This window comes from Notechis scutatus, chromosome 3 (assembly GCF_049901735.1).
Source record: "Notechis scutatus isolate UNSWTSFEM ecotype Mainland chromosome 3, rNotScu1.2, whole genome shotgun sequence".
Lineage (NCBI taxonomy): Eukaryota > Metazoa > Chordata > Lepidosauria > Squamata > Elapidae > Notechis > Notechis scutatus.
The window spans coordinates 20518251-20662429 of NC_142011.1; the positions used below are offsets into that span (position 1 = coordinate 20518251).

The 144179-nt window shown below is 40.0% G+C and overlaps 1 protein-coding gene and 1 non-coding gene across 3 annotated transcripts; one reads left to right on the plus strand and one right to left on the minus strand.

Annotated features, from left to right (window-relative positions):
- Positions 1-60786: 60786 nt before the first annotated feature.
- On the plus strand, positions 60787-88598 carry ZFP64 (ZFP64 zinc finger protein). Of its 2 annotated transcripts, XR_015748437.1 has the most exons (7): positions 60787-60982; positions 62492-62731; positions 64293-64454; positions 76322-76384; positions 77656-77907; positions 82602-87711; positions 87745-88598. XR_015748437.1 is itself a non-coding variant. In XM_026664964.2 (6 exons), the coding sequence occupies exons 1-6, from the start codon at positions 60934-60936 to the stop codon at positions 83885-83887; spliced, it is 2052 nt and encodes a 683-aa protein (XP_026520749.1). In that variant the 5' UTR covers positions 60787-60933; the 3' UTR covers positions 83888-88598. The 2 variants fall into 2 exon arrangements, 1 of the variants encoding a protein (XP_026520749.1); XM_026664964.2 differs by having other exon boundaries at positions 82602-88598.
- A 19592-nt stretch (positions 88599-108190) lies between these two features.
- Positions 108191-108296, minus strand: LOC113410509 (U6 spliceosomal RNA). The gene has a single exon (XR_003370673.1). It is a non-coding gene; the product is annotated as a U6 spliceosomal RNA (small nuclear RNA).
- Positions 108297-144179: the final 35883 nt, after the last annotated feature.

A 144179-nucleotide genomic window follows, 5' to 3' on the forward strand; every position in this document is an offset into this window, starting at 1 on the left:
TAAAATAACGAAAAATGCCCAATATGTTTGCTTTTAGATATATGCAGTTTTGTTGAATTGGTTAAGGAATTCCAAGGTTTGAAACCAGGGTTTTTTTGTAACAAAATATTATATTAAGCCTTCAAATGTTAAGTAGATGAAATGCACCCACACAGTAAGGCTTATGAAAAACAACAACATGAAACTTGTTGGCCACAATGAATTATATATTCCTACCAGAGGTAGAGAAATCAAAACTAATTTGATTCAAATGTTCACACTGATTCAGAAAATCAATCTAATTTGATGTGGACATATTCAGGCATATCCAGTTTATTTATTCTTTTCAGTTCTTCAGACGGTTCAGATTTTTCCAAATATATCTAGAGGTAGAATATTTATTTTGGCTTATTAAATATACTGTTTCATTGGAAAGAGGAAGACTTCAGTAAAAGTATTTATTTTTAATACATTGCATACATTGGAAATATTGCCATGTTTACTTACTAACTTCCACAAAGTATCTTAACATTTATTTACCCACAATATCAGATTGGAAAAGTTGATTTTGCACCAAGCAAGCAAGTACAGATACATGGGGTACTATTGGGGACAATGTGCTGACATTGTAAAATGCTTAGAGAGTACTGTAAAGCACTATGGAGCAGTATATAAGTCTTAATGTTATTTCTATTGCTACTTGTGGTTACTTTAAAATCAAAGTTGTGATCTCTTTACTTCTGCATAGAAATTATGGGGGAATCATCTAAACTTGAGATCAAAGCTTTTTATTAAGGCCACCTTGTCCTTATTTTTAAAGACATTTCTAGCTGCTTTGCTTAGAATGTCAAATGTTTACAACAGAATTAACCAATGGGTTGCTTAAAGAATAGCCTACAAACACATCGCTTAGACTAAAACATTTTCAGTGTGTTTCTTTTACTTTTGCCCACAATTTAAAAAAACAAACAAACACCTGCACTCTTGAGCTAAATGAAAGAGTTAACTATCAGAGGCTAACTTGTGCAAGAGGCAAACAAGTTTATTCACAGTGAACAAATGAAATCTAATTACACATTAAATAAAATCAATAGTATAAAGAATAATGCGGGGAAAACATAGCTATAGTAATTACTACCCAGAGGCTTCATAAAGTAGAGAAAAATCTGATTTGTTAAGAAATACTAGGTTTTTGTTTCTTTGTTTCCTCCCCTCCCCCCACAAGGTCTCCAGCACCCATACTCTATTTTGCTTTCTTGATGTCCTTTCAAGTTATATTGTATTATTCATAATTACAACACAATGGTAGCTGCCAATACAAATTTTGTCTTTTCTCTTAATTTTGTATCCTTCTGTCAAAGCAGATGTCTGTTTTGCATTAGAGTGCACCCCTCCAAAATTGTGGGAAAAGGATGAGTCATTCCTGCTAAGGTAAACCATCATCTGTGTTATGCTGCTCTCTTTTATCATCCAAATGTTTAAGAGGACACGTAGCTCATTGTTGAGAAATAAAGATTCCTTTGCTGTTTAAACCTATATGTCTATCAAGGTCACTTCCCTTGTTTCTAACAATGACATGCCCAGAAGTTGGCTGAATAATATAGTGCATATACTGCAATATTCAGAAGGCTCAAGAATGGAGCATTAGTAGATACAGAATCCAGTGCTCTGGTAACTTCAAAGTTATATTGCAGATAACTACTATTTACAATCCTGAGAGATTGTTCTGACAAACAGGGACCAACCTCCTAGGACTCAACACTCATTGGTTTGCTGTTCTTGTAAAATGGTGTCCATTGTAAAATTGTATTCTTTGCTACTTTAGTGAAGTTTCCATGCCATAAGTGCCAAAACACTCTTCTTTGTAATGTATTACAAAATGGTAAAACACCTTTAAGACAATAGTCTGTTTATTACATTTCTGACTAGTATCCTTTTGCAAAAATTCTATGGCACCACCCCTAATTTTCTCTATTCTTAAGTGTGTGTGTGTGTGTGTGTGTGTGTGTGTGTGTGTACATACACATACATACATATGCACACACGTATATACTGTATATTCTTACCACTTATAAAGGCCCTCATGGCATAAGGCCTCACTATCTGAGGGATCCCTTATCTTTTATAGCTTCTGCCTTTCCTGTAGAATTGGACAGAGCTGGTATGCTCTGAATCCATTAATGAATCAATGTCATCTCATGGGATCTAGGAAACAAGCTTTTTCTGATACAGTGTCTCCCTCTGGAATAGCATCTCTCTAGAGATTCCTATAGACCAGGGATCCCCAACCTTTTCGACGCCGCGGCCCGGTTCCGGCGTCAGCTGGGCGCCGCGGCCCGGTTCCGGCGTCAGCTGGGCGCCGCCATCTTTTTGACGAAAAATCACTTCCGGTGACATCACGGAAGTGATTTTCGTCAAAAATGCGGCGCAGCGCTTGGTGAGACTTTTTCGGGTAGAAATGGCTTTCTACCCGGAAAAGCTCACCCGAAGCGCTGGCGCCGCCATCTTTTTTGACGAAAAATTGCTTTTTTTACCAAAAAAAGATGGCGGCGCCCAGCAACCAGCGGCCCGGTAAGGCTTGTTCCGCGGCCCGGTACCGGTCCGCGGACCGGCGGTTGGGGACCCCTGCTATAGACCATACCCTGATCATGTTTGAAAGGTCCTTAAAACTTGCCTTTTCCTCTAGGCTTTAGTTTATATACTTATGTGATTTTAATCTGAATGGTTTATTTATTCTTGATGTACATCATTTCTTTCTTTGTTATATAGTTTCTTACTGTTTGAATTGTATGCTGCCTGGAGCCTTTATGGAATTAGGGATTATAAATTTGATAGAAGATAGATAGATAGATAGATAGATAGATAGATAGATAGATAGATAGATAGAGTGAGTGAGTGAGTGAGTGAGTGAGTGAGTGAGTGAGTGAGTGAGTGAGTGAGATTCAAAAAAATTGTATGACTGGTTCTGTGGGTGTGGCTTGGTGGGGTGGCATGACTTGGTGGACATGGCAGGGGAAGGATACTGTAAAATCCCCATTCCCTCCCCACCCCATTAACTTGCTTTCCAGCTCCGTTCTCCTGTGCAGGGCAACAAAAGAAGACCCAGCCAATCAGCTGGGACTTGAGAGGCAGAGAATAGATGGGGGCGGGGCCAGTCAGAGGTGGTATTTGCTGGTTCTCCGAATTACTCAAAATTTCCACTACCAATTCTCCAAAACTGGTCAGCACCTGCTGAATATCACCTCTGGATAGATATATAAGAGAGGGGGGGAGGGAGGGAGAGGGAGAGAGAAGGGCTTATTCTCTCAATTACTGGAGCAACACAGTTTATTGGAAGATCTGAAGGATCAAGTTGGAGACAGGTCTGTCTTTGTCATTGTTTTGTTGCTTCCTTACCCCTGCCACAAATATCTTAACATTCTTTAATATTTTTACTAGAGTAAAAATGAACTTGGAGAGAATTGCATCAGGGTATTTCAATTTATAATAAAATTATTAAAAGGGGGGAGAGGGGCAGACAGCTCAGGGAATTGCTGTTCCATAGTTTGAGGGGACAGCAGCCCCTGAGATGGATCACCTCTTTGCTGTATCTTCATCTCTTCATGTAGGATGAGGTCTTCAACATCCCACCTCATTTTATGCAAAGGATAATAACTACACTGATGTTTATATTGCAATACAATTGTATAGGTCAGAAATGCAAGACAGCATCATGAAATTTGTTTGCATCACTTCTACCATCAATCCTTTATTATGAACCTGTCTTACTTTCTTGAGTAATTTCACTGTAATTTTTCCTTTGTAGCATTGTCTGTGGTAGAAATGGCTATTCTCATCAATATTATTACAGAATTTGACTTAAGGGCAAAGAAAATCACCTTCCTGGTGATTTTCATTCTTCCCTGAGCAGTTGTTCATTCTTTTCATTGTTTCCCAGCCCAAGAAAAATTACTGATGGAATTGCTCCAAAACATGTTATTCACAAATGGCTGTATTTCTCTTGCAATAGTAAACTGGAGGTTATTTTGAGGTGGGATAGTGAAAGCTCCTTTTCTTTCCAACTATCAACTGTATTTCAGAAAGGGAGCAGGGAAAGTGTAATAGGTAACTTCAGATAACTTTCTGATGGGTGAATAATGAGCTAATGATAATCTAACTCTTATTTGAAAATTCCTTTTTCTGAATCATTATTTTTATCTTCTTTGAAGTTATTCTCATTCTTCATGAGTGACAAGTTCATCATAAGATTAAGTGGCTCCTGTGAAGGCAACCTGGAGAGGGTCAAAGCCATACCTTTCACCTATCTCCTTGCTTTCCATCTTGAAACTGTTCCAGTTAAAATAACAAAAAAAAATCTACAAAAACTTAAAAATGATCATTGTTGCTTGCAGTTACCCTAATTAAGTTTTCTCAACATTAATGAATATTCCGACTCCTGATTCACATAATCAGAAATGCAATAATACTATAGATGAAAGAGAAGTGCTTGAGGGATTAGATTGCTGAGAATTTGGTGCACACTGTGACCTCACATGAAACTTTTGGATCAGATGCAATTATCCCTCAGATACTGCAGGTGTCCAATTTTAAGAACGCTGTGCTTAGCTCTTGAAGACATACCGAAATCATTCGAGGAAAAGTTGCACTTATACTTGAGACATATGGTTCCTGGGAGAGTAGGCAAGGGTTCATAAAAGGTTTTTTTTTATCTTCTTTGTCTAAGGGCAGAAGCATTCTAGGGAGGACAAACAACTTTAAAAATCTGTCTTGCAGGACTACTATTTTTTGACACCTCTAAATGCAGAGTTTGTCAGGGAAGGCCAAAGGAGCCATGAATTCTTGGATCTTGGCATGGCTCCAGGATGGAGGAAGAACATTGCCATCTTCACAGATGTTACTATTTATTTCCCCTTTTCTGTGACCAGTTGATTTGAAAAGTTAAAAATGAGGAGAGCTGTGGTCCTCCACTTCTATCTTGTAGATATAAGTTGACACAACCTGGGGGGAGGAGTTATTTTTCCTCCTTTTTTTTCTATGTTCCTTGTATCATTGTTTTGTCCTGCAGTTCAAGATGACATGTGTTTATAAAAGCATCCGTGGTGAGAAAAGGTACATTTTTAAGTGCTGGTTTTCACATGGATTTTAAAAATAATCGATGTGGAAACAGGACAAAATGAGCTTATAAATGAATAAATACCAAACAAAGTGGGAAGGGGAGGATTCATCCATCTTAATATGGGCTGTGCTATCATTCATGTCATGTTGTATGAGCATCCCATATGGCTACATATCTATGGAGATGCAATAACCTCATGCTTCATTTCTTCTTCCCAGCACCTAGTACAACCCAACACTATTCTGTACCTGGTAATACCCAATTTCTATGCATGGAGGCTCTCCTTCAGTCAGTCAAAGAATTTAAACTAATACTGACTTGACTTGAAGATCAGTCCTGTTTTCCTGCACCTCCCCATTATTGTGGTTTCTAACTTCTCCCTGGAATGGTTGGGTAAAACTTCAGGTAGCCAAACAAAACTAATGCCTTTTTTGGTTAACATAGCTATTATTGACTCTCATTCCTGCAGAAGGTTTAACTGTTTGGCAGAGGAACTGTCATGTCCCGTCAAAGTCTGAATTCAAGGAGGAAGACAAACAGCTGACAGGGAGTAGGAGTTTGGCTCCATTGGCTGTGGAGGAAACTGGGGAAGGGCAAAGTCTGGCTGGGCAGAACAAGGGAGAGGGAGTTCAGAGGAAGACCCAGGCCCAAACCCTCTTCATCCTAGAGCATGCAAGGAGGAATGGAGAAGAGAGCAACATGGGTTGCATGGCTTATGGGCAGGGAAGGGCCATGATTCCCTTCGTTAGCCACATCTAGGAAGAGAGTTTAAAAGAGATGCATGCTGAGTGTGGCATCTACTGGGAACAAACGTGAGTTTATCTTATGTTTACTTTGATTATCTGCGTTCCTGGCATCCTCCCAACTGTATTGAATTACTGCCGTGCCTTCATGTCTGGAATTCCTTCTCCTGCCCTGCTGGACTAATTACCTCGTCTTGCCTTGATTGGACTTATAGTTTTTGTTGACCATGTTTTGAACTTGATTCTCTGCAGCCAAAGGCTGTTCCTGGGAGAGTTTTTCTCCAGCCAGAAGGTAAACAGGGCATTGGGGGGAAAGTTGGAGCTAATAAAGGGACTCCTACTTATTATCTGACTATGTTGCCTTTGTGCCATGCCCCAGATCATCACAGGAACAGGGTGGGAGAGCAAGAGAGAAGTTATAGGTCAGGACATATAGAAAGTTGTGTGTTATATTGAAGTGATGTGATATCCCTATCATATAAAGTGGCATAACTTACGTTAAGAAACAGCAACAATAATTATTTACCATTGAGACTATGTTAGGTCAGGTCCACCCTGCATGCCACAGTATTATATTATGAGGAGTAGTGAAGGAGATGTTTGCTTTTGAGTTATAGGTTATAATTTATCAGTGAATGAATCAGTTGAAAAGGTTGAAGGCAAACTTGACCCCATAGGCCATCAGCCATATTTCAATATTTTAAAATGAATGAATATACAGAGTACATTGTGTAGTAGCACTGATAATAAATTCTCAGGTTTAGAGGGGAATCAGTTCTGGAGATGGTTACTGACATCTATAGGGCAGCTAAAACACGCCAAGATCAGCTATATATCCTATCTGAGTGTGAGGTACAGAAGTTAACTAGAGGGAGAAGGCATAGAGGCAAAATCCAGTACAGGACTAAAATGTGAATCTATATCAAACAATAAAATACATATTTTCCATTCTAAATCATATAATTCTAATACTGTATTCTAATAAAATAAGAATTATATCAAAAGGTGCCAAAATTAAGAGTATTAAACTTGAGTTTATACTAGAGCATATCCAGTTAAGGTACCAAGATTTCAAATTTGCATTGGGTTTCAAAATGGAGAAAGACAAATAGTACCATTCCAAGCAAACAAATCTGACATAATGGCGAAAAGCCTTGGACTAAGAGTAACAAAATGTAAATTCTAATCTTCCCTATGGCAGAAAGCCTGCTGGACCAAACATTTTCAACCCTAGCAAGAAGGCATTGGCAAGCAACTTCAAAAAATGGTTGCACAAAACTGGTTGGATTTATCTAAGTAGTCACCAGAGTCAAAAAAATATCTTAATGGACCATAATATGCATACACCAACACCATTCCAAGCAGGTGAAACCAGTATGTTTGAACAGTTTCTAAAAAGTGGAGAGAAAATTAACATTGAACACAGAACAATAATGAGCCAGTGTACCTAAGCTGAATAATTTTATTTCTGTTCATTTAAAAATATTACCTTTATTTCTCATTCATCCACAGTAAATTGAAAAAAATGTACTGGCTGACATTGTCTTCTTAATGTTTATTATTAACCTAGATTTCTCATTTTTCTTTTTCACTTTTATAATGTGATCTTCTAAATTTTTCTGAGTTTTGGTTACAAGAGTGATCCTGTCTGCATTACCTTGAATTGTTACTATTTTGTGCTCTGATTTGGATTCTTGGTGTCGCCACTTCCTTGTTAAGTATCCTACCGTTCTTATAATATACTCTCTATAAGCAGATAATATCGCCAAATTCAATTCTTACAGAAATTTCTTGTTCATCGTTAAGCTTCCTTAGAAGAATAATCAGATATTCTAGCATGCCTATTAGCCTTAATATATTCCACATTCTGGCATGATGTACACAATTAAAGGCCTTGCTATAGTCAATAAAACACGGGTAACCCCCTGTTTTATAGTCTCTCCATTAGCCATCTTATGTTATCTATCTGATCTCTTGTATCCTCTGCCTTTTCTAAAACCTGATGGTTCATTTGGCATTCGTCTCCCCATGTAGGGCTCTGTTTTTTATTGTAAGCAAATTCCTGCTCAGATGAGAATTAGTAACTTGCCCGTCTTTTTGCATCTTCTTTCTTCAGTTGGTACATATGTAAATCTTTTTTTCAATTTCTGGGCCATACAGTCCTGTCCCCCTGTTTGTTGATTTGAAGCTATTAGTATTAACCACATCTCTTTCCTGCAACTTTTATGGGTATTTTATGGGTATTTCAATTGTGGTGAGAACCATAGGCACCTGAGGTGGGGAGAGAAGGCAATAGATAAAACTAATACAGCAACACTGTGATGCAAACTCCACTGCTTTTGTCTCTATATTGTAATGCCATTTGCATGTTGTAAGGCTCACTTCATCAACTGGATGAAGCCATTGGATTTTACAGGTGCCTCTGCCTGGTGCTTTCCTATTTGACAGCTGGTATTTTGCCTGTTCTTGTTGGCCTTCTAATGGCTCTAAAAACATTAAGTCCTTTGGACATATTTTCTCTGGAAAACGTTATTTTCTATGGAGTACTTGGTGCTCTCTGAGCTTGGGGTTGTTGTTGTTGTTTGCTTGCAGACATTTTATTACCCAACTAGATAACACCAGTGCAAGTGATGTGGGGTTTACTCTCTATTTATATACAGTAGCTTGTCCTGCCAGTGTTCAGGATGTGTGGTTTCTTCCTTAGTAACTCCTTGATTAGGTATTGTTTTCTGCTTGTTTGTTGTCCAGTTAATCCCTGCTGATCTGGCTGCTGGCTGCTGGAGAGGTGTGTTCTGTATGGTCCTTGGTGCTTTCTGAGTTTGGTTGCTTTTTGCAGACATTTAATTACCAAACTAGCTAATAACATCAGTAGGAGAAGAGAGTAGGCTTTGCTCTCATTTTATATACTAGAGGCTTGCCCTGTCAGTTTTGGTGGGGTTGGTCTTGGTGGTTCTTTGAATAGGCTGTTGTTTACTGTTAGCTTGTCTCTGTCAGTAAATATTTGATTGTTTACTTGTAGTATTGTTTACTGGAAGTATTGTTTACTTCTTGACCTTTAGTCTGGTGTTAATCTTGATGTTAATCTGTTTATCTGGGTGTTGATTGCTGGTGATTATGTGTTTTTGTCTTTTTGTTTCCTTTTATCTTAAACAACCACCAATAGAGCCTCTGTGGTGCAGTGGTTAGAGTGCAGTACTGCAAACTACTTCTGCAGCCAGCTGCCTACAATTTGGCAATTCAAATCCCACCAGGCTCAAGATTGACTCAGCCTTCCATCCTTCCGAGATGGGTAAAATGTTGTGGGCAATATGCTGACTCTGTAAACCACTTTGAGAGGGCTGTAAAGCACTATAAAGCGGTATATAAGTCTAAGTGCTATTGCTATTGCTAATACCACCCCAACCAACACTGAGAGGGCAAGCCACTAGTATATAAAATGAAACCAAACCCCATTTCCTTCTAGCACTGGTAATGTTACCTATTTTTGTAGTGAAATGCCTACAAGAAAGCAACCAGGCTCAGAGAGGATCCACAATTCAACCCTGAGCTACAAATATTCTCTTCTATCAGATGTGTTCTGTTCCTTTTGTTCTGTCTTAGCTTTTTGTTGTCTCTTTTGAGTGGTGTATAAATGCTGTTTATCTCTATGTGTCCATTAATGGCTTATTTGTCTGAAGGTCAAGCTTTCAGGAATTTCCTGCTCGCTCCTGGCCATTTACTTCAATGAGAAAACAACAAAAATGTTGCAGATATAAGAAGCAGTGAGGAAAAAAAAATAAGAGGAACAGGAGGGGTCCAAAGAAGAATTCAAAATCCAAAGAAGAATTCAAAGGAAGAGGTTGTTGTTGTTGTGAAGTCATGTCCGACCCATTGTGACCCCATGGCGAACGTTCCTCCATGCCTTCCTGTCCTCTACCATCCTCCGAAGTCCATTTAAGTTCACACCTACTGCTTTAGTAACTCCATCTGAGAGGGATTCAAATGAACCTTCTACCTTGGACTTCACAGAATTTTGCAAAATCAGTTCAGATTATACACTGCTCAAAAAAATAAAGGGAACACAAAAATAAGACACCCTAGATCTGAATGAATGAAATATTCTTATTAAATACTTTGTTCATTATATAGCTGAATGTGCTGACAACAAAATCACACAAAAATTATCAATGGAAATCAAATTTAGCAACCCATGGAGGTCTGGATTTGGAGTTACACTCAAAATTAAAGTGGAAAAAAACACTACAGGCTGATCCAACTTTGATGTAATGTCCTCAAAACAAGTCAAAATGAGGCTCAGTAGTGTGTGTGGCCTCCACGTGCCTGTATGACCGCCCTACAACACCTGGGCATGCTCCTGATGAGGTGGCGGATGGTCTCCTGAGGGATCTCCTCCCACACCTGAACTAAAGCATCCCACAACTCCTGGACAGTCTGTGGTGCAACGTGGCATTGGTGGATGGAGCGAGACATGATGTCCCAGATGTGCTCAATTGGATTCAGGTCCAGGAAACAGGTGGGCCAGTCCATAGCATCAATGCCATCATCTTGCAGGAACTGCTGATACACTCCAGCCACATGAGGTCTAGCATTATCTTGCATTAGGGCCAACCGTACCAGCATATGGTCTCACAGGGGGTCTTCGGTTCTCATCTCGGTACATAATGGCAGTCAGGCTACCTCTGGCAAATATATGGAGGGCTGTGCGGCCCCCTAAAGAAATGCCACCCCACACCATTACTGACCCAATGCCAAACCGGTCATGCTGGAGGATGTTGCAGGCAGCAGAATGTTCTCCACAGTGTCTCCAGACCCTGTCACATCTGTCACATGTGCTCAATGTGAACTTGCTTTCATCTGTGAAGAGCACAGGGCGCCAGTGGCGAATTTGCCAATCTTGGTGTTCTCTGGCAAATGCCAAACATCCTGCACGGTGTTGGGCTGTAAGCACAACCCTCACCTGTGGATGTCGGGCCCTCATACCACCCTCATGGAATCTGTTTCTGACTGTTTGAGCAGCCACATGCACATTTGTGGCTCACTGGAGGTCATTTTGCAGGGCTCTGGCAGAGCTCCTCCTGTCCCTCCTTGCACAAAGGTGGAGTTAGCGGTCCTGATGCTGGGTTGTTGCCCTCCTACGGCCTCCTCCATGTCTCCTGATGTACTGGCCTGTCTCCTGGTACCGCCTCCATGCTCTGGACACTATGCTGACAGACACAGCAAACCTTCTTGCCATAGCTCGCAAGATGTGCCATCCTGGATGAGCTGCACTACCTGAGCCACTTGTGTGGGTTGTAGACTCCGTCTCATGCTACCACTAGAGTGAAAGCACCGCCAGCATTCAAAAGTGACCAAACCATCAGCCAGAAAGCATAGGAACTAAGAAGTGGTCTGTGGTCACCACCTGCAGAACCACTCCTTTATTGGGGATGTCTTGCTAACTGCCTATGCTTTCCATCTGTTGTCTATTCCATTTGCACAACAGCATGTGAAATTGATTGTCAATCAGTGTTGCTACCTAAGTGGACAGTTTGATTTTACAGAAGTGTGATTGACTTGGAGTTACATTGTGTTGTTTAAGTGTTCCCTTTATTTTTTTGAGCAGTGTATTTTGTTTCCCCATTAATATAGGAGTTCTATTACTACGAACTCTTTTTCCAAAACAATAGCAAACGATCTTACTGTTCTGCCCACTTTCTCCACAGTTTTGTATCCTCAATTTAAAACCTGTGGCCACAGCCTTCACTTTCATTTAAGGTGTTTAAAGCACATTGTACGTCCTCATTTGGGATAAAGACACGGAGGATGAGATCAAGTCAATATTGATGAACGGAGTTTGAAAAACACTCAAGTGTTATGATGTATGAGCACCAGTCAGCTTACCAGTCAATATTTTAAAGTTAGGACTTGCAGAAAACCTACAAGGGGGGAGAAAATGATGCATTGCTGCCTGGCGCATCCACAAAGCCCATAATAAATTATCTGGTGACAAAAGAAAGACAAACAACGTTGATGCCATCCCAGTATGATTACAGGTTGAACATTTTCCCAGGATGGGAACAAGAGAAAGCAGCAAGTCCATATAGATAGCCCAGGTGCCTCAGAGGGAGGTGCACATAGTCCTCAACTTAGAACCATGGTTGGGGCCAGAATTTCCACTATTAACCAAGGCAATTGTTAAATGAATCACGCTGGATTTTACAATCTTTTTGCTACAGCTGTTCAGTAAATCACTGCAGTTGTTAAATGAGTCATGCAATGGTTAAGCAAATCCAGCTTCCCCCATTGACTTTGCTTTTTTTTTTTTTTTTTTTTGAAGACAGCTGAGAAAGCCACAAATAGTGACCAATGACTCTGGGTCACTGCAATCATCCTAATACAGGTAGTCCTCGAGTTACAACAGTGAGCATTTGAAGTCAGAACGGCAGTGAAAATAGTGACTTATGACTGTTTTTCACCCTTAGGACCATTGTAGCATCCCCATAGTCATGTGATCAAAATTCAGATGCTTGGCAATTGACTCATACTCAGAGGTGGTATTCAGCAGGTTCTGACCAGTTCTGGAGAACCAGTAGCAGAAATTTTGAGTAGTTCGGAGAACCGGCAAATACCACCTCTGACTGGCCCCACCCACATCTATTCTCTGCCTCCCGAGTCCCAGCTGATCGGCTGGGTCTTCTTTTGTTGCCCTGCACAGGAGAATAGAGCTGGAAAGCAGGTTAGTGGGGAGGGGAGGGAATGGAGATTTTGCAGTATCCTTCCCCTGCCACGCCCACCAAGCCATGCCCAGAACCAGTAGTAAAAAAAAATTGAATCCCACCACTGCTCATGTTTATGACCGTTGCAATGTCCTATGGTCACGTGGTCCCTTTTTGTGACCTTTCTGTGGCAAGAAGAGATGTAAAATGGGGCAAAATTGACTTACCAACTGTCTCGCTTAGCAACAGAAATGTTGGGCTCAATTGTGGTCGTAAGTCCAGGACCACCTGTATATATGCTGCTTGCCTCTTCCTCGTGGTTAATTGCACCTGATTCTTACCAGAAGTTTAAGCGTGTCCTTTGTCAAATCTGAATCCTCCATCTCTGGCTTCATCAGAAACGGCACCCCTCTCTGCTAAGATGGCACAGCTGCATTTCAAATAGCATTTGCGTGCTCTGCCATTCACCATCAGTCTTTGGGTTACTGATGAATGTGCTGACAGGCAGAGGCTAATTGGTAGACAGAGTGGAGTCAGTTTTTGATGACACAGTGGAAATCATCGGGGAAGGGGGAGGAAACAAAGAAAGTTGCAAGGAAATCCCAGACAAAAAACCATTTACACAAAGAATGAGGGCAATCTGAGAGACAGCAGGAGGGAAGAAGAGAAGTGCAGGCACACAAGAAAGGCACAAAAAGTGGAGCCGAAGAAAGCATGGTGATTGAGGTGAACAGAAAGCACCTGAGAGAGGGTCATAGAGGACTCTTAGACCTCATAAGAAGTATTGAGCTTTTTTTTTTTTTGAGGAACCTTTCATGTTTCATTGTTCTGTTTTATAAACTCTCCTAATTTTTTTGTCTTTGTTTTCCTACACAAATAAGGGAGAAGATGGAGATGTTACCTGAATGCTGATTGGTTCTTCTGTAGATTTTTCATCTGAAGTTTTTTCTTGGAAGCCCTACCAAATTTCTGAAGTTCTACTATGCATACACCACCACACAAATGGAGTTTGAGAGGTTCCATCTCACTGCAACCTACTCTAGTTTGTCTATATGATGTAATACTATATAATTAATATATATCCATTAATTATGGAAGGAAGGAAGGAAGGAAGGAAGGAAGGAAGGAAGGAAGGAAGGAAGGAAGGAAGGAAGGAAGGAAGGAAGGAAGGAAGGAAGGAAGGAAGGAAGGAAGGAAGGAAGGAAGGAAGGAAGGAAAATGCATGGAAGCTAATGCAATTGTAAGATATCAACAGACAATGGAGCTGACTGAAACCTTGCTACTTAAACAAATTAAATGTTTTTCTCCAGTTGGTTAAGATTTTCACTTCCCCAAATGCAAATCAGAGAGAGAGAGAGAGAGAGAGGGAGGGAGGCATGGAGGGAGGGAGAGAGGGAGGGAAGGAAGAAAGGAAGAAAGGAAGGAAGGAAGGAAGGAAGGAAGGAAGGAAGGAAGGAAGGAAAGAAAGAAAGAAAGAAAGAAAGAAAGAAAGAAAGAAAGAAAGAAAGAAAGAAAGAAAGAGAATAGAGTAGAACTCTCAACACAAAGTAGTGTCTATAGCATCAAGGCTAAAAACTGAGAAACCAGATAATAACAGATAATCAGAGTTGGAAGGCACCTTGTAGGTCATCTAGTCCAACCCCCTCCCAAGCGGGAGACCCTACACCATTTCTGACAGATGGGAGTCCAATCTCTTCTTTAAAGTCTCAAGTGATGGCGCTCCCACAACTTCCGAGGGCAAGCTGTTCCATTGGTTGATTGTTCTCACTGTCAGAAAGTTTCTCCTTATTTCCAGGTTAAATCTCTCCTTGTTCAGTTTTCATCCATTATTCCATGTCTGGCCTTCAGGTGTCTTGGAAAATAGCTTGACCCCTTCTTCCCTGTGGCAGCCCCTCAAATATTGGAAGACCGCTATCATGTCTCCCCTGGTCCTTTTCTTCACTAGACTAACTAAGCCCAGTTCCTGTAACTGTTCTTCATATGTTTTAGTCTCCAGTCTCCTAATCATCTTGGTTGCTCTTCTCTGCACTTTTTCTAGAGTCTCAACATCTGACATAAAAGTCAGACCATGACTTTTAATCCCGCCTTAAGCATGAAGCCAGCTGGTTGATTTTGAGTCAGTCTTTTTTTCTCAGCCTCAGGAAAAAGGCAAGGACAAACCAGTTCTGAAAAACCTTGTCAGGTAAATTGCAGGGACTCATCCAGGCAGTCCTCGAGAACTGGATACGACTGAATAGGAAAAACAAAAATTTCACAAAATATTATTGTCATTACATGTCCTAACTAATGCACAGCACAGCTTAAAGGGACACTGTAAGTTATTACAAAACTCCTATCCATAATGGATAATCATGTGGTATAATTAAATAATTAATAATTCAGTCCATTTTCTTGACAATGAGACAAACATAGAAAAGTGCGCTTATGAAGTACGTAGTATATCCATTTCAATTTTTTTAAAAAGGACTCTCAGCCATAGCAGATTAGTTCAAATAGAAAAAAAAGAGATGAATTCTTCAAATCGTTGTTAAAATTGATGGGAAAATTAGTGTTCTTACAGCCTTGTAAATAGTGAGGCGGGGGCAGGAATCCAATCTTATAACTGTGCACTACTTATTTCTGATCTCCTCCTTTTTAGTTTCCAAGATATTGGTATGTAATTCAAAAGAATATAAGCACGAAATCAATGAAGCCAAAGAATCCACTTTTAACTCACTATGGCTATAATCAGCACTAAACCTCATTGAACACAATGGGATCTGCTTCAGAATAGAGGAGGAGCTGAACTATAAAAAGTAAAGTTCCATATTATTAGTATATTTAAGTAATTCTATTAGTATATTTAAGTAATTCCTTTGTATCCTGTTCCTCAGATGTAACAAAAAATATCCAATTTAATTTTGTGGCCATTCCGTAAAATAAAATAATCAGCAAATATCCATTTAAGTATTACTTTTTCTTCAATATTTATTCTGAAATGGAAATGTTTAAGAAAATAATATACTATTTACTAATATACTAATATAATATTTTTTGTTAATAAGAAAAACAAAAAAAAGCTTATACTTTAAAAATATTTTAAACCTAGTTCTGAAGCATCACAATGCTCTTTTCTCTAAGTGCTAGTGTGGTGGTATATTAAGATTTAAAAACAAACAGTCAGAAAGATTACTTCAGTCCAGTATACGTTTACTGCCACTGACCAAAATATCAGATAAAATATAAGAAATAAAATAGAAGCGCTTTAAGATGGACTGAAATATAACTAGGATGATTAAATACCTCAATGAACAGGAAAGGTTTTGCAGAGCAGTGACGGGTCCTCTTAACTGATCTGTCCCTGAAGATGCTTGAAACCAGGAATGCTTTGAAATGACTAGCCTTTCCATCTTCCCAGCCCTCTCAATCCATTTTAAAATGCACCAAAAATTGATCTGGACTGTTCTGGCTATTTTTTATCCATCTGGGGATAAGCCATGGGAAAGCCAGCAGAACCCAATGTGTAAGAACATCTCTCAGCTAATGGAGTTTTCTTTCACTTGATTACAAAAGAAAAATTGCCAGAAGGTTAAAAAAAGATGTCCCCTTCCTTCCTTCTTTATCTCTTTTCAGCCCCCTCTGTTAAGCCTGGATTCCCCAACGGGTGTTAAGGAAAACAAACTAAACAGAATGTACAACGAAGTCAGATAGGAAGACAGGTAAATGTGTGAGATAAGCCTTCTCGTTAACACGCAGTAAAAATACAGATACGCTTGTGCTATCAAAATTATAATTTATTCCATTTAAGAATTATAGCATAGTCATGTAAACAGTCCAGTAGTCATATATCAATTTCAGTCAAGTCTTGTCAGGGATACTCTATTTGCAAAGTCCGTGTTGAATAGCCAATGTCAGTACACTTACAATAAATCAGTCCAATCTTCTCTCCGTTGAGAAATATCAACACACTTCTTCACTCCCAGATCCAGCAAGAATGCAGTCTTCAATAAGCCAGCCAGTAATTAGGGATCAGTAAGCCAGAGAGTGCCTTGCTGCTTATATAGTACTTTTACAGCTGCACCCTTAATTACATTCCTTTAGCTTAAAGTCACATACACTTTATCTGACAAACCATGATTCCTTATTTATTATTTTTACCCAAACCAGTTAGGGTAAACAATGTTATCCCTAACACCCTCTTTCATTTCCAGATGAGAATTTCTCATCCTTGGCAACTTTAAACATGTGGAATTCAACTCCCAGAATTCCCCAGCCATAGGGAATTCTAGGAATTGAAGTCCACTTATCTTAATGTTGCTATGATTGAGAATCACTATTCCAGACTGATTTGTGAATGTCCTGGGTATAAAATTCCATAACTGAAACGGCTAAGAATTGACTAGTAGCACCTTTTCTGGGAAGTAGATTCTATTAAAGTTGGTGGAAGTTGTTTCTGAACAGAACACTTTAAGATCATGCATTGAGACTTATTTCGTTTGCAAAAGATATTCATTTTCAAGGACACATATATTTTAGTACAGTATTTAGAATAGAATAGAATAGAATAGAATAGAATAGAATAGAATAGAATAGAATGGGAATGGGAATGGGAATGGGAATGGGAATAGAATAGAATAGAATAGAATAGAATAGAATAGAATAGAATAGAATAGAATAGAATAGAATAGAATAGAATAGAATAGAAATATTATAATATAATGTAATATACAATACAATACAAATTGTAAAACATCTGAACCTGTTGAGTTGAAATTCTTTCTACCCATCCTTGACTTTGGTGGGAGCTATATCAACATGGGGTGTGGTCTTCCCATTGCTAATCCCTAACCTAATCACTAATTCAAGTAATTGTAAGTGTCTTGACTTGTGCCAACCACTGAGTGAAACTGGCAACATTCTGAGACATGGCAGAAAAAAGTTTGTGCCATGGCATGTTGCACATCTAAAGAGACCCAAAGCACTATAGAAGCAATTTTGCTGTAAGTACATGTACCATTTTTGGCTCTAATTCCCATTCTTTAACATCTGGCCCTGCTGGTTTAATTGGAATGGAGCTGAATTAGGATCACTAACTAAATTTTAATAGATTTCAATTCTAATAAACATATCGCCTGCTGTCATAACCATGCAATTTGTAAATACAGTTTGACAATTCTTTTTAGGTTTTTCTTTTTTTAAAAAAAAAAGAATTTTAACAGAGGGGAAGATAGAAGTAAAGATGCATCAAGAGCAGTAATATCTTTTTCTAACTGCTTTGAAATCTTCAAATAGAGGATTGATTGTCGTCTCTAGCCTTTGGTGTGTTTATAATAACATTTGGATTAGATTGTCTGCAATTTTAACTTGGTACAACATAGGAGTATAATTACTTTGAAAATATTGCTATTTGCATGCAGTTTGCTAATAGAAACTTGAGACATTTGCAGGAGGGGAATTAAACCTAATTCCTAAATAGAGTTTTGCATGTAAATAATATGTGAAACCAGTCATCTGCATAGAACCTTTTTTTAAGAAAAAAAATTACAATCTGACTTGCTTCCTCTTACAATGTACAAGACAACACAGTCATGTGAAGATAGCATTGTAGTCCCCTATTCTCAGAGTCCAATATCTTCTTCATGTTAAGGTATAAGTAGTCCTCCTTTAGTGACCACTATACAATTACCAACTCTGTTGGTAAATGATGCAGTTGCTAAATGAAACATCACATTACCCCAATGGAGTTATGACATCACTTCCCATTTTGTAATTAAGCAAATCAGCACGAGTCTTTAAGTGAGACCTCATACAAGCATGACTTGCAATTTTACTGCTAGGTTCTCCATTGACTCTTGTTGTTGGAAGCTGGTTGTGAAGCACACAAATAACAATCATGTAACTGTCATTATTCACCGCAATAATGATAAAGATTGGCTTGTTGCGAAGTGTCTGAATGTTGATCATATCATCATGGGGACTCCAAGACAGTTGTAAAGGCAAGGACCAGTGCAAAGTTAGTTCTTCAACACCATTATCATCTTGAATGGTCACTAAGCAGGGCAATCATTAAGTGAGGTCTATCTATATAAGTAGTTTTGGCACACATATAACCATGTTTTGAGGCATCCTATTGAGGGAAGACCTCCCCCCTCTCCTAGAAGAATGAAATATTTTGAGAAATATTAAAAAGGCAGAATATTATATTTCCCTGGATGAGAAATGGAGAAATGTGCTCTTGGAAAGCAGCCCCTACCTTTCTTAATAGCCCCCAGCAGGTATTTTTGCCCATTAAGAAAGACTGGGCCAGTCTATCTACCAAACAAAAGATCTTCAGCTCCAGGGTGAAGGGTTTAAGCCATGACCCTCCACGACATAATAGGATTAACCCACTAGCAGCAGAGCTTGCTACATTGCCAATCTCCTAAACACATTGCATCAGAGTCCAAACTTCAACCAAAGCTGGGAGCTCAGACAAATGCCTAGGATTTGTATATGACTCCATAGGAGTCTGACAACAGCAAATAGAATGCATGTCCTTGCACAGGAACAGGAAGCTCAAGTTCAAAGCCCAAGAGAAGGTATAAATATCCCCCACTCTCAACTCCATGTGGTCAGCTGCCCAGAACCACCCATGTACTTCTGCTTCATCATTAAACCAACTTTCCAACCAGCCTCCATGTTTCCAGTGTCTTTCTCCTAGCTTGGAACTGAACCAAATGGATATTTCTTCCAACACTATGTAGGCAAGTGATGACTTAGGAAGCGGTAATGTGCTCTATCTACTTTTATGTTTTTATTCAAAAAAATAACTCCTGAGCTTTTTGGTACTTTTACATATCGTGCTTCATGGAAGAATGTTGACTTCTTTTTTTAAGTTTCAATAAGCGCACACCAACACCCAACACCCAACTTCAGCATTCTTACATGAGAGTTCATGGGTAGGAGTTCTGAAGCATCATGTCGCTGAACAAATCTCATGAGGTATTTTTTTTGAGATTTTATTCATTCCTTAATATTTTGAGTGCTCAGTGCCTAACTTCATGCCAGACTGATTCTTTTAGCATTCCTTTTATCCATATTAAGTGATTTGAGATATGCAATCAAATGGTGAAGTGTTGATTTCTTAACAATGACATAGCAATTCTTGAGCACATATAAATCTATTGTCTCCCATTTGTCACTAGTAATACTAAATAACAGGTTTGGAGGGGGGTCTATTGAATAATATTAGTACTGTACAACACATTTCTTGATTTCATAACTAGATAAATGAAGTATTTCCTGGACAGGCTTCATCACAATGCACTTTTTTTTCTCCAGGCTCATGTGATTATAATAATCTGATTGTACTGGTGTCTGTCCTAAGACCCTGCTTTGACAGTAATCTTTACTGAGTCATGAACTTTCACATCATTAAATCTCTCTAGCTTTATTTTAAAATACATCAGAACTGTCAAGTAACTTGAAATGAAGTTTGATTTGCATTTGGGGAAAATGAAGCTTAACCAACTGGAGAAAAGCATTTAACTTGTTTAAGTCGCAAGGTTTCAGTCAGCTCCATTGTCTGTTAATATCTTAAAATTGGATAGTCCCATATTTTCTTCATTAGTTTCCATGTATTTTCCTTCCTTCCTTCCTTCCTTCCTTCCTTCCTTCCTTCCTTCCTTCCTTCCTTCCTTCCTTCCTTCCTTCCTTCCTTCCTTCCTTCCTTCCCCAGAAAGGAACAGATGTATAAAACAACAAATAAATAGATCAAGAATAGAATGGGCTCTCACCACTACACTTTATGTACACACAAAAAAAAAATCCCACACCCACCTATATATATATATATATATATATATATATATTTGTTTTCTTAAGTTTTCGCGGGTACTTACATGTATGGTGTTCGGCTTGGTTCGGGTATTTTCCCACGTCATTGTAGTTGTTCTTTTAAAGTTGTAGCAACGTTTCAGCAGAATCTCATCTGCCATCATCAGGCTTCTGTATTGTGTCCGTCTGTGAGTCAGACTTTTACAGTGGTTTCAGATTTGAATTTGGGGCAGCCTATTGCTGTGCCAGAATAGTTTTTTCTTCATCCTGATTGGTTGGGAGTCTTGGTCTGTGTTTATTGGTCTCGGAGTTTGCTGTGTTCTGCTTGATTGGTGTCTCTAATATCTTCTGTCTGTTTTTTGGCTCTTTTTGTATCTTGATTGGCTGGCAGCATTTTGTTGCTTTAATGGAGGCCTTTAGTGCAGCTTGGCTTCGGGTAAATGGACGGCTATCATTAGTTAGGAAGCTGGGTTTCATCTGGGTGCCTGGTTGGGATGTGTTTGAGCTGGAGGTATCAGGGGGGATCTGTTTGTGCCCAGGTGTTTGCCTGGCTTGTGGTGTGGAGATTTTTTTGTTTGTGAGTGCAGGCTTCCAAATGATTGACAGCCTGGTGGAATCATCTCTTCTATTCATGCTTTCTGGTCTTTTTTCAATCTCTATGGCTTCTCTGATGATTCTGTGATTAGGGTTTTCTATAGTGGCCAGGGTTTTGGTGCCATTGAAGTTGATGCTATGACCTGTGGCTTCCATGTGTTGGACTAGTGAGGAAGTGTGTTCCAGCTTTTTGACTGCATTTTTGTGTTCATCCAGGCGGGTGCTTATTCTTCTATTGGTCTGTCCAATGTATGTGGCCGGGCATGATGCACAGGGGACTTCGTATATGCCTTGGTTTTCCAGGTCAATTTTATCTTTGGGGTTGCTAAGGATGGCTGCTATTTTTCTGTCTGTTTTGAAGGCAGTCCTGATGTGATGTCTGTGTAGTACCTTACTAATTTTGTCTGTAGTACCTCTTATGAAAACCCTAGCCACAGAGTCATCAGAGAAGCCATAGAGATTGAAAAAAGACCAGAAAGCATGAACAGAAGAGATGATTCCACCAGGCTGTCAATCATTTGGAAGCCTGCACTCACAAACAAAAAAATATCCACACCACAAGCCAGGCAAACACCTGGGCACAAACAGATCCCCCCTGATACCTCCAGCTCAAACACACCCCAACCAGGCACCCAGATGAAACCCAGCTTCCTAACTAATGATAGCCGTCCATTTACCCGAAGCCAAGCTGCACTAAAGGCCTCCATTAAAGTAACACAATGCTGCCAGCCAATCAAGATACAAAAAGAGCCAAAAAACAGACAGAAGATATCAGAGACACCCATCAAGCAGAACACAGCAAACTCCGAGACCAATAAACACAGACCAAGACTCCCAACCAATCAGGATGAAGAAAAACCATTCTGGCACAGCAATAGGCTGCCCCAAATTTAAATCTGAAACCACTGTAAAAGTCTGACCCACAGACGGACACATACAGAAGCCTGATGATGGCAGATGAGATTCTGCTGAAACGTTGCTACAACTTTAAAAGAACTACAATGACGTGGGAAAATACCCGAACCAAGCCGAACACCATATATATATATATATATATATATATATATATATATATATATATATATATATATATATTCTGAGGTTCTCGGGGTATTTGTATGTGGATCTTTGGTTATTCGGGTTTTCTCCCGTAAGATTGGAAGTATCTAGGCAACGTTTCGATGAAGTCTCATTCATCATCTTCAGGCTTCTGTCTTCAGCTCTGTGCTTCTCAGAGTGAACTCTGAGAAGCACAGAGTTCACAGAAGATTCAAAGTATCTATGCCTAGATACTTTGAATCTTACGCGGGAGAAAACCCGAATAACCAAAGATCCATATACAAATACCCGTGAGAACCTCAGAAAACATATATATATATATATATATTTTCTTAAGTTTTCGCGGGTACTTACATGTATGGTATTCAGCTTTGTTCGGATATTTTCCCACATCATTATAGTTGTGCTTTTAAAGTTGTAGCAACGTTTCAGCAGAATCTCATCTGCCATCATCAGGCTTCTGTATTGTGTTCGTCTGTGAGTCAGACTTTTACAGTTGTTTCAGTTTTAAATTTGGGGCTAGCCTACTGCTGTGCCAGAATGGTTTTTTCTTCATCCTGATTGGTTGGGAGTCTTGGTCTGTGTTTATTGGTCTTGGAGTTTGCTGTGTTCTGCTTGATTGGTGTTTCTAATATCTTCTGTCTGTTTTGTGGCTTTTTTTTCTTGCTTGGCTGGCAACATTGTGTTCCTGTATTGGAGGCTTTTAGTGCAGCTTGGCTCCGAGTAAATGGACGGCTATCATTTGTTAGGAAGCTAGGTTTCATCTGGGTGCCTAGTTGGGGTGTGTTTGAGCTGGAGGTATCAGGGGGGATCTGTTTGTGCCCAGGTGTTTGCTTGTCTTGTGATGTGGAGATTTTTTTGTTTGTGAGTCCAGGCTTCCAAATAATTGACAGTCTGGTGGAATCATCTCTTCTATTCATGCTTTCAGGTCTTTTTTCAATCTCTATGGCTTCTCTGGTAATTCTGTGGCTGAGGTTTTCTATAGTGGCTAGGGTTTTGGTGCCATTGAAGTTGATGCTATGACCTGTGGCTTTCATGTGTTGGACTAGTGAGGAAGTGTGTTCCAGCTTTTTTACTGCATTTTTGTGTTCATCCAGGCGGGTATTTATTCTTCTATTGGTCTGTCCAATGTATGTGGCCAGGCTTGATGCACAGGGGACTTCATATATGCCTTGGTTTTCCAGGTCAATTTTATCTTTGGGGTTTCTAAGGATGGCTGCTATTTTTCTGTCTGTTTTGAAGGCAGTCTTGATGTGATGCCTGTGTAGTATCTTACTGAATTTGTCTGTAGTACCTCTTATGTAGGGCAGGACAGCTGTTCCATAGGTCTGTTCATCTTCTAGGTCTCCATTATGTCTCAGTGTGTTTTTGTGGATCAAGCCGGTGATTTTGCCTTTGTGGAAGCCGTTGGCTGTCAGTACTTTAGTCAGGGTGCATAGTTCAGTCTTTATGTGTGTCTTGTCTGCCAGGCATTTGGTTCTGGCAATTAGTGTTTTGGCCACGGAGTTTATCTGTGCAGGGTGGTGGTGGGATTGGGTGTTGAGGTAGCGGTTGGTGTGTGTTTTCTTCTGGTATATGGTGTGTCCTAGTGTGCCATCTGTTTTTTTGTAGATTAGTACATGTAGGAATGGTAGTTGTTTGTTTGGTTCCGTTTCCATGGTGAACTTGATTTTGGGGTGTGTGCTGTTTAGGTGTGTTAGGGAATTGTTTAGGTTTTCTTTTCCATGGGGCCAAATCACAAATGTGTCATCGATGTATCTTAACCATAGTTTGGGTTTGTGGGTGGCGTTAGCCAAGGCTCTGGATTTGAATTCTTCCATGAACAGGTTTGCAATGACGGGTGACAGTGGTGATCTGTCTAGTTTTAAGACAGAAAACTGGGCGGCAGAGGGGAAGGCTTTATCCTCATTAATTTCCAGCAGTCAAATTAGTCAGCAATGAAAATGTTCACCAATGCCCTCATAATGATCACTTGTTGCAGCTCTTAGCAAACTTGTTCTGTGTTTTCTTTCTGTCATCTTCAGTTGGAGAGTCTGATCTGAAGGAAAGTTGATAATGACTACCTTTAGAAAGGGAGGGGTACTGTGCAAATGAATTGAATTAAGTTCCAGGTTGACAGGTGGAATGTTACTGTTTAAAAAAAATATTCCCTTACTTTTACAAAATGAAAATAATAAGACTAAGGCAAGGAGACAAACACAAATGAATCAAGGTAAGATTTAATTGACTTTGGAAAAAGTACTTAACAATATACTGCAGGGAAAATCTGGATATGTCCAAAGATAAGCAGGAAGAACTATAGAGAAAGCCTTTCACTTCACAGCAGGACTGGCGCAGGAGATTTAATTGGTTTAATGTTTTACAGCTCTTTGAAACTGTAAAGTGCTATGTATTATTATTATTTTATTACATCCATTGCAATCACCTTGCAAGACCGAAACATTTTGAAGAGGGAGCAGAGATGCATTCTTTTACTACCCAATTTCTCTCATTATAAGGAGAAAAAATGCTGAGATCAACATTTAGCATTTAATGCCTACTTTGTTCCTCTCCACAAATATCAGATTTGACCTTAACGTTGCATTCAACTTGAAAACCAGTTGCTATCTCAGCACAACCTGAACTAGATACCATAGTTGGGTCTTTGAGCATCCAAAATCATAGTTTGATAAATGGTTTGATTCACACCAATCCTCCAGTCAAACTCAGTCCCCAAATGTGACAAATGATATATAAAAGCAGAACTCTATTCTTTCTCATTATCCAAAACATTGTGATTGGGATGACCAATAATGATTACAACGTACCTTAAGAATCATGAATCAATATTCTCTCCCAACTTTCTCTAGACTGGCAACCTATGTAAACAATTAAAGCTCCTTCCTTCCTTCCTTCCTTCCTTCCTTCCTTCCTTCCTTCCTTCCTTCCTTCCTTCCTTCCTTCCTTCCTCCCTCCCTCCCTCCCTCCCTCCCTCCCTCCCTCTTTCTTTCTTTCATCCTAATTAAGTCCTGCACAACCCTTTGGAAAATGATAAGGAGATCTCAGTTATTCAAATGTGTTGTACTTTCATGTCCCATTTGGTTCTCCCAGGAAAACATGTGGCTGTTTTCAAGAGTAGAAGCCAAATGTTCATTTAACACTCTTGCACACACCAAAGCGCATTCTGATGCTTTGCACAGTAGCTATACATAGCCCTACTACATGTGGTATTCATATAGCCATGGATTTCCCAAAGTATATCCATCAGGAAAAAAAACGCAGATAATATTGTACCTTTTCCCCCCCAGTAAATCCACAAGGAATCAGGTTCATGATAAATGAACATTTGAATCAATGCTTTCCTCCATCTAATCTAATACTGTATCACTATATCACTTCAGAATTAGATTAAAATAGAATGGCTGCAGTTGCTTTTGGGAGGTGGGGGACAATCTTGCATTAAATATATATCAAATAATTGCATGTTGATACATTTATTAATTTATATATTATTAATTAATTATAAATATTGATATAAATATTGATTTTTTTTATAAAAAAAGAGCAACTTTTACCCAAAATCAGGCAAAGCAAACAGGCAGATTGAGTTGCTCACAGAACCACAGATTCATTCAGAGATCTATCTATCTGCCATCGGCTAGCTCAATCTGTCACATAAAATTTGCTTGCAAGCAAACTCACAAAATTAACTCACAGCACACCATGTATGTAAATATTGAATTTTTTATTTAAAAAAGAGCAACTTTTATCCAAAATCAGGCAAAGCAGGCAGGCAGATTGAGTTGCTCACAAAATCATTCAGTGATCTATCTATCTGCCATTGGCTAGCTCAGTCTGTCACATAAAATTTGCTTGCCGTGAGTCTGCACTGAATAATAGAACCTTCAGTCCTAAGGGAGATTTGGCTGTGCTTAAAAGCAGAGCCAAAGATCTAAGGACTAGCTAGAAAGCAAGAAATCCAACCATTTCCTGTTTCCTAGCTAATCTAAATCTCCCGGCACAGCAGAATAGATGATGGTCGGAAAAAAGGAAAAATAGCAATTTAGCAGGCAAGTTTGCTGGGTAAGGAGTGAGTGGGAGAGGAGGGTTTCTGCGGGCCATGTGGGCGGTGCAGCCTAGTGTTTCTGTGCAGCCTAGATTAATTGCTTTGGGGGTTGCTCTGGGGGTGACATTTCTCTGCAGCCCACCAAAATTTTCTTGCGGCCCACTGGTTGGCGACCGCTGCTCTAAAGCATGCAAAGCAGTCAACGAGCAGATGTGTCTCAAATGGCACAGCAAACCAAAATTCTGTGGCAAACAGCAGCAATCTTTCTAGTGCGGCACTATTTCTTTTATTTCTTTTATCAAATAAATAAACAACAGCAGGGGTAAACCAGCACAGCCATTCTTTCTCAATGATACTTTTGCTTTCTCCTGATATTTTAGAAATAGGTTTCTGTGCACTCTCGGGAAAGCAATGGTTTTCTTTATTTATTTAGATATCAAATTTGTAAACTGCCCATCCCTAACACAGTGTGACAGTAATTTTTCAGGGATGCTGCAACAAGAATTGTTTGTTACTAAAGGGCTCCAACATATTTTTTGGAGGATCAATGGCCATTGGTTTGGTCTGAAGCCAACACAGTTCTAGGCTACATTAACAGAGGGATAGACTCAAGATTACATGAAGCATTAATACCATTTTATAATGCCTTGGAAAGGCTACACTTGTAATACTGCATCCTGTTTTGGTCACCACGACGTAAAAAAGATGTTGAAACTCTAGAAAGAGTGCAGAGAAGAGCAACAAAGATGATTGGGGGACTGGAGGCTAAAACATATGAAGAATGGTTGCAGGATCTGGGTCTTCTGAAAAGAAGGACTAGGGGAGACATGATAGCAGTGTTCCAATATCTCAGGGGCTGCCACAAAGAAGAGGGAGTCAAGCTATTCTCCAAAGCACCTGAAGGCAAGACAAGAAGCAATGGGTGGAAACTAATCAAGGAGAGAAGCAACTTAGAACTAAGGAGAAATTTCCTGACACTTAGAACAGTTAATTAGTGAAACAATTTGCCTCCAGAAGTTGTAAATGCTCCAATACTAGAAGTTTTTAAGTAGATATAGGATAACCATTTGTCTGAAGTGGTGTAGGGTTTCCTGCCTAAGCAGGGGGTTGGACTAGAAGACCTCCAATGTCCCTTCCAACTCTTATTCTATTCTAATAAACCAGATGACTTTAGTATGGCATGCAATGTACACAATTTAAAATCAATTTATTTCATACAATGCAAAAGAACATTTGGAAGGAACATGTTGACTCTGCCAGATCATATAGGTAGACAACATTTAATAGTTAAATATTAATCTGAGTTTGGTTGGTTTAATAAGCCACTGCCTATACTGCTTAATTATGAATATACCATACTGTGGTTAATGTCCTCCCCTAATCACAAAGTCACCTGTCTATGTTCAGATGATTCATATCATGAGAACAAAACAAACTTGTCTTGCATATATAACTTTTTTGATATTATATCTTAAAGTATCTGAAATTCTTGAATTTGACATTTAATTGAAATTCATATTCTATTATTGAATTTAATGGAAATAAGTATCCATCTTCCAACTGAACTGTTTTTAGATGTTTTGTTTAAAGTATTTTGTAAGGAAAACAACTGGATTTGAATCTAGTAAGAATATTTAGAGTCAGAGTCAGTTTGGTCTAGTGGTTAAGGCACCAGATTAGAAAGCAGAAGACCACGAGTTCAAATCCCACCTTAGCTATGAAAGCCAGCCGGGTGATTTTGGGCCAGTCATTCTCTCTTAGCCCAACCCATATCCCAGGGTGCTTGTTGTGGGGAAAATAAGTTTTTGGTCACCACACTATAAAAAAGCTGTTCAGACTCTAGAAAGAGTGCAGAGAAAAACAACAAAGATTATTAGGGTCCTGGAGGCTAAAACATATAAAGAATGGTTGCATGAACTGGGCATGGCTAGTCTAGTGAAGAGAAGGAGAAGGGGTGATGTGATGGTAGTGTTCCAACATTTGAGAGGCTGTTTTCCAAGGCACCCAAAGACCAGACAAGGAACAATAGATAGAAACTGATTTAAGGAAAGATTCAACCTAGAAATAAGGCAAAAATTTCTGACAGTGAGAACAATCAATCAATGTAAGAGCTTGCCTTCGGACATTGTGGGTGGTTCATCACTGGAGGCTTTCACGAAGAGACTGAACAGCCACTTGTCAGAATGGTATAGGGTCTCCTACTTGAGTAGGTGGTTGGAATAGGTGACCTGCAAGGTCCCTCCCAACTCTGTTATTCTGTATGTCACAGATATTGTAGGACATCAAAATGAAAGCTCAGGACCAGATGCTTGTTATGGAAAAGACAGGGGTACAGGGCATCATCAAAACCAAGGAACTTCTGGAATCCTGGCAGGGTTAAGAAAAACCTCATCCTATACTGTTGCCAGTGAAGGAATGAAATGTACCTCTCTTCTCTTTACAAAACTGATTGGAAATTGGAGCTTTGGTGTCATGTTCTTTTAGAAGGAAGAAAAATTATGAATTTTTAGAACTCACAGCCTAAAGAACAGAAAGAGAGGAACTTTAGGTACTGAGCCTAATTGGGGATTTTGATTAATATTATGCCTCCCTAAATGGCATTGTACTGATTACACCCTGCATTGTGCACTGTGCATTGCACTTATGCATTGCACAATGCAGCACAGTGCATAAAGGGCATGCCTTTTCATAACAGTGGCCAGTCACAAAATACTCATTGACTGGAAGGCAAATGAATGAGCATTCTCCCCATCAGCATTTCTAGACTGCCAGGATGCACCTTTCCATCCAAACTCCCATATTTATTTTTTAAGAACACCTGCCTAGAGGACAGTTTCAGGAGGACTGAGGCACTCTTGCATATAAAGGCAATGTTATAAAGGTTTGTCGAATTCCCACTTCCAGAAATGCTCCCTTACTTTAGCAACCATTTGGCCCATAAAGTTGATATCTAAAATCCCAAAGGCACAGCATCCATTTGTACAAATTACTGCAGCATTAAAAGTAACAGCCAGCTAAACGATATGCAAGACAGACAGTGTTATTTTAACATGGAGAGTTCCTCCTCCCCTTAAAAATGTAGCAATATTTAATTTGCATTAGCTCAAGTGACATACAATAGATCATGCCATAATCATGATTTATGTCAGATGAACTGGCATAAACTCAACATTATAAATTAAGCCGAAAAATGAAACTATTATTTTTACAGGAATTACTCTGGTGGAAAGGCTTAAGGGCCCTCAAGTCAACTTAAGTCAAACCCACTATTTTGAGTTTCATATTTTATGTCTGCTGTAAATGGTTTGGTGAAAGCTATAACCCATCCCCCAAAAAAGTCATTTGAAGTCTATTAATTATAATAATACTGCCCCCAAAAAGCTATAAAGGCTTATTTTGTGACATTATTCTTTGATTTGTTACTGCCTTAAATTATCTCTTTGTTGGCCTGGCAAGATTAACAATCATACTTTTGTCATTAAATATAAGGCATCCTAAAACCTGATCCACCTTCACGCTAATTGATACTACTTTCATTTGGCACATAGTGACCTGATTTATAATTTAAATACACATCATTATATGTATCTCTTCTGTATAATGAAAACGCAGGGCTGCTCTCATCTTTCTCTGCAGTGTTAACATCAAGGAAAGTATCTTCCTTTCTCCCTTTTTGTACTCAGTGCCTAATTGAAACTGTTCATTGAATTTCAACATGATAGAAAAGTCTTTTTATCCCTCAATTTGTCCATTAGCCATTATAATTGAAGTATCTGCTGCACAGCAGAATTGATATTGTTCTTGCTTAAATTCTGAATTTCTCTTAACCTTCCATAAGAAATTATCCCTTTTTCTCTAGGCAGACCCATATACATCCACACAGGTATGCCTATAGGGAACATTAGCTAACAATGCTACCTAAATAGGACCTAAAACTTGCTCTCCACATGTGCAAAGCTAGACAAAGTAGGAAGTCGTCTTATTTTGCTAAAGAATGTGTTGCATAGCAATCTTAACAGCATGACCATAAGGTTTGCTAATTGCCACATCTGTTTAACAGCTGTCAGATGGTTGCCATATGCTATCATCAATATTACAGTGGAATACATTTACAGGGAGTTTTATTGTGTTCCACTGTTATTTATTTCCTGCAGACATTGCTACAGTTAGTGACATCTACTTATGTTAGAGTACTAATTATTTTCTAAAACCTGATGGTGGTCCAGCTTTTTCTCCCTTCCTCTGCATTTCATGGCTTTCTTTGCTTACTCCGGTAGCTTTCAAAACCTTTCCTTTGAATAGCAATAAAGGGTCTTGTGGCACCTTACAGACCAACAAATGTTTTATCACATTGGCTTTCAGAGTCTACCAAAGTTTATGAAATAAATGTGTTAGTCTTTAAAGTGCAGCAAGAAGATCCTTTCATCATTTCTGCTGCAGCACACTGCTCTGAATATTTTATCTTAACCCCTTGGTTTCAGCAAGGTTTCTGAGGCTGTGAGGTAAAACTAATATCAATTCTATAATTGCACATCTTTCTGCCAAAACGTTCCTTATTTGTTCATGTGAGATAGATGTGGTCAGTGGGGAGGTTTGCAGGATATGCTTAATGAATGGATAACTTTGATCTGAGGCAAATAAATGTGCCATGAGAAAATACTTCCATGCCATAAAATAAATGGGTTGTTTATCTTAAATAAGAAGTGCCCTCAGCAGGTGAAAAAGCTTTTTGAATGTCCTGTCTTGAATCAATCAGTCTGTCAAAGGGATGCCTTGAATGGATAAAAAATGATGTTGCAGTGCCAGGACACAGTCAGGACTGGGCCAAATTATTTTGTTACTACAGACAAAGGACAAGATGGCATCTTCTTGCTGGATTCTCTGTAGGGGTTTTAGATTTGGAAAATGAAAAAAGAAACAGTAAGCAATAGTCCAAAATATCTCCAGTGGATCAGATTATCTATTCCTGCCTCCCTGGTTCTTGATTATTGTGTTCAGAAGGACTGGTGAGTAAATTTTGTTCCATTTTGGCCATACACCAACTTCCTCGCTTTTATGTGTATACAGAGGCTGCAGGATTACTGTAAAGATGCAGAGCTTATTACTTGACACCTCAACTTCATTGGCCCCTGTTGGCAAAACTCCACTCCACTTGTCCCCCACAAAATGAAAACCCACAGTCCACATAGGCCAGCCCCACCAGTTGGGTCCACTAGTCACCAGAACCAAGTCCTCAAACAGTAAGAAAGTCCAAGTCCATAAACCACAATCCTGAATCAGAGTCTGCAAAGCAAGGTATGCAAATCCAAAGGATGAAACATGTCAAAGTCCACGAATCAAGGTTTTTAAAAGTCAGGGAAGTGCAAGCTGAGAGAAACAGTTGTTCCCAAGCAATGCACCTGCTTCTGATCTCTGGTTAAATCACCCCAAGCCAGGTGTTCCTTGTGAGGAGGGGTGAGGCAGCCTTGTAGACCTCCTCTGAGTTTCCCTCTGACCCACTCTCCACACCCATGGATGGGATGGGGGAGGCATCTATTTCTTATCAGAGGGGATCTGTTGTCTCTCATCATCACTGCCCATCTGCAGCCAATCCTCCCCTGCATTTGTGAAGGCAGGTAGCTCCCTGCCCAGATGACCACTTATCCCAATGGGGGTAGGGCTGGGACATCATCATCCTCAGCCCCTGGACTCTCTACATGTTCCAGGCAGTGGTGGGATTCAAAAAATTTTTACAATCAGTTCTGTGGGCATGGCTTGGAGGGCATGGCTTGATGGGCATGGCTTGGTGGGCGTGGCAGGGGAAGGATACTGCAAAATCTCCATTCCCACCCCAATCCTGGGGGAAGATTACTGCAAAATCCCATTCCCTCCGCACCCCACTAACCTGCTTTCCAGCTCCATTCTCCTGTTCAGGGCTACAAAAGAAGACCCAGCCGCTCAGCTGGGACTCAGAAGGCAGAGAACAGGTGGGGGCAGGGCCAGTCAGGGGTGGTATTTGCCGGTTCTCCAATCTACTCAAAATGTCCACTACCGGTTCTCCAGAACTGGTCAGAATCTGCTGAATACCACCTCTGGCTCCAGGGGAGACATGCCATCCCCATCGGATGGCCCTGGTACCAACTCTGGACTGGGATCTGATGGGACTATCTGTCAGTCTGTGGTCCCTTTAAATCCCAAGAAAGAAATACTCAGACTCCATGGTGTAGAGCAAAGTTATCCTTTTACTGGAAAATAAAGTGGAAACGACAGAGCCAATTCCGAAACTGAGAAATTGGCTGGTAGAACACATATACAAAGGAATAGAATTGCTCCCACCCCCCAAAGTTCAAATGATTCTTCCAATTAAAACTTCTGAATATGATCATGTGGTCATCTCCAGGTGGTGATGAGGCTACTGTCAGTTGACCTTGACATATTTTGATAAAAGTTCGCAGTTGCGCAAAAAGGGACAGAGGCTAGCAAAGAAATGGAAAGTTAAAGAAAGGAATCCCCCCTCCCCTTGCTAACCCAGCAAAGGAATGCAAAACACCTCCTGCTTTCTTCCCCTCCAAGATTCCCCCCTCCCACCGTTTCATGACAGCCGAAAGAAGTAAATTGGCATAGCAGCAGAGAAGCAACAGTTAGAAGACAGAATATACTTATTAGGAAGATATCTTGAGGCTGACACTATCCCTGTCCCACAGATGTCCCTAATTCCCCACATCTTTTGGTCAGTACAACACAATGTGCATACCTAACACACCTAATTTCTTTTCTTCCCCCATAACAGTCCAGTGAAATGGGCTGGGCTAGAGAGAATGATTGGCCCAAATTACCTAGGCATCTGATATGTATAAGGAAGGAGTAGAACTCACAGGATCCCGGTTTCTAGCCAAACACCTTATCCACTATATTAAATTGGAGTGTGTGAGTGAGTGAGTAGGTGGGTGTAAGAGAGACATATTTGGAAAGCACTAGGTCACAAAGGCTGCTATAGCATACAGTGTGTAATAGGCTCATATGCAGCACCGTGGCCTAGTGATTAAGACACTGGGCTTGTCAACAGAAAGGTTGGCAGTAGGAGACCCAAGCATTACACGAGGTGAGCTCCTATTCTTGTCCCTGCTCCACCCAGCCTAGCAGTTTGAAAACATGCAAATGCAAGATAAAATGCTATCCCCAAGAGTCAGACACAACTGAGCAGGGGAAACCTTTATCTTTACCATCTTTTAGTAGGCTCATACAGGCAGTCCTCATAACTGTGGCCATTGCAGTGTCCCCACAGTCATGTAAATATGTTTTAGGCATTTGGCCACCAAATGGAATGGAATGTATACCTAGAGAAAGAGTGGGGGGGATCCCAGGAGGATCACTGCTATTTCCTAGGGAGAAGGCAATAAATTCCAGAGAGAGAAAAGCCCAAATGAAGAGACTGCAGAATCCTGAGTTGGATGGGGAAGTAGAATTTCTCAAGATATATCTATTAGGTTGGAAGATTATAGCTGACAAGATTATAAGGCATAAGCAAATAAAGAGTCAGTTGGATTTCATTGTGTTGGTTTTTGGGTTTGGGCATGGCATCCACTCACAATTATAACAATATGCATATAACTATGCGTAACATTATGAAATCAAAAACCTCAATCATGAGATCACCATTTGGAAACTTCACTGCCAGTTTCTAGCAACCAAAGGCAAGTGATCACAAATGGGGAGACCACATAATCATAGGACTCTGTAACCACATGAGATTTACTTAATGGTAGCAACTGGGAGTGTCAGAACAGTTGTTTTAAGTTGGCATGGTCACATGATATCATGCCTTATGACCCTGTCACTTAGCAGTAGAGTTCCTGGTCCCAATTACCATCACTAATTGAGGACTTCTGTACAACATTTATCTTTAAATAGTCACCTTTAGCTGCTTGATGCGATGTAGGGAAAGAAGTTGTCCACAGAAGAGAAGCTTTTCCTTTTTATGCAACCTAAAAGATAATTATTAGATTTTCAGAATAAAATAAAATAAATGATATAGCTAAATAAATAATGGGGGGATCTGTTCTCAGGAGACTCCTATGGCCCACCTATTCTGCAGCCAAAATAGTAGACACAGATCATGTTGCAAGTCTGGACAGCTTTCAGACAGGGAACATATATCAGATTACCTTTGGGTACCCCTCTGAAAATTGGGGCATATGGTCAACCTCTAGATAAATCTGCCATTTGTTGTCTTTGTTGGGTCTCTGTGCCATGGTAGGGAAGTTCACTGCATCTCTTAGATATTTAGTATAAAATAATGAATGCGGAATAACACAAATGTTAGCTCTTTAATGCATATTTTAGGTGGTTTTTAATGCAATGTTTATCTCCATTCCTGCATCCTAGCAAATGGTGTTTTCTTTAAAAAAAAATAGCTGCTTCAATGATTAGCAAGAACACTGAGAGAGATAAACTGCAGATGTGGCGAAATATGCAAGATTTGATTTAATTCTGAGTTGAAAGATGTCAGTGAGCTGTATGATAAATAGTATGTATGTGAATCACAGAAGATGTATTATTTATCTATTATAAATGTCTTTTTCTTTCATTAATAAACCTGCAATTAGAGAAAGAGGGAGTTCATCCAGATGATGAAGGGAAATTTTTGATAATACAAAGTGCTTGTCTGCAATTGCTCAGTTATTTCTTCATAAATACTTTCTAAAAATGTATTTTGATTGTAGCCAAGCTTCAAAGACATATACAGCACAATGGATACATTTTGACTCTAACATTGAGGTATAATGTTGTTTACTTACTTCTGATCTAGCGTGTTGTATGAATTTAGTGATTGCGGTTTTCAAACCACAGCTATGCTGAACTGGCTTAATCAACAAAGCAGGTTAACAAACTATAGTTTACTATGCTAGGTACAGAAAACCCCAAATGTAATCTTCAAAATCTCCTGTTTACATTGGGGAGGGAAGAGATCTTTCTCTCAGGAGATCTTTCTCTCAGGAGAGAGACCTTGGTAGATCAAATAGCTAATGGGTTAATAAAGGTTTAAATTGATTAATAATTTATTATCAAATAAGACTGCTCTCTCAGGAATCTTTACCTGGAATCAGACAGCACAAGGATCAACAATATTCTGGCAAAAGAATCCCATAATTAAAGGGCCACCACAGAAGTAGAATTGCCTTTAGTAACCATTTCCACACCATGTTGCACCTTCTATTTTAAACAAAGCTATCGTTTTCAAACACTACCAACCAAAATAATTATGCTCTAATGTTCGGATGTTTTAAAATGATAGAATATGTAATAATAGAATTGGAAGGGATGTTGAAGGTCTAGTACAATCCCGTGCTCAAGCAGGAAACCCAATACTATTCTGGACAAATGGCTGTCCAATCTCTTCGTGATGCCATTTGTCAAACAAAAAGCTAGAGAGATTTGAATATTGGAAGAACAGCTATGTGAAAAGGCATGCATTAGTATAAATAATATGTTAAAATGAATGAAACACAAACACACCTCACAGTAACTTTCCTTGAGATCTTGGAGAAAAGATAAGCTATAAATCTAAGTAATAATCATCATCATAACAACATTAATAGCAGCAACACACATACAAAAAAAAAACAATTCACAGAAACTTGCAAAATGCTTCTTCTGAGAAGATGGGAAGCAGTATATACAATTACATCATCATCATTTAGGCAAAAATTGCTGTTAAATGCAAATTTCCCTGAGAGAGATGCTCATCTGAACAAAGAAATATTACCTGCCAATAAAAACTGATTTTCTCTCCCTAGCTAATGTTGATTCAGGAGAAGAGCTTCCAGGTTCCAGTCGCCACATTTCATTAAATTAAAACAAAACTTATTTCTTTTCTGAAAAATAGTTGGAGCATCCTAGGAGATGACTGAGACATGCCACTTTTTTTTTAGCTCTTGGTTTTATGGTTTATCATTTTATTCCTGCAAATAAATAAATCTCACATTCTCCCATTCCGATTCAACACACTTATTAAAGTACAGAATATGTATTCATAATTTCCCTTTCTTGCAGCATAATTTTAACTCTTTCTGCTTACAGTATTTCCTCTCTAATGAGATATTTTAAAAGAAAAGGAAAAAAAACCAGGAGAATTTCCTGTCCTGAACTTGTGGCCCTTTTAATTAGTTAAATAATACATCGGTACAGAAGTTATAACATTGGTTTGCATTAGGTTATAAGGTTTGTTTTAATTGAAAATGGACTCAGTAACCCTTTCTAAATTCACAACAGAGACTTGTTAAGTAGAAGTTACAGAAGCAGATGTCCCATCAGAACCAGGCAATAGTCAAATAATATTTCCTGTTATGAACGTTTTCTTCTTCTGCAATGATTGAAACAATATTTAAAACATATGTAAACTGTTTTTTCAAAAATATGAACAGAAATGAACTGTGAGATAGGAAGACAGCAGGAGAGAAGGAAAAACAGGCAGAGAATAAGAAAGAGAAAATTGGGAAATTGAGGGAAAATGGAAAACAGAACGGAATTGCAGAAGCTGAGACCTTGCCTCAAGTTTGAATACAGCTCCCTTCTTGTGCCCCCAAGCCCCCCTCAGGCAGCAGTTATTAGAAATTAGGAGTACATATTCTTACTGATTTGAGGCAGGAAACACAAAAAGTGTAGTTTACATCTAGCAGAATTAAGTACAGGTAGTCCTTGACTTATGACCTCAATTGAACCCAACATTTCTGTTGCTAAGCATGACAGTAGTTAAGTGACTTTTGCCTCATTTTACAACCTTTCTTGCTATAGTTATTAAGTGAATCTACCTTCTCCATTAACTTTGCATGTCAAAAGGTCACAAAAGGTGATCACATGACCCCAAGACACTGCATCTTCCCTAAATATGAGCCTGTTGCCAAGCGTCTGAGTTTTGATCATGTGACCACAGAGATGCTGCAATGGTTATAAGTGTGAAAAATGGTCAGAAGTCACTTATTTCAGTGCAGTTGTAACTTCAAATGGATTCTAAACAAATTGTTTTAAGTCCAAGTCTATCTTCTTGGATGAGAAGCAAAACATCTTTGAAAAAAACCCAGAAACTTCCAGTTGTCTCTTGAAAAAGCACCTTTGGGACAACCATGACCTGGATGACATAGAATAGAATAGAATAGAATGGAATGGAATGGAATGGAAGAGAATAGAATAGAATAGAATAGAATAGAATAGAATAGAATAGAATAGAATAGAATAGAATAGAATAGAATAGAATAGAATAGAATAGAATAGAATTCTTTATTGGCCAAGTATGATTGGACACACAAGGAATTTGTCTTGGTGCAAATGCTCTCAGTGTACATAAAAGAAAAGATACATTCATCAAGAGTCATCAGGTATAACACTTAATAATAGTCAAAGGGTACAATAAGCAATCACATCATACTAGGAAACAGTCAATTAAATCGTAAGGATCCAAGCGAAAAAGTTACAGTCATGCAGTCACAAGTGGGAAGGGATGGGTGATAAGGAGGATGAGGAGATTAATAGTAATAGTAATGCAGACTTTGTAAATAGTTGGACAGTGTTGAGGGAATTATTTATTTAGCAGAGTGATGCCGTTTGGGAAAAAACTGTCCTTGTGTCTAGTTGTTCTGGTGTGCAGTGCTCTATAGCGTCGTTTTGAGGGAAGGAGTTGAAATACTTTATGCCCGGGATGTGAGAGGTCTGTAAATATTTTCACAGCCCTCTTTTTGACTTGTGCAGTATACAGGTCCTCGATGGAAGGCAGGTTGGTAGCAATTGTTTTTTCTGCAGTCCTAATTACTCTCTGGAATCTGTGTCTGTCTTGTTGGGTTGCAGAACCAAATCAGACAGTTATAGAGGTGCAGATGAATCTGTGAATCTCCATAGACATTTGACTACCTGTAAGTAATTTTATTTTTGAGTCAGTGGGTCTATATTTCTTAAACTTTTTACTTTTCCAGTAAGATATTTCCAATTTGTATTAAGAAAAACCATACCCAATACCCTAAATGTCCAGAATAAAAACTTTATTATCAAAATCTTACACCTTTCCATAAGCATGTCCAGGATTTGCCCCTTTTCTGCCATCTTCCAGTCTTCTGTAGCCCTTAGCCCTATCTACAAACATTAAGGTCAGTCTTCAAATGCCCACTCTGGCCTAATCATAAATATATTGACTGGCAACACTTTTCAAATTTTGATCTGCAACTCTTAAGGACAAAGTTTTAAAAGATTTAAAAACATATATCTGAAAGGCAAAGTTGAGGATGGATCATTTAGGAAAACATCTATTTATATGCTTAGTAAGAGTCAACACCAGCTTGATGGCACATAATCAATTAATCACTCAATCAATAGTCATAATGCTGCCATACTACTGATCTTCATAAACAATATGGATGAGTTTGTTTTACTAACGGTCTTGAGCTTTCTTTTGTCAATTGGGCCTGCAATACTTGCTGATGTCGTCGATCCATCTTGTTTTAGATCTCTTTCATGGATGCTTTTTATCAAGTGGGATCCATTCTATGACTGCCTTGGTCCATCTGCCATCAATTCTTCTTGCTACGTGTCCAGTCCATTTTCATTTCAATTCTTTTACTCTTTTGATGATACTGTATATTTTCATTTGTTCTCTAACCCATGTGTAGGTCTTTTTATATTGTCTTGTAATACCGAGCATGTATCTTTCCATGACTCTTTACACCAACCAGTGTGTGTGTGTGTGTGTGTGTGTGTGTGTGTGTGTGTGACAAATGAATGCGTGAAATTTCGGATTCCTGTTCTGACAACCAAAAAAGGAGGGTGCCAAGCAGAGCTATTCTCAGCACAACCTGGACATAATAATTGGATCATATACATCCCAGGGAGAATAAGTAGCTACACTGAAAACATTACTAGCAGACCTAAGACAGCAGCAACAACAACAACAAAACCACTGAAAGGGAGGCTGAAGAGATGCAGCCAAGCAGTGTGACCTCTATCACTGCATAGGACTCCCTCATCATGCTGGGAAATATGTAGAAAAGAGAGAAGAGAAAAGAGTCAGATACAGTTGAAACTCGGAAAATTAGAATATCATGCAAAAGTTCATTTATTTCAGTAATGCAACATAAAAGGTGAAACTAAGATATGAGATAGACTCATTACATGCAAAGCAAGATAGTTCAAGTCCTGATTTGTCATAATTGAGATTATTATGGCTTACAGCTCATGAAAACCCCAAATCCACAATCTCAGAAAATTAGAATATCACATGCAATCAATAAAACAAGGATTGTACATAGAACAATATCAGACCTCTGAAAAGTATAAACATGCATATGTACTCAGTACTTGGTTTGGACCCCTTTTGCAGCAATTACTGACTCAATGCCATGTGACATTGAAGCTATCAGCCTGTGGCACTGCTGAGGTGTTATGGAAGACCAGGATGCTGCAATAGCGGCCTTCAGCTCTTCTGCATTGTTTGGTCTCATGTCTCTCATCTTTCTCTTGGCAATGCCCCATAGATTCTCTATGGGGTTCAGGTCAGGTGAGTTTGCTGGCCAATCAAGCACAGTAATCCCACGGTCATTGAACCAGGTTTTGGTGCTTTTGGCAGTGTAGGCAGGTGCCAAGTCCTGCTGGAAAATGAAGTCAGCATCCCCATAAAGCTTGTCTGCGGAAGGAAGCATGAAGTGCTCCAAAATCTCCTGGTAGATGGCTGCGTTGACCCTGAACTTAATGAAGCACAGTGGACCAACACCAGCAGATGGCATGACTCCCCAAATCAACACAGACTGTGAAAACTTCACACTGGACTTCAAGCATCTTGCTCCAGACTCTGGGTCCTTGGTTTCCATTCTTCCTCCAGACTCTGGGTCCTTGGTTTCCAAATGAGGTGAAAAAGTTGGTCTCATCAGAAAAGAGGACTTTGGACCACTGAGCAACAGACCAGTTCTGTTTTTCTTTAGCTTCTGACGTTGTTTGTTGTTCAGGAGCAGCTTGACAAGAGGAATACGACATTTGAAGCCCATGTCCAGGATCCGTCTGTTTGTGGTGGCTCTTGATGCACTGACTCCAGCCTCAGTCCACTCCTTGTGAAAGTCCCCAACACTTTTGAATGGCCTTTTCCTGACAATCCTCTCCAGGCTGTGGTCATCCCTACTGCATGTGCACCTTTTTCTTCCACACTTTTCCCTTCCACATAACTTTTTATTAATGTGCTTTGATACAGCACTTTGGGAACATCCAACTTCTTTTGCAATTACCTTTTGAGGCTTTCCCTCCTTATGGAGGGTGTCAATGATGGTTTTCTGCACAACTGTCAGGTCAGCAGTCTTTCCCATGATTGTGCTTCCTACTGAACCAGACTGAGAGAGCGTTTAAAGGCTCAGGAACTCTTTGCAGGTGTTATGGCTTAATTAGCTGATTACAGTGGGACACTTTGAGCCTAGAATATTGAACCTTTTCACAATATTCTAATTTTCTGAGATTGTGGATTTGGGGTTTTCATGAGCTGTAAGCCATAATAATCTCAATTATGACACATCAGGGCTTGAACTATCTTGCTTTGCATGTAATGAGTCTATCTCATATATTAGTTTCACCTTTTAAGATGCATTACTGAAATAAATGAACTTTTGCATGATATTCTAATTTTTTGAGTTTCACCTGTAAGTTCCTTCCCTCATATCAACAACCTCTAGAACAATTGAGACAACTGAGATATAATTCCACATTGGACAACCAAAGGTTTCTGCCAATGGCAAAGGAAGGAAGGAAGGAAGGAAGGAAGGAAGGAAGGAAGGAAGGAAGGAAGGAAGGAAGGAAGGAAGGAAGGAAGGAAGGAAGGAAGGAAGGAGTCTTTATCGTCGTGGTTGCTTCATGTCCCATTTTCAGGAACTGGATAAATAACCTTTGTCTTTCTGAGATAGTTTTGCATGATGGACAGGTAAAATTTTCTATGAACATCATCAGAATCCATTGTAGCCTATCTCATTGAAACTGTGAATTAAACTAGCATTTCCTCATCTTGTGGTTCTGCTGAATGCTTTCCAACATTTTTCAGGAAGCAGCACTGAAACTATGGTATGTCATTTGATTGGAAGGAACCTGGAGGCTAGCTGTTCGACAGGTCAAGAAGGAATGCCCACTTTAAAGTGCCATATTTGCCAGAAATTCACTATGTCAGGAGACATTCTCAATACCAGTGACTTTTACAAAATTCCTTACTTATTCAGTCCAATTCTGAATCTGGTGAATATTTGGCATACACTTAAGACACATCTGTTCATTACCCAGTGTACTCTTCACTTCCGCTTTATGAGAAATTTTAAAAAGACAACTCAACATGCAAAACTCACAACCAACCTAACCCTTGGGGAATATTGCACACTAAGGTGTAGAATTGATACAGAGCAATGCAGTAGACCAAAATTGGTCCAGTTCTTGGGAGGGACACCATTTTGTTTGCTTATCTAGTAGATTTATATCCAGGTTCCTTTCTTTTAGGAGTACACTCTCTACTATACCACTGGCTCTGAAAAGCAGAATGTGTGAGAATCCCAGCAGATGAGAATGGGATTCTGGCATAATTTGGAGTCATCCCATTTTGTCACTGACTTCTAACTTAATTGAGAAATTCTGGTTTAAATTATGTCCTTTTTAAAAGAAAGAAGGAAAGAAAGAAAGAAAGAAAGAAAGAAAGAAAGAAAGAAAGAAAGAAAGAAAGAAAGAAAGAAGGAAAGAAAGAAAGAAAGGAAAGAAAGAAGGAAGGAAGGAAGGAAGGAAGGAAGGAAGGAAGGAAGGAAGGAAGGAAGGAAGAGAGAGAAAGAAGGAAGAGACAGAGGGGGGGTTTCATTGTGTTGTATCATTATTTTTAATTCCTCAGTTATTTTAAATTGTTTACCCACTGAATTTGAACTGTGGGAAACAGAATAAGCAACAGATAAACAGGTGAAAAGTGACTTTTTGCAAATTGTTTTATTTTAATGCTGCTTTGTAAAAGAACAGGGATGTCTGCAAGAGGAGGATAAAAAGTCAAAATGACAGCCATAATTACAAGCACATAAAAAGAGGTGGGGCTTCAATTATTCAATTGCAGCCACCATCTTGTCTTTTTAAACATCTTCCCACTCCCTTCCCCTCTGCCCCATGGATGTAAGGACATGAATGTAATATAAAGGAAAACCAATGGTCGGACTTTTAATGGAGGAAATATTCCTTAAACATATTGTCCCAGTCAGAAATGAGAGACAGAAATGCCCTTCGCTTATCTCCTGCTTAGCTATGCAGATTTCTACCATCATTTACCTTATTTTCTTTCTCTGGGAGTATGTAGTGTTGTTTTGAAGTAGTCCAAGTAATCTATATACCTCTGAGAATGCGTTGAAAAGACTTTATAAGCAGCCACTAAGTTTTATTGGCCTGTCATTTGGGTTTTCATTAGACTCAGATAGCAATCTTCCTCCTATCTTATGAGGAGATATAATGAGATTGCAGTTGCTTTTCCAAGAAGGAGAGAAGCAAAATAAAGGAAAGTCAACACTGTCCTTTGCTGCATTGCCAGCAACTTCAACAATGTCATCACACTTAACCATCTTCTTTTATTTATGCTGCAAAGCAAGGATTTTTTTTTAAAAAAAATGCTGTCATTGCTTTGGTGAACACAGAGAACTACCATATTTATTTATTTACTTACTTACTTATGTAGTTATTTATTTCCATTCTTTCATGCCCTAGGGTTTCTTATCTTGACTGTAGCAAGACTGGCTAAGCTTTGCTCAGCCCTACTGACTGCTCTGGAGCACATACCGAAGAAATGAAAAGAAAGAATGAGAAACCATTGTCAACGGCTCTTCCTTTTGAATATGGATAACTATTACTCATGTAATTTGACAGCTGTTGACTCTCAGCTGTATAATGGCAAAAAAAAAAAAAACCTATAAGAATTTCAGCAACTAACTTCTGTCTTACTTCGAGATAAGCTTATCAAGGATAGCACAAATCCCTATAGTTTTTGAGCAGATAGAAGCTCATGTTATGTTTGCCTCTTGGATTCTTAAGTTTTCACTATTCCTATTTGGAGAGGCATTTATAATCTTTGTAGCCTTCAAAAGCCATTCTCCCAATATGCACAGCCACCTAGGATTCCAATGTCCTTGCTTCAGGACAAGACTGTATCTATAATGAATTAATACAGCCAGTGAGTTCTGTGGTTCTTTGTTGAACAACCCAAGTGTAGTCTACCTCATTATGAGGAATTTTCCATGAGAGAAGATGGACACTTGCACATGGAGGTTTGGTGTCAATCTGCAGTGTTGCTCTTCTCTTGAGTTACTACACCAGTCCCTCTACTAAACAGCCAAGGATATTGATCACCATTTGTGATCTTCCCAGATGGCTCCCGACAAGCAAAGTCAATGTGGGAAACTAGATTTGCTTAAAGAGCACGTGTTTCAGTTAACAACTGCAGTGATTCACTTAATAACTGTAGCAAAAAAGATTGTAAAATTGGATCCAACTCAATTAACAGCTGCCTTGCTTAGCAACTGAAATTCTGATCCCAACTGGGGTCATAAGTCAAGGACTATGTATGCTGGAGATATTTGATGATGGGCTATTTTCCTTTTATTTTTAATAGGTATTCCTGCCAAATCTGCCTTTTGAGTCCTTAGTATGCCTCTCTATCTTCATAGCTCAGTAGCTGCCTTAGCACTTAATGGTTCTTACACAGCTATCCATTTGGGTCACAATAGTGTTTTAAATAGTTTGCCTCCCTGATAAACCAAGAACCACAAAGCAAAGATAGAGATGGAGGAAAGGCACAAAAGGAGGCTCATTTTAATGCTCTCCCCTAGGCCAATTGGAAGGAAGTGTTGATTAAACCTAGTTAGTGTTTATAAAGGAATACTGCAAACCATTACAAGACTGTGATGGCTTAGAAAAAGAAAAGACTGTTTGGGCACACATAGATGTGTCCAAATAGAAAGATGAGAGAAATCAAGGTCAAATTAAGGATGAATGTAAACTGTAAACACACCAATAACATACCTGACACATTGTTTTAACTGACGTTGAAGATTAAGTCTTCTTCATAAGGTAGGTATGTGGTTAGGTTTTCAGGGAACCAGAAATTTGCGGGATTTAAATGTGAAAATAGGAAGAGTAAATCCTATCTTTAATCTCACCTGAAATAAACAAAAAGGTGAACAATGCATTTAGTTCTGCCTGGTGCAAATTTTCCTGTGTTATATTTAGAGCTTTAGAAAGGCTAAGTATATAGGCTTTATAGTATAATAAGGCCTACTCTATTTAGTAGGGATAATTTTCAAGGTATGCTTCAGAGTGCAACCAGATCAGTCAAAGACATGGAATGTCCTCTTTTTCTAGTCATCTGTCTAATGATCTGCAGTGTCCCTCACTTCCAAACTTCAGTGAAATCCAAGGGATTTCAAGACTCCAAAAACAATTCACCAGTGCTAATAGCACCATTACTACTACTAAGTCTGTCCCTTGAGAAATGATGGGAGAATTTTTCCTTTCTCAAAAACAAACAAAAAAATGTTGCCCATCTAATTCTTTTTGCCCACTCATTTGAGGATGAATTTGCAAAGACTATTTGCACCCAAAATCTAATCTGAAATGCCAAACAGGCTAAAAAAAAGTTCCTTGGGCAAAGTTATTCATCCTTAGATATAGGCAGTCCTCAACTTGCAGTATGACCAAAATTGGAACCAGAATTTCAGCTGCTAAGCAAGACAAGTCGTTAAGTGAGTCACATTAGAGTTTTGCATCCTTTTTTTTTTTTGCCACGATTGTCAAGCAAGATGTTAAGTAACTCATGTGATCGTTAAGGGAATCCAGCTTCCCTCACTGATTTAAGTTTGTCAGAAGCCATTTGGGAGGATCACAGATGGTGATCTCATGTCCCCAGGGTCATGCTGCAATTGCATGTCAATACATACTGGTTGCCAAGCGCCCAAATTGAAATCTCATGACCGTGGGCATGCTGCAATGGTTGTGAGTGCAAGGACCGGTTGTAAATTACTTTTGTTGAGCGCTACTGTAACCTTCAACAGTTGCTAAGTGAATGGTGGTAAGTCAAGGACTACCTGTACTGTTGCAGTACATCTTGGGGCACCTAGGCCTGGCCCATGACACATCCTCATAATCATTCTGCCAAAATGTGGCCTGGAGATAAGACAGGGCATTTCTATCCCAACTTTCTTACCTGTACATGGGGTGGGGCATCGATCCATTTGTTAGTTCATTTTGTTGGTTCTTGTGGGAGCGGGGACCCTGCTTCTTCTTCTTCTTTTCAATAATATATTCTAATTTCCTTATTTGAATTATTTTAGCGAGTTCATATGAAAAAGCCTCTTGAGAGGTACACCTCATTTTCATGCACGCCCCAGGGGAAGAGGACTTGTCCGATGGCGAAGCTGGCTTCCTATTGGCAGGCAGAGGTGACAACTGGCTAAGAGACACCGGGGAGCTCTGGAATTTAAACTTGTTAGGTATTTTGCTTAATACAGCTGAGTTGGAATTTATGCTGGTATTGAAGTTTTCATAGCTAGGCTATGCTCTTTGGAATGGAATTTCACACTAATGAGCCTTAAAAAAAAAGAAGTAATGTCTGGAAGCAGATTTCAAAGAACATTTGATGGTAGCTGCTGTACAGATAGGAAAATTACAAATGCAACCAAACAGCACCCTCTATTGACAGACCTGAAATGCAGCAGAGAAATTATAGAACATTTTGCATGTTGGGAGAAGCTAAATTTATATTGTTCAAAATGCAAGCATTGACAAAAGGATTCCTACTGCATCCTTTAGACAGGTTAAGTTACTATTGCCCTCTTCCATAATGCGTCTTATCAGATATATGCTTTGGGAATTATAATCCAACAAATCTCGAGATAGCCAAGTTATGGGTGCTGATTTAAGAAGAATCTGAATATGCAAACTGTAAATGTTGACCAGCAACTGTAATATATACAGTACATGCAAAAAAAAAAAAAGGTATGGGGACCTCTTGTCAGGAAAAGGAAACCAGAATACCATAAATAGGCCTAAGCAGTTCTTTATTGTTGATCACCTACTGTTGATCATCTACACTTACTAGTCTGTTTTATGTTTCCTTCCCCAGAGAGACTCCATTTTCAATGTCTCTTAACTCTCCCCTACCCTTTAGCCAGTGATTCCAACACACCCCTACATCCAACCCAAAGTATTAATAAGTATATTTTTCTAGAATCGACTCTGGCAAATCAATCAACTAAAACACATTCTAGGAGCTGAAGTCCACCCCTCTTAAATTTGCCAAGGTTGAAAAAACACCATCTTAGAACCTTCAGGGAAATGGCTCATGGTGCACTGCATTTCTTCTAACCCTTGGTTGACTCTCAATATCTGTCACCTGACACAAATATTTACTCACCTCACAGTAAGGTTAACCTCCTGTTCTCCCTACCATCTCTATATCCCATTGATCCATACAGATCCTTTGGTTGACCACTAACCTGAAATCCTACTAATGTTATTAACACCTGATAGTGAAGTCCACAAGGTTATCTCTGCCTGTACATCAGCTATTGTTGTCTTCAATTCCTAATATTTGTTCAACACATTGCCAACAGTGGCTAAACACAGATTTTACTCTTGTAATGTCCATCTTATGTGCAATGCAAAGAGGCCGTCAAATCCTGAGTTGATACATTACTGTCATTGTTATTATAATCATTTATATCTCTTCTCTGACAGTTGATAGCATCTTACATGGGAGTCTCCTCTAATTTTACTTGAATGACAACAATCCCATGAGGTTAGTTGAACTAAGGGAGAATGAGTGACCCTAATCATCCATTGAGCTTCATGGTTGAATAGGAATTTCCCTATCACAAGTCTGACACCTTAATCACTGATATAAGATTGGTTATATACCATTTCAGGCTGTACAGTGGGGCAATTTCTTCATTTGAACAGACAAAATTCTGATACTTCATTCTGCTAGTTCAGAACAAGATCACCTGAGGGCAGCTAGCAACTCTACTTAGGAAAAGTAGAATTTACTGAAGGGAAATGCATGCCAGTCCCTGAAGTGCACATAACTTCAGTCGTTAAATATGATGTATCTCTGCATTTTATATGAATGTATACCTTTCTCTTTAAAATATAATTTGTGGGGGATTGACTGTAGTATCCCCAGTTCTGATTGATCTGTTACTGAAAGTCAGGGAACCAGTAACTCTGAAATGTTTTAAAAATGTTGTTTTCATTGTTACTGATAATGGCAGCGACTATTCTAAGCTCATTTCAAAAATAATCACATCCTTGAACTTTTTTTAAAAAGGCAGATTGCTTTAAAGACAGGGGGCTATGAAGAAGTAGCAAGCAGCATTTTATCTGACAGTCTTGAGGGACTAAGAGTAGATGGTAACACTCATTTTACAGCAGAAAATGTTAAGATATCTCCTGTTTCTATCTTATATGTATATACTTAGAATAAACACCAAAAATAGATTATTCAGATTAATGTTATGAATTCATTCATCGATATCATTGAGGCTAAAAGTTGATACAGTACTAATAATAATGAAAGTATTACATATATAGTAATTAGCAGTCGATAGTTTGTTCATCATTTATGTTTGTTGTACTTTGGGTTTTTTATTATTATGAAATAGTTTTGTGAAAATTCATTTACTAAATGACTATGGAGATTCTTAATCATTTAAATCATAGTTGTTGCAAAAGTGCTTCTCCAAAAAACAGAACTGAAGAAGCTTCCTGGATGAGAAACAAAATGTCTTCAAGGAAAAACAAAGAAAGTCCAGTTGTCTTTTGGAAAAGAGCTTTGGAACAGCTGAATTACTACTTCTAGGTACCAACTAGAGCAAAATTAGCTTAATGAAGCTAATCTCTCAGCTGTGCTGATGAAATGGGCCCTGGATTCCTCTATCTTCAGTGCCAGTTGCTAGCTGATGGTTGTAATGTTATGCAATATAGATATTTGAGTTACAGGAGCTAATTTTGGAAGGCTCACTCACAATTAAGCTTGTGGATAATTTGGACATAGCAACTTCATTAAAAGTGAACAAGCCAGAGTAATTTAGGCAAACAAATGATGCACCTCTCCTTTTTCCTCCTGCAGAGTCAATCCTGGAACAAGTAATGTGCAAAGCCAGTTTAGTAAAAACCTCAATCATATCACCTTGCCAAATTCAGAATGATGTAGCCTACCCATGTCCCTGGATTTTATAAGAGATGGTAAGATTTGTGGAGAAAAAGGCTCAGAGAACATTATTCTTGGTGAGCTTTGGCACATACAAGTTAATAAATTCTAGTTGTCTTGGTTCTATGGAATGCAGTTCTGTCTAAAATTTCAGTTTTGTTTTTCACCATCTTTCCCTGGTGGGGCTCAAACTTGGAAAGAGCATCAGTCAATGGCTCGTTAGTTTGATAAACTGGTATAAGTGACTCAAGCAAGAATAGGTACCTCCAGCACAGAAGCATTTATGGGTCTCGGGGGGGGGGGAGAATTCTGCAAAACATCAGGCAGTCTTTGCCTCCTGAATCACACCAAAGTACAGGGATGCGTGCCAATCTCTGTTGGACTATCTAGTTCTGTTCATACCCATGCATGCATGTAAATATTGAAAAAAATGTAACTGAAGTATCTAATAACTGCCCAATACTTGCAGAATGCCTTTCCTTTAAAAAAAGCGTGTGTATGTGTGTGTGCATTTGTGTTTATGCTATGAAAACATCATCCCTAAAATATGAAGTAAGCTTGTCCCACTTGGTTTCTATAACCAGTAAAGCATTCAAAAGCTTCTGGAATAGAATTACTTATCAAATGCAAAACTCCACCACAGGGTATTCAGAAAATCCCTCTATAGGTATTCCTTTCCATTTTCAATCCGTAATGTACAATAAAAATGAGAAAATATTAATCTGGAACTGTCTGACTCTTTGAACATACTTTCCATTTGCTGGTTATCCTGCTGTCCCCACAGCATTCCACCTTGAATTTTTATTTATACGTGTGTTTATTTATATATGTGTCAGCATAAATTTTGAGAGAAATTTAGTTTGCAAGAAGCTTCCTTCCAGATGTGACATATCTATCATCAGTGTGCTCCATTAATTATCAGACCCAGCCAACAAAATAAATCGTCTGTTTTACAGATTACATTGGTTGCAGAGTTAGTAAGCCATATTGATGACAATAGCCTGGCAAAGCAAATGATAAGCAGGGGAACAATAATCAGGATTTTTTAAAAATAAATTTAAAAGGACAAAGAAATCTGAAGTCGATTATATAGGGCAACTTTTACAACTTGAATCACCTTCACATATGGGTTCCACTGAAGATGTTGCCTGAGGAAACATGGGATTTGGTTCATCTAGATCAGGGGTGTCAAACTCGTGTTGTCACGGCGGTTGTCATGTGACATATTGGAACTTTTTCCCCCTTCGCTAAATTGGGTGGGGGCGGGGCCAGCACGTGATGCATCCGGCCCATGGGCCGTGAGTTTGACACCCCTGACCTAGATCATGGGTGTAAAACTCACTGGGTCACGTTGCTGTCACATGATATTTCATGACATTTTCCCCATTCACAGACCTGGGTTAGGCGTGGTCTGCGCATGATGCATCCAGCCCATAGGCCACCAATTTGACACCCCTAATTTAGATCAGTAATTCTCAATCTGAGGATGGGTGGACTTCAACTCCCAGAGTCCCCCAGCCAGTCATTTTGCCAGCTCAAGATTATAGGATGCAGATTTTAAAAAATAATAATAATCCAGGTTTTGCCTGCTCTAATCTTAAATATTTTCCACAACCATATAGAATACGTCAGCCAATGACAATGAGAGAGAATTAGGACTAGTAATCAATATTGTGGGACAATATCTCATTGTTCTAAAAACAAAGGTCCATGTTTAGGTTCCAGAGTTTTGAAAGGTCCCTTCCCCTATTTCCACCCCAATAATTCTGAGATTCCAAAAGAAAAGGAAAATTGGTGCCTAAATACCTATTTTCTGCAAACTTTAGGGAAGAATGTGACCCCATGGCAAAGCATGTCAAATTCAATCCGTGAGTCAGAAGGGCCAAAAGAAAGATTCCTGCCTGAATTTCAAGACTGCTGTCAAGCATTGACAATATTAAATTAATATTTTAATTTCTATGTGTATGGTGGACATAGTAGGCAGCCGTACCTAATTTACCTTTTGTAGACCCAACAGCTATGCAAGATTAGTACCCAGAAGAGAATTCTAAGAATATTGGCTGGGCTGGAAAGTTTTAAAAAATCTGGGAAGATAATAAATTTATTCCATAACTCTTCCAAGAAAGCAGCATGAATATTGGGTCCATTCTGGGTTCCAAGAACTGAATCCATACTAAGAATCATTGTCTCATTTGATATTCAGAGGCACTGAATTCCAGGATATTTCAGAGCCTTCAAAAAGTTTTCCTACATCTTCACATGTGCTACAGATTTCACCAATGGGCCATTTCTTGACCCATTTCATACAACTGCTTATCTCAAAAGGAAAGTTAGTGAGCAAAAACCCAAACTTACCTTTAGACTGTGTTATCCTTTGAATCATCATTTAAAAAGCAGATGTCAAAATAAAGGCTGTTATTCCAAGAGTTGAGTTTTTTCTTATGTTTCAAGACACAATGATTTGTCATGGTTGTGTGACCCAGATAACTATTGATTTATCATAAACAAATTATACTGTGTAAACTCAGCCAATGGGTTTGCTGCTCTTAGTTTAAAAGTCTTCCCTAAGATGGTGCCTTCCAGTTGTGTCCAACAACAATTCCTCATATGGCCATCTTAGCTTGGCATTCTGGGTGTTGAAGTGTAATATATCTAGAAAGCACCAGATTGGGCAGACTGAGATAGAAGTTACTAAACAAAAGTCCATGAAAAACTAATTTCCTACATGACGAGTCTGCTTATACTCCTTGTACAATCCTTATTTTCTGTTGACCAGTATGTCATGTGCTAATTAGAATGACATATAAGTTCTCTTTCAAGTTGGATTTGACTCTTGAAGAACTTCAAAGACGCACCCATGTAACTTTCTTGGCAGTAATGTGGAAGTTTGCTTGTTTTTACAGCAGCTTTCTAGGATCCTTTATCAACTTCTCAGTTGAGGTTATATAGCCCTGTAATTTCACCCAAACATTAACCAGGTTTTATCTTGCTTAATTTTCCAAGATCAGTCAAGAATGTTTAGATTATGCCACCTAGTTGGGGAAATATGAAGGGCTCTTGTTTTCTTTTTACCCATCACTGGCCATTTATTTTGACTGCCTGTAATACATTCTACACAATGTGCAATATTCACATAATTGGATTAATAAATATTCATGTATCTGAGTCATAGATGAATAAAAGTGTGAATTTATCTGCACCAGGTAAAACCTTCTTGGACATGAGATTTTTATCACTAATAGTAAATAAAAAAGAAACAAGAGCTATGTGAGAATATTCAGCTTCAAATTCTACTCAACATGGGTGGCTGATGTTTGGCCAATCATGATCTTTCAGCAAATGTATTCCACAGGGAATAAAAGTAAAATAGAGGAAACTTTGCATACCATTATTTGCCTCTGTATGGGGGCATACAGAGTACAACAATAAATAAAATAAATGTTGCTGGTATTAGTTCAGAGATCTTTGAAAAATGTCCCACAAATTTGGTATGGAAGTTAATTAGTGTAATAGAAAGAGCAACCTATGAAGAAAAATGCTTTTGTGGGAGCATGATTCCTTGTTGTCAATTTGTAGCATTGAAGAATTGGTTTTCATACCATTATTTCACTGTTCATGTGCTGGTAGGAAATATTTCTGAGTAAACTGTGATTCTTTTAATGTGGCACAGTGCAATTATATTTAAAAAATGTATAAATTGCAACATGTATTAAATGTCAAAATACCTACTCTGAATTATGAATTCAAATGACATTATTTTAAAAATATGCAAGAAAGCATCTTCATAATTATATGTTATCAACACACAGACATATTAGCTATTCTTTTAACATAATTAATTTTATGCACAATGCATTTGTTTATGGTATTTGTCATTATTCATCAATATAATTACGAATTACTGAGGATTGTTTTATATAATCTTTTTAGTTATTTTAATTGCCAGTTGATTTCCCTTCATTTCTACATTTCAGATTCTTTATTATTTTAACTACTGGGCGTTATTCCATATTAGCTGCTATCTAAATTATTAAATTTAAATTTAAATTTCATCTTCTTCCTCCTTCACAAGTTAAGCTTGACTTCTGGTGACTTCACAGAAACACCAATTTGGTAAAAATTTTAGTTGCCTCTCATTCAAGTGTTTGAATATAAATTGAATGAATCGATACATTTATTTTATTTAGAAAGTTTACATTGCTGTCCATTTTAAATAACTCTGAAGAGCTTTTTAAATGATGATTCGAAGGATAACACAATCTAAAGGTAAGTTTGTGTTTTTTTGCTCACTAAAACCAAAAAAATGTATAAAACTCCCACTAAACAAAAAAAATACAATTAAAAATCTCATAATACAGTAGTCAAGACATAATTAACACAAAGATGTGTGTTAGGTTCTTGTAAAACTTTCACTCTGATGCCTGGGAGAAAAGCATCCCAGGAGGCCAAAACAGTTTGAATATTACAATGGAGAGGAGGCTATTCCATTGGCCAGCAACTGCAACTGGGTTCAATCCAGCTGGGTTAGCCAAATTTGTTTAGTGCTGTGACCACCATCCGTTACAACCATAAGGCAATACCAATTAAATTAATTCCTTTAGGATTACAGCATTTCATCATTTTCTTCTGTCACATCAAGGTACAAGTCATTTCTGCAGTCACTGATTGGCCTGACCCCCCTAAGCCATATTTGAACCATAATAACAGGCCACCATGACTAAACTCATCCATGACAATGATTCCTCTACTCGACTCCTCTACTCGTTGCAGAATACCTTATGCCACCAGACTTGAAATTCTAGACCTAGACAACCTAGAACTACAACGCCTTCGGTCTGATCTAAGTATAGTATATAAAATTATACATTGCAATGTCCTACCTTTCAATGAATACTTCAGCTTCAACCATAACAATACAAGAGCACACAATAAATACAAACTCAAGGTAAACCGCACCAAACTTGATTGCAAGAAATACGACTTCTGTTCTGTACAAGTCAATTTACATACTCGTAGCCCCGCGTCGCGATTGGTTAAGGCGCGCGGCGACCGGATTGGTCGAGCGAGCCGCACTGATTGGTCCGCTGCGAATCCCCCGCGATTGGTGGAAACTAATCGCGGGAGATTCGAAGCGGTGTCATTGGCCGCGACCGCCGCGGCTCGAGAATAAAAAGCCGCAGTTTTTTCCCCTCAAGCTTAAGCTGTATCAGGAGCCAATAAAGAGCTGAAACCAAGTCACTGACTCCGAGCTTCCTTTCTCGACGGACACGACACTGGCGACGAGGATGGGATCCAGAGAATAACCACCGAGCACGTGTCCCGAGGAAGACAAAGGACCGACGAGATGGCCAGCATGACCCCACCAGCACCCTTCAACCCCGCTACCGAGGACTGGGAATCGTACACGGATAGATTCCTGATGTTCCTCGAAAGTAGCAATTTGAAGGATGCGAGCGGGCAGAAGAAAGGGCCGTCTTCCTCACACACTGCGGGCCCGCAGTGTTTAAGATGGCCAAAGCCCTCGCGAAGCCAGAGGACGTGAAGGCGATGGACTGGGCGATCTCGAGCCACTCCTTCGGAACCACTACGCCCCGCTGTGCCCATCCTCATCCGGCGGGATGAGTTCTATCGGCGAAACCAGCGGCAGGGCGAGAGCATTAGCGACTTTATAGCCGCCTTGCGAGACCTAGGGGGATGTGCGAGTTCAGGGACCTGGACGATGTCCTCCGAGACCGCGTGGTCCTAGGCCTCAGGGATCAGGCACTAAAAAGTCGACTGATGGCGAAAGGCAACATCGACCTCGGGACGCCCTGGCGAAGCTTCCGCGGCGAAGCCACCCGGAAGTCAGCAGCCAGACTTCGGAGGGCAGACAACGGGGACCACACTGAAACCCCGAGACAAGCCGACGAGAAACCACCACACACCACGGGGACCTGGACTCCGCCTCCGATACTACGGACGAGGAGGAAGGCGTCCACCGACTACAAACAGGACGGGACCGGCGAGATCAACGGGTTGTAAGTCGGGAACCAGTGCGCCGGGTGCGGGGAAACCACTTTCGATCCGAGTGCCGTTTTATCGCGCGATCTGCCGGCAGTGCAACAAGAAGGGCCACATCGCCCGAGTCTGCCGACTCAAAAGACACACAGCCCCGCCCGGCGAGAACCAAGCAACCGGGACGAGGCGACACCCCCGAGAACCAGAGATCGCCAAGCCGACTATCGCTGGAACCGAGACAACCGAGGGCGACGGAGCGGGGAAGGCCGACAGAGAGAAGAAACCCACCAGACGGTCACCATCGGCCATGCCGAAACCACGGATGCCCGGAAGGTCTACGTGGAGGTGAGCATCGAGGCGAACCATGCCGGATGGAGGTAGACTCCGGATCCTACCTCTCCATGGTCGCCTGGAAAGAACTCAAGCGCCTGGTGCCAAACATCCAGAAAAGAGGACTGGAGAACCAGAAACTGATCATCAAGGACTATCAGGGGAACCGCATCCCCGTCATTGGGACCGGACAGTTCGTGGTGACCTTCAAAAACCGCACCGCGAAACTTCCCCTGACTATCGTGGACCGGAACCGACCCAGCCTTTTAGGACTCCAATGGTTCGCGCCACTCGGGATCGAGGTCACGGGAGTAAACCACACCACAGAGGCCGACTGGGAGCAGCAGCTGGCGAGGACTTCCAAGAAGTATTCGACGGCACCCTAGGCAAGTACAAAGGGCCCCCTATCTCTTTTAGCCTAGACCCAAATGTCGCCCCCATCGCCTAAAACCCAGACGGGTGCCTTTTGCACTCCGGAAGAAAATAGACGAGCAGATTGACAAACTCGTCAAACAGGGGTTTTGCAGCCAATCGACCACGCCCGGTGGGAGACCCCTATAGTCACCCCAGTCAAACCAGATGGGTCAGTAAGGATCTGCGGGGACTATAAGGCCACCCTCAATTGCGCCCTGCAACAAAGCGCCTACCCCGTCCCAGTAGTGCAACACCTATTACACTCGCTGGGGGGCAAGGTCTTTGCGGCTCGACCTGGCGCAAGCCTATCAGCAACTGCCGGTCGATGAAGAAACCGCCGAGGCGCAAACAATAGTCACCCACCGGGGAGCGTTTCGTTGTAACCGACTCCAGTTTGGAGTCAGCGTAGCCCCAGGAATTTTCCAGAGCCTCATGGAGAGACTGCTGCGAGGAATCAAGGGGGTGGTCCCCTATTTTGACGATGTATTGGTGTCAGCAGCCAACCAGAAGGAACTAGAGGGTCGCCTAAGGGAGGTACTAGAAAAATTCAAAGGGGCCGGGCTAAAGGTGAAGAAAGAGAAATGCCAGCTATACACAGAGCAAGTCGAGTTTCTGGGGTACCTCCTAGACCGACATGGCATCCACCCAACCGGAAGCAAGGTCAAAGCCATAAAGGAAGCCCCCACACCCAAGAACAAAACAGAGCTGCAGGCATTTCTGGGACTGCTAAATTTTTACAATGTGTTCTTGCCCCAAAAGGCGACCGCGGCGGAGCCTTTGCATAGGCTCCTGGACAGGACGGCCAAATGGACCTGGGGGAAACGGGAGAACACCGCATTCAAGAATACCAAAGACCTGCTCACCTCGGATGCCGTTCTCATTCAGTATAATGAGACCCTACCCATCGCCGTCACATGCGACGCCTCACCATTTGGCGTCGGCGCTGTCCTCAGCCATACACTCCCAGACGGAAAAGAAGCACCCATCGCTTTCTTTTCAAGAACACTCAGCAAACCCGAAAGAAACTACAGCCAATTAGATAAGGAGGCACTGGCCATCGTCGCAGCAGTAAAAAAGTTCCACGAGTACCTCTACGGCCGCCGATTCACCCTCATCACGGACCACAAGCCGCTGCTAGGCATCCTGGCGGGGAACAAGGCCACCCGAACATCCTATCCCCCAGGATGACAAGGTGGTCTGAGTTCCTCGCCGCCACGACTACCGGCTCTACACACAGACCGGGTAAGACGATCTCCCATGCAGACGCGTTGAGCCGCTCGCCGCTTCCCGACCTAGACGACGATCCAGCTCCCACGACGACCACCCTCAGCATAGAGACATTGCCGGACCTACCCATAACCGCGTCAGACATTGCCCGAGAGACTAATAAAGACAAGCGTCTGGCGCGGGTATTACATTGGGTAGCAAAGGGATGGCCAGAGAAAGACAGCGATGATGCATTCAGGACATTCCGAAACCGGCAAACAGAACTGTCACTACAGAAAGGTTGTTTGTTATGGGGGGACAGGGTGGTCATACCGGAAAAACTGCAAGGGAGGGTATTACAATTATTACACGAAGGGCACCCGGGGATTGTGAGGACTAAAGCTTTAGCCAGAAGCTATGCTTGGTGGCCAGGTATGGACAAGGAGATCGAGGCCTGGGTAGCCAAGTGCTCGCGCTGCCAAGAAACCAGACCAAATCCCCCCGCAGCACCAATTTTAGAATGGGAAACGCCCAGGGGACCATGGTCGAGACTCCATATAGACTTTGCCGGGCCCACAAAAGGGAACACATTCCTCATCACGGTGGATGCTTACTCCAACTGGCTGGAGGTAAGCAACATGAAGACCACCACAACAGATGCGGTAACCAAGGTCTTAAACAAACTCTTCGCAACCCACGGTCTCCCGGATGTCATCGTGTCAGACAACGGACCCCAGTTCACCTCGCTGGAATTCGAAAGATTTCTAGCGGAACGAGGCATACGACACGCACTGACAGCGACGGCGCATCCGGGCCAATGGTAGGGCAGAACGGATGGTTCAATTTACAAAAAGAACCCTCCAAAAGATCGAACACGGAGACATACAAGAAAAAATAAATAAAATGCTCCTAATACAACATATCACCCCTAACACAACGACTAACAAAAGCCCGGCAGAATTACTAATGGGGAGAAAACTAAGGTCACCACTCGACAGACTACACCCCACATACAACCCGGAAAAACCCCCGGACTCATCTAGCAAGCACCGGGTTTTTGCACCAGGCGACGCAGTCTATGCAAAAAAACCTTACCGGAGACCCACTATGGGTACCGGCAACTATAACCCAACTGACAGGACCCCACTCCTACCGGCTACAGACAACCGACGGACAAACATGGAACGCCTACATCGATCAAATAAGATCAAGAACAAAAAACACAACCGACACGCAACCAAACACAGACGACCCCGATAACACAAACCAAGAGGGGAGGGAAGACACAGAGGATCAAATAGGAAATAACCAGCAATACTCACCAGTCAACAGCCAGCCCGAAGTCTCACCAGGAAGGAACAGCCAGGCCAGCTCAACCAGCCCGGAAAGACCAGGCAGGAGCGGCGAAAGTCGCAGCTCGACCAACCCGGGTAGACCGGGAGGGAGCTGCAACAAGAGGCCCAGCGACACCTTCCAGGGGGTTCCATCGACAGGGCCAAGAGAAACAGAAGTCCCGACCGAACCGGCCGGGAACCAAACAACAACTAAGCTGCGCAAGTCAAGTAGACAAGTACGAAGCCCCGCCTACCTACGGGACTACGTTACGTGAGGACCGAACCAAGAGGGAGGGGTGTTCTGTACAAGTCAATTTACATACTCGTAGCCCGCGTCGCGATTGGTTAAGGCGCGCGCGACCGGATTGGTCGAGCGAGCCGCACTGATTGGTCGCTGCGAATCCCCCGCGATTGGTGGAAACTAATCGCGGGAGATTCAGCGGTGTCATTGGCGCGACCGCCGCGGCTCGAGAATAAAAAGCCGCAGTTTTTCCCCTCAAGCTTAAGCTGTATCAGGAGCCAATAAAGAGCTGAAACCAAGTCACTGACTCCGAGCTTCCTTTCTCGACGGACACGACAACTTCAGCAACAGAGTGGTCAATGTTTGGAATACTCTCCCTGACTCTGTGGTTTCTTCCCCAAACCCCCAAAACTTTAACCTTAGACTGTCTACTATTGACCTCACCCCTTTCCTAGGAGGTCTGTAGGGGGCGTACATAAGAGCACCAACATCCCTGTCCTATTGTTTCTTTTTTATTCATATCCACTTCATGTATTCATAACCATACTTATATCTGTTATCTTATAATCGCTTGACAAAATAAATAAATAAAATAAAATAAATGAAGCCAAATCAAACTGAATCTGTTACGGTTTGACACAGGGATGAGCCACACAGAATGCAGGAACTGCAGGTGATCTCACAGAATAACTTTTGCAGCCCCAAAGCAATCCTGAAAGGAGAAGGGTTTTGTGCATAGGAAGCAAAAATGTTGGTATGGTCTTTTTTGTAACTGGAGTTAAGAGGCATTTCATCCATTTAAAACATGTGGAAAACCCGTATCAGCCATTTAATTTTTTCAGGGAGAAAGGGGAGAAAATGGATCTGTAAACTTTAAGCACAATTTCCAAAGTGTTCAACTATACAAAAAAAAAAACCTTGCTAAAAAAAAAACCTTGGAAAAGTCATGGCATTTTCAGTAACATCTCCATGGTGTCAAATACCTTTTTGTCCTTTTTTTTTTTTTTCACAAGGAAGAGTGAGACTATCTTGCCTCATTTCATTTGAGTTGTCATTCTTGCCATGATTTCTCTTTTTTCCCCCTTCCTATTGCTGCAATTGGATTTCACTGACATTTGTTTTGATTATGAACTGCCCAGAGCAGTACAGAAGTTTAACAATAAATAAAAATAAATAGAATTCACAAATACATACACTTTGTTTTTGTCAAAATAAAAAAAGCAGCATTGTGTTTCCATGCTTTAAGATTTAGGCAGGTGTGTGTGCATCACAACACAAATGTAAAAATGGCAGGTATTGGCTGGTGATGCAAGAGGCTGCTTTTATCATTCTGTCCCCCTCTTGACTCCCCTGCAGACATTACTGAATGCACTTTAATCCTGTATTTTGGATCATAGGTTGCCGCCATTGCAGAACAGACTGGGATCCTGATTGTACACTGTGCACTCTAGCAGAAACAACTGGACTGACACCTTATTCAAGGTTTTGCTCCACGCATACCAGTCTCTAAGCAACTAGATTTCCTAGCAAATTGCCCTGCTCTTTATATAATCTGGCAGATGGTCAGCATTGTCTAGAAAAATACTGTGCAGATGCTGAGAACCAGTATTGTCTTGGGATGACTGGGGGTCCGCCTACCTGTGGTTTCTGAAATATGGAACGTTTCCTGGAAAATTTGCAGGAATTTACGCCTATGAAAGACCTACCACTTCATACAGGCCTTCTTGTACTAACAGCTTTTCTTTCACTTTTGTTTTTCTTCTTCCCTTGCTGAACTACAAATTAGGCTTGTGCCGTTTTATGTACAGTTTGTCTTTCAACTGTTGATGGTCAATCACTTCAGGATGGGGAGCGACTTACAAATGCATATATATATATATATACACAAATGTATATACATTTAGCAACAACTAATAATCACACAGAGCAGAAATGAGGAGAAACATCGAATGCAGAAAGAACCGCCTGCCTGGATGTCCATTGTCACCTCTACTCTTTATCCTCACACTAGAAAACTTACTGACAAATATCAGGAAAAATAAATTAAAGGGGTTACAATTAGAAATGAGGAATATAAAGCACAGGCTTTTGCTGATGATACAGTATTTTTTTTTAGAGGAACCGGAGGAAACTGGAATGATCTTAATAAGAGAAATTGAAGAATTTGGCAATGTTGTGGGACTCAAAATAAAAACAAAATGAAGATATTAACTAATATGAAGGATAAACAAAAAAAAAAAAGAATTATAAGGGAAATTGGGAATGCAAATTGTTAAAAGAGTAAAATACCTTGGTATTTGGTTAACGTCAAGGTGTTCATCAATTAAGGAAAATTATAATAAACTAATAACACAAATAAAAAATAATTGGAATTATGGGGGAAGTTACACATTTCGCTAATGGGAAGAATTATGGCAGTCAAAATGTCTATATCACCAAAAATTCTATACCTTTTTCAAACCATACCGGTAAAATTGGATACAAATTTTGGGGGGGGATTAGATAAAACAGTAATCAAATTTATCTGGGCAGGAAAAAAAAGCTAGAATTAAAATGAAATTGCAGGATAAGAAAGGAGTGGCTTTGGACTCCCAAATTGGGAGTATTTATTTTATTTATTTATTTATTTGATTTGCCAATTGTTTACAAGATAATAAGTATAAATGTATACATAGTTGTGAATACATGAAATGGTTACATACAAGAAAAATAAAAGAATAGGAGAAACAGAAAAAGTATGTGTAGAAATAATGTAAATGTAAACGAAGACTTGACGTTGACACAATTGTGTATATAATTTTATTTTATGTTTTTAAAACTTTTCAAATTTGAATAAAGTTTATTTAAAGAAAGAAAAGAACCGCCTGCCTATACAAACCGATTTGGAAGCAAGCCTCGTGCAAATCTAATAGGCCTCCTCTTAAGTAACAAGCCAGTCTTAGCTAATCACAAAAAAAAAAAAAAAAAGAACGCTTGCTTGCTTGCTCTGTGGGCAGAAAGACGAACTCCGTCGGCTTCAGCTTTTTCTACGGAGCATGCTCGGCAGGCCCATATCCGTCCCCGCCTTAAGGGCTTGCGGGGGGTGTTGAAGCAAAGAGGCTTTTTTATATGTTGGCCCCCTTTGTTTGCATGTTTCTTTTTTGTAGAAAAGCTTCAGCTCGTGCATCACCGCGGAACCCACGATGAACTCGAGCGCCGCGGCTACTCAGCCTTTCTCCAGTCCCATGCAATGTAAGTGGCCGCGCGCCTTATCCGCGCTCCCGGGCCGGGGAGTTGGAAAAGCAGCGTTGTGCTATGGCACTGGCGGGCCCCGCAACCTGAGTAGCGGCAGAAGCGAGCGCTCGGATCGCCCGGGAATCTGGCTGAGCAGCAGCTACGGGCCCCGGAACCTGGGTGGCGAGAGAGAGAGAGAGCAGCGAGCGGATCCGAGAAGGCGCACCGAGGGGTGGCACGGCTGCGCGAGAAGGCGGCCGGCGGTTCGGAGAAGGGGGTTTCTCTGGGCTTTCTAACTACGCGCTGAATTGCTGCAATCGCTTATTTGCAAGATGTAGGGGAGGGGCCCCGAGGAAGCCAGTGCAATGCAACCCTTGCCGAGGATATGCAAAGCGTGCAAGCTGCCCAAGTCCCGGGTAGCTGCCCGGTTCAAGCCTCTTAAGGAAGGTCCACGCCGATTAAGACGGCTCAGCTTGCAGAGAATGCAGGCCTCTTCCTAACCTGGCTACACAACCGCGGAAGGCTTAGCTTTTGCGTTTCGGTTGTGACGCATCTTTTTCCAGATGACTGTCGTGCCGCCGTGCGCTTGGGAGACTTTGGACTGCAGTTGACATTATCCCCAGACGATATGGCCTTGGATAAACACTGGCATTCAATTAGAAAATATTGTTTTTGTTTTTTTTAGAATAGAATAATAGAGTTGGAAGGGACTTTGGAGGTCTTATAGTCCAACCTCCTGCTTCGGCAGGAAACCCTATACCATTTCAGACAAATGGTTATCCAATCTCTTCTTTAAAACTTCCTGTGTTGGAGCATTTACAACTTCTGGAGGCAAGTTTAAGGTTGGCAAGATGGTTATTTTGTATAATCCTCTTTTCTCTTTTTGGCAGCAAAAGTTTAGATCAGGGACAAGAAAGGGAAGACCTCCAGATAATGTTGCTGAAAGACATCCAGGGCAGGCAATGGTGAAGGATGCTAGGAATTGTTCACCAACATTTGAAGGACTGCAGCCCCCAGCCCCAGTTGTTTTTATGCAGAGTTTTATCCCAGCATCTATTTGCAAGTCATCATACCAGTTGCATAAAAGTTGATCTATTCTACATTAACTTGAGATTCTGAACCAAAGTGTAACACTTATAAGCAAATTAAGGTGAGAAACATGGGATACACGTGTTAATTTAACTACATTTTTTACAACATGGCAACTTAGGAATTCTGGGAGTTGAAGTGTACATCATAAAGTCACCAAGGTTCAGAAACACTGCTTTATTGTAGCAATGTAAAATAACAAAATCTCTGGTTTGTAATCAAGGCAGGGTTATTTTGAACTTTTTGATACAATTTCTTATTTCAGGACGAAACATTTCTGGTGATATAATGATGTTACTGGGTACAGCTCTAATGCATCTTTTGGAAATCTGTTTTTAAAAAGTCCATCGATCACACATTCAGTACTTTCTGAATATAAAATATGTCTGTTAATATTTTTTGAGAGTCATTAACTGTTTGGTTCATATATTTTGGCAGTTCCTGGTGGAACCACAGTCCTTGTGGAGCTCACTCCAGATATCCACATTTGTGGTCTCTGCAAACAACAATTCAACAATCTTGATGCCTTTGTTGGTCACAAAAGGAGTGGTTGTCAGCTGTCTGGCACAACAGCTGGAGCTACCAGTACAGTGCAGTTTGTGGCTGAAGAAACAGTGCCAGCCTCACAAGCACAAACTGTTGCAAGAACCATCACATCAGAAACACAAACCATCACAGGTATTTCACCTAGAAAATTTGGGAAGTGATGTCTAAGAAGCAGATAGTTTCATTTCTTTGAACACAGAGGAGACCACACTGAAACTTCATGGTTTAATTTCTGGCACCTTCAATAAAAATGAAGGAAGTCTTCCCCACATCTTAATGAGCAGCAAGATTGGCAGAGCTGTATGGGTGTGTGGCTCAGTATATCTGTATGACATTTGTAAGTTCCATTCTTGGGGACAGGAAGAGAGGATTTGAAAAAGTTTCTGAAAAAAAAAAATTAAATTATCTCCATATTGGAAAAGAAGCCCCCAAGCGCAATTTGAGACTGTTGGGCTAGCTGGAGAAATAGAAGTAGTTTGGTAAGTATAAATACAGGTAGTCCTTGCTTAAGAACCCACTCATTCAGCAACCATTTGAGGTTACAGTGGTGCTAAATGTGGGGGTTTTATGATGGATCTTCACAGTTACAGTTGTTGCCGTGTTCCCATGGACATGATCACAATTCAGCTGCTCAGTATCCAGCTTGCAGTTACGTTATAGCATCTGGTGGTCATATGGATCACCATTTGTGACCTTCACTGACAACAATAGCAATAGCACTTAGACTTACATATCACTTTATAGTGCTTTAAGGTTTAGAGAATCAGCATATTGCCCCCAACAATCTGGGTCCTCATTTTACCCACCTTGGAAGGATGGAAGGCTGAGTCAACCTTGAGCCTGGTGGGATTCGATCTGCCAAATTGCAGGCAGCTGGCTGCAGCAGAAGTAGCTTGCAGTACTACACTCTAACCACTGCGCCACTGAGGTTCTATGTTGGAACAATGTTGGAAGCCAGCAGGAGAAATGACAATCACATGCCCATGAGCTCTTGAGACTGCTCAGGATTTGCGTAACAACATCAAATGGGACTGCCAGAACTGCCGTCATAAATCAGTGCAGTTACGTGGATGTCATGTTTTACAACCGTTTCATTTAGTGATGAAATTCCTGGTCCCAATTACCATTTTTTAAGCAAAAAGTACTTGTCAGCTTCTATGTTTTCCTTTTTGCCCATCCTGTGTTTGGGATAGGCAACAAAGTGATCAAGAATGAAAATATCTGAACCTCCTGTTTTTTTCCCTGCCATTAATGCCTTATTGTCAGGCATAAGAAGCCAGGAGTCACGATAGAATTCAAAAGCACTCGGAAGTTTATTCCAAGCAGCCTATACAAAAATCTGAACTACTAACAGTCAGCAACAAATTAGGGGCAGATAAGAGTCAGCGGACTTTGGGCGGGGGAGGGGGGGCTGGACTTAGATCCCATTTGGGACTCCAGACTGATGATGCATTGACCCCCACCCTTGAGCTAATCCTGGTCATTTCTTATGCTTAACTCTGGTTTGTTGATTGGGTATAGAAAGGTAGGCTCTGAACATAAAAATATCTGAACGATAGAAAGTCAGCAAAGGTTGCACTGAATGCATGAAAGGTTTTTCTGCCACCAATCCATATACAGTTGGGTAACAATATGAGGAAAGGGCTTTCAACATTTGGGGATCATAAAATGAAGCTCTTTTTATGTTTATCAGTATCGGCGCCCGAGTTTGTTTTTGAGCATGGCTACCAAACGTACCTATCTGGTGAGAACAGTGAACCTCGGACAGCTACTGTTGTTACTACCCCACCGAAGTCACGCAGCAAAAAGTCCAACACATCATTGGCACAGAAGAAATTCAACTGCAGCTACCCAGGTAATGGATAAACCGGTGGGTAAATAGAAGTCTATTTTTAAATGGGAGGTGGGACAGAGGGCACCCTTGGCATTTTGAAAATATGTTGTGAGTACAGAGGCTACCATGGAAGGGGTGGGGGGAAAATTCTTCATAAAATGACATTTAGAGTCACATGATGATTCCAGACAAGAATTGAGTAGCAAAGGCCTTAGATAGTGCTGGGGTGGTGTCCAATATGTTTTGTTTCCAGATCAAAATTTTGCACAATGTCCCAAATCTGAGGGTGAAATAGGCTTTTTTTTTTTTTAATCGATCTGGATCCATTTCAAGCATTTTCTTCATTGCTTTCATGCCAATGAAGATTCTCAGTCACCCAGGCAGAGTTATCTGGAAGTTGAGTCATGGCATCTGGACTTATTTTATGCTGAAATAATGGAAAATACTTGTAGCTCAGGTTTTAGATTTTGGCAGTGGTTTGCTGTCCAAGCTTGTTTTAATTTAGTTTCTGAACCTTTCGTTATCAAGCTAGGTAACATCATCAGCAGGATTGTCTTGTCCTATTCTCCTTAGCTTATAATGTTTTATGTGCCAGTGTGGTCAGTTGATCAGTTGGTTGGTTGTTCGTTTGAAGTTATATTTAAATTCTGAGCAGCTGATTGGTTCTTTTGTTGAATGTTATTTTATGCTGGTTTGAGACATTTTGCTGCCTTCCCAGCAGCTTCCTCAATCAGAATAAGTTGGTTAAGGGAATCTAAGTAGACAGAGAGCCATTGGGATATGCCAACTCCTAAAATTCTTAGGGGGATTCCAGCACTAACCTCAGGATTTCGGCAAGAAAATTAAGAAAACTATACACTTTGGGGAAGAAATCCTGAGGTTGGTACAGGAATAACCCCTAAGAATTTGGTACATTCCAACGGCTCTCTGCCTACTCCAATTTCCCTAACAACTTGTTCAGACTGAAGAAGCCGCTGAGATGGGCAGTGTAATGCCTCAAATCAACATAAAATAAGTCCAGTTGCCTGCCATGGCTTAACTTCCAGACCCCTGATTTTAGCATTTCATGTTTCCAAAAGTTTTAAAACAACACATTTCACAGTTGAAACAGTTTTTCATTCAAGAAGGTCGATGGCTGTATTTGAAACAGTTGGAAAATGCACACTCCCCATGCTCACAATTACCTAGATCCCAGCATGCATAAAGAGTGTGGGAAAATGCTTTGCTTCAGTGACTTGGAACCTTTGGTCATGGAATTAGTAGGAGCCAAAAGATGTTCGACTGCTACTTAATTCTGTCCTTTGCTGATGGACAAAATCCACTAATACACATCTTTAATTCATGACCACCCAACCTTTGCTTAAAATCTCCTGATAAAGAATACTCCACTACCTTTCAGAATAAACTATTTTAATGGATTGATGTAGACAAATTCTCCTGATGTTTCTTGTTGTGTTGCTTCTGGCAAAGGTTCAGGCCATATTAGTTCATGGAGAGAATGGACTGGCTGAAGTTAGAAGGCATTTCCAAAAGGAAAACCTCTGAGCAGGAAATCCTCTGGAAAAGAAAAAGCAAGACATAGTTATAAGGAAGCATATATGCTATACTCAGGCTAGACACAGTATCATTCAGTTATAAAGAGCTCTGTCTTACACTGAGCAAAGATCATTATTCCAGATAACTCAATACTATATACTCTGTCTAGGAGTAGTATCCTCCAGACGCAAGTTACTGGTAGTCCTCGACTTAAGACTAATCAAGCCAGCAATTAGGTTGTAAGTTGTGCTGGTTGTTAAGCAGGTCATGTGATTAACTGTATTTTACAATATTTTTAGCGGCTGTCATTAAGTGGATCCCCGGTGGTCATCTAACCCATTGTCTGCAATGGGTGTGGTGGGGGGGGGGGGTTGTTTTGCCAGAAACTGGAAGTAAACACCATTTTTGACACACAAAAAGGTCGCAAATTATGGTCAAATGACCACAGGGTGCTGCCAGCAGCTATAACTGCTGGTTGGCTGCTGAGTACTCAAAATGCAATTGCATGATTTTTTTAGGGGTGTGTGTGTGTGTGTGTGCATGTATGTGTATGTGTTTCAGAACTTTGAATCGGACTTCAGGTCATAAATACCTTTTTTGGGGACTGTCATAACTTCAGTTGCTAAGTGACTGATCGTAAGTCGAGGAACACCTGGCTTAACTAATAATTGGCGCTAATTGAATTAAACCTGACGACTTCCTCCTACACCAGATTAATTTTGTCATGGAGCTACCTCCCTGCAATGACATAGCTAACTTTCTCAAGCCCAAACTAAGCATGGTTCAATGAATTATTTAGGTAACATGCACTTTCTACAGCAGTTGGCACCAAGAAGCTCACCTGGGCTGATCTTAAAATGCTGAACAGATTTGGACCTGATTAGTATTTTGCTAGAACAACCAGGAAATCCTAATTATTAGTCTAGACTGGGAAGTCAAAAGAGATTCCAGGAGAAGGAAGCTACACTTGTGTACTGTTTTAATCTAGTCATCGGGAAATGATCCCATCTAGTGTATTCCATTTGGCCATGTTTTCATTGAAAAACTAAGATGGAGAATTGAAATGTTATACTTTATTGCAACTGTTGACACATTCAGTCTATAGCTAGAAAAATTGCAGGATTTTTATGAAACTACATCAGTAGGTGCCTGCAAATCTACCAGTTACTTTTCTGCAAGAAAACACAAGCATGCTTGACCTTCGAAAAAAGCATGGTTGTATTATATGCAAATCAGTAAATGGAAGCGCTCAGAGAGATTCTTTCTTCTTGTTGGGGCTTTTTTTTCCTCTTTTTTCTTAGAAGCCTTACAGGACCTCAAGGGACTTGGCAGTTACGAATTGTTCTTTGCATTGTATTTACTTTCTGCCCATTGATCTGTTGCTCTCTGAGATGGAATGAGGAAATAAATTGGCATCGCTTGTATTAATTTTACTCAGTGACATTGCCACAAAGTTCCAAGAAGATTCATGGAAGCAGTTTTTAAAATTAATTTAGGTTGACATTGATCATGCAGCCTAAGGAGTGGGGAAAATAACCTTCCATGTGTGATTAACTCAATTAACTTCATTAGGACATATAGTCAAACCTGTCTTGGCTTGAGAATTTGACTGAAATTTATGCTGCATATCTCCCTCTGCACTCCAATTTTGCTCTCAAGCAGCATTTACATTTCAAGCAAACCACCTGAGGAAGGGAGTCAATAGGCTAATCCAGTAAGGTTCAAATCCTTGTTTGGTGGAAATGCTCGGTGCATGGATTTAAATGAATTAATCTCTTTCACCCTGGTCCACTTATCTTGGAGAAATATATCCTTCTCCCCCATGTTCATTGTCATGGCCCCTGGCTTGCAACACTAGAATAGTAGGCAATGGTAGACCAAACCAGAAATAGAAAACCAGGTGTCAGCATTCCAAGTAACAAACTCCAACTCCATAAACTCCAAGATAAACATTTTCTCAAAGTTCCATTTTATTAGAGTTGTCATATTGGCACATCTGGGAAAACCCAAATCTGAGAGTTGTGGGGTTTCCCTTAGTAATTGAAAATCAAAACCCCATCACATGGCCCAATCGCCATCCGTTCCAACTTGAGACCTTCCTCCAACCACTCCTTTTCCAGGTGCAGGATGACTTGTCCTTGACTGAGAGGAAGAACGTTGTTATGACTAACTTCCCCTCTCTATGAGGTCCCCCCTCCCAATTTCCCAGGCACTAGAACGTGGCAGTGTAGAAACTTCTAAGAAAAGTATGGCTTCCAAAGCTGACACCAGGTTTCTGTATCCATAGCTCCATTCTGTGAAGGAGTGCTGGCAAGGCAATTTAGACTCAAGGGAAGTTTGTAAGGCAAGTTAGATTTTTTTTTTTTTTTAAAAAAAAACCCTGCTCAGGTAGCTAAAAATATAGGAGAAAAGAAATAGGAGGAATTTATTTCCTTTTCTCTTAAGAACTGAGGACAATTTTTTTCTACAATGGTAAAAGACAGTCTGCAAGGAGTTGTATTTTTTTCCTTGACTGGGAAGAAGACAAATTAGTGCACGATGTTACGGAGAGTAGTTCTGGTCTATTTTTCTTTTTTTCTTTTAAACTATTTCTGCCCTGGCTGGAGAATTGGCAGGCATTACTTGTGCTCTATAATATGTCAGAAATTTTATATGACAGCTGGAACCATCCAAATTCTTAAAAGAATCCAGAGGCACAACTGCCTACAGAGGGAGATCTTGCTTCTGGTCATAAGGACTTTATTGATTCCAAAAAAACCATTGCAGTTTATTTTAAAGGAAGTTTAGGCTGGTGGTGAATTTGGCCAAAGCTGCAGCTTTTATGACTGATGCCACTGTGGGTGGTATGCCGCTCAGGTGATACATTTGGATATTATTACTCATGTCCAGAAGTGGTTACTAATGTCCAGATTCTGTGGTTATCACAAGAGTGAGTGGTTCTTTTCCACATTCATTAAAAAATGAAACTGCTTCAGAATTTGAAGTGTTTTATTTATTCATCAAACAATCTGTGCCCAGTTGTGTCAGTGTTTCAGATTTATTTCCTTATCTAAACAAAGAAACAGAAATGACCAAGGGCAGGCAAAAAAATCAATAGAAGCAGGAGTGACTTTCAACTCCCTGCTGGCTTCCCCCTTGAGTTTCTTTGTGGGAATCTGTTAGGGAGCTTTGGAAATCTTCCTTCTTTCTTCCTTCCTCCCTTCCTTCCTCCCCTCCCTCCCACCCACCCATCCACCCACCCGGCAGGCAGGCAGGTGGCTGTTGCTGGATGGGAGAAGGAGCAAAGAATTACAAGATTGGCTGAGAAACTTATCACAGAACATTGAGAATGAAACACATGACCACAGTAGCAACCAGTAGCATAGAAACAGCCAGAACTTGGCTGTGGAAATATCTTTTCCTTCAGAATCATGGGTTCTGGATTTTGGACACATCTATTAGTTAGCCCATCTGAGGTATCTTGGTTCAAAAATGGTTGCCCTAGGATGCACTGTTTCACCCAGTTAAAGATAATAAAAGACTTTTATTATATATAGTTTCATTTATTCAGTCAGTCAATTTGTATGGCCTCCTCAGCAAGTGACTCTGGACAATATACAATATTAAATTAAAAACAAATTCTCATCAGGTTTCCTGCTAACCTTCCATCCCTGAATACAAAAGAAAGAATGGATCAGTATGACGTCCAAGTATGGATAGGTACAGAATGATATGCTGCTGCTAAGGTCATATTGCTAAACTCACTTTCGAAACTTGTCAAGTCAATCATATTCCCAGAGGTATAGATATCATGACAATAGCCAGACTCCATGATCTAGACACATAGTTCAGTGCACTGATAGCTTTCCTCAGGACTAGCAAGAGGAAACTGTGTAAAGTCCTTGTTCAATTCCAGTGACACCAAATACCAGTCTTGGTGTGGAACACATATTATAAAGACAGGATGGTGCTGAAAGAATAGCCATAACATCAATATCTATGAAAAGTGAAACTATACATAGTTTTCCTTAGTTTCTAGTATTACCTGAATGTCCTTTGTTTCTCCCATGAGCTGTTCAGAGCATCCAGAAGTGGGAGGTGCTTCAGTCTCTTCTGGAAAGGCTGGGCTTAAAACTCAGGGACCCTCCTCCTCCTCCACGGGACACCTCCCCAGCGTCCCCCAGTTTTAGCTCAGCCTACATGGTAAGAGGTTGTGCACTCCCTGACTGGAACGGTTTCTGATTCAGCTACTCAAATTTCAGGTTTGCTCTTGGGTTAATTCGGCTTGTAAATTTCCCCCCCAATTAATTTGGCAATTTCAAGGCTTGTGGCTCTATTAGGTTATCCCCCCGATCAGTTGAGAGCAGCTCTTTGTGACAGGCAGAGTCTACCCTAACCCTAACCCTAACCTATTAGAGCCGTGAGCAGTTCATCTGGCGTTACGCAGTTTTCTACCCTTTTTCCAATCACGCCACGTTCTGGTCTTGACAGACAATATTACAACCAAGGCCTACGTAAACAGACGGGGGTATCCATTCCAAACTTCTGATGCTGGAGACGGCCAGGTTGTTCAAGTGGGCTGAGACCAATCTGCTTTCGCTCAAGGCAGAGCACATAGCAGGGGCCTTAAACACACAAGCGGACTGGCTCAATAGGGCCACGATAGATCAGGCAGAGTGGCGCCTACACCCGTCTGTCTTCCAGGAAGCAGTGCAGAGGTTTGGGCAACCGGTGATCGATCTATTTGCCTCTCCCCTCAATGTCCAATTACCCCGCTATATTTCAAGGTACCCGACTCAGGGGGCGGAGGCCGTAAATGCCCTGCAATGTCAGTGGCCTCCCGGACTTCTATATGTGTTTCCTCCACTTCCTGTAATACCCAGGTTGATCCAGAAGTTATTGGAGGAACGAGCGGAATTGATATTGGTCGCCCCTTAGTGGCCCAGGCGAACGTGGTTCGTGGACTTACAGGACCTGTCGAGCCAACCACCTTGGAAAATTCCACCATCGAGGGTTTCCCTCTCGCAAGGGCTGGTACTTCATCCGGACCCACAATGGCTCAGCCTAGCCGTATGGAGGTTGAGCGGAGCCGTTTAAGGACCCAACAGATTTCAGAGGATGCCATTGCCACCATACAAGCATCCAGACGGTCCTCAACAAATCGTATATATGAGGCTACGTGGTCCTCTTTCTGTCGCTGGTGCCGAGGGTCTAAAATCGATCCAACCGCCCCATCAATAGGACAATTATTGGACTTTTTACAGGAGGGGTTGACCAAGGGTCTATCTCCAAATACTTTACGCAGGCAGCTGGCGGCCTTAGCCTCGGTGATATCCTGGGGTGACCTTCATTCCATAGCGCACCATCCACATGTCCGCAGCTTTCTTAAGGGTGCTGCAAACTTACGACCTCCTGTAATTCACCGCTATCCCACTTGGGAGCTCAACAAGGTGTTAACCGCACTTACAACTGGCCTGTTCAAGCCTTTAAGAACCGCTAGTCTCGGGGAACTTCCGGTTTGTCGGCTTCGCGAGCGGCAGGGATTTGCGAAGCTGCGCGATCCCTGCCGCGCTAGCCGTTTTTGGGGCTCCGATCCGGACGGATACGGAGCTAGGCTGCCCTGCAGGGGCAGCTGAAGGTAAGGGGGATCCGGAGAGGGGTTTGGGGGTGTTGCAGACCCCCTCCCCGGCCGGCAGAACCCCCTTTCCCCAGGACGGTGCAGCGGCGGTCCGTAATGGCCGCCACAAAGAAGCTGGCAGCCGGGTAAGAATGCGCAGGAGGAAGTGGAGAAAGTGCTTGAAAGGAGAAAGTTTTTCTTGGTTCCTAGGACCCTAAGACATATTTAACAAAATTCCTGAAAAGTATGACTTTCTGAATGATACCTTCGAGAAGAGGAAAAAAGCGGCAGTTTGATGGTGCTGAAAGGATAGCTTACCCTCTTTTTCTACAGAATAAAAAGTGAATATTAAGAAACTTTTTTTTTTTAGGTGAAAACTGGCTCTAAGCGATGAGTGGGAAAAGAGAGGACTAAAAAAAAAAAATTTGTATGCTAAGACTTTGTTGGAGGAGATGCCTTAAGGATTGAAAGACTAAAATATATTGCAATAAGATTTTAAGAAATAGATTTGGACTTTCTTTTTTTCTGATTGATACTACCCTAGGAGGAGAGAGTGGGAACTCTGTCTTGGTTTGGACTGATTGATAACTTTGGGATTGTTTTATTTTTCCTTTGGAATATTTTGGTTGTTGTAAGAGAAAAGAAAAGATTTATAATGGCTCCTTCTATTGAGGAACTGAGAAGGGATTATGAGCAAGCAAAAAAAAAATGGTAAAGCTGGTTTGAAAGAAGCCTGCCTTTTTTTGGAAATGGCGCTCATTAACTATCAACAAACATTGCAACAGATGAAGACAGCAGAAGAAGAAAGAGAGGAAGCCATCTTTAATAAATCTCAGAACTCGACCAAGAGGGGAGGAAGAGGGAAAGGAAGAGAAATAAAGGACTTAAGATTTAAAAAAACACTTAAGAAAGGGAAAAATAAGGTGCAAAATCAATATAATGATAGTAAACAAAAGGGAAAAGGAACACGACAGAGAAGGGAAGCCAGTAAGGCAGAGGCTAGAAGAAGGGGAGGTAGAAAGGTTGGTTGGGAGAAGAAAGAAAGGGAAAAGGTGGAGAAAAGCTACAAAGTTTTGAAATTAAATGGGAAAAAAGGAATCTTTTTTAGGGATAAAGGATAAGTATAATTTCTGCAAAGAGATTTTGCAAGGTACATAAGATGATATTGTAGTATTGTATTAGAAATAGAAAACTTAAATGGCTTAAGAGTTGATAAGAGATTAAAATGTTGAAATGTTAATAATGATTGGTTTTAAAATTTAATAATATGAGGGGAGATTTAGAATATTGAGCTTTAATTAAAGAGTTTAACAAGATTATGGTATTGATGTTATTATAAAATTTTTATTATAGTATTTGTTTTTAATATTTAGATTTATTGTTTAACTATGTATTTAATTATTCTGGATGTATTATTCAATTAGAATGTACCAAGCAAAATCGGATTGGGTATTGGGTGTTATTTTAAAGATTAACTTGATTAATTTCGTGGGGAGATAGAAAGGCATCATACTCTGATTAGTGATTTCAGGAGAAATTTCTTTTTTTTTTATAAGGAATGAGACAAAGGTACAATAAAGAATGGACAAAAGATACAAATATAATGACTCAAACTAAGATGATTAATTAAGATAGAATTAAAAAGAGTGAAATATGAGGAGAAGTTAATATAGAAGACTTAGAATGGTAAATAAAATAAGTAATGATATGTAATATGAGCATGAATACAGTTGAAGTCCATGAAGAAAGAGATACCTGGGTCCAAGTTACTTTCCAAAAAGATTTTTTTTAATGTTTTGTGTGTTTTGTATATATGGTTTTTTTTTTTTTGGGGGAGAATTAATGAAACCTTGCAGAAATATAGAATGAGAATAATGGTAACTAAGTCAGAAAGAAATAGATGAAATAATAATAATAAAATGGAATAAGAGTAAAGAGAAATAAAGAGAAAATGGATAAGAGGTTTTTGTATGTTTATATGGAAATGGTTTAAAACAGAATTATAGTTCATCTGACTTGTTAAATTTATAATGGAAAAAGGTTTAAATATGTAATGGATAATGATGACTTGTGTGTTTTGAAAATTAATAAAACTTGTTTTTTTTTAAAAAAAAAGAACCGCTAGTCTCAAATTCCTGACATATAAGGTGGTCTTCTTAATTGCGATCACATCAGCAAGGAGGATTTCCAAATTGGCAGCATTGTCGATGAGAAAGGACCTGTGCATGTTTCATGTGGACAGAGTGGTTCTCAGATTGGATCCATTGTTCACCCCTAAAGTAAATTCAGTCTTCCACAGAGCGCAGGAGTTGGTGCTTCCAAATTTTTGTCCGAAACCATCTCATAGACTGGAGCATCAATGACATCGACTTGACGTTCGAAGGGCGTTGAGCATCTATCTGGACCGCACGGAGGCATTTCGAAAATCTGAGGCTCTATTCATATCCTTCAACCCATCCACTTTAGGAGTGGATTTCGATCCAGATGGAATCCCTCCCTAAGGACAGGCCAAGCTTTGGTATGTCCCACTTCTGGATGCTCTGAACAGCTCATGGGAGAGCTCATGGCATTGGTACTTACCTGATACACCCGTTCTCTGTGAGCTGTGAAGAGCATCCAGCCCTACCCATTTTTTTCCATCTGGTGGGGTTCCGTTCCGGTCAGGGATCTAGATTAGGTGATGAGTTCCGGACTTTGGCACTCAGTCTTCGCAAAACTGGGGGACGCTGGGGAGGTGTCCCGTGGAGGAGGAGGAGCGTCCCGGAGTTTTAAGCCCAGCCTTTCCAGAAGAGACTGAAGCACCTCCCACTTCTGGATGCTCTTCACAGCTCACAGAGAACGGGCATATCAGGTAAGTACCAAGCCCTTTTTCTATTGACATAAATGTAGCCACATCTCATAAATATCTAACATTTTCTTATCACAAGAGAGGTTATGAGAGGGAGGTTAGCCTGGGTGGAAATTCACCCAACATTTCAGAAGAGTAGGAATATGACATATTCAATTGCATAAAGTACTGGTAAAGTTGGGTGGATTCAGATCTGGAAGAATAGTATCTAAATCCTACATCATTCATCAACTTCCTTTTTAGCAGTCCCCCAGCTTAAATCTCTTAAAACATCTTTGACCAACCTCAAAGTCTCAGTACATGTAGGAAGCAGAGAGGATACAGATGCTGAGAAGCTTGGAATCTTGGTACTATTCCATTTGTTCTCAAGCATTTACATTTGTCATTCCTCAAGCATTTTTACTGGAAAAGCAAATTTCTAGCAGTCCTCAGCATAGAAAATATCAGAACTTTATTTGTCAGATGGGAGAAAAGTGCAGTCTTCCCAATTTAGAAGCTCTTCATCCAGAGCAGTCATTCATCATTAAGATGAAATTGATGTTTCACAGAAAGCAACAGGTGTCTGTGCCTTCCTCCTGTTCCAGGGAAAAATGGCATCAGTTGGTTTTAAGGTTTTAGATCTCAGGTATTCACACTCTCCAGTCCCCCTTGGTTTTATTGTAGCCAACAATTGGGCAGTGATGTCTAGGTGAATCAAGAATGCATCACTTTGATTGGTAGTTCTCTTGCTCTTCCAAAGAAAATTGGAATCCATTCTATAAAGATCGTTTGCTATAGATACCCAAGGCAGCTACCCAATTGTATTTTTTTTTCTTAAATAATTACAAGTTTGAACATTCTCATTTCTGCTAAGGTATATTTGTGCAGCCTGTTAATTAGGCTTTCAGCAGGACGTCTGCTCCAGTGGGACTGTGCAGGTATATCCCAATGTTAAATACTTTCTCTTCCACTACAAGAAACTGGCAAATTCGACTCTCTGCTAAGGTTTCTCTATCACAGTGAGAAGACATCATCTCTCTCTCAAATCTCCCTCCACTGCACGGAAAGGGTTTTAGAAAGGGTTTTCATTCATGGCTTGTCGATTTCTTTAACCATTATTATCCTTACCAGAAACTACATTTTAGCTTGGAAGTCACTGCATGTTCTTCCAGCCACTTTTAGGAGAACAGAAATGTTCTGTTCTCTGTCTGCCTTACCAGGAAGAGCAAATACTATCTGAAAATCATGTATGGTAGTGGTGCTGGGGTTCGATTGGATTGGGAGCAGACCAGGGGTGGGCTTCAAAAATATCAGCAACTGGTTCGCTGTCTGGTTGCTGGGTGGGTGTGGCCATGGTGGGCATGCTTCCTGCATCATGGCGGGCGGGGGCATTTTCAGCCTCCCTGGGCTCTGGAGGCTTTCCTCAAGCCTCCACGAGGGCAAAAATGGTATCCCCGGAGGCCGGAAATGGGCATGTTTCCAGCCTTCCAGAATTTCCGGGAGGCCTGTTTTTCACCCCCCTCAGGCTCCAGAGGCTTTCTTCGAGCCTCCGGGAGGGTGAAAACAGCCTCCCCCGGGCTCCGTTTTTTACTCTCCTCGAGCCTCCATGCAAGCCCCGCATTTACTTGGCATCCAAACAGGCCACATGGGGACTCCGGGGAGGGGAGGGGTGAGTGGGCGGGGCCAGCCAGGGGTGGGATTTACGGTTTGCCGAACTGGCCATAAAACTAGCTACGGGTTTGCTCGAACCAGGGTGAACTGGTAACAGCTCACCCCTGGAGCAGACCCCAGTCAGCTCTGTGTCTCACCACCCCTTTGCTTATTATGCCCCACTAGTTGTTGGGAAAAGAGGAGATCCGTCATTTGCAGGAACAGACAGTTAAAATGGGTTCGTATTAATTTGATTTTTTTTCTGCTTCTCCCTCCCAGGGTGTCAGTTCAAGACATCTTACGGAATGAAAGACATGGAACGGCACTTAAGAACACACACAGGTACATTCCGGGACTTTTAGAATACAGGTAGTCCTTGACTTACGACCACAATTTTCATTGCTAAGCAAAATAGTTTAAGTGAATTTTGCCCCATTTTGCAAGCTTTCTTGCCGCAGTTGTTAATGAATCACTGCAGTTGTTAAATTAGTAACGTGACTGTTAAAAGAATCTGGTTTTCCCATTGCCTTTGCTGATCAGAGGGCACTGCAACCATCATAAATACATGCCCAGGTGCCAAGCACCCAAATTTTGGTCATGTGACCACAGGGTGGTCATAAGTGTGCCATGGTCATCAATGTGAAAAATGGTCATAAGGATTATTTGTAAGTTATTTTATTTTTGAGTCAGTGGAAATAGCTTTCTTAGAATATGTGTCCTTTTCCAGCAAAACATTTGTAATCTGACGTTGAGATGGGGGTGAACAATGATAAGGGAGTGTTATTTTCTGAATTGCTGCCCCTTTTTATAGTCATTCCGTGATATGAATGCTAGTAGACATTAGGAATAATAATAATAAATTTCTCTTAAACCAAATCGTAGTGGACAACCAGCTAAATATGAGCCAGCAGCACCACTCTATAAAGCCTTAGTAAGACCACACCTAGAGTACTGCATCCAGTTTTGGTCACCACATTATAAAAAAGATGTTGAGACTCTAGACAAAGTACAGAGAAGAGCAACCAGGATGATTAGGGGACTGGAGGCTAAAACATACAACAAACGGTTGCAGGAACTGGGCATTGCTAGTCTAGTAAAGAGAAGGACCAGGGGAGACATGATAGCAATGTTCCAATATTTGAGGGGCTGCCACAAAGAGGAAGGGGTCAAGCTGTTTTCTAAAGCGCCTGTGGGCCAGACAAGGAATAATGGATGGAAACTGAACAAGGAGAGATTCAACCTGGAAATAAGGAGAAACTTTCTGGCAGAACAATCAACCAATGGAACAGCTTGCCCTTGGAAGTTGTGGGAACGCCATCACTTGAGACTTTCAAGAAGAGATTGGACTGCCATTTGTCAGAAATGGTGTAGTGTCTCCCACTTGGGTGGGGGAGTTGGACTAGAAGGTCCTTTCTAACTTTGATTATCCTAAATCAAATTATTGTGACTATTCGAAAGTGGAGCTTACCTGTATCTGCACATATCCCTAATTTTCTAAGGGAAAGTAAACAGCATGATAAAAAAAAAAACCTTGAATGATAATTTCCATTTCATCTTGGAAAAGATGAATTCCATCCCCTCAAAAACAGGGTGCTTTACATTTCTTCTCTCAGGTGACAAGCCCCATAAATGTGAAGTTTGCGGCAAGAGTTTCAGTCGAAAAGATAAGCTGAAAATGCACATGCGCTCCCACAGTGGAGTAAAACCTTACAAGTGTAAACACTGCGACTACGCAGCAGCCGAGAGCAGCAGCCTAAACAAGCACCAGCGCATCCATTCCGACGAGCGTCCTTTCAAATGCCAGATCTGTCCTTACGCCAGCCGCAATTCCAGCCAGCTCACTGTTCATCTCAGATCTCATACCGGTAAGGCCAGGGCGGGGGGAGTTGTTTGTGGTCAATTTAGCCCTGAAAACCTTAAGATGGTTTTGGGAACGGAAAAAAAAATGCCCATTTAAAAATGCGACTCAATTCAACAGACTTTATTTATTTTTTAATTACTTATCAAATTTGTGAACTGCCCAAAGCTATGCAAGGGTGATCGGCGGTATACAAAAAGAAATAATAAGACTATATTATGATGACCCAGGGTGGGAGACAAAATAAACACAGTCACAAAAACAGGTAAAGCCCCTTTTATTCCTTCACTTTGCTTCAAAGCTCCAAATATCCTTGACTGGAGACAAAAAATTCCCTCACAAGCAGTTACAAAAAGGAGGAAATGCCATTTAAACTAAAAATGCCTATAAATTATAAAGAGTAAAAACAACACAAACCACACTGAAGCAATTAAGGGAACCAGGCAAGATAAGGGCTTGAAGATGTCCACAGATATCGGAACACACACTGGGAAGGATGCCAAACTCAGAGAGGAACAACAGACTAGAGATATTTCCATGCTTTGTTTCCAGCACTGGCCCATATGCATGTCCGTCCTTTTAACCAGGTCTCACAGCTGTAGCCCATGAAGAGGATCAAGGCCCTCTCCTCCCGAGTAGACCACATCTCTCCCTTATCCTCTCCTCCCTGCGTGCCCTGGGATGGAGAGGGGATGGGCCTGGGTCTTCCTCTGACTGCCCAGCCGGCCTCTGACCTTCTCTAGCCTCCTCCACAACTTCCGGAGCCACATTTCCACTCCCTGTCAGTTGTTCCTCCTCTCCCTTGGAGTCAGTCTCCAACAGGGACATGGCATGTATAAAGGCAGTGTAGGTAGTCCTCAACTTATGACCACAATTAAGCCCAAAATGTATGTTGCTAAGTGACATATGCCTCTTTTTTCGACCTTTCTTGACACATTTGTTAAGTGAATCACTGCAGTTGTTAAGTTAGTAACATGGTTGTTACGTGAATCTGGCTTCCCCATTGACTTTGCTTGTCAGAAATAGATGATTACATGACACCAAGACATAAATATAAACCAATCACAAAATGAATTTTACTCATATGACCATTGGGATGCCGCAACCGTTGTAAGTGTGAAAAACAGTCAAGTCACTTTTTTCAGTGCCGTTGTAACTTTGAACGGTCACTAAATGAACTGTTGTAAGTTAACTACCTTGGGTAGTCCTCGGCTTACAACCACAATTGAACTCAAAATTTCCATTGCTAAGCAAAACAGATGTTCCGTGAGTTTTCCCCCATTTTATGACCTTTCTTGCCACAGTTGCTAAGTGAATCAATACAGTCCTTAAGTGAATCTGGCTTCCCTGATTGATTTTGCTTGTTGGGAGCTTCCTGGGAAGATTATGAACAGTGTTCACATGACCTCAGGACAGTGCAACTGGCATAAATACATGCCAGATGCCATGTGTCCAAAGTTTGACCACGTGACTGTGGAGCTGCTGCAACAGTCATTACTGTGAAAACTAACCATAGGTCACTTTTTTCAGTGCCGTTGTACTGCCTGCATCATGCACTACCATAGTGTGGGTTTTTTTATTTGATTTTGCTTTAGCAAGTTGTGCCAAACCCCTTGTGGGTATCAGTAGACTCTTTTTAAGCAAAACATGATAAGTTCAGTGCTTGAGTCTGCTATTAATACTGTAAATAGAAGCTTAAAGAAGAAAAATCTCTTTTAAGATCCCGATCTAAAAAACTTTCAATTGTGGGCGGAATTACCCTACCCAATGTTGGTCCTACAGTGTTATCATTTCTCCTCTCTCCAATCAGGCCCCCATCTTAGGTCAGTGGTTTGAGCTGGACTCTGAGCTTTTCCACAAAGCCAGGTTTCTAGGGCTTATACCCAACTTTTTCAGTCCTCATGTGCTACAGGTGTTGTTTGTCTAAAGCAGAGTTCCCCAACTTTTCTGGGTTGGCAACCCAGAGCAGGGGGGAAGAGGGGATCTTTTGTGGGAGGAGCATGTGCAAACATTCGTGGCAACACTTGCATGAGTGGGGCCGCAAGCACCCACAACAAGGCTCGTGCGAGTGGGGCCACGAACGCCCACAACGATGCTCGGACGAGTTGGGTCAAGAGCACCTGCAACGACACTCACATGAGTTGGGCCATGTGCACACACTGGTCAGCCACTTACATGGCCCGGTGGCAATTAGGCCCTGGCCCGGTAGTGGACCATGGCCCACAGATTGGTCTAAAGGGCTCTCCCACGATACCTTGATTTTTGGCTAGTAAAGTTCTGCTCTTTCTCACAACCAAGTTTCTTGTAAGATTCTCCAAAGCAAAAGCCATTTCCTTCTTCCCTTTTTGGCCTTTTATCCTATGAGTTTTAGACTCAGCTAGCCAGCTTTCTTTTACTTGCTTTGACACTGTTTAAAGGTGACGTTTTGTGTTCTTTTTGGGAGGTAAAAATTAAAGCTCCTCCTTGACTTTTTTTAAAGCCATTTTTTACCAAAGCCAACTATTTTAAAGTTCCCTGGGCTTAATCTTAAATTCACTGACAGCAATTAAATATTGCTACTTTTTTCCCCAATATAGTTTGGCATCCTAAAATGGAGACTTTGTGCACTGCTGCAGCTGTTTCTCAGAAAAAGCAGATCAGTGTAGGCAATAATAGGCAGAGCCAGATAATACAAAGAACAGAACTGCCAATCTGTGCAACTTCATTAATATAATGTGTATAATAAACATTTTATAGTGAGGGCCTTAATCTTTAAATACATGCTTGGATTACCACAGCATGCCATGTCATGATTTCAAACAATCTTTAGTTGGAATCAATGAAACATACAGCCAGCTAAACCAATTATGCATCTTCTTACAATCTTCCATTTATGAAAATCTATAAAATATTAACTTGTGAAGTAAATTAAGCTTCATGTGTCACAGTTATTAAAGAATAACAAATTCACTGTATTAGGGAGCTGCCTATATTTTATTTCTGTTTTAAATAGCATCCTGTGTCTTACTCAGCTTGTGGTGTGTGTACAACGGGGGTGGTGGGGGCCAACCAATACCCAAGCTGTTCAAATGACGGAAAGCAACAGTAAATCAATAGTATTTTTTGTTTGTTTAAGTATTAACAATAACCATAGTTTATTAACAAGATGGAGCTCATAATAGCTGTCGGTGTGCTGCAAAAATTATCAATACATTGTTGGACAAAGAGTTCGCTTGTCTTTTTACACTGGCATTTTTCTCTATAAAACTTCTCTTTGTAGTGTACTTTATTTTTTTAATCAACACTTGAATGCAATTTTTCCAGTAAGGTAGCAACTAAATAAACAAAAGCCTATATACCAGATCAGTAAATGGATCAATGAAAGCTGGGTCTTTCGAAAAGCAGCTTTACCCAAAACAAATTTCTAAATGCAATTTCTTTTGCTCTAAACAAGATATGCTTTAAAGCAGGGGTCGCCAACCTTTGGACCTCAGGGACCACCAAACTCATAATTTTAAATCCCAGGGATCTATGGGCGTGGCCTAATTTGTGAGTGTGGCTTGGTGGTCATGTGACTGGCTGGGCATGGCTTGTATGTAAATATTGAATTTTTTATTTAAAAAAAGAGCAACTTTGACCCAAAATCAGGCAAAGCAGGCAGGCAGATTGAGTTGCTCACAGAATCATTCAGTGATCTATCTATCTGCCATCGGTTACCTGAGTCTGTCACATAAAATTTGTTTGCCGTGAGTCTGCACTGAATAATAGAACCTTCAGTCCTAAGGGAGCCGAAGATCTAAAGACTAGCTAGAAAGCAAGAAATCCAACCATTTCCTGCTTCCTAGCTAATCTAAATCTTCCAACACAACAGAACAGATGATGGTTGGAAAAAGGAAAAATAACAATTTAGCAGGTAAGTTTACTGGGTAAGGAGTGAGTGGGCCGGGAGGGTTCCCACAGGCCATGTGGGCGGCGCAGCCTTGTGTTTCTGTGCAGCCTGGATTAATTGCTTTGGGGGGATGGTCTGAGGGTGAGATTTCTCTGCAGCCCACCAAAATTTTCCGGTTGGCGACCGCTGCTTTAAAGGACACACTTCCCAAGCTAGTACTAAAAAACTTTTAACATTTCTAGCTAGCCTGTTTACTGTCACCTGGAAATTCTGAGAATTGCAGTCTCATCGGGTATTTTGGAACATGTAATGGCACAAAGGCAATACCACCAATTCCAGCATTTGCGTGTGGTTTGAAGAATGGTGAATGGGCTAGATATGTACCCTCAAACCTTCTAAAGCAGGAATGTCAAACTTGAGGCGTCACAGCGGTGTCACATGACATATCGGGACTTTTCCCCCTTCGCTAAGCCAGACGTGGGCATGGCCAGAGTGTGACGCATGTGGCTCGTGGGCTGCATATTTGACAGCCCTGCTCTAAAACAATATTTCTCAACATCAGCAACTTTTAAGGTGTGTGGATTTCAACTCCCAGAATGCTGGCTGGCTGAGGAATTCTGGGTGTTGAAGTCCACACATCTTAAAGAGGCTGGGTGTGAAAAACACTGGCCCTAAATGTACCACCTTGGAATTCAAAGTGTTCTATAGCCCTTATGAATACATAGTTTTCCAATTACTTTGTCATTAAGTATCACGAGTTTCATTTGGCTAGAATTAATCTGAATCCCTGACATGCAAATAATTGCCCTTGCAAACATTTGTCTCCCAAACAGGAGATGCTCCTTTCCAGTGCCGTCTGTGCTCTGCCAAATTTAAAATCAACTCTGACTTGAAGAGGCACATGCGTGTGCACACAGGGGAGAAGCCTTACAAATGTGAGTTCTGCGAGGTCCGGTGTGCCATGAAAGGTAACCTGAAGTCTCACATCCGCATCAAGCACAACGTGGAGAATGCCTTCAAATGCCTCGTCTGCAAGTTCCAGTGCGGGAATAAGACAAGTCTCCGTCAGCATCTGCGAATCCACCAGCCCGAGCAGCCCGTGAAATGCTCGGAGTGCAGCTATTCCTGTTCCAACAAGGCGACCCTCAAAGTACACGAGAGGATCCACTCCAAGGATCGCCCTTTCAAGTGTGAGTTCTGCCGCTTTGATACCAAGCAACGGAGCAATTTGACCACCCATGTCAAGAAAACCCATCCCGATAAGATCAGGGCCAGAGAAACAATATCAGGTCAAGGGGAAGGAGATCGGTCAAAGGAAGGCAACTCCAGACAAGTTGCTAAACTGGAGGCCAGGAAAGCTTTCAGATGTGATCTCTGCGAGGCCTCCTTTGTCCGGGAGGACTCTCTGAGGAGCCATAAAAGGCAGCATGTTGAATATAATGGGACTAAAACTTCTGAGCTGGCTGTCTTACAGTTCCAGATGGACCCCACCCCACAAGATGATACTTCTATTACTGTTAGTCATCTTCAGATGCCATTGCACACTTCCCCCTATGGGGAAGGGCAGGTCAAGATCATTGTTGGGCATCAGCTACCCCAAGGCAGCAGCTTGGAACAAGGAGGTCAAGTTAATATTGTGTCTCCTACCTTAATAGCTCAGAATCAGGATGATCTGTCCAGTAATAACCAGCTGCAAATACTGCAGCAGGTGAGCTTATTGGCTCCACCCCTTCCTGTTGGGTCTCCAGCAGAAAGCCTCTCGGTCAGTCAACCCACAGTCCTTCTCACAACTCACAACCAAGCTGATGGCAGCAGATCAAACCAGACCCTGATCTCTACCATTCCAGTAGGCAGTCATGAGGTCTCAGCTAACCAGGCCTTCATCAATGGCACAGGGATCAGCTGCTCAGATTTGGAAGGGCTCAATGCTTTAATTCAAGAAGGGGCAGAAGAAGTGACAGTGGTCAGTGCTGAAGAGCAGAACATCTCCGTGCGAGCATCAGCTCCACCAATCTTTTCATCCTCTTCTCATTCCGATGTGCCAAAGCAAACCTATTCCATCATCCAAAGTGGAGCTCATGCGAGTTTGTTGTGTCCTGCAGACTCCATACCAGATTAGACTGGAGGCTGAAAAAGTCATTTGTTTGCTCCATTTAGTCCTAGAGTGCATTCGAGAGGAGGCTGTTATGCGAAGCAGGCACAGTCAGCCTGGTGCCCCTTTCTCGAAAATGAGCATAGTTTGCATTCGTGAGAAATATGTTGATACTGCTGGCTTTAAGGATGGATTGTGGTGGGAATAGATGCTCTTAGGTGGGGATAAGTCCTGTTGTACAAGACTCATTTATATCGCTTTCAGGTCTAAATCTCTAGTTTGGTCTAATAACAATATCTATCATGCTTAAATAATGTCTCTAGCATAACTTTCCAACTTTGTTCTAGGTTTAAATACCCAGTGAGTCAGACTGCGTAGGAAATGCTGTCAATCTTCAAAACTAGTTGTAATGGGAACCATTGAAAATTATTCATTGGCTCTTGGGTTCTCCTCCCCTTTCCTTTTTTTTTCTTTTTTCTTTTCTTTCATATCTCAGACCTTAAAATCGTGTTGAATGTATAAATGATGCATTTTTAATACTTAGGATAACAGTCTTACATTGTAATCTACTGCTGGATTGTTCTCCAGTATGATCAATGACTTTAGATGGGCTAAAGAATAATAGCTGGATATAATGTTGCAATATAATTCCCCAAAGTGGCTTTGTTCTTCTGTCTTCAAAAGCAGTTTGACATATAACAATCAAGTCTGTCATGGAGGAAAGTGGGGAGAAAAATATCAGTTGTTGTTGACAGTATTAAGTAGGCAACAAGTGGCTCAAGGCAGTTTACTACTTTTTGAATATCTGATTTCTATATCAAGACTAGGGGGACCAGCTTTTGAAGCTCACAATACATGGTGCGGATGGTCTACAATACATCTGAACCATCTGCAGCAGACCAATTTTGTTGTGTCTCAGTTGAAAGTAGGCAAGCTCCACATGTATCAGGGATCATCTTTTTTTTCCAGCTGTGACACCTACAGGACACAGTTGAACATCACCCTAAACCAGGCCTATGACTTAGCATGGAATGCACTTATTATCTTCTTACACCAGTTGGTTTATGGGAAATAGATGTCACCTTTCACTTGGGAGAAGCAAGAGCACAGTGTTGCCAAGGGATGGGGGGACATCTTAACACACAAAAAGTGGGACACTCACTGTTTAATGGAAGTAAAAACTATTTTGAAATCCTGGCTTTGTTTGAAGGTTGCCTTCATTTTTGCAGCATACAATAAAGCATCTTAAATAGTGTAACCATAACAATTGGATAGGACTGCACAGCATATGTTCCATTGAGCCCAACTCAATCCTTTATATACTACAGTGTACTGGGAACATATCCAAAGTTGCAGGCAGATATAGGGTTTGTCTAGCATTTCTCACTGTGCTGGGCAACGTTCAGTTATTATAGTAGGACACCTTGATAAAGTGATTTTCCAGATTATATGCAGTTTATGGGAAGAAATGCATTCCATTTCTGTGGTGTGTATGTGAAGGCTAGTGGCAATTTTTTTCTGTCACCTGTAGATGGTGCTAGAACTCAAGCTGAAGTTTGAGAGGAAGGACATGATTAAAGAACAGGTACTGTATGTCTGATGAGTATTTCCTGCAAAAAAGTGAATTGAACTGTTTTGTTTCAGTACATGTACATGAATGCTAACTTAGAAAAGAAAACACTTCCTGGGGTACATCCCACTAAGGTACCAAGATTTCTTCAGTAAACAATAACATAGGACTAGTTAAAATTTAAGTTTCCATTATTTTAGAAATGGAGTAGGTTGAAGATGTTGCATGTAGACAAGGAAACGTTTATACATGCATACAAATCTATATAGGTTTGTATAAAACAAATGACTGATTTTTCAGTGAAAAGCTAAGAATATTGTCTTGTATCAGGCAAAAGTTGTAATCCATCTAAGGCAAGGGATAAACAGTCAGAGACTCCAGTGCTACAAATGATATTGGAAAGTTTTAGATGAGGTCCCAAGAGACTAATTAATTTTATTATCACATTACCATTGTAATATGAGAGGAATGAGGAAATAGCCAATATGTGATAGAAGAGTAATACTGTTAATATATTATTTAAATGTGAGTTAAATTATATTGAGAGTTGTTTTTCTATTTTGCTCACTAGCTTTTTTCCTGTATTCGAACATTCGAAGACCAAGCACCATTCTTGTTCTAGAAGGAGGTTTCCAGTCCTAGCATTTTGAGTGTTATCTCATGGGTTCTTTGGTTTTACAAAGTAAACACTGTCACTAAATTATCACCCCTACCAATTTATAATACTCATCAGCTCCTTCACTGCTCCTAAGTTACAGGTTTACAACTTAGTAAACTATATTTTTTTTAAAAAAAGCAGGAAGAATTAAGATGAAGTAGGGTAAAGCACCTGACAAACAGAATGTTGGGTTGCAATATTGTATATCATAGTGGACCACAGAGGAGAATAGGTGAGTGGTAGAAGAAGATTGAGTGCAGCCATGCTTCATAAATGGAATTGTAGAATTGTAGAAGGTTGAGAAAATGGGGGAAGAATAAGGACGTGTTTTGCTCTCTGAGGAACAGAGATTTAGAAAGGATGTGTTCCCTGGAGCAAGAATACTTTGATTCTGGCCTGAGTGAAAACCACTTGGGAAATTGGGAATGGGATCAGAAGTATAGTCGTTAGAGGTGAAAGGAACTGGGTGAATTCGGATTGCAGAGAAGTTGAATGAGTTGCGTAGTAAGGATAGTTGATAAAGGGGAGAATGAACTGTAACATGCACTGAGGATTTTGTCTGGTCTGTTTAGAAAAAGGGAACTGAGTATACAAGACAAAAACCAATTGGAATAGAGCTGAAAGGAACCTTGGAGATCTTCTAATCCACCCCCCTGCTCAAGTAAGAGACCTGGTACCATTTCAGATAGGTGGCTGTCCAAACTTCTTACAAACCTCCAGTGATGAAGCATCTACAACTTCTGAAGGCAAGCTGTTCCACTGGTTAATCATCCTCACTATTAGGAAGTTTCTCCTTAATTCCAGGTTGCTTCTCTTCTCAATTAGCGATAGTAGGAAGATAGTCAAGAAGTATTGGGGGGGGGAGTAGGAGGGAGCCATACTAACAGGGAAATTGGAAATGTGATGCTAATGTTCCTAAATCTTAATTCTTGGGCATCCGATTTACTGGGTGCCAAGGCTTGGAAGGATGATTTTGAATGCCAGATCCATTTATAATAACGTAACCTCATTGATAATGTAATTGTGGATGAAAGACCAGACCTGATGTGTGCCACCGAGAGCCGGCTGGATGAAAGGAAGGAATTTCTCTTGCTGAAATCTGTTCAGCCATGTTTTGTATGTTGCATTAAATCTAAGACCTTCTTTGTGAGGGTCAGTTTTAGAGATGCTACATAGTACTGTCCTTCCAGCTTCGTTGCAACATCTCTTCCTGAACTCAGTTTTATTACAGGTGGAAGTTTTGGCCATTCTGAAAGCATTGCTGGTCTGCCCATATCTCCAATCTTCCTCTGTGGGAAAGACTATTAAGAAAATGGTAGAGTAAAAATTACAGAAATTTTTGGAGGATATGAGTTAGAGATGGAATAGAAATCGCATTGGTCATTCTTGTGGACAGTTTGCACTGGGATTTGAAAGTAACCATTACTATGAGGTTCCTGGGTTGACAGATCAGATCAGAGGTCAGAGAGAGGCAGGGGTCAGATCTTCAGTTGTTGTGGCATGAGCTATCCGAGGATTGCAGTCTGCCTCTTATCCTTTTTGATGTCTATATGAAGCTTCTGTAAGAAATAATCCATCAGTTTGGGGTATGAGATCATCAATAGGCAGATTATACTCAACCATGTATCTCCACTCCAAGCCCAGTGGGAGATACAGATATCTCCCTGTGCCTGGAAACTGTCAAAACTTGGAAAGGAGAAATTAAAATCTTGATTCAGAGTGAACCAAGCAGATGGGAGGAACTGTTGCTTCAGAAGCTTAGTGATTCCAGGACAATTCAAACTTTAACACTTGCTTTTGTGCTTCTTCAAAAAAAAAAAAAAAGCCTACAACCTCTTGGGTAAAATCAAGAGCAAGCAGAGGCCATAGATTAGAGAGCCTTTGCCCAATTCTAGCTACAGCTCCAAATATCTTGAACCTGAGAACCATCAAACTTGCGCTTACCTGTCTCAGTTAATTCAGTATACATGAAACTGCTCTTGAAGATCACCCAGAAACTAGCTGTTAGAAATGTATTGATCTTGATCAACATGCACTCATGCTACTGCCATAGTATACCTTTGCTGCCGGAGCTTAGATGTTCTGGATGCAATTCAAAGTGTTGGTTGCTGTTAAAGCCCCAGGAACTGCTTTTCCCACATAGATCCTTCCCACCCAGTCCAAGTAGCCAGACAATGCTTGTTAAAAGTCCTTATGAGGTGTGAGAGGGTTGTGAAGTTACAAGTTATTCTCTGTTGGGGCTCTTTTTCTGGGACAGCTTCCTCTTGGATGGTTTTCACTCTCATGGCCTTCTGGAAACTTGTAAAAACTTGAGAATTCCAGAAAATCCTTCAGGAATTAATTAATGTGCAGTGACTAGCACTATTGTTAATGTTTATTGTCTGTATTATGATTAGTATTGCTGGTATTTGTTTTAATTTATTAGTATATGTATAGTGCCTAGAGTCTACTAGGATTAAGGTGGTATATACATTGCATAAATAAATGAGGTGGTTTTTTTTGCTTTAAAATCATCTGTCTCTAAAATGATTCATTATTATCTCTGCTCACTGCAGTATTTCATCAAATTTAATAACAACAGGGTACAAATTACAGTGAAGCTTTTTTTCTTAGGTACTATACTATTTTTTTCACATAACTTCATTCTCTATTCTCTGTTCTTATTCAACAGTCAGAAAAGGGGACATGAAAGTCATATACACTTCATCATTTTTGCTTATCATAGCCAATGGTAGCCACTCACCACCCTTGGCTGATCTTGAAGATGGTAAGCAGGGTCAAACTTGATTCATACTTGAAGCCCCTGAGATACCCATTGTTGCTGGCAGGGAAAGCCACAACCATCCTGAAATAAAATAACAACAAATCATTTATTGTTACGATTACATATATAGGCATGTACGGAGAGTCACCAGGAGTCCTGCCTGACCCAACAAATCTTTAATTTGGCTTTTTAAACTTATGGTTATTCTTAGCTATCGAGGTGTGTACTGAAAGTGAAGCTCAAAAAAAGTCAAGCTGAGGTGAAAAGGGAGGACTATCACTACAAACATTTGCCCACAAGTGTTTCTCACCTGCTCTAGATAAAGATAATGTGGAATGTGGAAAAAAAATTGTGCATAATGAGTTCCATTATTCTGAAAATGTTGCCACTAGTAAGAGACACAGTATCTACTAATTCATGGAAACTAGTGAAAACTAACCTCCTATCTCACACAGTTCAAAAATAATTTAAAAGAGATCTAGAACAAAATATTTTTGAAAGAAATATTGTTAGGAAGACAGACTAGAGAATACATTACACCCTGCAAAGTGAATGAGAAGTTGAATTATCTAGAATGCCTATATTAAACAAATTTAAGAAAATATATAATGGCCTGGAATAATGAAAAGATTCAGCTTTATTTGGGCTGGAATCTCATTTTTAGCATGTTTTGGTGTACTAATCCACAGTCAAGATTTCAGATGAAAATGCTGTTCAGTGCTGATGCCACCCACGCTATGTACAGGACTCTATCAATTAAAAGTATTTGGCACAAAGGTGCCAGAAATAATTGTTTTACCCACAACTATGCCGGTCTATTACAAGAGCAATGAACTCCCACACAGGAACAATGCCACAATTAGGTTGTCTAACCACACTCCCTGCCTTTCACTTTTTCAGAACCTGATGCATTGGTTATTCGATTGTAGGAAACTGGTATGTTTATGTCATTGTGATGGCCAGCCTATTAACCTAGAGGCTGTGCATAGTTCTATAGATAAACAGGAAAGATAACCGGTGTGAAAAATAAAAAAGGTGATATACAAGCTCTCTGCATCACGATATATTATGCTTAAATATATTTTTCAACTCGAATGGGTTTTTTAAAAAGTTTTTTTTTTTGAAGAAAAGTGATTAAGCAATAGAAAACTAAGTCCATCTCATAATATAATATGATTAACTTTTAGCCAGTGAAAGTTGTCCACAGTTGAAAACTGGCCATATGCAGAAATATGCTGGGTTGAATTCAGTACATGGCCCAAAGTATGAAAGCTTATAAACTCTAAGGATAATATGTTGCAGGAGTTCTTCATGGAAAACACCAAGATTTGCAATGCTATGGACTTTGCAATTTTACCCCAGTTTTGTTTTATATGTTGTTGAATGGATACCTTATTAGCCATAACAAGAAAATGGAAGACTCAGATCTTGCCAGGGTGTTGTCCTTAGGAATTTTAATTCATCCTTGACATTAGCACAATTCAAACAGTTCTTTCAATGTTTCAGATTTCCACTTTATTAAAAATGGAAAGTTAAGGATGAGTTAAAAAAGAGGAAGAAAAAATGAGACAAGGCGACTTTATATTGACCCAGATGATGATGAATGATTAGAAATCCAAGAAATTTACTGAATAAGCTCATGGATAGCATGGAAAAGAAACTTTCTTATGAGCTCTTATAAAGTTCACGTATTGTAAGACACGATACTCAAGACTGATTTCGTAACCTTTTCTGAAACAGCTGTCATCTCATTTTGGAATAAGTACTAGAGATTCAAGTCACCAAGGGATAGGTTTTGACATTTTGATAAATTGATGCTTAAAATAATAATCAAAAACTACAACCTTTCTATAGAAAAATAGGTCTGAAAGGGATCTCAGAGATTTTCTAGTCCAATCCCCTGTTCAAGGCAGGAGAGCTTATACCATCCCAGTTAAATGATTGTCCAGTCTATTTTTGAAAACCTCCAGTGATGGACCACCCACAACTCCGGGAGACAAGCTATTCCATTAATTAATTGATATAATCATATATAATTCTATATAACATTAGAAAATGTATTATCTAGAACAGGGTTGAACTGTGGAATCCGTGGTGCTCTCTGAGCTTGGTTATTTACATGCAGACATTTCATTACTTGATTAGGTAACATCATCAATGCTTGTTAGGTAGATAATGAAACATCAAAACATCTGCAAACAAATAACCCAGCTCAGAGAGCATCAAGGATTCCATAGTTCAATCCTGTTCTACTGTAGATAATACATTTTCTAATGTTATATAGGATTATATAAGATTGCATCATATTATGGACTCATAAACAACTTAAATCCATTATTCTTTGTCTTACATATAGAAACACTAGAAAACTTTTTGTGGTCGTCTTTGTGATATTTTTCAGCAGTTAAGAATGGCTATCACATTACTTTTAACTTGTCTTTCCTCAAAGCTGAAAATGTCTCTCAGTCTCTATGTAGGAAACTTGGTTTCCAATTCTCCAACTCCTTTGTTCCAGTTGATCTCAATCTTGCTTAAGATGTATTCAGACATGGACATAATACTTCAGACAGGGTGTGACTAATTCATTCATACATGCATAGATACATACATAAATACGTACTCATTTTTGTATTTCTTTGCTGGGTAAGCAAAGTTACACAAAGAACAGAAGCAGAGTAAGAGTAGTGAGAAAAAGTTGCATAAAATAAGGAAAGTCCAATTTACACCAACATCATTCACTATATACCTTTCTTTTATGCAAACCATTCTTGCTTCTACCTCTTCCACCTAACTGAATAAAGTGGAAATGTGGATCCAATATTAGCGTTGAAAGTTAATGAACCATTTCAATGAACAGCAAGTTACAATTATCACTAATATTACAGTAGCAGTATTCCAATATATCTTATAAAGCCAATTGAGGAACACATTTTTCGTTGTTTGCTTGTTTCCAGCTACCAAAAAGGTCATGGAGATGTCACTAGTTAAGAAGTGACATTTTTATGGCAACCTCTTTTCCACTTGCATATTGGCAGATTCATAAATTAATTTAAGGTTATCTTCATGGGGGTCAAGAATACAAACTCCAGAGTTGCATACATCACTGTACTAATTGTTTTAAATAAATATACACCTTACTAATTTCTAAACATAGGTTTGTTTTTCTTTTAAAATGAATGCATAAATAACAAGCTTCATAAAGTTTATGCAATTGTTTAGTAACAGTACTATCATACTGAATCTTGCAAATAGTGGTTTGGCAGCTCAAACATGCATGAAGAGCAAACTGCTAAGTGAGACAATGCAACAGTTCTATTCTCAGCCTTAAGATGTCACTAGCAGACTTGACCTACAGGTTCTCACTTTTCCAGTAGCTTGGAGGCCACAAAAAGAAGAGGAAGCTTTTATGTTGCTTTTAACACTTCTCCTACTTCCTATATTGAAGACAGACAAGAAGTTCTTGTCAACTGAGTTATCTTACAGGGCTCTTTAAATCCACCCAATTCTACAGGCCTTCTCTATTTGGCACCGTTTTCAGCTAATCTAAAAATAAATGTGAAAACTATTTCCCCTCCAGAACAAATGAAAGATAAAACATAAGAAAGGACTTGAAGTCCACCAAAGTAAGAGGAAAAGAATACAACAATTCTACGGTATGGATGCATTACACAATTGCAAAGATTAATAAATATTTCTTATGCAGGACTCTTGTTATATTAAACAAGGAAGAGGAACTTTTTAAAACTGAGGTCATCTTTTCTTTTCTCTACCTGTCTCTTTTAAGTACTTCAAGGATTGAAGTACTTGGCTAATGTGACCCAAAATATCTCCAACATATTTTTAATGAGATAGAAATGCATATATATTGTGATGACCCGGGGTGAGATAAAAAAGCAACCAAGTCACAAAAACAGGTGAAGTCCTTTTAATTCCTTCAACTTGGCTTTAAAGGTCCAATTATCATTGGCTAGAGAAAAAACTCCCCCACAAAGAGTTGTGAAAAGGAAGAACTTCTGTTCAAACTCAAAATACATATAAATTATAAATAGAAAAAAACAACACAAACCACACTGAAAAATTAAAGAGATAAGGCAGGATAAGGGCTTGAAGATGTCCACAGATATCAAAATACGCACACTGGGAAGGACAGATAAAAACTGACAATAGAAATATTTTCACGCTTTGCTTCCAGCACTAGCCCATGCACAGTTTGTCCTTTTAAACAGTCCTCACAGCTGCAGCCCGTGAAGGGAATCAAGGCCCTTTCCTCCCCTGTAGACCACACCATTCATGTTTCTCTCTTATCTGGTCCTCCCTATGTGCCCTAGGATGAAAAGGGAATGGGCCTGGGCCTTCCTCTGAATGCCCAGCCAGCCTGTGCCCTTCCCCAGCCTCCTCCACAACATCCAGAGCCACACCTCCCACTCCCTATTGGCTGTTCCTCCTCTCTCTCTCTCTCTCTCTCTCTCTCTCTCTCTCTCCCTCCCCCCCTCCCTCCCTCCCTCCCTCCCCTCTCTCTCTCTGAGTCAGACTCCAACAGGGGCATGACATATATGGCCTTTAGTAATATTCACAAACTGTAGTCTACCTTTTGTTGGGATTCTTGAGTGTGGTCTTCATATTTTTATATTGATTTCATTATGTAAGACTATGCTCTATGCTAAAGGTATCATTTGCCTGGGGAATAAACCATCAAACAAAATTATTGTGAATAAAGTTATCTAAACATAGACTGACAATTTTCTGCATTATTTCTTGCATTGTTCCATGATCATTTTTAATTTGATTAACATTAGCCAATTTACATTTCTAACAGGAATGCATTGCACTATATATAACTTTATAAGGTTGCAAGATATGCTTCAGTACGCTTTTCATACTATATAACACTGTGCTGGGATGAATATTTTGTATTACAAAGGTTCCAGATATTCAGAATAACAGTCTGGGAACTGCTCTAGTCAAAATTAGAACACGCAATGCCATCTTCCTGCCATCAAGTATCTTGGACTACAGCAATCACCCATTAGCTTCAGCTATAAACTGTCCTTTTGATTAAACCTTTCCACTTTTTTTAAAGGTATGGTTCCTGTTTCCTAGGACTCTGTGAAGCTTCAAACAAATTATCCCTTTGAATGGATTCACTCAGCCAAATTGGTCCTTTCAATTGACTCAGTGATTCTGGGGAGTTTTGAGCATGCACACAGATACACTTTTTTTCAGAGTGATGATTCAAATCCAACTGACTCAACATAAACATGTAAATTGACTTGATTCATCAAAGTAAATCTTAAGTGATCATCACACCCTATTAATCATACAGTAAAAATATGTTTTGATTTGATCATAAACTAAAAAAAGGTCAGACCAAGGTTTAAGAGACCTTTGGAAAAGTAGCCTCTGAGTTGTTTATTTTTAGAATATTCTATTTTTCAAAAATGGGATCCCAGATTTTTGCAAAGTAAAGAACTAGTCCCTGACCTTTATAAGATTGCTTTTGGCCCCATATTGATTGCCTCTGCATTTTTAAAAAAAGAAGTGACTAATGATTTCAACTCATAGTTTTATTTGGAAATGCATCCACCTATTCCAAAGAGAGAGGGAGAGAAAGAATGCTAAAATGGAGTGGGGTAAAATATCTAGGTGGGCTAGGGAAGTGAAATGGAGACCAATCTCATAAATATTCCTTTTGATAAATACAGATCAGCCTTCAACCTTTTCTTACAGGGAAGCTTCTTGGTGGCAGTGGATCAATTATGCAGCACTTGAGAAGAAATACTTATTAAAATGGCTTCATGGTCCAGGACAAAACACAAGAAAAAAACAAGCATTCATCAACAAGTATTTATACAATAACTATAAATAAATTGCCTGGAATCTTCAGTCAAGGTTCAGACCCAGACATGGAAGTAAGATAGCTTAGGTTGCTCTCTGGATAACTTTTTATGGTTCATGGAGGGGGACATTATGCCTCTCTTATAGTCCTTTAAGACTTCTCAGCAGCTTTTGAATGCATCGACTACAATATCTTACCAGGCTGCACAAAGAATTTGGAGGTCTTGTCTTATAGTAGTTCTGCTCTTTTCTCACCTACTCCATCATCTTTTACTATTTATATTTGCTGTCAGGATGAATATGATTGTTTTGTTTTTATTTCCTCTACATTTTATTTTTTAATCTTATCATGAATCTTTTCACTTTTCTCCCCACAACTTATACATTGCTGAGAGTCATGAGACTGTGACTGGAGATAAACACACATAACCTATACTTATAAATGATTCCTCTCACATAGAGTTTTGCAGATCTTATTAACAGCTTCAACACATACCTTTAAAAAAGAACTTTATTGAGACTGGAATAGCCGAGTGTTTACAGTAGGGAAGTGTTTATGGTAGGGAACGCATGGGGAACAAATTTGTTTTTACAGACATTGGTGGGGGAACAAATTATTCTCTGTCTCTGGATGTTTGGTGTAACCAGACACTGCAACAGCTATCACTGATTAATTCAAGGTCCTGCTTCCATTTTGAAACCCACTTTATAAAAGTTCAACCTCCCAGAAGAAAGATCATGCTTAATTTTTGCAATTCTTAACAAAAGCTTCACTCACTGCAAAGTCTGCCAAATTCAAACATTTCCACCATCTCTCATAACCATTTTGATTGGTTCTAATAAAAGTATTATCTTAGGTGGTAACAACACCTAGGTAGCTTTGATTATATTGGGAAGTTAAGCAGGAGTGGGTGGGGTTAGTAATTGACTAGGAGCTGCAAGGAGTTGCTAGGACCAAAGACTGAGAAATAAAAACTAAAGCAAATCTAGAACACAAGTACATAGACAGAGATGTTACAGAGAGAAGGGAAAATGTTGGCAAGGTTATACTGACAGTGAGCTTGCAACTTCAACATTTTAAAGAGGGTGTGTTAGGCCTAATTTGTAGCACAGTTTATTGTCACTGAACTAAAAATATATATGGTGCTAGATCATTCAAATTGTTCATTAGATGGCAGCATAAAAATACAATCTAGAGGTTTTTTTCTGCCATCAAATGATTGTTCTGATTTTTTTCAGCACATATAATTTCAGTGGAAATTATATTTACCAATGATTTCTCAATCATCAGTGTGTTTTGATGCTCAGAAGGATGGGTGATTGACAGGTATAATCCACAAGAGAATACATGGGCCTTCTTTCGTATTTGCATACATCTCAGTATGTTTTTTACACATTGCAGTAGTTTCTCTTTTGAGCTCTGTTTTACAGGTCTCTTTTGCCCAAACTAATGCCATCAGCTATCAAGGAAAGAGAAAAAAGAAGAGTTATTTTACACCTAACACCCATGACAATCCCAAAATGCAAACTAATGCATCGATTGAAAATTGCCGTTACAGGACCTCTTCCCCACCTGGTGGCAAGCTCATAAAGTATCACACCAATTTTCCCATCTCTCTGCTTCTCTAGCCCCGTCGAGCAACTAGCAAAAACATTACCAATATAAAAATTGGCTTTCAAATTCTGTTAACAGGTTTTTCTCTGTGGAAAAAAAATGAGCCATGCAGTATATGTTAGTATACCTGTAAAATAATGCACACTTTCCTCAGGGTATTTTCATGCAAATCATTATCTACTTAGTCGACTGGCAGACTTTTCTATCAGTTGTTAATTTTTCAGCACTTCTGAACTTTATTTTAGTTTGAGCTACATTACATGCTAACATACTCTATTCCACCTTTGTTTTAACTGTGTCATTTCAACTTTAGGGCACAATCTTATGGCTGCTGACTATGTTCAGAAAGTGTTCTTCCCAGAAAAGAATCATAGCTGTAGTTATTTCCATCCATAACGAGGGAGAGAAAGAACTATTGTTACTCTAGGTGAAGTTGCTCCTTGGCTAATTGGACTATTTGACTCATTGGTGCAGACATGATTAAAAGACCAACTGATTTGCACTCCCTGTCCAATTACAGATTGGGCCCACCCAGTTCATGATAGTTCCACTGCTTAGTTTGTGCTGATTCACTGAACAAACTAATCCTTTTGCTATTCAGTCCTGGTATGATGAAAGCAGTTTTGCAAATAATAGAGGTGATAACAGTTTGAGAATATGAGGGGGGGTGGGGGAAGGCAGACTTTATTTTCCCATTCAAATTTTTTTTTTTCTTTTCCCTGTAAGAGAATGCATTTGCTCTATAAACAGAATGGCTCATTTTTAAGTCATGAACTACATCAGTATTGTATTTAATATATTTACACCCAGTAAGCAAGTTTATTACTGAATTTCTACAGTATTCAGTAAGTCAGGAGTAGGTGATCAGATGTTCGGCACATAATTGATAGGTTAGTGAAATACAGATAGTCTTTGAGTTAGGACCACAATTGGCAGGATTTCTGCTATTAAATAACAATGTTACTGAGTCATGCTTGACTTTACCTATTATTACCACCATTGATAGATGAATCACTGCAGTTGTTAAGTGAATCACATGGTCAGTAAGCGAATTTGGTTTTCCCCATTGACTTTGCTTGCAGGAAGCTAGCTAGGAAGGTCACAAATGGTGATCATTGACATTAAATATATGTTGGCTGAATTTTGCCTGAATTTTGATCGGGTTTGGGGAATGCTGTGATGGTCCTAAGTGTGAAGATGGGTCATGTCACTTTTTGCAGTGCCATTGTAACTGAAGAACTGTCCCTAAATGAATGGTTGTAAGTTGAGGACTACCTATAGTCTAAAACGAGTGTGAAACTTGATTGTGTCATGTGACGTACTGTGAGGTACCTTCATATTTTTTTGCCTGTGTGTGACACATTTGGCCTGCAGGCCGCCAGTTTGATAGGCCTGGTCTAAAACCATGTTTATTTAGCTTGACATCTTTAAGACTGTGGACTTCAATTCCCAGAATTCCCCAGCCAGCCTAGCTTAAAGTTGCTAAAGTTGAGAAACACTGGCTTTAAAATATCTGAAAGGCACCAGTTACCATTCGTTGCAACCTTTCCTCACTGCCAAACAATTAGTACTTATGCACCTATCCTTGAGTCAGCAGGAAACTCCACCAGCATCAAACTTGCTGTATTCATTGCCAATCTTTGTTTTGTCTTTCAGTCAGTGTCAGCCACCTGACTTCCCTCTCAATACTGGGGTGCAAGACCAATCAATTGATCCCTGAAGCTGGGGTGTAAAAAAAAAAACCACTTTAGCACTGATACAACTAACTGACTATCTCACTCATGGATTAGGGACAAGATTATTTATTTACTGGGTTTATATGGCTGTCCATATGACATACTGGTATCATGAATCTGGACAGCTCACAATATTAAAATATATATATACAAACATATAAAAAAGCTGCAAAACAACGGCAAAGCCATGCTCCAGTGCTCAACATGTCCAAGCAATGGGTTTCATCCCACTTCTAAGGTTCGAGGCTTGAGCACAGAGCCATATTTTCAGAGACTGAGGGGGAAGCCAACAAGGATGCGGCCAATCTGATCTCTGATTTCCATGATGGAAAATGCTTTCTTCCTGAGTTCCACCAGTCAAAACCCCTTGGTTCACAGGACCCATCAGGCAAACTCAGGCAGAGCAAAATGGTTTCCAGGGTAAGTGGATTAGAGATTGCCATGACTCATTTAAAGTCAGGAAGGAAATCTTCCCAAGGGCCATTTTCAGATCAGGATAGCCACAGATACTGTACTGCAGTATGAGGTACTACTGTAGTTATTGTCTAGTGAAGAAGTCAAGATGGCAGAACTGCCTCCCTCCATTTTATATGTATCTTGCAGAGTTAAAAGGGTGGGGCTTGCCTTATACCATCACTCCCTCAATCTTGATTTTTTTAATCCCTTCTCAGATGTCCCTAACATAATTGAAATATTTCAAAACATTCTAATAGCAACAATAGTTTGATTATTTTCATAATCAGCTCCATGGAAATTCAACCCCCCCCCCTTTTTTTTTCAAGGTAAGCCATTTCAGGAATTAGAGAATAAATCAGTATTCCCACATGCTCAATTCTGTGACATTCCACAAACTGCAATATATATTTAAATGCAATATAAGTATGAGTTGTACCTTTGCAATTATTCATACGTGGCATCTTCCACATGTCAAAAATATAGCCAGTCCAAATTAAACACACATCTACATTTTTTGTGAATATGAGGAACCTCTTTCATTTGTGGGGATCAATAGTTCCCACTTCAAAAACTATGGCTGAAGAGATCAACCATTGATAATTTCTCCCTTTATCTCTTTGTTTGCAGCTTGGAATGCCACTGATACTTCCTTTGTCTTTGTAATTGTTTTAATTAGCCACTCAGCAGGAGCCCCTGACAGTACTTTTGATAGAGCATTATGGTCAACACAGCAGGATGGAGCAGGCTGTTAGCGTGAAACATAGACATTATGGCAAGCTTAATTTCTTTGTGTTAAATTCATTTTCTCCCCTCTTTTTTGTTTTGTCCCCATTCCTCTGACCTGGGGGAGGGGAAGGGTCTTTTTTTGTCACATTTATATTAAACTTTGTGGCTCACATATGGAAGGTTTCCTCCCCATTTTTAAATATTGGCCTGGGAAATCTTTGAAGAAGATACACTTTGTTGATTGTATTCCATATTGGCAAATTGCCTTCTCAGTGATGGTTTGGGACGATGTGTGTGTTTTTTTCCCATATCTTTTTGGAAGAGGCTCTCTGTGTACTGTTTGTTCTCACAGCACATCCTTCTTTTGTAAATAAGAATCTGCTCATTCAATTATGATGCAGATCCAGAGGACTTAACAGTAAACTTTGCAATGGGCTGTCCTTTCCAGACAATTCCTTCACTTAACAATGCACAAAAGGTTGCCAATATCCATGTGGTCCTAGCATTTTAAAAGAGATTTCAGAAAATCGAAAATCAGTTGGCTTTCTTTCAGTATCAGGAAATGAAAACTGAAAAACAAAATGCAGATGTGCTTCTTGGAGAGGAATTTTATACGTATTTTAGAATATAAATGGCACACATTTAGCTGAAAAGCAGTTTGATTATCTCAACCCAGCTGTATCCTCAGTATTCATAAAAACACCAACTTTATTAACCAGAAATATAAAATGTTATTTTGCCACCTTCAAACTGAGCTATAAAGTTCATTGTGTTTTATGCACTACCTTGTTGACCTGTTTGTTGACTTTTAGTGATAAGGAGTCTTTCAACGTCAGCTCTAATGTGCCACAAAATGATACTGCTTATGCTTAAGATAGCTGTTTGAGTTGGAGGAGAGTATTATATGTGTATTGAAAAACCAGATGTCTGGCATTTATAAAATTGTTGACTTTCCATATTAGCATTTTTACTCTGGCTAACCTAGATTGGCTTAAATTTATAAATGAGAACAAGTTTTTTAAAAAGTGAAAAGTTTGAGATAAGTGGCATGTTTCACCAGGCTTAGGGTACAGCTTAAATTAATGTGTAGATCACTTGATACCCAACTTTCCAAAAGGTTCATTTATTTTTATAATACTTTCAGATTTCCTTCCCCACACCCCCAAGAACAGACTTTTAATGATGTGAAGTCTCCCAAAGTCTCAAGTCGGTCGGGGTTATTAACCGAATCAACAATATTAATAATTAGTCAGCTAAAAGATTTATACATAATCAGCAGCTAGCCCTAATTTCTAATTACGACGCCAGTGTAGTTATTAGATATGGGAATGGTACACAAATCCTGACTTTGCAAGATTTAAAAAGAGCGACTTGGCATATTTTGGGCTTTATGGGTTACTTCTGCATGCAAGGCAAGAGATTTGTGATTGGACCTCCTAGATCCTCTTCAAGTTTGTTAAAGAAAAGTTGGATTGCCTGTGTATCTGCTGAGCAGGAGGGATGTATGTAATCTGGGATCAAAGACTTTGGGTGGAGGGAGACTTAACGTTCTCCTGTGCTGATTCTTTTAATACAAATTCCCCCTTGCTCCAGAATTACTTTCAGTTGCACGAAAGAAATATATATCTAATCCTATTCAAATTATTTTCTTGTTTATTTGTTTGGTGGAAATGTTTGATGGAAATCTATGGAAGCTCTGTAATCAAAACGTAGCCTTTATAGGCTAGTTTAAATCCATGGATAATTCCTCTTAGTTTTTTTGGGGGGTGTCAACCTGCAATTCAGGTGGGCATGGGGTCCCCAAAAAGTTGAGTGTGACCCCAGGAGTCCTTCTAAGTTTTGCCACAGAATTTTTTTAAAAAAATTCGTAAGTGGGAAAACTTTGTTCTCTCTAAAATCTCTTTGTGGTAGCATTTCGAGTTTGGATATGGCCAAGTGTTTGACCCAGTTTGTCTGTGAGGTGAACTAATGTCCTGCAAATGTCCTAGTATCATCCCAACCTTCACTTGATTTTCTCCCTCTACCTCAATTTGGGCAGGACTTTAAAGCAAAATGAGTGTCTTAAAACAAGTCTTAAAGCGGGTGTAACCAACACATAGCCTGTAGGTTGTATGCAGTCTTGGACACTTTAGTAATGTAGCCCCACAATAGCAAAAGCATTTAGACTTATATACCATGTCACAGTGCCTTACAGCCCTCTTTAAGCAGTTTAAGCAGATTGCCCCCAACAATCTGGTTCCTCATTTTACCGACCTCAGAAGGATGGGTGTCTGAGTCAACCTTAAGCCGGTGAGAATCGAACTGCTGAACTGCTGGCAGCCGTCAGTCAGCACAGTTAGCCTGCAGTACTGTATTCTAACCACTGTACCACCATAGCTCTCAAGATTGTAAACTTTTAATATTGCGTGATTTATGCACATTAACTATATTATACATTTTATATACTGCCCAGGACAATTCCTTTTCACTCAGTGCAGTCCAGGCAAGCCAAAAGATTGGACACCCATTGCTTAGAGCATCAATGTCTTTCTTCGAGTCCTCTAGCTCTACATCACAAAATCAGGGTAAAGTCCTAGCCCTCTTTGTCAGGGTTTCTTTAAGGGGCAACAATTACTTTAGAAATCACACTTGGGGAAAGAAGGGAGCACTCCTATACATTAGTTCAAAATTTGAACATGATTCATGGGAAAAATGTGTATGATGCAGAAGTAGGATCAAATGTGCATGCCTTATCTGTGGATATTTTTTGTCATATTTCCACAGGTGCAGCCCCTGCAACCCTCTTGCGTCCTGCCTGTCTGCCTCTCTATCACCTTCAGAAATAGTATGTGCTCTTTTATGTGCAACTCCAACATATTTATAGTCCATGGTTCACTGCACATGAGCATCCATGTGGAATCCATGCCACCTAGATATCATAAAATCACAATGATTACATCTAAAACACGGGCAGATACACTAGTACTCACAACTTTTAGCCTTAAAGCCCCCGGGTTACTATCCAAAGGGAAACAAAAAATTGAAACTCCATCAGGTCACCTGGGACTGAAACATTCAATGTGTAACACATACATTCTTGCTGGTATGTGTGGCTGGTTTGTAATGTGTGAACAACTGGTTATAATGGCAGATGATTATTTTCTACTTTTCATTTTAAAATAGATGGTGAAATGTTGACATATGAGGAACAAATATCACAAGGTCAAGGGGTGATGCAAATATGTGTGAAAAGGCTAATCCCAAAGGTTCTGTTCTCCTGAAGTACCCATTGTTTTATGTACTCATAACCCTGAAAAAACCCATAAAGTTTCTGTTCTTAAATCCCTTTGAGCTTCCCATTTCCAGGAAATCACATTCATAACTCACTTCCCAAAAATGAATGATTTAAATTATTTCAGTTTTTGATCTTTTACCACACTTTGAAATTAGCTTTCCCATTCTCAATAGCACTTGAATGCAATAAAATATCGAATCATTAGTTTTGGATCAACAAGCATTTAGAATTTCATGACACTGACTTATTTAACACAATGATATTAATGGAAGAAAGATACTAGCCTTCTGCTGTGTTGTTGGAACAGTATAATGTAAGGTAGTATACTACCAATTCAATCAACATCTGGGATGGACAATGATGTCATTGGCAGTATGCCACCCAGGAGTGCTATTATGTTCATACCACTATTAGTCTGTGGAGAGCCATGGATGCTACAGCTAATGGGATTTGGAAAGCACCAGGTTGAAGAAAGCTGTTACAAGCAGAAGGGGGAGAAAGGGATGAGAAGATTAATAAAGAAAATAGGAACACAATATGGTGCATTTATGTTCCTCTTTTTCAGATATGGAAATGCATCTTTATGGGACTTCCACTTTATGAGAATTCCATATTTCATGTTCAAACTCAATGGAAAAATCAGGGAGGATATCCACCAAACACATTTCTAGCAGCCTTCAATATTGTCAGGAAATGTAAGACCACTGTTTCCCATTCCTCAGTCAGCATGACTCCTGAGTTTGTTTATTTATTTATTCATATTTCGTATTTCTTAACTGCCCATATCCCTCAGAGATTTATAGTTGTGGGATTTATAGTTCAAAGCAGTTAGGCAGGATTGCTATGTGGGATTGCAGGACTGCATCAATTAAATGAGAGATGGGAAGAGGTGAATTTAATGTGACATTACCAGTGGGGTTTCACCAGACTGCCTTACTTATAAACTAATGTTGTTGAGTTCTTGGATGAGAAGTGAAATGTCTTCAAAGAAAAACCAGAAAGTCCAGTTACCTCTTGAACAAAGCAACTTTGGGATTGTTGAATATGATTTACACAAGGTTAAATTTCTCTAACTTATACATTCTCAGGTTCACTTACCAATTTATTGATTTATTTTAAATATGTATGAATCCTCCTTTAAAAAAAGACTTTTAAGGTGGATGGACAGAAGATAGACAGTTTGGTCTAGTGGTTAAGGCACCAGGCTAGAAAGCAGGAGACCATGAGTTCAAGTTCTGTCTTAGCCATGGAAGTGACAATGAGTGACTTTGGGCCAGTTACTCTCTCTCAACCCAACCCACCTGTTGTGGGTAAACTAAGAGGAGAAACGTGCATTGGATAAGTTTGCTACCTTAAGTTATTTCTAAAAATAATTAAAAGGCAGGATACAAGTAAATAAATAGACAAAACCTACAGAAAACAAATGTATAAAACAAAACATTCTCAAACACACACACACACACACACAGACAGACACACACACAAAGTGAGACAGAGATCAAATGGTTCAAAAACAAAAAACAAAGGATTAAAATGTCATCTTTAGAAGACCCTCGCCATTTCTGTAAAATTGTTACTAATGATTCTCAGCATTTTAGAGAAGAGATGCCACATATACTAAAGACAGTGGGAAAGCATTTTTAATCAAACTATTCAAAATCAGATTTTAAGGCCCAAGAAGCCCAAGAAAACTTAAATTATGCTTTTGACACAGCTGATTCTACCTTAACTCGGTCACACCAGACATTTGATAGATTGCACCCTGAGAGTCTCTACGTGCAACAAGCTTTATATCTGCAGGTTTTTTTTTAAATGGGGATAACATGTTGTGGTGGTTTCATGGGCCTGATGGTATTTATGAAAAGGTCACAATGAGGGCTGGCCATGTATCTTCCAAAGACCTGTACCACAAAGGCCCCAGTGCATGCTGGGCTAAGGGAATCCTATGCAATTCCTTATCAGGAAGAGCTGTCAGTGAAGAATTCCAATCATCCAATCCAGAGGTCAGAAGTGCAGGAATAAGCGCCTACAAATCGGATCGAGTGAGCAAAATAGCAAAGCCTTACTACTATTCCATAGATGACAAAGTGGGCTAATTCACCATGCTTCAAATGTAATGAATAGAGATGGATTGGCACAGGACATCCCACCATCACCCTTTCTATTTTTAACTTTACAGAAAAGTGGAAATCTTAAGAACAACAGCTGAGCTAAAGAATAAGAAAATGCAAAAAAAAAAAAGGGGGGGGGTAAATGCAATGTGTTGACTTTGTAATTAGTGTCCCCTCTGCTATTTTGTTTTATTTCTTGTAAAAGCCACATCAACTGTAAAGGTATAGGAGCAGTGAGTTCAAGAAGACAGCATCTGATCTTTTTCTGTAATAATGAGAATTATGGTACTTGCAACAGTTCATTTAGTGACCGTTCAAAGTTACAACGGCACTGAAAATGTGACTTTTGGACCCTTTTTCATAGTTATGACCTTTGCAGCATTCCCATGATCACGTGATCAAAATTCTTGGCAACTGGTTCATACATGTGTGTGTGTGTGTGTGTGTGTGTTCTAAGGTTTTTGTGGGTATTTGTATGTGGATCTTTGGTTATTCGGGTTTTCTCCTGTGTAGAATTGGAAGTATCTAGGCAACGTTTCGATGAAGTCTCATTCATCATCTTCAGGCTTGTGTCTTCAGCTTTGTGCTTCTCAAGTAATGTGAGCTTGCAGCTGCTTCTTCTTTTTAACTGCTAGTGGGGGTGTGACTTGATTGGGTGGGGGACAAAGACAAAATCGAGTTAGAAAACCAAGGAGTATACGAAATCCCTTGCACTGCCTGCCCCACCACATACATCAGACAAACTAACAGAAGAATAAGTGCACGCATTGAAGAACACAAGAACTCAATCAAAAAAGAAGAACCGACCTCTTCCCTGGTCCAACACCTCAAAGCCACAGGACATGAGATTGACTTTAAAAATACCAGAACTATCACCAAAACCAAACACTTCAACAACAGAATAATCAGAGAAGCCATAGAGATAGAAAAACGCCCACACAGCATGAATAAACGAGATGATACCTTCCGCCTACCTGCCATTTGGAAACCCGCCCTCATGAACAAATGAGTACCTAACATGAAGAATGACACCAGACCCACATGCACGAGGGCCACATAAGATGCTACCACCACACTTCCACGTAGAAAGTAGACTCACACCCACACAGAAGATGAGACATTACCACAGACCAGAAGCCGTACCGCAGCTGCATCACTACCCGCTTCAAACCCCTCCAACCCATACATGAAGCGAACTGATGCCCACCATGAAGATGTGGCATGACCACGAACGTGAAGCCAAACAGCAGGATCACAGCTCACCAGCTCAAATCCCCCGGCAACTAAGACTAACCTGAGCACAACCAAGCCCCCACCTGAACAGAACACACCCCCAGCCAATCAGAACACAGCCAACCCCCCAACCAATCAGAATACAGCCAAACCCCCAACTAATGAGAGCACACCCCCACCCAATCAGAATACAGCCAAGCCCCCACCCAATCAAGTCACACCCCCACTAGCAGTTAAAAGGAAGAAGCAGCTGCAAGCTCACATTACTCTGAGAAGCATAAAGCTGAAGACAGAAGCCTGAAGATGATGAATGAGACTTCATCGAAACGTTGCCTAGATGCTTCCAATTCTACACGGGAGAAAACCCAAATAACCAAAGATCCATATGTATGTATGTATGTAGGTAGGTCTAGGTGTGTTCGGGTCTTTTCCCATGTAAGATTAAGAGTATCTTGGCAACGTTTCGGCAAGGTCCCACTCGCCATCCTCAGGCTGGTGCTTTTGGCTTTGTGCCAGTGCAAGCAGTGTGTGATCGGAGCTGCCGTCAATGGAGGGTAGAAAATCGCCCCTTCTAAAGCTCAGAAGTATGGAGTTCAGTATACTCATCTGAAGCCTCCTATGAACTATGGATCAATTAAGTCATTTTAAAACTAAAATTGCCCCTGCTGATCTGGTGCCACAGGTTGGTTGCCTGGATCTCCAATAAATGAACAATAGCTGTCTCCATCATGCTCCCTTTAACAGGATCCCCAGAGAGAAGGCAAGTAATGCAAAGGTTCTGGGGAGACGATGGAAATTCTATAGCTAGGCCCAATCTTCTGATACCTCTAACCCAGGAAACAGAGGTAGAGGCGTCCCATCTGTCCGTGAAAGGCTTGAGCCTTCCACCAATAGGGGCACAGTCGTGAGGCTATGTTGCGCCTTGGAGACCTCTATTTCATGTTCCTCAAGAGATTCTTTTGCTCTGCTCTCCCCTTCAGTATCTATCTCCAGATTGGAAACTATCGACTGTTGGTGATTCATGCGTCCAGATGGTCCCTGGAGTCTTGAGAGAAAAAGTCCCTGGTAGAGGGAATGAAGGAACCCTCCAAAAAGCTGGGAAGGACTATTTTGGGGTCTATGAAAAGAGAGGAACTTATTTTCTGCTTCTAGTCTCTATCAGAGGTAGGTCGGGGCACCACCAACCAAATTATCTCCCTATATTGGGGAGGAAGCAAGCTTCCATTAGTTGTGTGATATCTGCTTGCCAACGTCTGAGCCATAGCAGTAGGCAAGGAGTAACCTGAGATGCCCTGGTTTGAGCAGATAATTTAATAGAGTTTTGCGGCGTCCTTGTGTGTCCTGATATTGGAATTTGAGATAATCTCCCTCAGATGGCAGAGCAACCTGAGAGACGATCTAGTAAAAAAAGGAGGGGGTGAGGCCGACTCCGCTCTTATGGCCCTCACATCAGATCAACATGCCCTACATAGGGACAACTCGACCCTGTATATCCTTTGACTTTAGAGCCTCTTCTGCTTCTGTTGGAATTGCAGAGGAGGATGACAATTGCCATTATTGTTTTATCTGCTATCGTGCTGATGAGAAATTTAGCAGAATGAGAAAACCAAATTAAAAATTTGCTATCATATCCTGTAAGAGGGGTATACGCCACTGAAGAGACCCCTTGTTTCTGGACGAGGTCCAAGAACCTCTGTGGGACAGTTATGACTTCCTCTTACATTATTGGTTGGGAGAAGATTAAATCATCTGACCCCCCCTTATAGTAACGATTGTTGGGCCGAGGGGAAATGGGATATCAAGGCAGGAAGTAGTTTTTTTTAACAACAGAGACTTGAAAAAAGTCTTAGGGTGAAACAGACCTGAAGGTCGGTGGTCTGGCTTAATGCCTTCAATGTTTGACATGCCCCCCCCTTTTAGGGGATCCGCCTCTGACAGATTTTGGTCACTTGTGAGTAGACCCTTCCTCAACCTGTTCCATCTGGTCTCTAGTTCCCCCTCATCCTGTGCATCGTGTGAATGTGTAACTGGATTATATAATACTCCCCTGAAGGAGGTACCTGCTGATAATGAAGGTCTATTCTGCATAGTAACTAAATCGAGTAAGAATCGAGGTCAGATGGTGGAGGCTGCCTAGCCATCAACTTCTACTGTGCCCCGGCTGCGATGCCTCTTCAAGTTGCCATGTCCCTCCAGGCCTTCAATTTGTCAGGGATATCCTCTGGGAGGAGGAATTCTGGTGTGGTCCCACAACTGTCTGTCAGGCAAGTAGCGCTGCTGAAGGCCTGGGTTGAACCAGTCTCTCTGAGGTTCTCCTGGATGGCATTGAGAGATCCAGGGATGGAGGCAAGGTGAAATTTGGAACACTTCACAAATTGCGTGTCATCCTTGTGCAGGGGCCATGCTAATCTTCTCTGTATCATTCCAATTTTGGTATATGTGCTGCTGAAGCGAGTACCCTGGAACTGGGACCAGCCTGGCTGGGGAAGAGGACTGAGACTTCTGTTCAACCTCCCTCATGCATTTTTTTTTTTAAATTTAAGATATGCTCATCTAATGCATTTTGGTGTCTCTTGGTATCCTTTGTTGCCTTAGAGGTCTCTCTAGGATGTTTTTACCTACTTTGAGTTGGTTTATTGTCCTCTGGGGGTATTTTTGGTTGCCCTTGAAGATTCTGACCTAAAGCCCACAAGGTGAGATATCTATATCTATGTATCTATATGTGTATGAGATATTAATGGACTGTTGACTGGTTCAGAGGACTGATATAAACAGAGGCAGGGAATCCTCTTGATATTTGCTCTCCCCCCCTCCCTGTTTTTTGGTAAATTCAATTTGTTATTATGTTATTATTCATAATAATATTGATATCATTAATATTGTTATTATTGATAATATTTTTTGTTATATCTGTGCACAGCTACTAACATAAATTGTTGTGCTGTTACCAAACCTCATAATTAGATGACTGAATATGGAATCAAATTGTGAGGCCAAATAGAGAACACCTTTCAGGACCTGTATTGCAATTGGGTGATCCTGCAGTCACTGGCGCTCAACAGCTTCCTGCCCAGACAGACACAGGCCTTGGTGCTCGCTGTTACTGTGCTGCTAGAATTCTGTGAGGGCTGCCAACTGAAAAAGGAAGCCCAATAGTCAACCTCAGAAAGAGGTCCGTAATCGGCATAAATGTCCCCTGGACCCTCACGGAGATCCTTGTGAGGGGAAGTGGCTTCTCAATAGATAATGCCATGGAATTCTTATAAACAAAATGATGCCAGCGTTGTTTTAGTCATCAAGATGTAGCATCAACCATCACCTTTTAATGTGAGCCAACGTGAATCTAACTAGAATTTGAGAATTTGAGCAGGAGAACTCAGAGTCCTCTGGCTCCACCCGATCAATAGCCCTTGCTTCTTCTATATACCTTGCGGGAGTATATCTGAAACTACAGAAATTCCTGTGGAGAGATACCTGAGGGTAAGGATGCTCTGTCCTACTTAGTGACCAGAGTTATAGGGAATTCCAGTCAGAAGGAACGCTCTGTTGTTCAGAGCAGTATGCTGCACCTCCGCAGAGATACATTGGTGTATTGCTAATTCCATCCACAGTCACATCTTTGTGGGGATCTTTTCCAATAAGTCATCATCTTGACAGAATCTGGCCGCTGTTGGAGCAATGTGGCCACAGAGTCACTTCGAGTCACTTGTACTGATCTAGATGGGCTACTGTGCAGCTGCGCTGCATCTGGATTACACAGACAGATTCAGGGGTGGTTGCAGAGGGGGATTGGAGCCGAAGTAGGCCTGGAGGAGATGAGGTTTGAGAATTTTCTTCATCCTCCCACATGAACTTCTTCATGTGTTTTTCTAGTACCTTATGGCACTTGTTAGCGTCTTTTTCTGCTGCTTAGGAGATACACTTAGAATGCTTCAATTTGTTTTGAGAATTTGACATGGCTCTTGAGCTACTGCCGCTTGCCATTGTGACCACTTATTAAATTTTACTATTAATGAGGCTGAAATGTTGGGCGGTTGGCACGCCCAGGGGCCTGAACCAGCAATGGCCAGGGAACCCTAAAACAATGCTCCCCAGTTTTGTATAATCTTATGTAAGAATACTGAATTCTTATTCTTGTTCCTATTATTATTATCATTTTGTTATTAATATTATTATTTCCGAATTAGCCAAATTAGGAACACCTCATAGGCCTAGAAAGGAGGAATTGTTGAAATAAGATGTAGGCCTGCGACAGCTTCCTACCAAGGCGGACACGGGCCTTGGTGCTCGCTGTGGTGCTGCTGTTTAATTCTGTGAGGGCATAAGCCAACAGTTTCCTCCTTAATTAATAAGGGTCCAAATAGAATAATTATATCTGAATATCTATCTATCTATCTATCTAAACACACACACATATGTATTAGGGTGATTTCTCTCGGGTTCCAGGAAGGGGGAAAGAAAAGCCTCTCACAGTTCCAGAAATAAAATGCAGATCACTACTGCATGGTTATTGAGTCTGCAATGGCACCAGCCATTATCTCTTTAGGCGCGTAATGAGTTAAATTGGCTCAGCAGCACTTCCACGCCTTGTGGGGAGTCGATACTGCAGAGTTTCCCCTTGAATAAAAAGGCGCGGTGGGGCAGATGGGCGCTGATGCCCCCAACCCAGATGGTGTTCCCAGGGGAGAGAAAAAAGCCTCAGACCCTTTTAAAATGGAGCCTCTCCCATCGGGCGTGGGCAGCGGTGATTGTAGCGGCGGCGGCAATCGTAGCGGCTCGGCTTGAAAAGATCGTAATGTGAGTTGTTAGCCATGCAGATGAGGTGTTATCACCTCCTATCGTCCTGGGGGCAAGAGATCATTATCTGAAGCTACGGTGAGCTCCCTTGGCTCAAGTTATATATCATAGAGAGCTGCTTGACTCATTGAAACTAAAAGCCTTAAAGGAGATGTTTAGAGTCTAAAAGCAAACCTTTTTGTTGACTCCTTTTGAAGCCTTTGTTATTCCGGCCAAGGGAAAGGAAATTAAGCTGCCTATATCCACGAAGGCTGAGCAAAAACTGGGGACGCTAGGGAGGAGTCCCGTGGAGGAGGAGGAGCATCCTCCCAATTAAAGCCCAACCTATCAAACGAGCGACAGAAGCATCATCCCAAACAATGGATGCTCTGAACAGCTCATCTGGAGAATAGAATAGAATAGAATAGAATAGAATAGAATAGAATAGAATAGAATTAGAATAGATTTAGAAGAGAAGAGAAGAGAATTAGAAGAGAAGAGAATAAAACAGAATAAAATTAGAATAGAATAGAATAGAATAGAATAGAATAGAATAGAATAGAATAGAATAGAATTAGAATAGAATAGAATAGAATAATAGAATAGAATAGAATAGAATAGAATAGAATTAGAATTAGAATTAGAATTAGAATTAGAATAGAATAGAATAGAATTAGAATAGAATAGAATAGAATAGAATAGAATAGAATAGAATAGAATAGAATAGAATAGAATAAGAATAGAATAAGAATTAGAATGGAATGGAATAGAATTAGAATGGAACAGAATAGAATAGAATAGAATAGAATAGAATAGAATAGAATAGAATAGAATAGAATAGAATAGAATAGAAAGAATAGAATAGAATAGAATTAGAACAGAACAGAACAGAACAGAATTAGAATAGAATAGAATAGAATTAGAATAGAATAGAATAGAATTAGAATTAGAATTAGAATTAGAATTAGAATTAGAATTAGAATTAGAATTAGAACAGAACAGAACAGAACAGAACAGAATAACAGAATTGGAAGGGACCTTGGAGGATTTCTAGTCCAACCCCCTGCTCAGGCAGGAAACTCTATACCATTTCAGACAAATCTAAGTTGCTTCTCCCCTTGATTAGTTTCCACCCATTGCTTCTTTTTCCTGCCTTTCAGGTGCTTTGGAGAATAGGTTGACCCCCTCTTCTTTGTGGCAGCTCCTGAAATATCAGAACACTGCTATCATGTCTCCCCTAGTCCTTCTTTTCATCAGACTAGACATACCCAATTCCAGCAATATGAAAGGTTGTAAAATGGTTCAAAATTCCCTTAACAAATGTCTCACTTAACAACAGACATTTTGGGCTCAATTGTGGACATAAGTCAAGGACTACTGTATATGTTCTAGGGATTATGCCACAAGCAGTGGGGGGAGAGGGGAAAGCTCCACTTGATTTCTTGATCACTTGATTTTTTTTTCATCACTTTGCTTTTCAGGGTCGGGAAAAAAATTGAAAGAAAGCACCTCTTTTTTATTCATTAAAGCAGCTGTGTCTTGGGGACTTCTTTGAAATGCATTGCATATCCTGCTTTTCAAAACTTCACTTAGCTGAATGAGTGAATACTTAAAGATGGAGCTCTTGGAGAACTTTTAATAGAAAGATGGATAAGCCTTATCATGCTGTTTGTTGGTATGTTGAGTCCATAAGTTTGATATTGGTTTTGGTTTTGGATGTGTTATTACTGTAGATGTTTTAATATTTATACCAGGAATGTTTTAACTGCATTATTCTGCTGTGTGCCACTAAGACTGACATGGATTACACTGGTTACAGAAATAAATGAATGGGCTGACTCTACTGTAATATCATTTATATCTGAGTTTATAAAACACTTCAGCCTATGGAAGTCAATGAGCAAAGTTAATTCTCTTTGAAGGATATCCCTTGATATTACTGTAATAAACAAAATACAGTTAAGTTAAACACTTGTAAATTCCTTTTTTCTCCCATGAGCTGTTCAGAGCATCCAGTAGTGGGGAGGTGCTTCAGTCTCTGCATGTCTAGGCTGGGCTTAATTTGTGGAACGCTCCTCCTCCTCCACGGTACTCCTCCCCAGCATTCCCCAGTTTTTGCTCAGCCTCGTGAGAGATAGGCAGTGCTTGTGATTCTTCCTTGGCCGAAACAGGAAAAATTCTTTCCTTGCTAGCAGGTTTGAAAGTTAATCAGCTTGTCTTTAGAATCCTTTAGCCTTCTAATCACATTGCGATCTCTTGACGTTGGCTCCCATTGCAGAGATCGCTCAGGGAAGCTCCAATTCGCACCCCAAAGTGGCGGGAGGCTTCGGCGCTGCTCCACGCCCCCCTCCCCACAACCGATCTTTCTACCCCTGCCATTCCAACCAATTGCCGCACAGTTTCTTTACCCGAACAGCGGTGTGAGCTCTTTGCTCCCAACAGAGTCGTATCACTTTCCTTCCCCCTCTGAACGCCACTTGGGGTGGAGGATTCAAATACTTAGTACCTTCCACCCTTCCCTGCCGTTTAGCCTCATAGGAAAAGCCATCGGAGGCTATTCCTTCACACGGCGGGAGTTTGCTGCTGGGGAGCGCACCAAAAGATTAATGGCCGGAGGCCATCTTCTCTTACAAGACCTCGTGGCTGCGTGCCTGTATTCCATTTTGTGCTGTGTGAGGTAACTCTGTTCCGAGCAGAGGTTCCCTTCAGGAACACTGGGGACCATTATACCCTCGTCTTGGTTTTTTTCTACATTCGAGGCTATTCTTACAGTTAAATTGTTGGCTTAACCCTCACAGCCCAATCAACCCAGCGGCACAACAGTGAGCACCTAGGCCTGTGTCCACCTGTGCAGGGAAGCTGTTGAAGGCCTCTACCCTTATCAATCTGGGCCTTTAGGCGTTCTCAATTTGGCTGTTTGGTTTCTCAGCACGTAACATTTCTCACCTGTAAAGTCATGGAATCAATTATTAACCAATCCATCATCCTCCACTTAGAGACAAACAACCTACTCTCCAATAAACAATTTGGTTTCAGAAAAAAACTATCCTGTAATCTGCAACTCTTACACTGCAAAAACATATGGACGACACAACTCGACCAAGGCAAAGCAATAGACGCAATCTACATAGACTTCTGTAAAGCCTTTGATTCAGTGGTACACGACAAACTACTCCTAAAAATAAAATCCTATGGTATCTCTGGACAACTGAATAACTGGATAGAAGCATTCCTGTCAAACAGACAACAAATGGTCAAAATCGGGAGCGTCCTATCAAATCCAGTACCTGTCAATAGTGGTGTTCCCCAAGGCAGTGTTCTAGGACCAACTCTCTTCATACTCTACATAAACGACCTCTGTGATCATATTAAGAGCAATTGCATTCTCTTCGCTGATGATGTAAAGCTGTTCAATACCACAGACAATACTGCTACCCTACAAAAAGATCTTGACTATGTATCTGAATGGTCAAACAAATGGCAACTTCAAATCTCAACAAATAAATGCTCTGTCCTACATATTGGCAAAAAAAATCAGAAAATAAAATACAAGCTGAATAGCCAAGATCTTGTTGATGACCCAAGCTCTGTAAAGGACCTTGGAATACTCACCTCTAATGATCTAAGTGCTAGAGCCCACTGCAACTACATAGCCAAAAAGGCATTAAGAGTTGTTAACCTAATCCTACGTAGCTTTTTCTCTGGTAATATCACACTACTAACCAGAGCATACAAAACATTTGCTAGACCAATACTCGAATACAGTTCATCAGTCTGGAACCCTCATTATGTATCTGATATTAACACAATTGAGAAAGTCCAGAAATATTTCACAAGAAGAGTTCTCCACTCTTCTACTCGTTGTAGAATACCTTATGCCACCAGACTTGAAATTCTAGAACTAGAAAACCTTGAATTACGCCGTCTTCGGTCTGACTTAAGCATGGTATATAAAATCATACATTGCAATGTCCTACCTGTCAATGAATACTTCAGCTTCAACCATAACAACACAAGAGCACACAATAGATACAAACTCAAAGTAAACCGCACCAAACTTGATTGCAGGAAATACGACTTCAGCAATAGAGTGGTCAATGTCTGGAATACTCTACCCGACTCTGTAGTCTCTTCCCCAAACCCCAAAAACTTTAACCTTAGACTGTCTACTATTGACCTCACCCCTTTCCTAAGAGGTCTGTAGGGGGCGTGCATAAGCGCACCAACGTGCCTACCGTCCCTGTCCTATTGTTTCTCTTATTCTTTTATTTTTCTTATATGTACCCATTTCATGTATTCACAACTATGTATACACTTATACTTATTATCTTGTAAACAATTGGCAAATCAAATAAATAAATAAATAAACATCGTGCCACTTAATTAATATTCATATACATATTGATTATATATATATATATATATATATATATATATATATATATATAGACATATATATATAATTTTCTCTTCAGTATAATATTTTAATATCAATAAAATATTATTACTGAGATACGACTCATTATAGATAGGTATTATTCAAAAAATAAAAGAGGAAAGGGGACATAAAAACATCATCAGGGCAACCGGTCTGTTCTTAGATCAGGCCCCTGGGCGTGCCAACCGCCTTCACAGTATTACATTGTATAACAAACATACTGCAATTCCAACTTCAATCGAAATGGCAGACGGTAGTAGCTCTCAGACCTCATCCTTGAAGATCAAAGCCAAATCTCAGCACAAACCTAAGCAGGCTAAAGGGAATTCTAAAACTTCAGAAAGGGACGCCATCAGGCACCATAAAGCTTTACAAAAACAGATAGATAAGTGCACACAGGAGGCGCACAAGGTCTCACAGGACTTCCCCTCCTCCAGCCCAGGTCCATCTACCTCTTCCCACCCTCCTCCTCCCCTAGATCTCTCCCTCTCATCCAGGTGCAACTTGGCTCCCCAAGGCCAACAGGCCCAAGTATCTGGGACACCAACCACGCGAAGGGCTCCCGAAGCTACATTCACTCCGATGGCTGCTGGTCTTCGTCAGGATGACATTCTTACAGAGGAAGTTCCAGAGAGGATGAAGGCCTGGATGGAACTGGCAATCCGCCAGGGAATCGCAGCAGGTCTTCAACACGCAGTTATGACCAGGGAATATCCTGTGATCGCCGATCATGATTCCCAATCGCTGAGGTCATTGACCAGGTCGGAGCAGCACCATACCCAGGTACATTTATAAGGGGAAGTCCCCCTCCAAAGGCCGACTGAGGAGGAGGAGGAGGAGGAGGAGGAGGAGGAGGAGGAGGAAGAAGAAGAAGAAGAAGTGGATCAAATTGATCAAATGGAAGAGATTGAATCAGGATCAATACATGACAGCGAGCCCCTGTCAGAAGCAGACCCCTTAGAAAGGGGAATGTCTGAGGATGAGGGCCTTGTGCCTGACCAACCTGTTTTTACAGGCTTATTCCTCCCACAACTTTTCAGATCTCTCTTATTTAAGGCAAAAAATATTGCACGCCTAAACAAGTCGACCCCTTCTACCACTCCAACTCCTTCGGAAGAGGGACCAGAGGATCTAATTTTCAACCAACCAGTAGTTGAAGCAGAGGTGATCCCAGTTCCTCCCATGTTTTCAGACCTGGTACAGAAACAGTGGGCCTCTGCAGCGGTGTACCCAGCCCCCACTGGATATGACAGGAAATATTTCAATTTGGCCCCTGATTTCTCAAAATTATTGAATACTCCCGAGGTAGATGAACCTATAGTGGGATTAGCATCCTCCTCCATTCCCAGTGATGCGCTGGAGGCATTAAAGCCAGAGGAAAAACGGGCCAAGCTAGCCCTACGCAGAGCCCATCAGTCTGACCTGTTGGCCATCAGAGCAGCCACGGCCGCCTCCTTCACCCGTTCTCTCAGATGGCTCCGCCTCTTATGGGAACATGTCCCTAATTCTAACCTTAGAGTGCACCAAGATATTGCTAAACTTATAGCAGCTGCTGAATTCTCAGCTGACCCAACTTATCATGTAGTCAAGTTTTCAGCCAGGGCCATTACTTCACATGTCACAGCGCAACGCTTGCTATGGTTAAAACATTGGCAAGTGGACTTTAAGCACAAATGCAAGCTGGCTTCATCCCCAATTGTGGGAGACAGATTGTTTGGCCCTTCCCTTGATCCACTACTAATTGAAACCCGAAACAAAAAGAAAATTCTTCCTTCCCTTTTTCGGAAGTCAGATTCTAGAAACCCTCAGTCCTTTCGGAGGGGATCCTTTCGGCCCTTTTACCAGGGATATTTTTCACCCAGATACCAGAGACCCCCATCATTCAGACCAGGGCAGCAGCCAGACAGGTACGACTTTGGGGATAGGAGCAGAAGGGGTGTCAATCCAAGAGATCCTTTCGGGGAGCAGGAAACAGGCCCTTTCAGCATCCAAGATAACTCCCTGGACCCGATCCCCATTGGCGGATGCGTTAAATTATTCGCGGACCAATGGGACTCCTCAACCTCTGATTCCTGCGTCAGAGACATGATTAGATTTGGCCTTGTGCTGGAGTTTCAATCCACTCCCCCAGATTTTTTCATGTAATGCCCTCTCTCCAGAGACCCGGTTAAACGTAATCTCATGGAAACAGCTATCCAACACCTACTGGACATACGAGCCATCCAGCCAGTAGCCACCAACCAATGAGGGCGAGGTTTCTATTCACATCTTTTTGTTGTTCCCAAAAGTTTGGGGGGGGGGGGGTGGGAGAGCAATATTGGATCTGAAACATCTCAACCGTTTCTTAGTATATCGCAAGTTTAAAATGCGCACCCTGCAATCTATCTTACTTGGCATCAGAAAGGGTGATGTCCTCACGTCCATAGACCTGATGGAGGGGTACCTACATATTGCTATTCGGCCTTCCCACTATAAATTTCTGAGATTCTGTTATAATAATCTCCATTTTGAATATGTGGCCCTTCCTTTTGGACTAGCTTCTGCCCCCAGGACCTTCACAAAGGTTCTCGCAGCGCTAGCTGCTCATCTCCATGATATCCCCATACGACTCCAGTTTTATCTTGATGACATCTTGATTTTGTCATCTTCCACTCATCAAGCAGTCAAAGATACTCAGAACACATTATAATCCCTACAACAACACAGATTCTCAATAAATTGGAAAAAGAGTCATTCAACACCATCGACTCGGTTATCCCATCTGGGGGCAGTCATAGATACGGTGGAAGGCAAAGTTTACCTGTCACAAGATAGACTAAATAGCATTCAGCAATTAATCAAGGAGATCAGGGGTCTTAAGAGGGTGTCCCTAGCGGAACTATCAAAATTGTTAGGCAAGATGATCTCATGTATCTCTATCATCCCTTGGGCCCGGCTCCACACTAGATCCCTCCAGTGGTTCCTGCTCCCGTACCAGTGCTCCGGCCGAAGCAACTCCAAATACAAGGTCAGGGTACCATCAAAGGTCCTCATATCTCTCCTCTGGTGGTCCAGACCAGTCATCAACAGAGGCTTCCTCTTCAAAGAGCCACACAGACTTACCATCACCACCGATGCCAGCCTGTTTGGATGGGGAGCGCATGTTCAATCGCTCACAACCCAAGGCTGCTGGTCTGCCATAGAACAGTCGTGCAGCATAAACTGGCTGGAGGTTCGAGCAGTACACCTGGCTCTCCACAGCTTCCTTCCACAGGTACGCCATCAGCACATACTAATATTGACTGACAACGTAACAGCCAAAGCTCACATAAACAAACAGGGGGGCACATCTCACGAAACATCTCACGCGAGAAGCAGAGCGCTTGTGTCGAAACATCTCATGCGAGAAGCAGAGCGCTTGTGTTGTTGGGTGGAGAGCAACCTACTTTCCATCAGAGCAGAGCACATTTCGGGTCTGTCGAATACACAGGCTGACTGGCTGAGCAGGGCCATGATTGATCAATCGGAGTGGCGCCTCCATCCGTCCCTGTTTCAAGAGGCAGTCAGGACATTTGGACAGCTGGTGGTGGACCTGTTCGCTTCCCCCCTCAACGCTCAGCTCCCGAGTTTTTTTTCCAGGTACTCCTCACAAGGAGCAGAAAACTTCAACTCGCTCTGCTGTCGTTGGCCCCTGGGACTTCTGTATGCATTCCCACCACTTCTACTGGTTCCCAAGGTCATCCAGAAACTGCTAGACAAGAGGGCGGAACTACTTCTAGTAGCCCCTTACTGGCCCAGACGGCCGTGGTTTGCAGACCTCTGCAGTCTATCTGTATCAACACCATGGAGAATTCCTCCAGCCAGGGTTGCATTAACCCAGGGACCCCTTCAACATCCGGACCCTCAATGGTGTCAATGGTTGCACCTGACCATCTGGAGGTTGAGAGGAGTTGTCTGAAGAGCGAAAAGTTTTCTAACAGAGTTATCGCCACTATCCAAGCTGCCAGACACCCCTCAACAACTCGGATTTACAATGCCACATGGTCCAATTTCTGCAAATGGTGTACCGAGTCTCAAATTGACCCCATCTCTCCATCTGTGGCTCAAATCCTAGAGTTCTTGCAAGAGGGACTTGACAAGGGATTATCGCCTAATACATTGAAAAGACAGGTGGCGGCCTTGGCATCAGTTCTCACCTGTGAAGGTCTACTTTCTCTTTCCCATCATCCACGCATATGGAGTTTCCTTCAAGGAGCCACAAATTTACGCCCTCCAGCGGTACACCGTTATCCCACCTGGGACCTTAACAAGGTCCTCGTCGCACTCACTAAGGGCCCTTTCAAACTCTTGAAATCGTCAAGTCTCCAATTTCTGGCGTATAAAGTAGTTTTCCTTCACTTCTGCTCATCGTATTTCAGAGATTGCAGCTTTGTCTGTCAGATAAGATCTTTGTGTTTTCCATTCTGACCGGGTGGTCCTTCGTCCTGATCCTACATTTATACCCAAAATTAACTCAGTCTTTCATAGGGCACAAGAGCTGATACTTCCTAATTTTTGTCCCAGACCATCCCAAGGGTTGGAACTACAATGGCATAGGCTTGATGTGAGGTGAGCATTGTAAATATATATCAACCGCACGGCGGCTTTCAGAAAAACGGAGGCCTTATTTGTGTCTTTTCGGCCCAACACTCAGGGATGCAAGGTCTTACCTTCTACAAGAGGCCGTTGGCTACGGGCCGCAATAGCGAAAATGTATCAGACTCAATCCCTGCAGGTGCCCAGGGGCATAACAGCTCATTCAACAAGGAGCGCTGCAACATCGGCAGCGTGGGCCACACAGGCACCAATAACTGAAATTTGTTGAGCCGCAACCTGGGCCTCTCCATCGCCATTCATTAGACATTATAAAATAGATGTGTTTGCATCCGCTGAGGCCTCCTTTGGCAGAAGAGTTCTGCAATGGGTCCACAGGGACCAGGAGGAGATTCCAGGCCAGACGGAGTCCCTCCCATAGGACAGGCCAAGCTTTGGTATGTCCCACTACTGGATGCTCTGAACAGCTCATGGGAGAAAGGGCGTTGGTACTTACCTGACACGCCCGTTCTCTTTGAGCTGTGAAGAGCATCCAGCCCCACCCTTTTTTTCCATCTGGTGGGGTCCTGTTTCGGCCAATGAGTTGTTAGGGCATTGAGGACGAGGGCAGTTATTTCTCTCGTCTTCGCCAAAACTGGGGAACGCTGGGGAGGAGTACCGTGGAGGAGGAGGAGCATTCCACAAATTAAGCCCAGCCTAGACATGCAGAGACTGAAGCATCTCCCCACTACTGGATGCTCTTCACAGCTCAAAGAGAACGGGTGTGTCAGGTAAGTACCAATGCCCTTTTTACTAGAACATCTAAGCACTGACTTAAGTGAATAGAATGTTTTTTAAAAAAATAGGGTGAGAAGATAGTAAGCAGAGAACAAAAGTGTAGAATGCCAAACTTGTGAGGGAGGATCAGTGTCAATCACAAATTAATTAAATTTGATGAAGTATATCAAAAACATAATATAAACAGGATGAAATCTTTTTATTGATTATGGAACAACAAATTACAGGAAAAAATATGCATTTTCATTGGGTTTTTTTTTCTTTTCCATTAGTCTAATAAGAATTTTACCAATTTAGAGTGAATTTACTATTTGTTTTTTTTCTTGTATCTTTTGTTTCATATAACATATTATTTATTTGTTTTGCTAAAGGGTTTAATTATAGAGGTTAATAAATGTCACATTTGATATTTGATATAATTTAGGTATGCCCTAATGAATTAAACCTTGTAATAGCTAGCAATGTGAAGCCTGAGAGCTTTTTCGCTTGAACTCAGAAACAGGACATTTGTGTTCGAACTTTTTAATATCACCAAGATATTTATTTTTAAAAAACCAAGAGGAAAAAAATCAGTTTGAAAGACATCAAAATTAAAATGGACAAAAATAAATAATCTTTCACTGAGTATATTATTAACCTATGGAATTTACTGCATGAGGATATTTCACTAAGTCAAATGCCTCAGGAGGACAGAATGAGAGAGACATAGATATATACATGTAGACACGCACTCATTGAGATTAAAGGTCAATTTACTTTAAGATTAAGCCATTCTTGAACCATAGAAGGCTCTACACTGAAACTCCTTATTGTTTTTAGGGTACTGCTGTAGTACTGTAACTAATTTTATAAAAGAGTGAAAATCCTTCAAGAAACTCTTGCTGAAAATGGACAAAATGAACTGATGATCTCATGATTAAAAAGGGTGTGTGTCAGTGGTGGGTTTCAATTTTTTTTACTACCGGTTCTGTGGGCGTGGCTTCGTGGGCGTGGAGGGGGAAGATACTGTAAAATCTCCATTCCCTCCTCACTCCTGGGGGAAAGGAATGAAGTCAGGGCAATTGAATGGAGCTGAGCGTTTACTGGCCAGATGCCCTTCCTGATGCCTATGCAGAGTTTGCAGCAGATATTTTCTCTTTGTGCCCAGAGAGAGAAATATCTGCTGCTACCTAGGATCAAACTCACAGCCTCCTGATTGTGAGGTGAGAGCCCCAGCTCTAGGCCACCACGCCACCCATTGACGCAAGACCTTGATACTGGCTAATCTCTGTTCCCTGGAATTTTTCTCTTTTTTGAAGAGGCATAATTAGCCCTAGTCCAATCACGCTGAGGGTTTTTTTTTTTAATGAATAAGGGGTCAGCCAGTTCATCAGCTATCTTTCAATATTTTTAAGTATTTTGACATTCACTTGAAGTAAAACAATATTTCTATTTCCATCAGCCTCAAGCTTCAATCCTGTCCTGCATTTCACTCTTCACTTTTTCCTGGTATAATATGCTTTATTGGAAAGCTGCGGGCTTTCCCTGTGTTACATGATAGCACTTTACCTTCTTCACTGAGCAGTTTCCTTGCTTCTTTTCCTTAAATCTTGATGTTCTCTGAAGAAGTCCTTTCTGTTTAAATCCTCTGCTAATATTAGTTCATTCTAAGCTTTTGCTCTCCATATATGAGTTTTAAAGGTAAAAGGTAAAAGTTTCCCCTCTCCAGTCATGTTCAATTCTAGGAAGTAATGCTTATCTCTGTTTCTTAGCTGAGGGAGACAGCGTTGTCCATGCTCATGTGGCCAGCATAACTATACAGTGAGGTGCATGGAAAGCTGTTACCTTCCCACTGAAGTGTACCTATTTATCTACTTGCATTTGCATGCTTTTGAACTGCTAAGTGGGCAGGAGCTGGAGCAAGTAATGGGAGCTCACCCACTGTACAATGCTCGGGTCTCAAACCTCGTTATCAACTTTCCAGCTGACAAGCTTAGCATCTTTAATGACTGCAATTATGCAATTCTAGGTTATTTGACTATTTCTTTGCTACCGAGGCATCTTTATATTTCTCTTATATGTTCTTTTTATTATTTTAAATATTCACTGGTTTTATTTATTTGTGTACTTGTTTATTTTTGTACAGCCACAGGGGCTTTTAATGCTCTCCTCCATTTCTTCTTCCCTGTTTGCAACTGTACTTTTGATATTTTCAGTACAAACTCATCTACATCAAGCTCCCTTTTCTCTTAGTTTCTCCAGCCATAGAATCCCCCTTATCATTCCTCTGAATTTATTAAAATACATTTTTTAAAGTCCAAGGTATTTGACTACCCCCTGCTGTAGTTTCTATTGCAATCAAAAACTCCATTATTACATGGTCACTTTCCTCTAATGTTCCTGCCACTTCCAGTTCATCAGTTAAATTTTCTGCATTAATTAGTGTAAATTAAGTTTAACAGATCCTTTTCTGCTTTGTTCCCACACCTCAGAAGGATAATTTTTAGCAAGACAAATAAGAATTTCATGGAAGGACCATGCTCGGCAGAGTCTGACAGATGTCAGGGTAATTAAAATGTCCCCTCAATGCAACTTCATATCTGTTTGTAGGTTATGTAATGTGTTCTTCCTGTTTGAACAGGCAATAATAGACACCAACAGGAGTATTACTTTTATTTGTTCCTCCACTTGTTTCCACACATTTTAACACCCAATGTTATTCTTCCTTTTCCTTTTCTATTCCCTCCGCTCCTTTTGAACAAATTGCATCTACCATTTGCCATATGCCAGGTATGGAATTCATCCCATTAAATATAATGTTCATATATAAAAAATATATTTGCCTTCTGTATTGCGCTCAAGCTCATCTTATTTCTTATGCTTGGAGCACTATACCAATGACAGCTGGGTACTTTATGAACCTATTTTTTTTTCTTTTTGTGTTGACAGGACCCATTTCAGCAACATTCCCATGTCCTATGGTACACAAGTTCTTATCTGAACTCCTTACCTCAAAATTTTCATTTTAATTTAAAGCCCACCCAACCAAACTTGCCAAGCTTTCTTTAAACACATATTTATCAATCTTTGTGAAGTATATCTGATCTTGCACCTGTAGGCCATAATCTAAATAACTCAGACAACTTCCCACTATGCCATGGGTGTCAAACTTGTCATGTCACATTGCCATCACATGACATTTTTCCCATTCACAGAGCTGGGGTTGGCATAGCCTGCGTGTCATACATCCGGCCTACAGGCCACCAGTGCCTAGGTGAATTTCTCACATCAGCATCATCTGTGTAGTATGTCACTTGACATATAGTGTTCTTGCTTCTCTTTGTTTTCATGAAATAGAAAGATGAACAAGAATATCATGTATGTAACTACATAGCCAAAAAGGCATTAAGAGTTGTTAACCTAATCCTACATATCTTCTTCTCTGGTAATATCACACTACTAACTAGAACATACAAAACATTTGCTAGACCTATACTTGAATACAGCTCATTAGTCTGGAACCCATATCATGTATCTGATATTAACACAATTGAAAAAGTCCAGAAATATTTCACAAGAAGAGTTCTCCACTCCTCTACTCATTGCAGAATACCTTATGCCACCAGACTTGAAACTCTAGACCTAGAAAACCTAGAACTACACCGCCTCCGGTCCAATCTAAATATAGTATATAAAATCATACATTGCAATGTCCTACCTGCAAATGAATACTTCAGCTTTAATTATAACAACACAAGAGCAAACAATAGATACAAACTCAAGGTTAATTGCACCAAACTTGATTGCAGGAAATACGACTTCAGCAACAGAGTGGTCAATGTCTGGAATACTCTACCTGACTCTGTGGTTTCTTCCCCAAACCCCAAAAACTTTAACCTTAGACTGTCTACTATTGACCTCACCCCCTTCCTAAGAGGCCTGTAGGGGGTGTGCATAAGCGCACCAATCGTGCCTACCATCCCTGTCCTATTGTTTCTTTTTATTTTTCTTATAAGTATCTATCTCATGTATTCAAAACTATGTTTATTCTTATACCTGTATCTTGTAAGTGATTGACAAATCAAATAAATACTAAAAAAATACTAAATCATCTTACATTAAGTTTCAATGCCTCAGACTTTGTCTTGCTTACATTTCCAGTGCTTTTTTTCCTCATGACAACCTTTAAGATATTTGTAAACTATTATCATGTCACCCCTTAGTCCTCTCTTTGGCATGCTAAACTTGCTCATTGTCTTTTATTACGGTTCCTAAGTCTGGAGTTCCATACACAGCCCATTTGTAGTCTCTACTAGGTCTACACATGTAGGACTGTAGTATGTAGTACTTTCAAAGAAGTAATTTGCACTGATTTCAATTATTTGTTTTCTTCAACAAATATAAAAACACTAAAAGCAAAACATGAATCTCTTAGATCAGTGACAGAATTTCTCATTGCATATGGTATAGGAAGAATTAAATATTGTGAATATCTTTTTCTCCATCTGTAAAATAAGTTTGATGCAGGATATCAAATCTGCAGTTGTATACTCCTGACTGAAATTCATTTTAATCTAATAAGCATTTAACTTAATTATACCTCCTTCAAATAAAATAATAAACGGTGTTAGATCAAGATGAGCATAACAGGAACAGAATGTTAAAGCCAAGAAAAAGAAGAGGGTGGAATTGCTAAAAACATGTTAATTTACTGAGAGTCAAAAAAACTGGTTAGGTTCAAAGGTCATACTCCATATACCTTCTATATAACATAACTTTCCCAACTGTTGTATAAAATTCAAGAAAGTAGAATCCTTCCCATGTGCTAGTTTTTCATTTTAGTGATTATTTTGCAATGGTATGTTTACATTTCTCCAGAGGAAGTGGAGGGGGGAAATAATTTTCTTTCAATCTTTGCAAATATCAACAATATGCTAACCAACTGTAATCAAATACTTTCCCCCCAAAGCTGTGGAATGTGCCATAATTTGTCAAATAACCCTTCCTGACAAGTTTTTAGTAAAGTCCACTATAGCCAACCCTTCCCAGCACCCCCCTTGACCCATCTAGCAAATGACCTTTAACCTTATTTGGGCCTCTTTTATGAGCCTCTTTTACTCTGAGCAGATGGCTAAACTATCAAAGGTTTTATGAGGAAAAATCTGCTTCCAAAACACTGGAGTGGGATATTTCATTCCACGTTAATGTTAGCTATCAAGGTCTTAGATGGAAAACACAAAAGTTATGTTGTGGCAGCTGGAGTGACAAATAGACTGGAGACTACCTGGTATTGTGTAGAAAGGAACAGAAGGTGTGCAGAGTTGGTTTGCATAACAATAACTGGATGCTGCAAAGAAGATAATTGAAAGGAAAATTAAGGGAGGGAGGGCATCTACTTAGTAAAACATGCTTGCTAATGCATTTAAAAGTAGAATAGGAAAAAACATAAAAAATAGATGAATGCATTAATAATACATTTCAAATGTTGCTTCTAGCTTAGTCTGGAATAAAAATCAATCATTGATAGCATGTTAAATAATAGGTCCCTGCACACTGGGGAGATATTTGCCTTGAGGTTCAAAGTGAATTATCTTAGGTAACTCATTCAAATCTGGAAACCAGTAGAGAAAAACTTCAACTGCCTTGACCAGTCACTTTTCTTAATGGCAAGTGGCTTCTGTAGATGCAAAGAGTTTCCAAAAGCACAATGGCTTTCTGAGACCCTCATGCTTATCTGTTCAGCTTTTCCAGTGGAAAACATTTGGTGTGTGTTGTTGCCCAAGAATCATAGTGTACAGCTGCTGATCGGAGCTTTCTCAGATATGCTGCCCTGCACTAAACACATAGTAATCACACTGTTTTACCGGATACCAAATCAAAACACTTCTGCATTCTTCCCTTGAAATGAAAGGAAAGTTGGCATTTGATTTCATTTCCATGTACATTTCCTACTGTCATATCCTCATGTTTCATAGCACTAGTTTAAAATTGTAACTTTCTTGGCTTTCTTTTCCATTCTAAGTAGCAGATTCTATTTAATTATAGTAAGTCAACAGCAAGCAATTTCATGTCCTCAGGATGTTTTGTATTGCAATTCCTAGAACAATTCCTTGTCATCAGCCATAGTACCTGGGCCAGACAGGAGCTGAAATCCAGAACTTCTGAAAATCAACATGTTATCTATTCTCTGGTTCCTAGTTGATAGGAGGATTCTAGAAAAGCACCAATACCTCCACAATGCATGGATCATAACAGGTGGAGGAGAAACAGAATATCGCAGAGGAACAGTTTGCAATATGCTAGGTTTTGAAAACTTTTAATAACTCCTGTTTACCATCTCCTTTTGCTGTTTTCAATTGGCCATCACCATCTTGCATATCAGGCACTGACAACCAAACAAGTGACAGCTTCCCCTCTTCTTCTTCCTCCTTCGCATTTCATCATTCACTTCCTTAATTCCTAAAGGCAAGAAGGAAAAGAGGTATAGATAAAGGTGCAGCAATGCTGAAAAAGAATCTCAGGTTTAGAGAGGGCTTTGCCCTAAATATGGTGACACCCAGATTCTTGCCTTAGCACACCTAAGGGATATTCCAAAAAAAGGTTTTAATAGGCAGCCAAAATATGAGAAGGGGAATGAGGAAGGAAGGAAGGAAGGAAGGAAGGAAGGAAGGAAGGAAGGAAGGAAGGAAGGAAGGAAGGAAGGAAGGAAGGAAGGAAGGAAGGAAGGAAGGAAGGAAAGAGAAAAAGGGAAGAGTGAAAAGCATGGGGAGCCCTGCCTATGTCTCTGGCCACATTGATTGCATTAGGCTCTCTCACCAGCATGCATCCCTTTACATATAATTTTTGAGAAAATATGGTACTGAACAAAAAAGGGTTGCACAGTCCCGCCTTAAAAGAAGTCCTCAGTTTATTCCTCCATATAAACAAGGACTGATCTTGGACATTCAAAACAGGCTGAGTCCTGGCTCAGATTAACTTCTGTTCTCAGGGGGATGCATTTGGGGATAAATTACCTGTTACATTCTGGCTGGTGCCTCCATTTCATTGAACTATCACATCACTGGCAGTGCTTCAGGCAATGTAGAAAACATATATATGCATGAACTTAAGCCTTTGAAATTCAGATTTGTAATACAGATAGACTTCAAAGGCCAGTTCTACTGATTTCTTCTTTGACTTAATTACTTTTGAAATTAAGAAGAACAATACTTTTTTCATTTTCTTTTTTGAAAATGCCTAAAATGACCTTGCATTTCAAAAATCTGCATATCTCTGTACATACTATGGACAAGACTATAAAAGCAGTGCAGGTTTCTCAAAGTGTATGCATGGCAATGAGCATGGTTCATGTTTTAATATTTAAATGTATACATGTAAAAATGGCCTTGCATTGAAGCTAACTTAAAAGAACTTGAGCATGACCTTGTATTGTTAGGGTGCAGCAACTCTACATGGAATGTTTACCCATCAAGTTGCTTCTTCCCTCTTTTTCTTGATTGATGCATTCACAATATCCTACCTTAGCCCCTTCACAAGGTCTCTGTGTCTGTGAATTGAACAAAGGTGGAAAGCAAAAGTTGATAGGACAGTTGTTAAGTATTCGACTTGCATGCTCATAAGCTGAAACAATAAAAAGTGTAACAAGGCTCTGTATACCCTTCCACAAATGTCTGCTAGGACTGCCTTATATGTAGGATTAGTTCAATATCTGAAGCAGTGTTTTTCAACCTTTAAGATGTGTGGACCTCAGTTCCTACATGGGTTGGGGAATTCTGGGAGTTGAAGTCTATATATCTTTTTTTTATAAAGTTTTATTGTTTTTTAAGACAAACATAGACAAACAAAACATAAAAACATCAAAGGTCTATATATCTTAAAGTTGAAAAACACTAGTCTACAATGTGTGGAGTTTCGGTCTTGCACAAGAGAGACAATTGGGTTCAAATCAATGGTGGGATTCAATTTTTTTTACTACCAGTTCTGTAGGCGTGGCTTGGTGGGCGTGGCAGGGGAAGGATTCTGTAAAATCTCCAGTCAGAGGTGGTATTTGCCGGTTCTCTGAACTACTCAAAATTTCCTCTACCAATTCTCCAGAACTGATCGGAACCTGCTGAATACCAACTCTGGTTCAAATTAATCCCATCTGGAAACCTTGCTGGAGAAACTTTGAGCTATTTCTATATTCTGGCCTTTCTTTGTGGTTATTGTTCTGTCATCCTGAGCTTTTTGGAGGAATGATGCAATTCTAATAAGAAGGGCCATGTATACACATGTAAGACACTTTAATCTCATTGAACACAACAGAACCAAGCTAATTTATGTGACAATATATTTCATGAACTATAGTACATAATCTGCAACCAGAATGAAATAAAGTACATGGAGTATAGTACATAATCTGCAACCAGAATGAAATAAAGTATATCAATTCTTGTCAAGAGCACTGATACGTGCAGTTAGAAAACAGTGAAAGAAAACTGTTGAAATCAGTATTAATCTTGCTCAACTCTGTAGACTTTCCATTCTAGGTACCAAATATATAGGAAATATTTGATAGATATATGGATAGATAGATAGACTGATAGATTGATAGAAATAGATTGATGGATCAATAAAAATGATAGATAGATGATAGATAGATAGATAGATAGATAGATAGATAGATAGATAGATAGATAGATAGATAGATAGATAATCAAATCTTCTTTCACAGAAAAGAACTTTCAGATTAATCCTTTCTGTCTGCAGCTTTTCACTTTCTCAGATTTCTTTCCATGTAACTTGTTAATCCATCAGTCTTGTTTATCCAAGCAAGTTTATTAATGACAAATGCTGCTGGGCTCATTGAGTTATGACAGTAAACTGAAAAGAATATGAGGACCAAGGTGAAAAGGTGATTTCTTTATAACAGCTGTAATTTATCCTGAGTTTTGGACAGTCCTTTGATTTGTCTAGCTTTGGATATAGTACTCCTACTGATTGCATTAGAATAGCCCTTAGGGGTCATGCTGAATTCCAAGGTCCTGGAATTTGTTAGATGAATGGAAGATGACCATATGTGCAGAGTTAGAGAATGATAACAAAATGGAACACGATGCTACCCTACCCTTGGTAATTTGGAAACCCTCTTACATGCCTTGTTTATGCTCTTGTTTACATATATGCTCTGTAGAAGTACTGCCAGCATCACTTACATGTAGTCAAGAAAACAAAGAAAAAGTTTGCAAAAGAAGAAACAAACTTTTGCGCACAAATTCAATATATTTCATTTCCAGGAATCCCAGTGTAGGATTAAGGCTGCATGATGGGTGATTCTAGTCTAAATTGGTAGATAACCTTTTTGATTAATTGGTAGCAGTTAAATGAATGTGTTATTGTTATTATCAGTTTACACAAATTCTGACTTGGTTTACTTCACAGATTCAGAAGAGAAATAATTGTGAAGTAGATTTTATGAATGATGAGAAAGTGATCAAGGCCACTTTATATCAGAGTTGACCACCTTTTTCAAGCCAGATGTGTGTGGGGTTGCATGTCAAAAAGTAAGGGTAGAGTCCAGACAAAATCTGATTCAATTTAAAGGCTCAGATTAACCAATGCTGAATTCAATGTTGGTTCACTGAATTCTCCAGCCACATGTGTTATTTTTTTCTCTTGGGTTGCATTCAAAGTTAGGAACAAAACTGCAAGATCCACAAGGGCTGAATTCAATGTTTTTGGTCCAGAACATGGTCCTGAAGTCTCTGATTGTTCATCTTGGGAGTCACAAATGATCTCCCTATGAATTCAAGATAACTCTGGGGTTAATAAATCATCAGTCAAATAATTTACTGCCACTGCCACATGGAGAGAAGTAACAGTTTTCTAGGGATGTCCAAACAAGAATGTGATAGACCAAATCAACAGGTATATGGTAATTTGGCCTTCTTTCTGTTTAACTTGCTTTTGGTGAAGATAAATCTATCCACTACACCCCAGCTTTTCTGAGGTTGACTTGCATCCCATGAATGTCCTCAAGCAAGTAATTGTACCTTCCTTAAATGTTAAGTATTGGAAAGACATTGTTCTATCTTTCCATCTGACATCATTGTAACTTCTTTGTGGAAAGCTGATCTCAAGGCAAACAAGATTATCTCACTGGCATTTTCTGGTTCTGGAAATCATTAATCTATTTACAAGAAGTTCAGCTCAGAATAGTTTTGGCATTTCTTTATTTGGGGTGAAGTTTTAAAGGCGTATTTCTTTTTAGTCTGCATCCTGTTCGTGGAATAGGGCACACAGAGAAGAATTTCTTGTAACCTTTTCCTCCAACTTGGTGCCCTTCACCTGTGTTTGACTTCAACAGCTTAAAATGCTAGCAAACATGTACTGTACATATAACCAAACATATCTGGAGTATGCCAGGCCAAAGAAACTAATAGCTACATAGATGGAACAAACAAACAAACAAAAGGAAAGAGTCAACAATTACACTATGGACTTTTAGATGAGAAAAGAGGAGTGACCATAAAGAGGAGTGTATAAATAGTCCTTTAATTGTTTTAATACTTAGTGGGAGGACAATCTGTCTTTGAAGTATTATTATTCTGTTGTTTTTGATGGAATATATTCAGGGAAATAGCTTTTATATGCAATTGATCTACATATTTCCCACTCATGAGTGTGGGCAGTATCTAAATAGTTAGACATAAAAAACCAAACAATTACATAAAAGCAACTTCTACTATAGTTAAGGATTATAGCCAATTTTCTTATAAGAGGACATATATAATTGCATTTATTCACATGGTTCTTCACACAGCCAGATTCTAGGGAATATATTGTCCCTCACTGAATTCAAGTATTGGTGGGGGGATTTTCTGAAACACCTGTATATTTGTGGATCACTGTGACAACCCCATTATCAGAACAATGCATGAATCATCCATATGTTTCTTTGAAAGAGAAATCACATGCTCTTTTTCCTCCTTCTTCACCTCCTCTTTCTAGTTTTATCTTTCTTTGGTGCTCAGGTTTCCTAGCTGATCAGATAAGTGGATCAATCACTAGAACATTAGCACATGGATGAAACTATGTACCTTTAATATTTGTTGTACTTGCCCAACATGCATCTAAAAAGCAGAAGGTAATGAATAGAGTTGTCCTGCTTTATCAGCTGCAGCAAAACATCTGGTTAAAAATGAATCATTATGAGTTAATAAAACTTTACTTATGATTTTATACAATCTTTAAAAAAAAACAGAGCAAATTCCATCCCAGGAATATAACTAATTAACTGTGAGTGAATCAACTTAGATTTTAACTAAGATGTTCTCCAACCATTCATTTGTATCTTTTGTCATTCATTTTATTAAATTCTTTTAAATATAACCTGAACTCTTTATTTTTTGCTATTATTATTTTGGAAAGGATCTCTTTTTTGATTGAAGTTTAATGCTTACATCGCTTATTAGTGTGAGTTAGATTAGAGATCGTGTCTAAGCTGTTAAAAACTTACTAGTGTCCCTGCATTGAGATTTTTTTTAAATAGATATGATGATTTATTATAGAACTACTATTGTTTTGTTTCAAGGGGGATTAGCTGTGTTGTGGGATCACCATCATATTTGTTTTGTTAATAAAATAGAGAATGCAAAAGTTTAATCCAGTGGTGAAAACATATCACAGAGTCTAAAACTTACTTAAAAGACAAAGTAAAGTGGAATTGTTTAGGGACTACACTCAGAAAATAAACATAAAATAGAGGATATGGGTGGGACTAAAATGGCTCTGGTTAACAGTATATTCATTTGTTATTCCCATTAACAAATATCCAGATGCTTCTAAGAGGTCCAACAGAAAGATATAAAAGCCTCAGGTTTCCAGATGGTGTTTTTTTATATGCTGTATTGTTGGAGCCTTTTTTTCTTGAAATAGAGGATAAATATTCCAACTTAATAGTATGTATTTAAAATACAGTCAAATGAGCACTATCAAATATTTTGTCATCAATTAAATATTTCAAAACAAGAAATGTGTAATTTAAAAGATAATCATACAGATGGCAAAATTATTTCTGAAGTTTATCCTCTTCATGGTGCATATCCATAACTCTCAACCACAAATTATCCTGGATATTTTTATTTCTAACCCGAATCTGAACTCTCTTTTGGAAAAGTATTTATTCATTCTAATTATTTATTCAATGCAAAGAAGCAGTCAAGATCGGAAGATGTGGAGAGAAAAATTGCCACAGAATTGCCAAGAGTCGAATATGACTGAATGAATATCATCATCATCATCATCATTATCATCATCATTTATTTGTTCAACACATACCTTTCCTCTAAGATCTCAAGCTGGCATACATAGTATTCCATACTCCAGTTTTTGTGAGAGATTGGGCTGAAAGGAGGAGCATGACAGACGCAAAGTCTAGTAAACCTTCAGGCTGTAGGAGGACTTCAACTTGAGTCTTCCCAATTCCAATCCAACAAAATCACAGCAGTTTTCTAAATATAGTGCCACATTTATTGGCCAAGAATGAAGGATGTCCTATGTTACTCCAAAAGTATCAAATGATAGGTGCCGTTCATTGGGTACAACTGCTAATCCATGGTATTCTTGAAGGTTTACCTACTCCAAGTCTGCTTTAGAAAATAAACGCCATTAAATACAAAGAGGAGAGAGGGAGTCTTAAAAGTTGTTGGACAAAGTTTGTATCATGGTAAAGAACATTAACATTGATAACACCATCCACCTGTAGGCTGAGGTGTTATAGTGTGCATGATAATTCCAGAATTCCATTCCATATGTAGCTCTGATCTGATTAACAGAATTATTTTATTGATTTGCTTGTTTATTATTTGGATTAATGCACTGCCCATCTTGTCTGGAGGTTGAAAAACGATTAATACGTCTGTTTTTCAAAATGCATACTTTTTTTTAGGATTGCTTTATTGTTATCTGTAAAAAACGGATGCACTGATTAACACATGAGCTCTAAGGTATTGTTGCCCTTGTGATTTTCTTGCAGATAAAAGGACAGGAATTTAAATACAAATTCAGAAACATGATCATAACCTCAAACGTTTTATTGATCTTGAACAAATTCTGCCACTTTACATGGACTTGTGGAAGATTTCTCTCTCTCTCTCTTTTTTTAAAAAATAACGGATCTCCTTTAAACAAACTGTTCTCCAGGCTTGTTTGGACCTCCCAGGCTCTGCTGAAATCTGATGAGCTTCACTGTATCCCCTTGAAATACACTGTACCTTTGGCAAGACCAGCACAGTGTGATGTAACAGGATGCAAAATGCGCTTCCAATGAGCTGTTTACTTCCTGTAACACTAGGATAATTACTAATGAATGAATAGCTCTTGGGAGATCCAGTTTGTAACTGGATAGCTTAAAAATTCTTATCAGATTCTCAGTGATGGAAGAAGAGGGGGAGGAGGAAGCGGGGAGTCTAATAAAAGAAAAATAATTTGGCAACTTGTTCATTCACCTATTCTTTTTAAAACATTTTTTACTATCCCAGGCAAAGTAATCTGAAGAGAAAATTGAGCGTATCAAAGCAGGATGTGACATTTTTGATGTTCTGCAGATCTTTCTTTCAGAGAGCATCTCGTGGACAGCTCTGACAGCAGGGATTAATTCAAGTAATAGCAATAAACAACAGTTGAAGTGAGGTTGAGGCCTAACACCTGGATGTTATGTTACCAAAAGACCTCATGTCATTCCAGGCTCTGTGTGTGTGTGTGTGTGTGTGTGTGTGTGTGTGTGTGTGTGTGTGTGATCCATGCATGTAATTTAAAATTGTCTCTTTCTTGAAAACACTACCAAATGCCATTTAAAACAGTATGAAAAATTGCATGTACTGATTGATTTAAAACATGTTTGTAGCTGTCCATCTTTGAACCAGCTTTGCGGGAGGGTTCCCAATCAAAAATTAAAAGATATTTCAATACTATGACCCCTGTTTTTAGCCCAAATTATCATAGATTCTGTGACTATTCCTTCTTTTAATTTGTAATCCAAAAGATATTTAGATGTTTTACTAATTGTTTTCTTTTCCTCTCCTAGCCATATTTTATCTAATTCTTATGGGGTCATATTAAAGCCAAATTGTTCTCTATCTTTTTTATAATGGGTTTGTATTTATGCAAAGGGTCACCATGCTATCTCCTTTCCTTGAATTTGTATTTGGTTCCTATTTTTAAGCTCTCCAGTATCATATAGTAAATCTTTATACCTGACAATATTTTCATAATCCAATAGATTTGGATATGTGACTGCTTCCAATATAGATAGCCACAGTGGAACCTTTGGGTAGTGGTTTTTTTTAATCTTTCCCCAGATATTGAACAACATATTTCTTACATGGTGCCTTTGGAAATATGAATGTTGTTTAGATTTTCCATCCCACATGAAGGCGTGCCAGCTAAATTGGAGATCAAAACCTTCTAATACTAATAACCTTCTATTTTCTAATTTAACCCAATCCTTAAGCCAGTTTACTATAGCAGCATCATAATATAATTCAAAATCTGGAAGGCCAAATCCTCCTTTTTTCTTGGCATCGTGTAATAATTTATATTTCACTCTGGGTTTTTTCCTCTGCCATATAAATTTAGATATACATTTGTTTAATTCTACAAAAAAATTCTTTTCCAACTTGACTGGCACTGTCTGAAACAGGAACAACAGTTTTGGCAAAATATTCATTTTTACTATCGAAATACGTCCCAATAGCGATAAATGCAATTTGGCCCAATTATCTAAATCTTTAACTATTTGCATTGTTAACTTATCATAGTTATCTTTTTTAATCGACGAACATCTAGCAGTCAACCAGATCCCTAAGTATTTTACTTTATTTACCACCTGCATACCTAATTTATTTGCTAGTTCTTCCTTCTGCTCCTTTGTACAGTTTTTTGTTAACACTTTTGTTTTTTCTTTGTTAATTTTTAACCCTGCCACCTTTCCATATTCTTCTATTTCTCTTAGTAGTATAGGGCTCGTTTCTAAGGGTTCTTCTAATATAAATGCCATATCATTGGCGAATGCCTGGAGTTTATATTCCTCTTTTTTAATTTTTAGTCCTCTAATCTCTTGATTTTGCCTAATTTGTACTAAGAGAGTCTCTTCTGCCAATATATACAGTAGAGGAGCTAGGGGGCAGCCTTGTCTTACTTCCTTATTTATCTTTATGGTATCTGTATTTTCCCCATTTATTAATATTTTTGCGGTTTGCATGTTATAAATTGTCTTAATAAATCCTATAAAATTTTCACCAAATTTCATGCCTATCAGTTGTTTAATAAGGAAGTTCCAATTCAGGTTGTCAAAAGCCTTCTGGGCGTCTAAAAATATCAATGCCATTGCCTTGGTTGAGTATACTTCATAATATTCTAATATATCCATAATGGTTCTTGTATTTGTTTTTATTTGCCTATGGGGCCATTCTGATCAGTGTGGATAATTCTACTTAATACTCTCTTCAATCTTTCCACCAATATTTTAGCCATTATTTTGTAATCTACATTTAAAAGTGATATTGATCTATAGTTTTTGTGGGTCTGATTGTTCTTTATAAATAAGGGTAATATATGCTTCCAACCATGATTTAGGCATGTGAGCATTCTCCAGGGCTTCATTGTATAGATCCACCAATATCTCCTCTATTGTTTCTTGGAATTCCTTATAGAATTCCGAAGGAATTCCATCTGGGCCAGGGGTCTTATTTGCTTTTTGTGTTCCAATTGCCTTCCTAATTTCTTCTATAGATATTTTATTATTCAAATTTTGTTTCTCTTCATCAGCAATTTCGGGCAAGTTCTTTTCATTCAAATATTGATCAATAGATTCTTCTGGTATTTCTTCCTGTTTATACAATTTCATAAAAAACTCCTTAGCAGTTTCTTTCTTTTCTTGGGTCTGTGTGCATAATTTCCTTTCCTGATCTTGGAGAGCTATGATCGTTCTCTTTTCTTGTTCTTTTTTAATTTTATGGGCTAACCACCTCCCCGGCTTATTTGCGTTTTCAAAATAATTTTGTTTTGCTAATTTAATTTTTCAGGCCAAATCTTCCTGTACATTTAAATTTATTTTATGTTTTACCAGATCAATTTCTTTCTTAATGTTTGAATTGTTTGGGTCCTTTTGTCTACTTGTTTCCAAATCTTTCAGTTTCTCCCTCCATATGTTTTGTTGCTGTCTTTTTTCTTTATTCTTTTTAATACTATAAGCAATAGTTAGACCTCTCACATAGGCTCTTTTGTTTATTTCAAAAAATACATTCAATTCTTTCTTTATCATAAATATATATAAATATATAAATATATTCTTTATCTCTTAATAAGGTATTGTTAAATGTCCATCTTCCAATTTTTCTCTTTCCTTTCCATTTAATTTGAATGGGATTATGGATTTGGCAAAATCTTGATCCTTTCAATATTCTCCATTAACCCAAGGTCCATCCATATCTGATCTATTCTGGACCAAGAGTGTTGAGGGTACGAAAAAAAAGTATATTGCTTTTTATTTGGATTTAATTCTCTTCACACATCTTTCAAGGTAAGTTCTCTTACCATATTATTAAAAGACGAAGGGAGTATTCTCCTTTCCCTTTTTTTTTGGAAGTTCTATAATCTTTATGTTTGTCTGGGACTGCATTATAGCCTCCCACAATGCATACATTAGCATACTCAGATTCTATTATCTTATGGTGAAGCCTATTATAAAAGTCTTTTTGGTTTGTATTCGGGGCATATATTGTGACTAATAACATCTTTTTCTGATTTACATTTATTTCTATAAAGAGCATTCTCCCTTCCTGATCTTTGTATATTTGTTTATGTTGCAACCAATCCCTTACATATACTACAATACCCCCTTTTTTTTTGTTTGCAAGTGTCGAGTACATTTTACCCAAATTTATATTCTTTAAGAGGTCTGCTTGATTGTCTGGAATATGCACTTCTTGGATACAAGTTATGTCAGCGTTTTGTTTTTTAAGTTTCTCAAATATCTGTTTTCTTTTTGATGATAGATTTAAACCATTGATATTGACTGAAAATAAAGTGATTTCTCTATCAGTGTCACTGACTGTGTGAGGCATTTCTCATTCCATTTCTTGTTCTAGGCTCTCTTTTTTCTTAGTCTGTTGCCTTCCCCTTCTCTAAGATTTTGGGGTTCAGAGTCTGAATCAGATTCTTTTTCTCCACAGGGTTGTTCCTCTTGGCTTCTTGTATTTAGGTTGTCTGTACTTTCTTGTTCTTCCTCGGGTCCTAGGTGTCGTTCACGAAATTCCTGTGCTTTTTCAATTGTATCAATTTTGTATTTTTTGTCCTGCCATGAAACTAAAAGCCCCTCTGGGGTGAGCCACCTAAATGGAATACCATTTCTAATAAGCTGAGTTGGTAGCCCCTTATCTCCTCTCTGACTGTCCTAGGTATTTGTTTCAATGTAACCACTTCATGATCTTTGTATACAAGTGGGTCATCTTTGGTCTTACTATAGAGCAGGTCTCGTGTTATCTTCCTCACAAATCGAATATGAACCTCTCGGGGTAGTCTATGTCTCCTCGCATTGTGTGTATATACTCTGTAGACCTCGTCTACATCATTTTCAATTTCCAGTTTGGGTTTCTGTAAAGCCGCCACTATCAGATTCGTCATAATTGCATGTAAATCTTCCTTTTTGTCTTCCACCACATTTTGGAACCTAAGATGAAATAACGCCTTCTCTAATTCCATGTGTACCATCGAATCCCAGAGTTTGCAGTAGAGCACTTTCCAATTTTGTTCTGAATCCTCTAATTTCTTCTCCACCATCTCCGTTCTTGCCTCTACTAAATTTAATTTCTGTTCATTTTTTATCACTTTTTCCTGCATCTTTCCAATCTTACTATTCAAATTTTGTATTTCATTTTTCATTTGTCCTATTTCAGTTCTCATCTCTGTTTTCATATCTTCATGGTTCCTCGCTATCAATTCGTGGGTTTTTGCCATCATTTCCTGCATCATAGTGAGCGTTGCCTGTACCGTCTGCAGGTTTTGAGCTGAAGTAGATTTTTCTGCCAATAGCATTGCATCTATAGATTTCTGCCCCATAGGTGAAGACATCGGGTCATAGTATTGAATTAGATAAGTGGGAACACATCTGGCAAATTACAAATTAACCATGTCAGTCTCGTATAAAGAAAACTTATACAAAATGGTTCATCGCTGGCACCTACCTCCTGCAAGACTGGCTAAGATGTTCCCCAACCTACCACCTAACTGTTGGAAATGTAACTACGCACAAGGAACATATTTTCACATGTGGTGGACTTGCCCATGTTCTCAGAAGTTTTGGAGGAATATTAGAAATTGGATTTTAAATATAACAAAACAAAATTTAAAACTTGAACCCGAAACCTTTCTGCTAAGTATGATAGATTTAAACATGGAGAAAAAAATATCAATATTTAATTTTGCACATTATAACTGTGGCCAGAATAACCTACGCACAAAACTGGAAACTGTCTTTCATTCCTTCAGAGGATATGGTAATTAAATCAATACATGAATGTGCTGAGATGGATAGCCTAACCAAATTGTTAAAAAATAAACAAGATAGTGACTATTATGAAATATGGAACATTTGGTATGATTGGTTAAAGAAAAGGTAATATTTGATATTTGGATAAGTTATGGAAATGACAGAAGACATGCGTTTAATTATAAACTATATAGAGATATTAAAACATTAAAAGAACGAAGGAGTTATTATAACAAGGCAGATCATATCAATGATAAAGATAAAGAAAAAAAATTAACCATTGCTCAATATACGCTGTAAAATGTATATATGTGTATGTATGTATGTATGTATGTATATGTGTGTGTGTGAGAGTGTGAGTGTGAGTGTGTGTGTGTTTTCTGAGGTTTTCGTGGGTATTTGTATGTGGATCTTTGGTTATTCGGGTTTTCTCCCGCATAAAATTGGAAGTATCTAGGTGATGTTTCAATGAAGTCTCATTCATCATCTTCAGGCTAGTGTCTTCGGCTTTGTGCTTCTCAGAGTAATGTGAGCTTGCAGCTGCTTCTTCCTTTTAACTACTAGTGGGGGTGTGACTTGAATGGGTGGGGGCTTGGCTGTGTTCTGATTGGGTGGGGGTGTGTTCTCATTGGTTGGGGGTTTGGCTGTGTTCTGATTGGTTGGGGGTTGGCTGTGCTCTGATTGGCTGGTGTGTGTTCTGTTCAGGTGGGGGCTTGGTTGTGCTCAGGTTAGTCTTAGTTGCTGGGGAATTTGAGCTGGTGAGCTGTGATCCTGCTGTTTGGCTTCACGTTCGTGGTCATGCCACATCTTCATGGTGGGTGTCCATTCGCTTCATGTATGAGTCAGAGGGGTTTGAAGCGGGTAGTGATGCAGCTGAGGTACAGCTTCTGGTCCGTGGTCGTGTCTCATCTTCTGTGTGGGTGTGAGTCTGCTTTGTACATGGAAGTGTGGTGGTAGCATCTTGTGTGGCCCTCATGGGTGTAGGTCTGATGTCATTCTTCATGTTCGGTACTCATTTGTTAATGAGGGCAGGTTTCCAAATGGCTGGTAGGTGGGAGGTATCATCTCGTTTATTCATGCTGTGTGGGCATTTTTCTATCTCTATGGCTTCTCTGATTATTCTGTTGTTGAAGTGTTCAGTTTTGGCGATAGTTCTGGTATTTTTAAAGTCAATCTCATGTCCTGTGGCTTTGAGGTGTTGGACCAGGGAAGAGGTCGGTTCTTCTTTTTTGATTGAGTTCTTGTGTTCTTCAACGCATGCACTTATTCTTCTGTTAGTTTGTCCGATGTATGTGGTGGGGCAGGCGGTGCAAGAGATTTCGTATACTCCTTGGTTTTCTAACTCGATTTTGTCTTTAGGGTTTCTTAGGATGATGGATATTTTTCTGTTTGTGCAGAATGCTGTTTTAATGTTGTGTTTTTGGAGGATCTTGCTGATTTTGTCTGTAGTGCCTTTTATATATGGGAGGAGGGCTTTGCCATTCTCTTGTTCTCTGTCTTGGATTTTGGTTGGGGTTTCTTTTTGGATTAGGTGAGTAATCTTTCTTTGGAATCCATTGGCTGTTAGTACGTTAGTGAGAGTGTGTAGCTCGGTTTCTAGGTGTTGTTCATCGGCTAAGCATTTTGTTCTGGAGATGAGTGTCTCAGCTACGGAATTGATCTGTGCTGGGTGGTGGTGTGAGAGTGCATGTAGATAGCGGTTTGTATGTGTTTTCTTCTGGTAGATGGTGTGTCCTAGGGAGCCATTGGATTTTTTGTATACTACGACATCTAGGAAGGGAAGTTGATTGTTAGACTTTAAAAATACCAGAACTATCGCCAAAACCGAACACTTCAACAACAGAATAATCAGAGAAGCCATAGAGATAGAAAAACGCCCACACCGCATGAATAAACAAGATGATACCTCCCGCCTACCAGCCAAAGTTATTGAAAATATAAAGTTATTGAAAATAAATAACTTTAACTGAAATAGTTTTCTTGAAAATATATTGGCTAAAGGATGGGATAGTACTATAGATCTACTTTAAGGTGGAATAATTTGCCAACTAGGCTCTGCAGAGGGAAAGAATAAGTCAATATATTGGAACCAAATAATATTTCCTTCTAGATGTATTCACTGCCTAGGCTACCTAGGAAAGAATAACAGAATAACAAAAATAGGAGGGATCTTGCAGGTTTGTCCTGCCTAAGTCAGATACCTTATACCATTCTGGACAAATGTTTTGTTTCAAATCTAAGCATTTAAAATTAAGGCCTTCATGAAGTGGGAGGCAGATTCTAAACTCATTTATTTCAATCATTCAGTCACTTCCTCTTGAGTTGAAGAAGTGTTGGTGTAAATTGATGAAACTCTTACTGGAAAGATTTGTTCCCTTGACTGATTATGTGTCATTAACTTGTTTTCAACTCCTAGTGACCACATAGATAGATTTTTCTCTATGATCATCTTTCCTTAACCAGAACTTTCAGAACTTCCAACATTGTACTCCTTGGCACTGTAACTGGGTCCCTCCACCTTTAGTGACTAACAAAACGGGCTATTGCTTTGGGAAATGAACACTATGCACAGAGAGTACTGATGATGTTTATCTTGTTTGGGTAATGAAACATCTGCAAGAATAAGCTCAGAGAGCACCAAAGACCCCCTCAGCTTTATGGGCTGCAAGAAAATAACAGCCTCCCACCAATGAAAGAAACTGCAATGGTGATCAGATTCCATTATGTTCAATAGAATGGAATTTGTCACATTCATTCAAGCACACAATACCTTTAGGGAGAGGAGGAGGAGGAGGAGGGACAAGAAGGAAGGGAGAAAAAAAAACTCTGTATGAAGCTGTGATTCCACAAACTTAAAATAATATCCAGAACTGTAAACTCAGATTAACACTTATCTTCTACTAGCCGTGATCCAAAAATGCAAAGATTTCAATGAAGCACTTCAAAAGAATTACCAACAAGGGGAGCTTTTCCTCCATTATTGTCCGTATTTAATCCTATGTATTATCCTGAATCTTTGGGGATGAAACTTATGTAGGTCAAGGTCCCACTGACACAGATGTTTCTCCCCTCTGCTCCCCCATGCAAAAGACACACACACAGAGAGAAAGTGAGTTAAAGAGCATGGCAAATGGGCCTCATAGTTGTGTCTCAAAAATGCTTCCAGTAGGCCATTCAAAGAAGAAGGCGAGAGAATTGGGGGAAGTTTTGCACTCACACCAATCTCTCCAACCGGCTGTCTCCATGATGAAGGGGAAAAAAGCATTTGAGAGTCCAAATTGTACCAGGCATTAGATCCATCCTTTACTTTTTTTTTTTTTAAAGCCAATTATATAGCAGGGTCCCATGTTATTGAGCTAACTCTAATAATACTTGTCATCAATCAGTCAACAATGAGTTTTTTGTTTGATTTCTCAAAGTTCCTTTTTTTTTCTTTTGATCTTTCTCTGTTGTGGGTTTGATGTTGTGGATCTCTCTCCTTCAAGAAGCTTGTCACAATCTACCTGCAAAGGCCTTCAGTATGTACAGTAAACATTTTCTATATAATTTTAATAATGATCACAATGAGTATGAGTCAATGTTATGACCTAGCAGTTACTCATAAGGTTTGGAATGAACTTCTCCTGTAAGTGATTTCATTATAGCCAGCCAATTTGTTACCTTTCCCGTATTCCTGAAGAAATGCACATTCATATTCAATTTTTATTGCTTTTTCTTTTCTTTTTTTTTTTCAAAAAAAAAAAAAAAAGACACACTTAAAATGTGTTAAAAACTGCACAAACCACATGACAGAAAAACTAAAACTTTTCATAAATGAAGTAAGAATGTAGGCAGGCAATGGAAGCAAGCAAAACTATCTATTTCTCTATCATTTTCCAGGAAGTTTTACTACATGCTCCTTTACCCAAGCAATCCAGACATTCTCATGCAACCTTAAAAAGCAAACTCACATTTTGTTCCTTTTGTATTTGTGGCAGGAGCTGTTGCTCGTGACTCAGAGCCTCTCTAACTATACGCCATCATTCACCAACAGAGAATAAAAGCCTTAGCAGTTTCAATCATGGGATCGTCAACCGAGAAAACAGTAAGGTGCCCCACTTCTTTTTTTAATGGCAAGGGGAAAATGCTTCAGATTTGCTTGCAAAAAAGTTGCTTTAAGGAGCAGGGGGCTAGAGAGGAGGGACAAATGTAGAAGCTACCCGTAACTCAATTAACAGATTAACAGAGTTGGAAGGGACCATTCCCATGCATGTACCCCCATGCATTTGCCCCACCCCAGTGCATGCACACATGTCCCCCACACATGCATCTTGGGGCCTCACACATGCATGAATGTCCCCCGCGCATGTGCTTCACCCCTGCACATGCATGCACATTCCCCCATGCATGCATGGCAGAGACCTGAAGACCAGCTGGCCAGCGGGAGGCCCACACATACATGCACAATGGAGCTGAGCTGGGGCAACAGCTCGCATGCCCAGAGAGAGGACTTTGCATGCCACCTCTGGCACGCAGGCCATAGGTCCACCATCACGGATCTAGTCCAATCCCCCCACCCAAGCAGGAGACCCTACACCATTTCTGACAAATGGCAGTCCTATCTCTTCTTGAAAGCCTCCAGTGATGAAGCTCCCACAACTTCCGAAGACAAGCTGTTCAATTGGTTGATTGTTCTCACTGTCAGAAAATTTCTCCTTATTTCTAGGTTGAATCTCTCCTTGATCAGTTTCCATCCATTATTCCTTGTCTGGCCTTAGGGTGCCTTAGAACTCTCTAAAGCAGCACAGACCTTGGCCGGGGATCACGTAGCATAAGCACATGGTCTGGGCCAAAGACATAGTTGCTTTAAAGAGTTCTAAAGAGTTTGAAATATAAAGCAATGGATTGATTCATCCACCCTTGACTGTACAGGTCAGTTTACCCTATGCCCATGAACCCCAATTGGTCCATAGATATCATCACCAGCATTTGTTCCCCTTGTCTGGAATTTTAACACTATGTTACATGGGAAGCAAACATGCTGCAAACCAAACTACACAATTCTAGTATGCAACAATGCACATAGGCCCCAAATAAACCAAGTGAGTAGCTTTTTCCAGGTGCTTTTTCAAAAGGCAACTGGACTTTTCTTCATTTTTTTTTTCTTGAAGACTTTTTGCTTCTCATTCAAGAAGCTTCTTCGGTTCTGAAGATCTGAAAGCAGACTATTCTGTGACATTTGAGGAAAAGAAAAAGGCTTCACATTTCTCTTTTCAAGCAATCACCCCCAC

Bases quoted from the DNA above. Each gene is read 5' to 3' on its own strand.
- ZFP64 (XM_026664964.2), top strand. From the start codon at position 60,934: ATGAACTCGAGCGCCGCGGCTACTCAGCCTTTCTCCAGTCCCATGCAA. The intron at 60,983-62,491 runs GTAAGTGGCCGC...ATATTTTGGCAG, and splicing joins TTTCTCCAGTCCCATGCAAT to TTCCTGGTGGAACCACAGTC. The intron at 62,732-64,292 runs GTATTTCACCTA...TATGTTTATCAG, and splicing joins AGAAACACAAACCATCACAG to TATCGGCGCCCGAGTTTGTT.